The sequence below is a fragment of the Pelodiscus sinensis genome, chromosome 9 (assembly GCF_052426305.1).
Source record: "Pelodiscus sinensis isolate ZL-2025 chromosome 9, ASM5242630v1, whole genome shotgun sequence".
Classification (NCBI taxonomy): Eukaryota; Metazoa; Chordata; order Testudines; family Trionychidae; genus Pelodiscus; species Pelodiscus sinensis.
Window position 1 is genome coordinate 37,529,207 of NC_143060.1, and position 130,293 is coordinate 37,659,499.

At 43.3% G+C, this 130,293-nt stretch overlaps 1 protein-coding gene across 3 annotated transcripts; it reads right to left on the bottom strand.

Moving 5' to 3' along the window:
• Positions 1-10,653: 10,653 nt before the first annotated feature.
• Positions 10,654-89,145, bottom strand: ARHGAP29 (Rho GTPase activating protein 29). Of its 3 annotated transcripts, none has more exons than XM_075936560.2 (24): positions 88,988-89,145; positions 85,419-85,764; positions 44,493-44,636; positions 36,892-36,988; positions 36,482-36,554; positions 32,303-32,369; positions 31,687-31,824; positions 31,399-31,463; positions 30,738-30,848; positions 30,556-30,636; positions 30,062-30,253; positions 29,650-29,787; positions 26,993-27,183; positions 23,784-23,950; positions 21,936-22,061; positions 21,674-21,772; positions 19,943-20,106; positions 19,444-19,632; positions 19,194-19,331; positions 16,679-16,911; positions 14,565-14,871; positions 14,295-14,403; positions 13,780-13,884; positions 10,654-12,488 (listed from the first exon to the last, which is right to left on the bottom strand). In XM_075936560.2, exons 2-24 carry the CDS (start codon positions 85,678-85,680, stop codon positions 11,581-11,583), a joined length of 4,104 nt encoding a protein of 1,367 aa, XP_075792675.2. In that variant the 5' UTR covers positions 85,681-85,764; positions 88,988-89,145; the 3' UTR covers positions 10,654-11,580. The 3 variants fall into 3 exon arrangements, with proteins under 3 accessions (XP_075792675.2, XP_075792674.2, XP_014424531.3); XM_075936559.2 differs by having other exon boundaries at positions 21,936-22,064; XM_014569045.3 differs by lacking the exons at positions 44,493-44,636; positions 85,419-85,764; positions 88,988-89,145 and adding an exon at positions 38,954-39,651 and having other exon boundaries at positions 21,936-22,064.
• Positions 89,146-130,293: the final 41,148 nt, after the last annotated feature.

Sequence of the window (130,293 nt, forward strand, 5' to 3'; positions counted from 1 at the left end):
ATCACCCTAATTAGATAATAGCATCACATTGGAAGGGGGTAAATTTGCTTTCCAGTTCCCTTACCTAGGCTGTGGCTGTGACCTACTTCCACTGTGTGGAATGGTGGAATTTGTGAGAACAAACATGAAAGGTTTTTGTGGAGCATTTCAATGCGCATGGGATTGGCATATTCCAACATATAGCATATATGCTTGGAACACAGATTCTCAGCTAGCCCCTCTACAATCTGCATCTTATCACTAAAGAGTTTTGGACCATCCTTAATTGTTGCTAGTAAATATAATCTGATATTTAAGTGCAAGATTTCAATATGTGCATATAACTTAAATGCACATTGAAGATAGACCTTATGCTATTCTTATCAGGGATGAGGTAGTAGAGTTCTCTGATTTGTGTGGATATACACAGCCACACAATCCATGCATGAGTTTGGGGTGGCCACATAACGTATAAATTACAAAGCCATAAGTTGAGTCATGTTGGTCACCCTAAGGTCCAGTAAAACCATCCCACTCCATCATGTATTCTAGACATGCCACAATTTTAACAGAGAAGCTATTTTAAAAATGGCAGTATATTACTGCAACACTTTTATTCCTTCAGTATGTAAGAGAAAATTTCCATAAGTGTGATGAGTCCAATCAATTTAGGAGAGAGCCCTCCAGCAAAGCTGGGGAAGACAAGAGTTCACATGCCTGCTGTTTTTAAGATAATCAGAAGCAGGGGGGAAAAAAACAGAAAAAATAAAGCAAGTATTGCACAATTTCATGCTAGTACTGTAGTTAATACACCCCTCTGTGTGGCAGTGGAACAAAGAAGGCCAGTGTTCAAAGACAAAGCCACTGTTTTTTAGCTGCCATACAATTAGTTACTGTACAAGTCATCTTGTCTTGCAGGCATAGAGGTTAGGACCCTTACCCCTTTCCCCAATATGGACCCACATTGTAGTAAGTGCTTGCACATATTGCTGAGCTAAGCTATAGACATACAAAGGTATGTAGCCATGCCAGTTCTCTGTGTGCATGTGCTCACTGGGCTGGGGCTTCCAAAGGAATTTAAGGGAGTTAGGTGCCTCAGCAACTCCTTTCAAATTCCTTTTAGAATCCCAGCCAGCCTGGAGGTTTTGCAGCAGGGACAAGGGGCACACAGAGAAATGTATCATCTTTCCCCCTAAACCAAACCAAACCAATCACAGCTTATAACAATGTGATATGAAGGTTAAAAGGTAGAGAACCGGTAAGGATTTTTTCCACACAAAAAGACCTTCAACAACTTAGTAACACGTAAAAATAGGAGCCATTTTCCCCGTGGCTGTGGCTTGGCCAGATGCCTCAGTTCCCTACATCATCCAGAGGGAAACTCCCTTCTTCTGAAGCAATTCATCTAAGACATGATGCAAGTACAAGCAGAAAATATTTTGAGTTTAAAAATTAAAAAATCCCTTGACTACTAGCAATGTGTTCTCCTCTCTGTGAAAGAAAGGGCATTAAGGCAGTATGGGCTTCTACTCAGATCTGTCCTTATGCTCTGACTATTTTTCAGAAAGAGCAAACTATAATCTATTTCTTTCTGTTCAGTCATAGCAGGTCAGCAAGCAGTAACACCACAGATCGACATGTACAAATCCAAATGTCTACGTATAGTTATGTACATGGTACTAGGGATGCAACTAGTGGTTAATGAGCTAATTGAATAGTTGATGGAACGTCTAACTCCAATAGTCCGGCATCCAATACTCCGGCACTCCTGATAGTCCGGCATCAAAATGGCAAGAGCCTACTGAGTGAGCTTCGGCAAAAAATGAGTCACAAGGTAACAGCGGCAGCAGCTGAACTGAGCAAAAAGGGTAAAAAAGGCTTAAAAAAACTAAGAGATTACAGTATACTGCATACAGTATGTACAATAAAAAGGGTTAAGAACACTTTATATACAGTGTGTATATATATATATATATATATAACCATCTTATAGTACCTCCTGATAGTCCGGCATATCTGATAATCCGGCACCACCTAGGTCCCATAGGTTCCGGATTATCGGAAGTCTACTGTACTACTTGCTTAGTCGATTACAGGAGGGCACTAGCAACCCCTGCTGTGGCTCTGCAGTTCAAATGTTGGAGGTCAGGCAGCCTGGCCCCTACTACATTTAAACTGCAGAGCCACAGGGGGGTTAGCTCCTGGGGGCAGTGTGAGCCAGGACTAAGCAGTTCCATCTTACACTGGTCCTGGGACCACTCCAGCTCTGCATTTTACATATAGTAAGAGCCTACCAGACTCTTACTAAATTTAAAATGCAGAGCTGCAGCAGGGGTAGCTCCTGTGGGCAATGTGACCTAGGCACCGGATCCGGGACAGCTGTGACTCTGCCTCCCCTAGCCCCCTGCCCCCATCACGGAGATAATGCTGGGGGGAAACCTGCTTTTAAGCCAGCTCCCTCCAGCATCAGCTCCTGCTCCCCCCCACCCACTGCCTCTGAAACAGAGGCAGCGAGGAAGGGGTAGCAAGTAGTGGTTCAACTATCCATTAAGCCTAAGCTTATCGGGTAGCCGACTACTCGAGTAGTCGCTTTCATTTTGTGATCATTTCCCTAGGGTTGGGCTGGGGTATTTTTTAGGCTTTGAAAAAGCAAGTAGAGAGAGATTTCAAGGAAAGGGTGGAGTCGTGGCAGGCTGTATCAAAGAGGTCATTACTGGGATATGAATCCAGGTGGAAGTAAACTTGGAGGAGAATGAAATGGGGGGAAAGAAGAGAGGGAGCAGAGAAGCTCGGGGAAACTATATTGTGCACATTTCTGCTGATATAACAACGTGAAGAGATCATTGATGCTAAATCAGTGAAGAGAAGAGGAGGGCCAAAGACACCTCTTTCTAAAGACAGAGTCTGTGAATCAAAGGAGCAATCACAGTACTATTGAAGCAAAATGCAGGACATAGCCCTTCGATACAACCGCATCTGCTCTAATCCCACTGACAGAGACCAGAAGCTTCAGGATCTCGACCAAGCATTTATAAACCTCAACTACCCACCCACAGAAATAAAAAAGCAAATTGAAAGAGCCAGACGAATACCTAGAAACCATCTACTTCAAGACAGACCCAAGAAAACCAACAATAGAACACCACTTGTCATCACCTACAACCCCCAACTTAAACCTGTCCAACACATTATCAATAAACTACAGCCTATACTGGAACAGGATACCATACTCCAAGAGGCTCTGGGAGACAGACCCATAGTCTCCTATAGACAACCACCTAACCTCAAGATGATTCTTACCAACAACCACAGGACATACCACACTAATACCAACCCTGGTACCTTCCTTGCAACAAACCCCGTTGCCACATATTCATTCTGCTGATACCATTATTGGACCTAACCAAGTGAGTTATAAGATCAAGAACACATATTCCTGCGCATCCAGAAATATAATTTATGCTATCATGTGCCGAAAGTGTCCGTCTGCTATGTACATTGGACAAACATCTCAGACACTTCGCCAAAGGATTAATGCCCACAAAACAGATATCAGACAAAATCACAAAGAAAAAACAGTCTCTTGCCATTTTAACCAGAAAGGACACTCTCTCAATGACTTAACCACCTGCATTCTGCTACAAAGACCTTTTACATCTGCACTTGAAAGGGAATCCTCTGAACTGTCATTCATATTAAAATTCGACACTCTCCGGGAAGGAATGAACAAACACTCAAACTATCTTACCCATTACCAAGATAGCTTCCCCAATTATCACCTCTAATACCATTAGCTCACAGACATCCCACTCTCCCTACCTCTAATATCATCAATTCAGACACTTACCTTCCTTCCTCCCCCCCCCCCGCATCTCCCTCCGGTTCTGAAATGTGATTTGTCCTTTTCATATGTGTTCATTTTTTTTAATTGTATCCTTTTGTATATATGGTTGTGACTATTTTCTTCCACTATTTGATCTGAGGAAGTAGGTCTGGCCCACGAAAGCTCATCATCTAATACACCATCATGTTAGTCTTTAAAGTACTACATTGTCCTGCATTTTGCTTCAGCTACCCCAGACTAACACGGCTACATTTCTATCACTAGTACTATTGAACCCACTGCACATCACAACAAGGACAAACTAAGCACCACAAATTGATTGTTCCTGCAGCTCATACCCAGAGAGTTGGGAAGTATAGAAGATCCATATATAGACAGGGCACATACTTGTAAAACAAGTCCAAAGCATACACTGTGTGTGCATCCAGTATGTATTCTTTGTTTTTGGCCAAAGCCTGATTTTACAAGGATACTTCTATTCAGGTCAGTTGCATTTTGTGAACCAAGTGAGTAGATTTGCCCACACCCTTTAACACTGTTGACCTTAGTTGCCTTTGAAGAGCGAGGGCTGTTCCTTTCTCTTTCGGAGTCACAAACTTTAGGGTTTTTCCAGATTCCTTTGCATCACTGAAATAGAAATGGACTCCTGAAGCAACATTTGCATCGAGAAATGAACATTTGGGAAGAGAAGCTGGTCTCTACAGCCTCCTTTGGTGAGTTGTACTAATACCACCCACTTTGGTTTTGTTTTCATTTTTATGTAAGTAAAGCATATCATTAATAGACAACACCCACAAAGCTTTTGTAATTGAACCCTGAATTGGTTTTCTCCTATTTCCCCATCACACTCAGAATGCTTTACAGAGCGTGCAAAGTCAGCATTGAAATTGATTCAATTAGGCCTTTGCCAGAGTACAGAAATGAAAGAATTCATGGATTTGCAAGAAAAAGCAAGCATTTAATCAGCAACAGTGAAAGCCTGGAAAAGTCACCAACTTACCTCACATAGGAAGAGGCATGGCGAGCACTGCTCTGCTAGAGGAAATTAAAATGTTTCTGAAGGGAAGTTCAGCATGGCTGGAAAGGAATTCATCTTGTAGCTAGCGCTGGCAAAATAACACAGCTCAGTAGTAAGGAGATTGTTTTAATCCCCAGCTTGATGTGGAACAACTCAGTCTGAAAATGTAAGTGCCATTGCATGAAAAACAAACACACGATGTACACTGGGCACAGACTATGGAGAAAGCACAAATTTATCCTTCCTTGAAAAATGTGTTATGACCTGAACAAATGGAACATTTGAAACAAGGACTTCAGGACTACTTAACAATCCTTAGGGACCCCTGCAAACTGCTGTCATGACTAATTAGCTCAGGAAGTTATAGAAATCAGCACTATACCAAAGCTCCAGCAGGACTGGGTAAATGAAGTAGGATTAGAGACAATGTAATTGCCATGCAAATCAGGCACATGGAAACAGCTTGCTAAAGGGCTCTCCCATAAGATATTTTAAACTTTTACTCCAAGAACTATCCTACTTGGCAAGCTTATGGTAATATTGTAAAGGCAGCTCCATCATTATAAGCTCTTAATTGTATAAAATATTGTCTAAATGTATGTTCCCTACACTTAATATATATGTTAGCATCTGTAGTTCAAAACAAATCTAAAATCTTCTCTGCAAGGTTTGTCAGAGGTAATGTGGTCTAGTGCAGTATCAATCTAATCAGGGTGGTGATCCCTTATTTGAAGTCAGTATTTGTCATAATTTCCTCCCCCATTCTCATAAAATATATAGAAAAAGTAAGCAAGTATCAATGCTAAGAATGACCACTCTATAGAACTAATGGGCATATGTGCCTCGAGAAGCTGACAGAGAACACTGGAGATTGAAAGGGGAGGGGAGGCAGAGAATTTGCTTGCTTTCCATTTTAACATATATTCAACATCTCATTTTTATGACACCCCTCTTTGGGGTACACTTGTCTAGAAACATTGGTCATGGGGACTGGGGTCAGGCAGACTGGGCTCTACTTCTGACTCTGCCCCTAGTTTGCTGCATGACCTTGGGGACATCACTTTACCTCTTTGTAGCCATGTCCCCTCCTCCTACTTTATCTTACCTGGTTAGATAATAAGATTATTAGGGCAAGGACTTTCTTGCACAACTGAGCTTCCATCACAGCTGGGCCTTCTAAACACTCCTGTTATACAAGCAGCAGAGACTATACAATGGAAGATTATTTTTTAGCCAAATGAAACCAAGATTTTTAATTATACAAAAGGAAGATTTTTCAAGTAACTATAAAAAAACAAATTTAAATGTCAATTTTTAAAAGCCACAACTTTAAGCAAATGTAAATAATGAAGCAGTTTTATATTACAGCTTTGTGCTGTCACAGCCTTGCCCAACAGTCACAAAAATCTCTCCCACAAAATTGAGCAGCCATAATGACAAACTCACCCTGCATTCCTTTCGCTGGCTGCCTAGAAGGTTGCACATTTCATTAAAAAGTAATTTCATGGCAAGAAGAGGCATGAGTTCACAGATCTTCTCAAGTCTCCAGCTGTCGATTAGCTGGACTCTTAACACTGGCCTCCTTTGGGGGGGTAGAAATCTACCAGTGAAGCTTTGTTGTAGTACCTTCCAAGGTGCAGAACTTCCTCACACTGGATAGCTGCTACTGCAGAGTTACCAGGAGCAGGAGTCAGTGCAGAATTTGGGCCAACTCTTCACTTTCTGGCACTATGGAGGATATAGAAACATTATTCCCCATATTTTGTCAAGAGGAAAGAGAGCTAGCACACTGGGAGTAGAAACTGCACCCAGCACTGATTAGTTATGCTGTGAGAGCCCACTATGTTTCATAAACATCATGAACTTTTTTTGGGAAGTGGACATCCCTGTACGGTATCACAGTGATTAGAGGAGGGAATAGGAATAGCTTTCCCTTGTTCATTGGTGTACAAAGATTAAGTACATTAGTGAGCACACACCTTGCATGATTCCATTCTGTTGTATACAATCATCTCCTCACACTCTGAAAGACCCTAATTTCTCCCCATTTGAAACACCATCTGATGCAGCTTTGGGTAAGTGGAACACAGATCAAGGAACAGCTTTCACAAGGAGACTGGCCTCACCCAACTGCAATATTTCAGTTAATCCTAAAACCTTCACCATTTTCAGCAATCTGGTGCCAAAATTTTACAAGTACCTTCCACAAAAATCATGTGCATCTGTCAGTGAAACTGTACTTCTGGACTTCTTTCCAGTTCTATGTTCTCCCCTTCTGAGGGTTGCCAGGTGGTTTCAACAAAAATACCAGACACACTTAACATTACATCACAATCTACGTTACATCTTATTTAGGAAAAAACTGGACAGTTATATTTTTCAATTTGTTTCCCAAACAGAAAGCTCAAATACTGGACTGTCCAGTTCAAAACCGGACTCCTAGCAACCCTACCCCTTCTCCCTAATCCATCTACTTCCAGGCCCTGTTCCACTCTCTCCTTGGACTCCCCCTCTATCACACCTCATACAAGTTCCTCGTTTTGTTTCTCTTTTAGTCAACTTTTCCTATTAGCAGCAGTGGGCCTAACATTCACAGTGCCTTTTGGCCTCCTGACTTTCACATGGCTGCACTGGGAGTTGGGGAGAAGAAAGAGTGGGTTCCCAATAACAATGGATTCCTAACTGGTTGGAGGGTTTTCACAGAAGCTACTGTGCAGTACAGTGGGCCCTCCCAAGGGGCAGCAACTGCCTGAGTGAGCAACAACCAGGGTGGTCTCAGAGGGCCGAAGTCATTTTAGATGAGGAGAGCAGACATTAATCACCCCCATAACATCAATATAGACTTCTAGCCACCTATCTAACAGCCAGTCTAGAGTTGGCCTGAACATTTGCAAATACAGAGATGATTTTTTTGGGATATGGCCCAAATGTCATGACTCGTTTTATGAGAAGTGGGTGTCAGTATTTAGATCCCTAACAAGTTTCCTGCTGCAGAAATGAATTTCAGCTGCTTATTCCTTCCAGTCCTCCTGACCGATGTTCTGCAGTCCCATGGCTCTTGTCTAAGGAGCGTGCGAGAAACGTAAGCTACTTTGTAAAGGAAAGCCAAGACTCTTTTTCACAAGGTTTAAAACTTTACTCACTGTTGAAAAGGCAGACAAAATACCTCTGGTTTGGTGAACATTTGTTGTACAGTAGATACTACATGAAGCTACACAAGGATATTTGAAGGTTGCAGATGTGGCAATGTTAGGAAAGTTTTTCTAGATATGACAACAATTTAAAGTTTTCACTGAAAAATGGCCTTTTCTTAAAAAACCCTGATGGCTATGGACATTATCAAAATACATTTTCTATAAAAGTTGTGTTTTTGAACAAAAGACCACGTTTTTATAATATTTGATGTAATAATGTTTTAAACAATTTTTAAATGACCCAATTAAATTTTAACCCATTAAATCTGAGAATAATTTTTTTCCACTCAAGTGAAATTTTTTCTTACCACTACTTATTACACATCAGTAAAAAGCCTGAAACCAAAAACCCTGCCAGATTCAAAGTAATAGGTTATAAGTGAACACTATACCCTAGTAAATGTATATTATCACTGCAACATGACAGTCTGATGGAAGCAATCTAGAGAGACTTGGAGGTAATCATTTATACCTTCTGGAGTGGGGTATAGCAGAGCCCAGATTTCCTGTGTTCAAACAAAAGTGTACCCCGGGAGCATGACATTGGACCAGGCGGTATGCACAGTGTTGTGATATAATTTACCAGCAATAATGAAGATTAAGCTTCAGGGAATAAAAAAGGTGGAACAGTTAAGAAACCAACCTGGTGTACTATTACACAGCTATGTGCATTACAGGCAGTCCCCAGGTTACATGGATCCGACTTACATCGGATCCCTACTTACAAACGGAGTGAGGCAACCCCGCACTAGCTGCTTCCCCCCAGCAGACCAGGGAGACACGAAGCTAGCACTCTCCCCCCCCAGCAGACCAGGGAGACGCGGAGCGGCTTTTCTCAGCAGACACCTCAGCTTGAGAATAAAGGACTGAGGGAAGTGAGGTGTGGGAGAATAAAACTGAGCTCTGGAGAAATGTTTGGCTAGAGTTTCCCCTACAATATGTACCAGTTCCGACTTACAAACAAATTCAACTTAAGAACAAACCTACAGTCCCTATCTTGTACGTAACCCGGGGATTGGCTGTATAGCGATCCTACACCTCAGAAACATTAGTTATGGTTTGTTACCAAAGATGAAAAATTACACTAATTGCTAAATTGATGCACCTCATTCATGAAAAATAGCTTCTATTAGTATTAAATAAAAGTAACGAAGATTAGTATATATTTGGTATTGAACAAACAAATCTATGTAAACCATTCCAAGAATGGGGGGGGGGGGGGGGGGGGAGAGAAAGAGTAATATGGAGCAGAAGAGAGATTTAATGAGGATTTTACACACTAGTTTGTCTATTGGAGCTTTTTTAAGTAGTTTCAAAACTGCCTATTATTTTTGCCAACTGATCACTCTATTTTCTTCTTCTCTTAAAGTGGAACCTGTTCACACCTCAAGAAGAAATCTTCATCCTCTCCTGAACTGTCATATTTAACCTGCCTACCTCTGCCAGAATCAGACTGATTTTGCTACTAACCAAGTTCTCACACAAAACTGTTCTACTGCCTTTTAAGCCATGTGCTCAAATGAAAGAAACAATTCCAGACACCTCACAACTATGTAAGGGTGTCAGTTTTTCAAATGCACACATCATGCTTTCCTGGGGAATTGGAAGTTCAGCTTTGCATTGAATCTAACATTTCAACTCTGGAAACTAAGTTCAGGGTATAAACACCGACTAGGGATGAAAGGAACTAGTCAACTATCCGATAAGCATAAGCTTATTGGATAGTAGAGCAGTCTCTTGACTAGTTGCTTCTTCCCCCATCCCCACCCCTTGCTGCCTCTATCAGAGAGACTATGTCTATACACTACAGGGTTTTACTGGGATATCCCCGCATCCTGGAGAAACTCTGCTGTGTCCAGGGAACACGTCTGCTCTTTTTTGTGTGTGTGGGGAAGAGCAGATGCCCGCTTTTGGAAGCGCTGTCTTCCTCCTCCCACAATGAAGAAGGGCTCTTCTGAAAGAGGAGGCTTTTCCGAAATTTGGCCCAGTGTAGACGGGCCAAATTTCGGAAAAGCCTCTTCCAAAAAAACTATTTGGAAAAAGGCAAGCAAATTGCAGAGAGCAATTTGTGTAACCTTTTCCAATAGATCAGGGTAGTGTACACATGGCCAGAGAGGTAGCAAATAGGGGAAGCAGGAGCTGGTGGGAAAACAGCTTAAAAGCCAGTTGCTCCTAGCACCATCTCCATGGGGAGCAGGGCAGGCAGAGGGCCCCTGCTACTGCACCTCTTTCTTTGAAATGTACGACTTACACATTTCAATGCGAGAGGTGCAGGAGCTGGAACCTAAGCAGTCCCACTGCACCTCAGCAAGCCCCCCCCTTATCGACTAATCCAGTAGTCGATGGAAATTTCGTCCCCCACTCGATTAGTTGATTAATAGAAATTTAATATCTCTAGTATGGACTACACACTCAGGGTTATTTTTGTTTTGAAGAAGGTAAGTTTGTTGAGATGTTTAGTTTCTTAAGGAAGGAATAAAAATGACTCCTTATTCAAACAGAAACAAAGTACTTCAGTGCCAGGTGAATTAAATACCAAACCTCAGTGAAGACGAAGAGTCTGTATTTTAATAACTTAGAAGGAAAACAAGATATTATAGAAACCATGGAGTCATCAAAATGTTAACAAGTTAATATATTTTCAAGCAAATATAACAGTGTACATATAAAACATTTAATACAAAGTGAAAAACCATTAGATGCACCTACTAATGCTGATTTTTTTGGTTATTTCCACCTATTTCACCCTGTCTCAAAGCTATACTCTTCATTTCAATTACATGAAACTGATCTACAGCAAGAGAAAGAACGGGCTATTCTGTAACTGGGAATGATAGCACCACTGCAACAGGTTCTAACTTGAAGGTCATCTGAATTAGAGCTAGATAGTGAGGAGATCAAACACGCACAATTATACTAGCTGTAACTTGATATGAAATCATTTCTGGTTTTCACTGGTAGAGCTCAGTAAGTGCATCTTCCTGTACAAACATTAAAGTGACAACATTGAAAACTGGCAACAAATGAACAGATTGCATAAAATATACATATGATACACAATTATAGGCCATGTTGGCCAGTACGTAATCTACTCAGGAGCAAAGCGTTTATTGCATAGACAGGAAAACTGAACAGGAGTTTTTACAGAGTAAAGCACAAGCTTTGGTTTATGCTTAAACAGTTGAACAAGTTCTGCAACTGCAGTACACAATTTACACCGAAAAAGGGCTCCTTCCATTGCTGCTTGCAAGAGCAATCTTTTCTCTCTATAAATAATTCATTCCACCCTGGGAACTGAAGCTCACTCTTTTACCAAATGCACCTTCTATTAGCTCCATTTAGATTGGGAATGCATTTAAATAGACCTGTATGAAAATTTACTGAATTAAACAATTCAATTTCGTTTTTTCTTCCTAGTTTCCTCCCCATTTTTTAATTGTATATATTTCAAATATGGCACAAGAGTGGGATCCTCAATGGGAGAAAAAAAATTCTATAGACAAGATCAGTAAATTGTATTAACATTCCAAGAAATATTTGGTGCTCTATACAAAATGAGCTTCCCGGTGTTCTAATTCTTGCATACGTTTTGGTCTTAATCTCTTATAGGTGGGCTTCAGGTCTAGGGGGTGAAGGTCCTCTGAGTTCATTTTTTGTTGATTTGCATTCTGTCCAGGAGCACCTGATGCAAGTGCAGAGTTCTGAACAAGTTTCACAGTATTATCTTGGGCAAGAACAGAGCTAGCATTGGCTGTAGCACAAGTGTTAGGAAGAGAACCCTCCTCATTTTGCTTAGCTTTATTATTAGAAGGAGGTTTATAAAAAGTTCCTGGTGGTGGCTGCAAAGTTCTTGGTGTTCTGAAAGCAGCAAGAGGATTAGAATCTGGACCATTCCCTTCTGTTGTCATCCTCACAGCTCTGACAGGTACAGTGTATGGCTTATTGGGAAGTATGGCATTCACTGAATTGTTACCAACGCTGTAGGATGAAGGTAAGGCACATGCACTCCCACTCTCATGTGCTCGGTTCTCCTGGGATACGTTGGTCATAATCATTGCTGTCCTTGCAGTCATATCATATTGTTTATACTGTTTGTCCCAAGTTTTCCTCAGACTCTGTGTGTCATAAGAAGAAAGTCTGCAACAGGTATTAACAGCAGGAAATGCCTTAGTCTCTGAAACCTCTTCAATAGTGGAACTCCTGCCAAGCTTTTCTGGACTTAAAACTCCTGCATTTCCCAAGTTTCTCTCATTCAAAACACATGGAGGAAGTATTCGATCTACAGGTAAACTCACAGGACGAATAACTGGCTTCATCCTTGGAGATCGTAACTGAACTTTGGTTATTTGGCGAATAGGTTTTATAGGTAGCAAATTATTGACTTTACAACCATCTTCAGCTGGAGAGAGAGACAGTTCATTGTCTTTGTTTGAAACTGGCATTACGGCGTTGCCTAGAGGGAACACAAATGAGTTTTACTTAGTCATTTTCCTTAGATAACACTTTACAGATCAGGTTACCTTTAACCATTTGGATTTATTAATATACCAATGTACACATGATAGCTGAAGAAAAGGAATTAGGGTTGGTTTTTTTTTTAAGAATTTTGTAACCTTGAAATTGAGGCAACAAAGTCACTAGAGAAGCCAATAGTGCCACTAATGAGTTAGAATGCAATTTCACGTGTTTTCTGAACAAATTCCATACTATGTTACTAAGCCCCCGACCACCACAACAATAGCTGAAATAGCATTCCCTAGAAGTTGTACGTTTCTCCTTCACCAGTCCATGAGATTCCATCAAATTCTTGTTCTTTGAAGCAAATATGAAGTATCATGGGAACTATACATGCATTTTAAAAAGAGATGGAGGTAGTTGTATAGTTTCAAGTACTCATCAATGCCCCTTCCCAGATAAAGAAACAAAAAGCCTTAAAATACATTGTTAAACCCAGATTCATGCTTTATGGTATATACAGAATAATGAAGGATTTTTGCCTCATCATGAGGGGCAACACAAACTAATCCTGCTGGACCACTGTTTCTTTCAATTATTTATTAACTAATAAGCCTATTTCTTTTGAGGATACCAAATACAATTCCAGTGCAGATAAAACAAACACTGTACTACAGCATCTGGTTTAAGTCCTGGTAAAGGGCATCGTTTTCATAAAGAAAGTCACAAATGGCAATGGAGGCTGACTCTGCTGCAGAGGAAAAAATTCCACTGCAAGGAGCAGAGTTTTTGGAAACAGTGAGCTTTCTATACTTCTCTACACATTTTTGGGACAGTCTTCCTAGACATGCCATACAAGTGGGGAGAACACACACAAAAAAACTGGAGAGAGGTGCTGGAAGGCTCCACATCTTGGCTTAAATCAACCACATTTGTGGTGGGAAACTTAAGTTTTGTCCCGTATTAAAAACTCTTTTCCTAGGAAGTGGAGTTGCAAACAGCCTAACCAAGGATTGAGGCAGATGCTGAAAGAGCGATCGCCAAGGAGATATTAAGCATCTCATGACAACAACTGAGAGTATATCTGGAGTGCCATCGTCTTTTTTGCTTCCAAATTTTAATTTAGTTATTTGCTATTATAAAAGGGATATGTGTTGCTAACATTAGACAAATATTTATTACACCGATGTATAAATGAATTGCTGTTTTTACATAAACTACCTAGCATAAGCCAGACCTGCAAGAAGTGATCTTTGGAAAATGGTTATGTAATTAAAAGCAATGCTAACCTTGCTCTTCTGGAGTAGGAACTGTGGTAGTGTGGGGTTCAGATGGAGAATTCCTCTTTCCAAAGTCCTCCTGTTTAGTTCCAGTGGTGGACAGTGACATGCACTCTAGAGAAGAATAGGAAAGCACCTGTTAAATATATCTTTGCTGCTTAACCCCAATACCTTTGCTGAAATCACATCTACAAATACAATAATCCAAAGGTAGTACAGCCTATCAAAATGTTGCCTTACATACTCAAGGATTGTTGCATTAAAACACCCGCCTCCCCCGCAGGTATAGGATATACGAATACGGGCTTCTTCGTAGCCACCTGAAGCATAAGTCCTTGCTTCCTCTAACCAACATGAAGGCCACATCAGAACAGTGAATGCTAAGTAGCTTTAGGAGTTTAGCATACTTTCTCCTTTATTTGCACTTAATTCACCTGAACAGAATTAAAAGATATACTTTACTCATGACTGGTATTTGTTCACCTGGCAATATATTGCCCCAAGATTCATGAAGAGCCACTAACCAGTCACAGATGCATCTGATCTCCCTCTTGGGTTCCTACTGTCATCTAGTTGCTCAAATGAGGGAGTCACTTCTGAAAGTTTACTTTCACTTGGAATTAGCAGGATGCCCTGTCAACAGAAATCAGATCTGAAGTGAATGAAAATTCAAGAAAAATCTTTAAATATTAAAAGATTTCAAGGTGATATATTGGAATGCTGCAGAATTTGCAAACAGTTCAATTCCAACTCTTCAAAGTTACATCAATTCCAGTTTCACAACAGTCACTCACTTCCTTTATAGCAATAAATGACTTCCTTTGCTGCTGTGGCTCTCTCTCTTCTGTTGATGAAGCAATTTTAAGCAGCTCAGCATTTTCTTCAGATTGAACTGCAGTTGAAAGTGGCTGCAGAGAAACATCAAAGATCTTTTCATAGTAAGTTATGAGCAGCTCTACCATCCGAGCTTGATACGGATAGTCCACAAGTGAAGAGAGAGAAACTGCGGCATCCGTCTGACGTGGCCTGATTAGAGTTGGGCCGAATATGATACCAAGATTGCTAGCTGACATTTTATTTTCATCAGATTGTTCAGTCACTCTGTATAGAACAAAATACATCAGGTTATACAGGTATTTACTTTTTAGGAAATACTACTACGGATATTATTCAAAAACTGCAGAAAAGATCTACAAAGCTGGGTGCTGTTACGTACAACCAGGAAGGCAGTATTCAGCCTATGAAAAATATGTTAGAAGAGACATGTGCCAAAGACCTCCTACATTCTGATTAATGATGACATACAGCATATATCATTCTTTCAATAAGATTTGTTTTACCTTTGCAATGCATTTTCAAGATTCTGGCCACACAGTATTGTACACTCCTATTGATGAATAAATATAAGTTTCTTAAACTTCTAGGTGGACTACACATGAATATTTAGCTTCTAAAAACATTTTCAAGATCCGCATTTTCAGCAATGGGTGCCTAGAAGTAAGCGCCCCCTAAATAAGTTTGGCCTGATTCTCAAGGATCTTGAATACCCTTGCCTCCTATTTATTTCAGTGATATCTGTGAGTGCTCAGTATCTTTGGAAAAAAAAAAATCAGGTAATAGCTTAATGACAGAAGTCAGACTTATGTCTAGAATGCTTCACTCAACTATTACCCAACAGCAGCAACCAGCTTAACAATACACCCTACCACATAACCTAACTATCGGCCTGATCAAAGAACCTCTAGCTGATACGGAGGATGGGGAAGCAAATGGAAAATGGTTGCTAAAATGCACAAGATAGTTCCACCAGGTTCTGGAGTTTTCTTAAATATGCATTTTAAAAATAATGCATATAGTGGATGAACCATAATCTAAGGCATATTCCCATGTAGTGCAGTGGTAGCTGCAGGGAGTCAGCAGTGGCTCCATGATTCACAACCACCAAACCCCTCTGCCAGTAGAGAATTGCCCCCTCATCAGAATGCATTATATGCTGGAGGTGGGAAAAGACAATTGATTTACCTCCAATTGCTATATATAGGCAAAGAGTTTCCCTACACAGGGAAAACTCTTCACTGACCATCTCCAGCGGCTCTAAGGCTCACAGGATGCAAAGTGGCACCTACCACTTTTGCAAGTCTGCATCATCACTTGATGTTAACCTGGCACCACAATTAACCCCCATGCTACAGCTGGATTCTGTAATAGCTAGTATCCCACAGTACAGTGCAGAATGACAGAAGAGGCAGTGGTGGGCCACACAGGTTTAGTGTCCCCAATATGGTGATTGCCCAAAGGAAGCAGTTTTCAGTACATTAGGTTAGGAAAAGAAAGACCCTGTTTGGCAACAGCGAAGGGACAACCAAAAGAATGATCTCAGACAAGCAAAATATAAATGTATGTCCTTTCTTGCTGGTCAGTCACCAGCCTGCCTCTGAAGTACCTGAACCTAGTGACGGACTGGCTTGTCTGAATGAAGACTTGCCTCTTTCCAGAGGAACACTAGCATTTCAGAAGCAATTAAAAACTAGCTCTTTTTGCCAGTCACCTAGCCAAAATCTCTTCTCTGACAATGCACATTGCTATGTTCGTAAACCCTGTCTGAAATGCAGTATGGAGTACCTTGCTTTTCAGGAGGAAAAAAATATCAGGAGGCCAGTTCTAATATTCAAGCAATACAACCAGAAGGTCTACATTCAAGTCAGAGCACTGCATTATCCTTAAGGAACACAAATTCAATTTGAAAATAAATACAATTACACATAAACCCCCTCCCCATGTAGTTTTCAGGACAGACATCCAAATATGTGGGCACATTACCTTTAAAAAAAGTTTTAGCCTGCAGCATGTAACATGGTTCATTTTTCAAAACAACATTTGCAGGTTACCTTTAAGGTCTGTGTCTCACCTATGAAGATGTCCTACAAGGTATTGAAGAGTGTTATAGTTTGGCATAGGCAGCTGTTTGAGAAGATCTTTAATTTTAATGATTATTCTGTTCAATTCAATACAAACTGATTGTCTTTTCTTTGATCTGGGACTTGTTTGTTTCATGTCTAGTTCCTCATTAACATTCTGACTCTCTTTTGCAAGTCCAATGAATTCATTGTAAAGCCGAAACAAAATCAAAGGTTCTGGGAGCTAAGGAAATAAGAGTATGTTAGAAATATATTCATGTCTACATTTTACCTCATCTATTTCCTTCCTGTCTCTCATCAACTGCTGCCTAGTCTAGTGCCTTTCCTTTAACTGGAAGGCATAATCTTTACTTTATCTTGATTAAACAAACAAACAAACACACTCCTTTCAAAATACCAACGCATTGTGTCGTAAATAACAGACAAATAATAAATGCTCATGATAAAAACGAACATATTACATCAACAGTGACTGTTACGGAGTAGCATATTATTGTAATATCGCACATGCGTGCAGACACACAATGGGTATAAATAAACATGACACAGCCAAAGGAAGAGCAGCATAGAATCAAAGACATTGTAGTAGTGTATCATACCAAATATTGCTGCTAATTTTCACCCAAAACTACTACAAAAACCAATTTTAAAATCACTTAAGACCCTTTCTAACATTTCTATTATTTTTGTTTGTAAAACTCCAACAAAAATGTTTTCCAATGAAATATCTCCTTGCTGTGCATTGCAGCAGTTCAGGAGGATTGGGAGAGAATCTCAACAGGACAACGGCATAAGAAAGATTAAGTGACTTGGAATATTTTTTGTTGCCCATGATCAGATAACAAAAATAGCAAAATTAATCAGCAGTGTTAAAAGGATTAACTCAGAGTCCCTAAACAAGGTTAGAGCATTTTATTTGAACTCTAATGTAGGGATTCCACCTAAGAATGCACTGCTCTTCCCTCTGTTGCTTACCCCCCTTTAAAATTTGGACAGGCTTCCTCTCACAATTCTATCATTTCATCTAAAATCTAACACTGGTACCCGGGCCATTTTCTGAATAAACACTGGAAATATGAGGTGGTTTATTGGTATGATACCCCATTAGCGAAGGATCAAGCTGACAAGGGGAACAAATTTTAACTGTGACTCCAACCAGATTTGAAGCCAAGTCTCCAAATATGAAAGGCTGGAACATTAACCTGGCCTCACAAATATGAAATCTATTTCAACTGGCCTCACAAAGTACAGCACTTCTGCGGGATTACTGTGCTTTTTGGGTGGCTAAAGTCACTCTGCCTCATAACACAGATTGTATATGTAATAGTTTCCGCTGAAATCCATTGCCAGATTTTACAGCTTAATTGTCCCAAAATTAACTTTACCACCACAAAAAATGCACTTCAAGGTAAAAATGTTTTCTCGGAGTTTGAAAGTGTGCTAATTATCGGTTACTAGCACTTCTATGTGAGATAGATCTTTTTCAGCACAGAAGAATCATTCTTAACAGCCAAGCCTAGCTACAACTGCACTGAAAGGGTTAGACACATGAGAAGAAATAAGACAGTAGGTAATCATGTTACAATCACTTCGAAAGAAAATCTGAAAATAAGTATGTGTTACAATTCAGGTCTTCCTATAGTGCCACAAAAGATCCTAATTTTAATGCACAGAGATTTTGAAGGTTAAAGGCTAAAGGGGGCATTTTCAAAGGTAGCATTATAAGGCTAAACATGACATTTTCAAAAGCATCAAGAAATGTAATGAGCACAAATACTATTGGAAGCCACTGGGACTAAAAGACTGCCACAAATGGCACCAACACTTGTGTACTGCCTTGAGTGGAAAAATCACAATATAGTATTACTTCTATTGATAGTTTCATTGCCTTGCACTATGAAATCCAATCTGCAGAGTGAAAATACAGGCTATCCTATTAAACAATTTCCTCAACAATTATAGAGCTACTGAAACCAGTATTTTTCTCCACTCTCAGGGTACATCTACACTTGCTCCCTAGTTCGATCTAGGGATGCAAATGTAGGTGACCGAAATTGCTACTGAAGCAGGGATTTAAATATCTCATGCTTCATTAGCATGATCTCGCCAGCGCATTACTCAATTCAACAGCTGTTTTACTTTAGTGGAAGTGCGCGCTGGGATGCGTTGGTTCGAACCAAACCCCTTAGTTCAAACTAACATTACTCCACATTTTTTTGAGGAGTAACGTTAGCTCGAACCAAGGGGTTTGGTTCTAACTAGCACGCCCGGGTGCGCACTTTCACTTTTGAAACAGCTGTTGAGCGGAGTAATGCACAGGCGAGATCATGCTAATGAAGCGCGAGATATTTAAATCCCTGCTTCATTAGCAATTTCTGTCACGTACATTTGCATCCCCAGTTTGAACTAGGGAGCAAGTGTAGACATACCCTCATCGAAGAAGAGCTCTTATCACAATAACTTTGCTTTTTCATCCAAATGCTATAGAGTGGCCAGAATACATACCTGGCGAAGGTATAATTTAAGGACGTTACTGATGTCATGTGCATAGAGCTCTGACAGTTCCACCAAGTCTTTTCCATTTTCAAAAGCCTGACAAAGCTTTTCAACTCTTGATTTGGCTCCATTCACACGATAGATACCCTGAAATTGGGAAAGAATAAAACAAAAGAAAATTGTGCAACTATGAAACACAGATTTGAAATTGACAGTACAGTATTTTCCAGAAAGCTTATAATGTTGATTTAAGCCATACCTTTACATTCAGGGCTCTGCTTTCAATTTCAGAGGTACATTTTTTGATGATGAAAGGGATGCCATCAGGGACACTTTTAGCAGCTTGAGCAAATTCCACCCCAAACAAATGAAGTCTTCCATGCAGTTTTTTGTGACCGCACTGAATAGCTAAAGTCTCTAAACACTTCTTGTGGCAAGTGAGTGAGCACTGCAATAAATAAGGGTATATTAAGAAAAATCATGTCACATACCTCAATATAATTGCATAGCACTAATATTTCATATTTAGAGTTTGCTGATAGTGTCACGTGCCAGTGTTTCTTAAACTTTTTAAAACCGAGGAACACCAAGGATTTTTTATTGAGAAAAAGAATAAAGGGTCTGGGTCACAACATTATCTGAGAATCTGTAGCTTGTTGTTACCAAAAGAATACAGGTCTTAAAGTTTCATCTTAACACAAATGCCAACAATCAATCAGCAGCGGTATAATATACTGCATTGTTTTCCAACTTCTTACCTCTTCACATTCTGCTCCATGGAATACCACTAGGCTATCACATTCTCTGCATTTAGATGGAGCCCGCAACTTTCGCAGCTTGTGTGTCTGAGCTGCCTTGGACAGAAGAGTGTTTCTAAAAGGTCCCGGTGAACTGGCAATTTCAGGTGTTAGATCATTTAAACCTTGAAACAGAATTTTGCTGTTACGATAGTTTCTAAACTATGTAGTCAAATGCACATTATGTGGCTACAGAATAAGTTACATTACTCCATAAGCAATCACCTTTATGGGAATAACTATTACACCAAACATGTGAAAATAATACTGCATTATATAACCTGCATAATACATAGAAATTAATAGTTGAATAATCAGCTCCACTACAAATTATAATCCATCATATTAATAAATGGTCTCACATGAGTTCAATTTATGCCCATAGTCAACTACTGGTTTAAAAATGATGGCACTAGTACTCTAGAAATTATTTCACTAATGCATCTTCACTGCCATAAAGCTATTCAAATTATATATACAGACACAGAAGACCTCTAAATAATTCTGTTCCATCCCCATACCCAAAAGATAATATTTGAGCGAGTTTTAGAAAAATTGAGCCATCATTGGTAATTCTTGTGACTTGTTATTTCATGTAACTAGTTTTTATTCAAATTAGTGTTGACAAACCTCAAAACCACAAAATCTTACCCATAATTTTGGGCTTCCACTGAGGTTTTGTGAAAAATAAGAAAGCAGACTAGAAGCTCAAATGGATTTGGTTTTGGTTTTGTAAGGCTGCTATATTATCAAAACAACTCCCCTAAACGATGTAACAGTATTTTTTTAAATTCAGACTGGGGGCATCAAACATGATGACATCAAACCCAACTGGACTTAAAGGATAAAATCTCAGTTAACATACTAAACACAGTTGGATCTTGTAGACAACTCTCTCCCCTTGTCTCTGTGTTGGAAATATAGAGAAGATCCAGATATTTGGCATCAAGCAGTGTAGCTCTTCTTGTGAATACTAATGTCAAAAATTTCCTTGGTACTAGATGCTAACATGTGCTAAGGATGATCAATGAAGTACCATTGCTAGAGGTGTTTAAATGAAGATATAGGTTGAATCTCTAGAATTCAGGACTCTGATCCAGCAACATCCGTGATCCAGCAGGACCAGGTTCAGAAATGAAGCCCCTGGCGGGGCTAGAATCAGCGAGGCCAGCAGCTGGATACGGAGCATGGGCTGGCACTGTGGGGGGTGTAGCCCCAGCCAGAGTCAGGGGCAACAGGGCTGGCCCCTGTCTGGAGCTGGTGCAGTGGGGGCTGCAGTCCCAGTTAGGGCTGGGAGGGTGGAAGGCTGGAGGCAGCGGCAGGCGACAGGAAGAGCAGCCCTAGCCAGGAGCAAAGCCTACAGCTAGGTAGGGAGCCTTGACCTCCTCTTGTCTGGCAAACTCTGTGGTTCGGAACCACTCAGGTCCCAAGGGTGCCAGACAAAGGAGGTTTGACCTGTAGTACATTATTCTAAACATAAAGGACAATACTACACTACTGCACAGAAATTAGCACTATTATTCAGGTGGTCTATCTTGGCTGTGTATAAATAATTTTGTAAGTATATCAACTTTAGGTGGAGTCAGTTTGATTTTACACAAATCAGCTAAAATAAAAACACATCACACTTCAGACCAGCAAAAGCCGTCCACTAACTTACTAGAACACAGGGTTCAGAAACATTGTCCTTACCACAGTCTGAAGGAGAAGGTGGTTCCCTTTCATCAAGATCATCTGCAGATGACATGGTGCCAGTAGATGGTGTGCGGGGAAGTCTTCTCTTAAAATCCCCTATAGAGGAGAAGATGATGTATTTTCAGACCTGGAAATACAACCAGCCCAACTGCATATTCTCAATATGGGCTCAATTTAACTTCCATTGATTTAAAATAGACTGTGGGTCAGGTTCAATGAGAGGATTTCAAATCCAAGTATAACTGGTAATGAACTGTACCTGGACTAGCAGATGGAGAATCCATGGATCGTGATTCACTGCTTCCTCCTGCACTTTCAGAGTCACTGCACATTCCTCCACTTTGGTTGCCAACTGACCACGATCTGAATGGTGGGGGTCCTCGCACTGCTTTAAAAACCAAAACACTAAGATTTAAAACAGCCTGCTGTGAAAGGTCTTTGCTGAGAGCATCTTCAAGCAGCGTTGTAGAAAAGGAATATTATTGCAAGTTAAGCCAAGTTACATAAAACTTGCAACAGCCTCCAACGAAAACAAATCTGTTGCATTATTATTGAAAAAGCATTACCGCATCCATAAAAAATAAGTTTTTGAAATTTGACAACTGTTTTAGTCAACAGTTAAAACCAAAGGGGTATCTTTTAAAGAGTTAAATAAAAAACATCTTAAAATTGATTATTTTACTCTATTATTGAAACACAAATCTTTACTATATAAAGAAGATTTTTCCTGTGGGATGACGGAAATGACATCATGCATGTCACTGCATTCTGTAGGAAAAGTTTTCGTCTTGCCACCCCACTGCCCTCAGTTGCCTTCCCACTCCCACCTTCCTGGCTTCCAGTGGAAGGGGCCTGTCCAGGGTGAGTGGCCCCGGGCCAACAAGCAGCTGTTCCGGGGCTAGGCCACAGTGGTGCACTGCAGCACTGAGGCAGTGCGGGGCCTGCCATCCCCCTCCCTGGTTGCTCCCGCCAAAGATGGCCAGCAGCCTGGGCAGCTGCTTCCAGGCATGGGACCACAAGCGCAGCAAGAAGTCACTGCTTCTGCCCCCGCCATTCCCTGGCTCAGCCCCCGAGTCTCGCTGCGCAGGAAAGTACTCCCGATCTTGGGCTGGGGTAATGGCAGTGTCCGAGGTGGCTATCTGGAGCCTCTCTCTGCGCTCCCAATGGCCAGATTCTGCATAATGGGAGCAGCGTGAGGCCCAAAGACAAGTGCCCCCCCCACCCCTCTCAGGCACAGACCTGCATCTCCGGCCCCCCTGAGCTGCCACACAGAAGATGGCCAAGTGGAGGGCGGATGCTGTTTTAAAAACAGCTGATGAGGCACCAGCAGCGGGATCCACATGGGGGTGAAGCCATGGCAGGATTGGCAGTGGGGGGGAGGGGGCACGAGAGTGTCAGGACTGGGGTGTACTCTGGCTCAAGCTCCAGCAGTCACCACATGGCTGGCAGCTGCTTGTGTTTTAAAAACAGCTGCTCTGGGGCGCCAGTGGTGGGACCCACACCATGGGGGTAGGGAGAGAAAGGACTGGGTTGACGGAGACGGGGAGAGAGAAGGGGCCTGGTCTGGGGAGAAAGGATCCAGGGAGGGGGGAAGGGGCCATGGCTGGCAGAGTGGGGGGAAGGGAAAGGGGCCCTAGTTGGTATGGTCATAGCCTGGCCCTTTCCAGTGGCTGGGGGAAGAGCAGGTGTTTCCTGTAATAGGGGGGATGGAGAGCACAGAAAGCAGAGGGCACTGCCCCATAGTTGTAATATATAAATTTATTATGAGAATTTGCTGTTTGATTTGCATTTCACTTTTTTTTGGCAATGGAACTAGTTTACTCAGGTAGTCAGTTTTACAACTGAGTTCTGTCCATTATCACACTTGCAGCACTTAGGCAGTGAACAAAGATTTAATTTACAGCTTTAATTATTTTTGTTAAATAAATGCTATATCGTGGCCCCATACTACTTAGCAAGTTTCTTCAAAAAAACATTGGTATCTATTACTTATCATCATCATCTAATTACTGGCAAATAGGACACATCATCATCACCACACCTATTTAAGATGATCTTTCTATTTGTAAATGAAAAAAATGAAACATGGGGGAAAAAAATCCCCTACCTTGGATATCTGTGCTGCTGGAAGACCTTTTCTCACCAATTTTTTGGAAACGACGGTAAGATGGGCTTCCAACATCTTCTAAAGACTGAGTAGGGAAGTCTCCTGAAGACTGGGATAAGTTTCCATGTGATGTATGAGCACTGTTTGTTGATTGTTTACTAAAAATCCTTTGAAGAAAAAAGCCACTCATTGGAAACAGGCCTGAATACAACATTCAGTTAAAAACTCAATATATATTCCTGCCTAAGGCATTAACATTTTTTCTATTTACATCGATGTATTTTTTCTGTTTACATCGATGACAGAGTCAGGGCTGAGGACAGAAATACTGGGGCCTTGGGAAAAGTGAAGAGGCTGGATCCAATCCCTTCCAGAAGGGCCTAGCTTCCTCCACCCAGCCCTTCTGCATCACCGGGACCACACCACTTGGGAGCTCCAGCAGTGATTTAAAGCCCCAGGAGCCCTGGTTACCGCTGTGATAGCAGCTGGGAGCCCCAGGACCTTTTAAATCACTAGGCTCTGGGGTAGCTTCCTTTCCTATTTCTCCTCCTCCCCCTGCATTGGCAGTCCTGCTCAGGTATGCACCATGATAAATGGTTAGGGCTAAATACTGCTGTCAGCTACATCAGTGGAGTTGCGCATATGTAACAGAGCACAATTTGGCTCTTAGTATTCATGTACCAGTAATACTTCCCATACAATCAATCTTCGAGTGTTTTTGTGAGGTGGCTACGATCCCAATTTTGCAGATTATTACAAAGGTTAACAGATTGTCCAAGATTAGAGGAATTCAGTGGTAGATCTGAGACTAGACCTCGTAGAGCCTGCGTCCCAGTCCAGTACTCCCCTCTAAACATCATTTCTCCAGTAACGCATAGCTCTTTGCTACTTAAAACCATTGTAAACTTCAAGTTTTAACTTTGTGCCATTGGCTGGAACATGACTATGCATCTGTAGCATGTTGACCAGGAGTGGGCAAAATACAGCCTATGGGCTGAATCCAGACCTCCGCTAGGCTCCCCACTTACCCCACTCTCACACACTCCTCAGAGCAGCTCTGTGAACACTGTAAGCTGGAGGGAGAGGCTTTGAGCGCTGCCCTAGCACCAACGACCAGTTTCTAACCAATGGGAGCTGCCTGTTTGCAGGACAGGCAGCGCATAAAGTACTTCTCCCCCTCTGGGCTCGCAGCATTCAAAGGCATACATGGCCCCTGCAACTGATGCAGGGGCACAGAAGACAGGAACCTTGGTGAAGAGGAACCAGCTGGGCTGCTGGATGAAAGCTGCCCAGGTTAGCACCTCCCCGCCAGAGCCTGCCTCTGGCATCCCTGCCCCTCCCCATAGAACACAAACTCTCTCCACTCCTGCTTCTGCACCCATACCTCTAAGAGACTCTGCACCCCGCCCCCTCCTCAAGGTTACAAACCCATCCCAAACTTTGTCAAACCCTACTCCCCATCACAACCCGAATCCCTGCACCCTCTCCTGTACTCCTGCCCCAAGACACAATCCTCTCTTATCCCACGTTCCCTTCTGCACCCAACCTCCAACTGAGACTCTGATCCTCCTCCATTAATAGCATAGAAAAGTGTGACCCATGACCACTTAAATTCTTGGTGTGCCCTCCCCACATCAAAAATTACTGCCCAACCCAGATGTAGACTAAGGGTCAGAACAGTAATATACTAATATATTTTTAGGAGTACAAGTTAATAATCTAATAATAATCTCAGGCCTGGGGGCTGGCTGCAGCCCCCTGCTTGCCTGGATCTAGCCCCTGAGGCTCAGGGCTCCCCTCCCCCCCAGCATTGGGTAGCCCATGCCAGCGCTCCAGCCCTCCCTACAGCAGGGATAAAGCACACAAAATCTACTAGCCTGGGGCCCCCTAGCTGCTGGTGTGAGGGGAATCTGGGGAGTGTCTTTCTCCTCAGTCAGGGGCCACATCAGTGAGGGTTTAGGGTTTTTTTTTTGGGGGGGGGAGGGACTTCTCACTTGTGTGCAGCCCCAAACTGATTTTTCTGTGGGTGAGCAGTGGGTGACCCAAAAAAGGTTCCCCACCTCTCATCTAATTCATCTAAAATGCTGAAGCACCTTAGACAAAATGGCTTACTGGCCAACTTTAGCCTGCACTTAATCAGCTCTCCTCTATCCCGGGGAAGGGAATTGCATAAGGAATCACAAAGGCATGTGCAAGAGAGTAGCATGGTGTGGGGAAAGAATCAGCAATGCAACAAACTCTGGGAGGTAAATGTTAAGGGGTATGCAATGGTCTTGGAATGCCAATCCTACTGATTGTTTGGTTGTTGCACAGCTTATGTCCTTTAACTCTGAAAATTCACGCATATGGATCTGAATTAGAGTAAAGACACAGAATGGAAGAAAACAGAACCTTCCCCTTCACTCTCCAGACTGTATCTTGCCCTGGCACTGGGGGTCCAGGCTCTGCACATCCCAGCACTTCCTTGGCTGCAACACGACAGGAAGGTTTGCAGAGCTGCAGCCATAGAAGGCACATCCTGATACTTGGTTCCCCAGTTGCAGGCATGCAAACCTGCCTTCTGCTTAATAGCTATTTCTAGATAATGGCAACATTTTTTGGGGGGGGGAGGGGGAAGGGAGGGGAGGGAGGGAACCGAAAAGGTGCTAATCAACAGAATCCACTGTACACCAGAAAATACTCCATGCAGCAAAATGCTTAAAAACATAAGATAATATTCAGCCATCAAGATGTGGTGGCAGCAAACACTGCACAACCCATGTACTAGGGATGTAACCAGTTAGCCAGCAGGCCTGGCTCAGCCCAGCCCAACCCCTGCCCATGGGATCCTGGTTAATTGGGATCTTATTCCCATCCTCCAAGAATGAACAAGGATTTAGTGAAGTACTCCTGTTGCAGCATGTCTCACCAATTACACACACAGTTCAAGAACAACAACTTTTATATTACCAGCTAGCTACATCTAAGTTCTGTCTAGTCCTATTATAAACAAAAGGGACAATACAACACTATGGTGGGAATTTCAGATCTAGCACGGATGCACTAATTTAATGTGGTTACTGAGGGGCACACATCACAAGTCATGGCAAAATGACAATTTACATGTGACTTTTGTATGAATTTTGTTTCACTACAAGGTGCATCCTTCTGTAAACCTTTTCCTTGCATTTCATTTCAAGTAAACAAGTGCCATTAATAGTAGCTCTTACCCATCAACCTGGGAACTCTGAATTTCAAAGGAACCTGATTCAATGGGAATGTCTTCTTTTGGCAGACTTTTCACAAACTCTGAATACTGCTGTCCTGGGTCATAGAGCTTGGCATTTTCACAGAGGGACTGACAGTTAACTGGAAGAGAGACAACCTGGGCATGCTGCATCTGGAACAGGTTAACTGTTGCCTGTTATAAAATAAAGATTAAAAACAACACGTTTGGGGCATTTAAAAGCATTTACAAGACAGTTTATATGCAATCCTCTCTTACATTAACTTTGCTGGGGAAAAAAAATTCATTACACCACCAAGGATGCAAACAAGTTTGCCAACTCTATTTGCTAATACTGGATCAGTCAGGCACACAATTCCGTGCTCCGGGTGTCAAGGTTCCCTCTAAGCTACACAGCCATAAAGCTACCTAAGACGACCCATAAAGGGGCACATGCAGAGGTGTACTCCTCTGGCTCCAGCAGGAAGTCCAGATTAAAAAAAGGGGCTTTAAGGGCTGAAGCCAGGGGTTTGTGGACTAAGGGGAGCTCCCTTTAGCCCATGGCCCTGGGCTGCAGTCCATAAAGCCCCGTGTTCTTAGCCAGCCTTTCTGGGAGGGGATGGGCAGGCAGTGGCTCTGCGCATGGCTAAGCACTGGATGTGTGGAAGCACCTGTTCCCCATTGCCAAACAGGAGCTGCCCCAGGCAAGCACATATCATCCCCGTATTAGTGCACATAACAAAATCCATTCTGCACAAGGATATAAAAAAAGGGAAGAGGGGAGGCAAAACAGCTAAGTAACCCTTTGATTGCCAGAAGCTGGGACAAGTGAACTATAGGAAAAGATGATTTGGTAATGGCCCTGTTCTGTTCATTCCTCTCAAGTATCTGGTGCAGATTACTGTCAAAAGACAGGGTACTGGGATAGACACTTTTGGTCTGATCCAGAAAGAGGAATTAAAAAAACAACCAATTTTCCAACACTAGTTGCACCCTCCTTTTCCTCACAGTCACAAACTGCTTTCCCCTTACAACTATTCCACCTCCAGCTGGTCAACCCAGCACCAGTTTCTCTACATTTGGATTGGTGTAAACTGCAGAGCTTTCTGTTCCTCCCACTAACAGGATGGTAGCCTCTAATGGTGAATGACTGGGAGTTCCAAACCCAGGCCGGCCTATAGCTTAGATTTTAGGGTTACAGATGACAAGATTTCTCCCCAGGTGGCAGACTAATTAGGAAAGGATACTGGGTGAGGTGGTCTGCAGAAGGATCAAATGGAGGGAGAAATTGTCTCCTCACAGGCCAGGAAAGAGGAGCAGAGCCACTCCTCATGGCAGTTACTGCAGATTCAGAATTACGGTAATCACTGCTGCACTTTTACCCTCCTCAGTATGGGAAGGATTCTTGCTTCTGGAGTCATATACTCCTGGTTCCATCACCACTGCGGCTTTGCAGTAGCAAAGATGAAAGCCCATATAGCTGAGTTTCATAATATGAACAGGATATGGATCCCATGAGTAAGTATTTAAATATTTAAATACTATGTAGCAAACTTGTTGTCCTCACTGTGAACTGAAATATCTCCTCCTCCCCTGTACTTAGTCTTTTCTAATAAAGTTAAAATTAGTAAGTTAGTCTGTATAGTAGATAAGTAATCTAAAAGACTGAAGAATATAGGCCTTAGCTTCTCTCCTGCCTTCATTCTTCCTCAAACTGGTACCGGATTGATTACTCTAACATGACAACTTCTAGTTGAATTTCATATACTGTAGCCAATCAAAACTGATTTCATGGCAGCTTCAAGCACATCTTCAATGGGGTCAATGTTAATGGGGTCAAAACTGTACTTGTGTTAAGTTACAAGTTTTCACTCTCTAGCGTTGACCAAGCAAATGTCTTTTCTAACCTGCAAATGCAAAAAATATGATGTGAACAATAGCTGTACGCATAAGCAGCAGACTAGGGATGTTAAATTATGATGAATCATCTAATTGAGTAGTTGATGGAATTTCCATCAAATACTCGATTACTCAATGGGGGAGGGGAGGGAGAATTGCTATTTCCGCTGCGCTTCTGTCTTTTAAATGTAGTAAGAGCCACCCACAGGGAACCTGGAGGACTCTTACTACATTTAAAAGGAAGAAGCATAGCGGGGAACCCAGGGCAAGCGGGACTGAAGCAGTTGCCACTTGCGCCGTTTTCTCCACTGCACCTTTGCTGCCCCTGCCCCCTGGGAAGATAGTGCTGGGGGGAGCCAACTTTTAAGCTGGCTTCTGCTCCCCCCTGGGGAAAGCGACCAGTCGATAGACTCTCAACTACATGATAAGCCTAGGCTGCAACAGACACAGAGTAAACTTTGGGCACAGGCTCTTTGCAATGATTAGTGGTGTTCTTACATAAGTTCACAAAAATCCCATCTACCTTCAAAATTCTTGAAAGGCAGTAGTATGAAAAATGTATCCTGACGTACCTTTCTATTTCTTCCACTAGAAACACCTGCTACTTTAGAGCAGTCCCATTATAATCTAGTTTTCTTTTAGTCTGTTACCCCTTTAGGTAAACGTATCAACACTCTACTCCCATGAACAGCTATTTAAAAGTTATTTTCTAAAGCACAACTTTCTTTTTAAGTACAGAAATAGGTTTTAAAAGGGTCTTACAGCTTTAAGGGTAAGATCGCACTGATAAACAAGTTCCCGAAGCTGTGTTAAACTATCACTTTTGAGGCTTTCCATATCATTTCGCTTTTCTTCAACTTCTGCCATGCTGGTTTTGTAGTGTTCACTGGCCTCTTCAGCCTGAAAACAAAATAAAAAAATCCCTGAAAAATATAGGTAACTGACAGACCACAGAACTTTGCTATTAGAAATAAAACGGAGGGAAAAAATCGCATTAGTAAGCTTCTAAATTGGGGGTTCTTATAGAAAAATCAATATCTATAAAGCATAGATTGAAGTAAATTACAAGCACAACATTGTCTTGCTTGCCTTTTTATTGTCCAAGCACAGGCAAAATTCAACACCACCACCATTGCAAAAAGAATTTTTGGAATAAGAAAAACAGAGCTCTTACTTTCTGAAGAGCTTCCTCTTCTAGCTTTCGCTTTTTTTCCAACTGTTTGCTGACATCTTTCACAAGACTTGTGTTGCTTGAGTTCAGATGTTCTTCCTCAACACGAATGGTGGAGGATTTTGCCTTCTCATACTCCTCTTGACGCTGCAAGTACAGCAGCTTTGCTTTTCTTAGAGTAGCTTCTAGTTCTTGCTGTACAATATACAGTGCAAAAGCAAAGAATGAATCTCTTACGTCAAACAATACAATTATGCAACTGGGAAACAGGCTGTCAGGCCTCCATTTTACAGTACTGACCACAAGCAATATCTGATGTATCTGCAATTTAATGAAAGCCTTTGGGATATGAACTGCCGCCAATGAAAGCTGTGTGTGGCTTAATATGAGTTTAGATGTCTAGCTCTAGGCACTCAGCTTTATAAGTTCTGGACTGCATGTTGAGCAATTTTTGAAAAAAGTGTTGGACACTCAGTTGGGTACACAGAAATACCAACCATTTTCTTCTGTTCTCGCTGCCAAAGCTCTTTGATATCTTTCCTTTGTTTATCCAACTCATTTTTTCTTCCTAGGAGAGGCTAGACAAGAAAAAGTTTATGAGCTAAGTAACAAAGTCATATTTTGTTAGAAACTATGCTATCAATTAAATGTAACAAATGCACAGAAAATAAAATTTTACCTGCACAAATTTGTTAGTCTGGAGAGCAGCTGCTGTTCTTTGCCAAAGCTGACCGTTCTCTATATCATTTTGAAAAGCATTTATGAATATTGACTGGAATGGCATATAATCCTAGAATTAAACACAAAACAAACTACTAACATTAAAGGGTAGGAAGACAGAGTCATTCCTGATCCTAGTAAAATGTAACTAGAGCCTCAGGTTTTTTTATGTGTGAAACCCAGAATTAAGTTGTAACATGAATGTTGTTATAATTTTCTCTAATAATTTCACTTCCATTAAGAGAATACTTAAAAAAAAAAGGTGCTTCCTACAAATCTAATTTTTGTGGTTACTAAATAGTTCACAGAACAGTAACGTAAGGAACTTTTTGTTGACGTTAATTCCATAAAGACCACTCTATACTTCCAATATGACACAATTAGTCATCAAAATTTCCACAGAGTCAAATGAGATTCAGAAGGATTTAGCTGATAATTTACCATGTAATCTTCTTTGTACTCACTCATACAAAAATTAACTGTTCGGTGCCCAGAACTAGGACTTCCAAGAGCAAGAAATTCATTTTAATTTTGAAAGTAGATATCAACCTAAATATCCCATTTGATTTTTTTTTTAAGTGTAAGAGACATTTAAAAAATAGAATTAACTGAACACTCACCTGGGATCCAACAATAGCTTTTGTAGTTTCGGCCATTTTTGCTAAGTTTTTTGCACATTCCACTTCTGTAGGTGAAAAAATTGGATTTTTAATAAAAAAAGGACATACCCACCACTATCTTCATTTTGTTACAATCTTTCCATTTCAGGAAATGGGTAAAAGTTCCTACTCACTTTAGTGGAACAGCTACTAATTTAGAAATCAGATTGACAGTTCACAGCACACGCCTGACAACAGATTTAATTCTACCGTGACAAAGCTGATTAGATGACAGAAAGAACCACTCACCCAAGCTAAGCTTTTTTTCTACCCATGAGACTACATCCTTGGTATATTTTGACCAAGCTTTAGCATAAGACAGAGCTGATTCAATTCCGCTGTCATTTCTTAGGAGCACGCTATCGACCTCTTCAGCCCGAAAATGTCCTGAAAATAAAACATCAAATGCAAAGAAGTGAATTTTAGACATGACCACACACTGACAATAAAGCTAGTATCAGCCAGCTGAACACTAAAGCAGCTCTGATCTAGAGTCATTCTTTAATGCTTGTTGACTCTAAATAAGACTGACAGGGATTTCAGAACAAATTAAAGGGTCATGGTATTTTATCTTGACTAGTTGTATAGCCACTATAACTTTTTAAAAAAAAAACAAACACTAGTCTCAATTACTTTCAAATGTGGCTCAGTGATGGTCTATTTTCTCCAAAAAGTTAATAAAGCACAAATAGGGACACTCTCTCTCTCTCTCTCAACATTTAGATTTCTGACTTCATTTTTATATACCTGATTTAAAACCCCCTGAAATATCGAATTTATTTAGAGAATATGTTTGCAGTTCCATGCACATGCAACACAGAATGTACAAGTAAAGAAAGATTCACATTCATGTAAGAAGATTTACCTGTGTCTTGTACATCTTCCCGTTCATGTAGTGATGCCACAGACTCCACAGAAAGGTTTTCAAAAGACTTGATAGTAATAAAATAAAGTGTGTTAGGACAGAATAGTCAAACTGAAAACATACTAACTCAAGAGTATCTACCTGCCTTCTATTTTTCATAATTTACCACTAACACGGGAAGACAGAGGCTAGTCCGGGCTGTTAACTATTCATGCTTGCAAACCTGGAACACCTTTTAAGCTCCAAGACAATTTAAATACCAGGAAATTTTTGCTTATCTTTTAAACATTTTGAGCAGCTGTCTTCAAAGGCTTTGGTAAACAAGTGAATTGTTTAACAAAGCAGTTTAAAATTACCAAATCCACACATCCTACCCTACCCAACCCACTCACACCTTTCAGCAGTTCAACTGAGTTCTGGACAAGAATCAGGAAAGTGACAGAACTACCCCCATCCACTCACCAACCTTTCTTATGTACACTAAGGCTAAGCCGTAAACTCTGCAAAGAAAATTAATTAAAAAAATAAGCAAACTTGACATAATTTGATTCAATTAACATGTGTAATGTTCATCATCAGAAAGGTTTTTCCTCTGAGAAACTGTTTATACTCTGTCCAGATTTCCTCCAATACTTCATTTACCATTCTTATGTTATAAAACCAACAGAATACATTAATCTATTCTGGCAGCAGTTCTATATTTTGGCGTTATAATCTCCATAGAAGAGACAAAACACAACTGCAGCTCATTCTAAATGTTTAAGAGAACAGACATGAATAAAACTGATGGATTTGGCACTGGAAACAAACTTAAGATTAAACATATATGATGAGATACCAATAATAGTATCACCATCAAGCCCTTTAAATGACATTTTCATCTCAACAAAACTGACCAAGGTAAAGTCTACTAACAAATCACTGATCACTCATGAGCCCTATCCTAACATCTCAACATCCAGCCTCTTTCAACCCATAATATGTAAGATGTCTATCTGACTTCAATCATGCAGAGGGAGTTAGAAATTATACAGGCAATTTTCTAACCATCACTATAGACTGGAGAACATCAGTCCCGCAACAGAGTGAAGTCACTACATACCATTCAGGTTTGGAAAATAATACATAGAGATATATCTATCTCAGAGCTGGAAGGGACCTTGAGAGGTCATTGAATCCAGTCCCCTGCCCTCATGGCAGTACCAAGTGCCATCCATGACAGATTTGTCCCAAATCCCTAAATAGCCCCCTCAAGGATTAAACTCACAACCCTGGGTTTCGCAGGCCAATGTACAAACCACTAAGCTATCCCCCCCCAAGTTACTTTACATACTCCATGTTAATAGTGCTTTTGACAGCAAAGTTTTCTACTTTTTTTTTCCCCAGCTACAGTCAAGTGTTTTTACCAACATCAGGTACAATTTCAGAGAAGATCAATTCCTATGTTTCTTACCAACAATTAGGGTACGTCTAGACTACATGCCTCTGTCGCCAGAGGCATGTAGATTAGGCTACCAGACATAGGAAAATGAAGCGGCGATTTACATAATCGCCGCTTCATTTAAATTTACATGGCTGCCGCGCTGAGCCGACAAACAGCTGATCAGCTGTTTGTCGGCTCAGCGCGGCAGCCATGTAAATTTAAATGAAGCGGCGATTATGTAAATCGCCGCTTCATTTTCCTATGTCTGGTAGCCTAATCTACATGCCTCTGGCGACAGAGGCATGTAGTCTAGACGTACCCTTATACTACATATAGCAGCAAGTTTTTTCCTCCTTAATATTCACCTATCCAATGGCCTTGATCACGTGCACTTCTATAGACGGCCATAATTTAAGACAGATGACCAACAAATTGAACTTTCCTAGGTTGCCCTAGTTGCTCCAAAATTTCAAACATGTAATCATCCCCTCTCTCAGGAAAACAAAGGATGAGAAAAAGTTGGTGGTGAGTATGAATTGGTGACCATTACGAACTGATATAATTCGGGTTCCACAGTCATTTTGGTACAGTCTTACTGCCCCTCTTGTTTTCTTCTTGTCCTCATACTGAGGCTTTGCCTACACTGCCACTTATAAAGCTAAAACTTAGTCATTCAGAGTGGAAAAAAAGCACACACCCCTTAAGAAGCAAAAGTTATAGCACTGAAAAGCACAACTACAGACTGCATTTTATCGCCAGGAGTGCATGCTTTTTTAGATAAAGCTACCACCCCTTCATTAGGAGTGGTTTATTATCACCAGGAGAGCTCTCTCACACAAAGCGTGACTACTCTACCTATGTTATAGTGCAGTGCTGCCACTGCCACACTGAAACACGGGCAGTGTAGACATACACTTAGAAGAGTGTGCCCTTTGGCTCTCTTAACCAAGTTCTACATTTGTCTCTATAGGACTCATTTTATTTCCTCAGATTTACTATCGCACAACTTCCCCATTCCTTGAAAGTCTCCCTTTTCCCTGCAAATCTGTTAGTAAAAATTTCCACACAATTTCACCATTGGTCTCACTACTGAAGCAGTCACTGCTGTGATCTGACTCGCTCTTTTGTATAAGAGCTACACAAATTATGAGAACTTGATCTGAGACTGCCAATCACTCCAGGTTTAAGAAATTCTCCCCTTTATATTTTCTAACACCATGAAACTTAAACCAGTCTAGAAACCGAGCTAAACTTTAAGCACTATATTAGTAGCTGAATAAACTCAAGGACTTCTAGAATGTAATTAGCAATAGCAGCTTTAAAGTAAGTTTATCAAATATGGTTACTTGTTTAGACAAGCTTCCTAACTTTCCAAATGGAGACTAAAATCAACCACAGCCTGTTTCTCTTTTGGTAACTTCCTGACTCAGGTTGTGGTAGCACTAGTTTTGTTAACAGCTGTGCAGATAGGAGCCCATTAAACTTATACCACCTTGGACTGTCCATTCAGCTGCCAAGCAGAAACCACTGAAAATTATTAATAAATTTACTGAGATTCTATGGTGCCTTACTGCCAATTAATTTTAAGTCAGGTGAAACTTGTTTTCTAAAAGATTTAAATTCCTAATCAGTTACTTTCAATTTCCATCATTGTTTGGTTTTACTGTCTTTTAACCCCAATTTCTCATGCTCCTACTCATTTAGCTACATGACAATCATGATTTTCTCTTTAAGATGTTCTTTGCACAGCCACAGAAATCATGGTTAAGCACAATTGTGTAAATAGCCAAGGTCAAAGCATATTATGAAATTACCTTCCTTTTCTGCATGGACAGAAAAATGAGCAGCAACACAGTTAACCCACATTTCTCCAAGTCCCTGCTTCAATACTAGCAACATTTTTTTAAAGTTTCCCAACTATTGCAGATGAACAAAGTGTTAACTTTGAGAGCCTCTTTATGTAGCTGGCCCACTGGCTCTCTCATTCAATTCTGTTGGGAACAAGCCTAAACCGTATAATGTCAAAAACTATCACAGTTCCTGGAAGCCTGTCTAAATGAGGGCTTCTGAAATGCAACAAAAAAGGCCATAGAGAACGATATATTAGCCTTGCTTGTATAAACATGGATCTCTAAAAGTTTTTAAAAAAAATTCTAGTACAGAAAAGAAAACTTTAGAAGATCTGACCATAACAACGTGACTATATTTTAAAGATAGTTTCTAGTAGCACAGACAACACCTAAAATCATGCACTCCAACATCTGGGCTTGTATTTCAGCTTTCATTCTTGATAGTAATATTTGGATCATCATGCACACTGATTCTTAATTAAATTTTCTACCATACAATATACCTTAACAAGTTCAATTTTTTTCCAGCTTGCACAGCACTGTTTAGTACCACATTTTACTCATTTATGCATAATTAAACTTAGGTTCTGTTTCTAGGCTCAAGAGGTCTACTTTACTGGAATCAAACAATGCAATTGTTCTTTTGGATAAACTCGTTTTAAAGGTGAAATAATGTAAACAAGACTGGCAAAGATGAAACAGCACTGGTATTAACACAAAAATATTTTACACAGGGAAGCTTTAACAATAACATAAAATGACATTTTCAGTTTAACTGGGTTCATCTGTCAGAAAAATCGAACAAATTAACCCAGAAACAAGGATATTCAAAATAAGATGAAGAGGTTATGAAAATTTCCTTTAAAAATGTGACCTTATATTCCCAGAAGAATACATTCAGCCTACCCGGCTTCTACGAGATACAGGAAGTCCCAATGACGAACCATTGTCTACATCTCCCATAAGGAAGTCTGAAACACTGCCATGAAAACAGAAAAAAACCCGTGTTTTATTTGTTTGTTATTGACAGAATATCTTTAAGTCACCCCAAACAGAAAACTAGGTGTCTATTAAAGACTATCTATTTTAAAAAATTCTGCTAAACAGCATGCTTAAAAATAATCTAATTTTCTTTTAGCATTTTCAGACTAACGAGTTTTTAAACTATCTACAAGACAAGAACAGCAGAAATTGTGGTTTTACTTAAGCTCATGTCTCAATCAAACTTTACCGAGACTAATAGTAAATATTCATGTGTCTTCTGTGTTAATTCTGGTCAGCACTGTGCCTTTTACATTCCAATTTATTTCACTTACACGTTTCCAAAGGTGAACGCCAATGTGTCGATAGAAGAAAATATTTCACTGAAGAGTTCTCTCTTGTTTCCTTCATTCACCTCTTTGAAGTTCACAGCTTAGGAAATAGAATTCGAATTAGAAATTGTTCATGCTTACAAGACAGGAAAATTCATATAATAATCTCACAGAAAACACCTACAGAGAATAGTAACTTTATGCTTCAAGAAAGTATATTTCTAGAATTGTTTATAAAACATTACTGCAGAACAAAGTAATAAATACAACTCAGTTTTAGAGCAAACAGACAAACACAACACAGAAACCTTCCAAACTGGGAATAAGGTTACCATCGCTCAATTCCCTACATTTCCCTATTCCCAGTTAAAATCTGTGTGGAAGTTCTTTGGGGGAGGAGGGAGGAGAAAGGAAGTGAGAGGCAAATGAAGAAGCATAGCCACCAACAGGAGTGATTCAGTCACCTGCCCAGTAACAGTAAACCCATACCACTGTGCAAGCTGGGAGCAGTGGAGAGTACAGACACAAATCTCTCCATCACCACACATGACTTCAAAACAGAAAAAGAGCAGGTTTACTCTTCACACTCTCATACTACAGTATTAGTGTTGAGAGCGACTGACCATGACTTGGGTTTTGAGGTGCTATAACAAAACAATGAGGAGGGAAAAATGATTTATTTTGGTAGCTTGTGTCAACAGCCTGAGGGAGGAGTAAATTTCTTACAGGCATAATCAAAAACAAGAGTGTGGCAGTGTGACATGGAGGAAAAGCAGGATGTCTTCTATCCTGTTCCAAATTTAAAGCCACAGAAAGAACGCAAAGAGCAGTTTTCATTCTGGTTCTCTTCAAAATACTCTTTCCCTGAATCAGGGGTGGTCCTCAGGTAGACAGTCTTGTGACTTGTCAGAGTGAATGGAACTTAGATTAGTATCTATGCTTAATTGGGCAATGTGAAATTCTGGTTTTCCAAGATGCCATAAAGTTCTCTCATACACACAAACACTTTTGCAACATTCCTTCATGACAATATTAACCCAATGCAAATAACTTAACCGATTTATAGTGCTTCAAACATACAAAAATTGAAATATGGAAATAACACTCATTGTATCTATTTCCAGACTCAGTAATGCCAACATTAAGTAAAAATTGAATTCACTGCAGTTTTCCTAATAATCTTATGCTTTTTAAGGGTTTAGCCTAAACTACTTCAGAAGTGTCCTACCAGATGCTTAAATCCTAGTGGTTAACCAAAACAAAGAAAAATACAGTAAATCAGGTACTCCCAGATTTCCTTTGTGAAAGGAAAAGTTTTCACCACAAAATTAACACAAATTCCTTCCTTCCTCCTTGAATGTACTGAGTACGCCAATTGGTTTGTCATAAATGCTTTTAAAAAAGTGTTTTTATAGCAAGCTAGCCTGATATTAAACAGTCCTATGCCGTATAACAATTCTTTGGCATACAAAGAACATACTGTAATGAAATGGCAACAATAGTTTAATAGTAGTCACATGACAAAAATACCAGCAGTTACTACAGTAGTCACTGTTCCCTGTAAAGATCATGGTTTCTCTCCCTTTCCACTTTAAATAGTGTGAGTAACATGAAAATAATGCCTCTGGTATTTTTACGGAAAAATAAATGCACTATAAAATTTCGCAGAGCAAGCATGTTAGATCACAAGCTAAGAGGATTTTTGCAAATCAAAGGAAGAAAACATTTTGAAAAAACCTATAATAATTCAAACCCTCAACTCTAGAAATCAGTCTACAAAGTTTTTCAAACACAGTCATTAAATATGACAAGGAGTTCTGTGGCACCTTCTAGACAAACAGATGTATTGGAGCATAAGCTTTCATGGGCAAAGACCCACTTCGTCAGATGCATTAAACATTTAATGTAATTAACATTTAAACAAACATTTATAATTTATGGATTTATTAATTACCAGCTCTCCATGAATGGAAAAAAATAAAAATGAAATGCAAGCAAAAAATTCCAGACTATTTGGAAAAAAAAATTACAAAATACATCAATTTATTAAACACAAAGGACTTACCATGAAAGTATTTAGTAAATCTGTTAACCGAAATATCCTCTCACTCTACTAATGAAACATTTAACTTGCAACCTCACCCTATAGAAAGGCTGTTTGCATTAAAAATCAGCTTTCCTGTTGCAGGAAGACTCCCGCTCAGTCTCGTGAGGCATTCATTTTCAGTGATGGAGAAATCTTTCCCTTTCAGAGTCCATCACAATTCATGGGTAACAAAAATTTTATGACAGAAGTTTCAGGATTCCCACCTCTCTTGTAATAAGATTCCAAAAACTTCCTACCAGTAGAATTAGATATAGACAGCTTTCTTCATGTCTCTTACTGTTGCTTTGCTAATGTACTTAACATCAACTTTAAACATGCACACTCTTTCCCCAGGACATCCTGACTGCACACAATAGCTACTGAAAACAATGGACTGTAGTAATATTTCTAAGTCTGGAAATGACAACTATCTATACTGATGTAAGTTTCAAAGTGAGCATGCAACTTCACACTGTAAAGATAACACATTAAGACCTGCCATCTAGTGCCTAAAAGGCAGTATGTGTAATATATTAAAGGTGAGCTGCATTCTTAAAGGAAAGATGAATATGTACCAACAGTCAGCTTAACTAATCAAATGAAGACACTGTAAACCAGATTTAATATCTTCAAAGCCAAGGAAACCATAAGCTTAATGCATATAAAATGCCTAACAGGTAAAATGCAGGTATGGGCGATCCCAGCTCCTACTGGCCGGGAATGGCAATCCACAGCCAATGGGAGCTGAGATCTATGCCTGCAGAGGTGCAGGTAAATATGCCAGTGCATGTAGTCAATTGTCTTCTTGGCTGGCCAGCAATCAATTAGCTAAGGAACACCTACCTGGCCTAATAAAGGGTTACAAAGCTTCAGACAGATTTCAAAAGACAGGAAGAAAACTCCAGAGAAGAAATTCGCAAGGAATTTTCTATTTAGAGAGCACACACATTTTCCCTTTGTAGAGTCTCCCATCCCTTCAGTCAAGACCTGTCTTGACATACAGCACACTAGTGCAGCTGTGCCACTGTACTGCTTTAGGAAGATGCTACAATACCAACGTGAGAGCTTCTCCTGTCACCAGTTAATCCCACTTCTCCTACATGGGGATTAGTAAGCATAACTGTAACTTCAGGATGGGGATTTTCCACAACCCTAAATAATACTGTTATATCGATATAAGTTCATAGTATACGTCTGGCCTTCAATTCTCTAAATGAGCTATGGCTACATGCCAATTCTTCACATGTACATAAAAGCGCTATAGTCATGCTATTTAACCTTGGGATGTAATAGTGTAGTCCAGTGGTCACCAACCAGTAGACCGCGATCTACCGGTAGATCTCGGAGGCACTAAGAGTAGCTCTTGAGCCCTCTCTGAAGGGCGCGCCTGCGCAGTACATTTACATTAGATTTCCTTATTTGAGGAGCAGCTACTCACTGAGCAACAGCACAGGTGAGTAGCTGTGAGGAATGGTGGGAATTTTTGTTTTTAAAGTAGCAGTATACGGATTGGGGATAGCAAGTGATGGAGAGGAGGAGAATAGAGAGGCCAGGGCTTCAAGGAAGGGGCGGGGCGGTAGATCTTGGCTTGGTCTGTCATTTAAAAAGTGATCTTGGGTGTAAAAAGGTTGGAGGAGACCACTGGTGTAGTCGATTAACCAATAAGTTAAAGTTTATAGGTTAATGCTATAGACTACATGCATTTCCCTCCTCCCCCCCTTGCCAGTACATTTTTTTAAGCAGGCTGGCCAGCAGCCCAGTTCAGTTCTGGCTCGTACCAGGTCCAGAACCTACTCCTGCTGTGGCTCTGCATTTAAAGTTTATTAGGAGCCAGGTTGGCAGCCTGGCTCAGTTCCGGCTCATGATGCCTCCAGGAGCTCAGACCCACCTTAGACAGGGACTGCTGCCACCCTGTTCTGCTGTCTTTTTTAGCAGAAGCAGCAGCACTGGGCAACAGGCAGCCGGTTCACAAGTGGGGCTGTTTTTTAAACTGGCTCCCCTCATGGACCAGCTCCCACCTGACACCCTGCACTGCTGCCTCTGATACTGCGGCTGCCAGCCCCACCCCTATAGAATAGTCAACTAACTGATAAAAATTCATGAGTTTACTCTACTATTCAATTAACCAATATTTAACATCCCTAATTCAACCTAACTGGGCTCACCTGCTGAAAAAAGAATAAATGATGTGACTGCAGTGTTATGCTTTGAACTAGGAATGTAAAAGTGTACATGTGTAAAAGAGTAACCGAGAAGCCAGGGCATCTGATACAGAGGCAGCGGCGTGTGGGCGGAGGGAGAGAATTTTGAGCAGTTATACATTTACCCTAACCAGCCACATTTTAACATCCCTACTTTAAACCTTATTTAAAATGTCCGATTTTAATAAAAAAGGGTTTCCCAAATGGCAGGAAAGTTCAAGGTAGGTCACCAACCCAGTGCAGAGAAGAAACCCCACTGGGATAGGAGGGATGGAGCAGAAGTCAACAACCCTGCACTTAGAGAGGGGGCTCCTGCCCTGCAAGGGCTGGGCAAGTCCTCCCATTTTTAGTTTGACCAAGTTAAAATTAGTGTAATGGTGCTAGGGGCAAAGCATGCTGCTACAGGTGGTCAGTGCCCCCTCAGTGGATTGAGGTGGTGGTATGATTTATATATCTTCTATTTAAATTAGGTATGCGAGTTACATATAGTCTATTTACATTGGAGATCCTGCTTTAATTGGTTAACTAGTTAAAGCCTAGGCAAACATAACATTTAACTGGTTAACTGATTAGCCAGGATTTTACATCCCTAATTTAAAAGGACAGAGCTGAGTTTTCAGACCTCTGACTTTATACACTATTTCCCACTAAAAATGTGTCTACGTTTATAATGACTACTCAAATCTGCATTCATTCGACACAATATACAATTTTTTCACTAAAACATTGTGTAGTAGGCTCTATTACTCTCAATTGCTGATAAAACTACGCATCTAGTTTCAAACTTTGCATGAACCCACTGAACTAAGGACATACGTTCTCATTAATTAGCACTAAACTGAACACTAGTTATCAGATTCTGGTGTAAGGGTACTAATTATATGGACTAATTCAGTTTTTTTTTTTTTTTTTTTTTTTTTTTTTTAACAGATAACCTGTAAAAAAAAAAAACAAGAAACAAAAAAAACCAAAGCCAAATGGCATTTGTAGCCATTGTAGAATTGCAAACAAAAGGGGTCTGGCTTTTTTTTTTTTTTTTTTTTTTTTTTTTTTGAGTCAGGGGATGGGGCAATTGGTTTTAAAGTTTATTCTTCTTTAAGGATGTTAGAATGCATGTATTCTGGTAAGTTCTGGAAAATTTCAACAGTTACACATTTATACGCTGGGGGAGGAAGCTGGTGCTCACTTGAAGTCAACTTAAAAGCCAGCTTCCCGCATGCATCAGCTCCCTCTCCTCCCCCTTCCCCAGCTGCTGCCTCTGATACAGTTAACCATTTATACTTTCACATCCCCCCTCTTTTCCCTGGTTTTTTACATTAGAAATTCAGGCTCCAACAGTGCTGACAGCAAGTATAGAAGTATAGAAGCAGAGACGACATGACTTCACAGGAATTTCCATCTCTGGGAGAGCTGTACAGGAAACCCTACTTGTACCATGGAGACAGAAGACAGGTTCTAGTGTCTGCAGTACTTCTAGAGCACAAGCAGGAGGTGCAACTTGGAGAAATAACCATAAGAAACTTTACCTCCATGCATGAGAATGACACAGATAAGCCAAACACAATTCTTAACTGACATAGCAGGAAGAATCTATACAAAAGGGGAAAATGAGACAGAATGTTGAGCATCACTACAAAAGTGAAGAGAACAAAAGAAAGTGTCTTAAAGAAACATGAAGATGTCAGACAGAGAATTCCACACTTGTCTTACACAGGAAGCAATTCATGAGGGATTTTTACCCATACCTCAGAGCATTCTCTGTATCATGTAGACAGGGCCTAGTGACAGCCGTTTTAGCTGGCTCCACAATAGCCTCCTGGAGGACAGGATGATCCCAGAACTAGACAAAGTTATATGCAAGCATACTCCCAACATTTCTAGTGGCTAAAATGGAACAAGTCTTTCCCCCAGAGTGGCAAGCCTAGAGGGTTGGAAGAGAAACCGTTGCAGAGCAAGCCTGCCCACAACCGGCAGTGAGAGACACAAGTCACTACTACATGTAGTAATGAAGCCTTTCCCTCCTTGATGGTGGGGCTCAGCTTCTCACGCTGGGCATCAATAAACTGGTACATAGAGTTATAGTGCTGCTAATTCAAAACAAACTGGTCACCACCTATAGGGGGCCAGCCCAAATCTGAGTGGCACTGCCACCCCATTTGTCAGAGCCAGGTCTCAATGTCCAGAATGGGGAGCCAAGACCAGCTAGCCCTTCAAATGGGCCAGTAGCTTTTGTGGGCAAGTCCTGAAAAACCAGAACTGCTGGAAGGTCTGCTAAAGACTAAGAGTAGAAAGCACAGCCAGTGCAGAGAGAGGTAAAATGATTATGCAGTTCACCCTAGTGATGTCACTTCCTGGCTGGTCTGGGCCTACAGCTAGCTGGAGTAGGATTGCCAGGTGTCCGGTTTTGAACCAGACAGTCCAGTATTTAAGCTTTCTGTTTGGGAAACAAATTGAGAAAATATAAATGTCTGGTATTTTCTAAATAAGAAGTAATGTCAAGTGTGTCTGGTATTTTTGTTGAAACCATCTGGCAACCCTAAGCTGGAGAACTGCAACAGCAAGTGCCAACATCTGCATCTCTGATATTGTCATTTAAGGACAATTTAACATACATTTTGTCCTCCAATTTGGGGATTACATAAACAAGGCCAAGAGAGCATTATAGATTTGTATTACTGATATGGAAGTTTCTTCAATCAGGATATGATTTGTATCACCTCTATACATTGTATATTATGAAATCTCATAATAGTAAAAAGGGTTTGGTTGGAAGACCATAGTGAGCCAATTAAGGAAGGTAAACCTTGTGTCATGATAAATATATTAGTGTTAATCTCAACTACATACATGTGCAGTTAAAGATTGATATAAAGAGTCTGAGCTTTCAAAATAATAGGTCTTATCAATGTGCTTCCTGTAATACTGTAACTCAACTTTGCCTTTATTAAAAATGAAAGACCGAGCTTATTCAATAATGTACCTGACTTAGGGGAGGGCTGGGGGAAGTGACAGTTTAAAATTTACTGGACTGCTCAGTTAATCATCATTTATAACCTGTTAACCTGGAGCAGCCCCCTACCTGTGTGTCACTGTGGGCTGTTCTGGCTGGGCCTGCCACACCGGGGGCAACCAATTAACCCTTTACATCTCTACTCAGGGGTTTAAAATAATTTGTAGAAATCTATCTTCATTTGTCATATATGCCATCTAGATAATAACATTTTATTTATTTCATATCTAATACACAGAAACAGACCCTGTGTTACAAATTACTAGTTCTCCATTTTTCCTGAATTTGAGAGGTGACACTTCCTTACCTTTTACCTTTGCAATGACTGTTCCTGCAGCACTGAGAATGTCAACTGAATTGAGAGTCTGATGTTTACTTATCACTGCCTTTAGGACACGGAGCAGCTCCCCTAAACGTTCATGAACAACATGATGCAGACAGTCTTCATTTTCTGAAAGAGATTTTAAAAAACTGAGTTAAAGCAAATGTGAAAACTATCAATGACTTCCTTAAGTCCAGTCTCTCAGCCCTGGTCTACACTAGGGAGTTATTTTGAAATAACCCCCTTATTTCAAAATAATAAGCGGAGCAGCCACACTACAAAGCCCCTTATTTTGGGGGGGGGGGGGGGAAGAAAAAAAAAAAGGCTGGTTATTTCAAAATCTGTACCCTTGTTATCCCCCAAGGAAAGCATTTATTTCAAAATAGTTACATTGAAATAGCATTAGTGTGGACGCACCGCTGCTGCTATTTCAAAATAACTGCTCCCTGTAGTAATTACTCCCCAGTGCTTCCGGGTGCTCTAAGTTGAGATAGTGCATCCACAATAACAGAGCCTGCTTCAGACTAATTTCAAAGATCCCCTGTAATGGGGACATGCTATTTCAATTTTATTATTTTGGGAGTTATTTCAAATTTATTTATTTCTAAATAATTTCCTAATATAGACATTCCTCAGTGACATTCAAATCTTCTGGGCTGCCGTCCCTGCAAGGTTAAGATTGCACTGAAAGTTACTGAAACCAGCCGTTCAACTTCGTTAGTTCTAAGCTAACAAAAATTGCTTTGGGTACATCTACACTCCACAGCTATTTCGGGATACTGGATGTATCCCGAAATAGCTACCCCGCATCTACACAAGCCGCCCGTTATTTCAAAATATTTTTCAAAATAAGAGGTGTGCGGTTTTGTCATCTTGGGAAACCTAGTTGCATGAGGGTTAAGCGATGGCTTGAAATAGCACATTATTTTGTAATTTGGCACTGTGTAGACATGCAAAATTTCAAAATGAGGTATTCTGGAACAGATTTGAAATAAGATACACAATTTGCGTAGCGCAAACTGAGTAACTTATTTCAAGTTTAGGATGCTGTCTAGATGCATCTTTTTTGTGTGTAATTACTTTAACTGGGTTTTGTTTTTGTTTTGCTTCAATATTATCTACAAGATTTAAAAAAATAATCTCCCAAAAAGAATTCCAACCAAATCACTAGAGGACATGATGGAGGGTCTTCATACCTAAGAAAATGAACAGGCCTAAATCATGTCCCTCTTGGTCCCTTCCCACAGTATCAGGGAATCTATTTCATCTGCTTTTATTTTGAAGTGATTCAGGTTAATATATGAATAAAGCCTGATGAAGCAACATTCTTTTTTCAAAATACATTTGAAATATGGCTTCAACCAGAAGCATAGTAGCAAGTTAGTGCAAGAGAAAGCATATTAAGGTTAGGTAGCTTTTAGCCCAAGCATCAACCAAAAGGTTCTTAATTAGTTACTAGTTTTTCTGGACTAACAAGCAAGGCTATGAAGTGGCATACAAGCCTTTTTTACAGCATAGTTCTCCTGGTATGCAGTTTAAGCTTTTTTATAGGTGGTTTTTGCATGCACGGTACAAGCTGAACCACAGACTCTTCCGTTTCATTACGGAAATGGCTTGGTGCACAAAGTTTAAGCTGCATGTGCACAAGTGCCAGTTTGCAACCTGTGGTAAAAAAAAGCTGTCAAATTCATGAAAGACTAGTTTATGAGAAAGAAAAAAATATCTAATACAAGCTGATTCACTTCTACACAGAACAGAAAGGGAAGCCAAATTACCATCAAAATAACAGAAATCAACACAATGTTACCTAAATTGTAGTTTTAGAACGAACAGTTTTAGCCTTACTATAAAAGGTTGCTCTGGGTTAAAATACCAAGATGATGTTGGTGGGTTAGTGAGGTATATTGAGAAGGATTAATTTTCTATCACACAGAAATCATAGATTTTTTTTTTAACAGAAGAAAATAGCAAGTCCATAGTTCCAATATCAGGATAAAGATGTTTCCAGCTCAAACAAAAAGCTTTGGGTTCCACATCCACAGTGAGCAGATCCCATATAGAAACTGTAGTCATATTCTAGACTCTCTGAAGAAATTCAATGCTTCATGTTTCACGTTAACTGAATTCCATAGTTTCATCATAACTTCAGGTCTTCCCTTTTGTGCAGGAAAAGTAACTACCCAAATCTGCAATCTCACACACTTGCCTGGGTCTGGAAAACCTTCTTTAATGAGTCTAAAAAAGCTTAATCTATTTCGTTTATCCTTGAAAGGTTAACTGTGAAAGATATCTTAGTCTATAGATATCTACAAAAGAAGTTCTCACAGTAGTGGACTTTTAAAAAAAATGCAGACAAAGATATAAAAAAATGTAACACCTGGAAGCTGACAAATTCAGACTAGAAATAAGGTGAACATTAAATTACTGGTAAAATTCTTTGGCCTGTGTTATGCAGAAGGAAGGTCCGACTACAGAATCATAGTAACCAGTTCAGTCATCAATCTATCAAAGCTATACTTTCACTCTAACTACTTAACAGAAACTGCTATTTAAGACTGGGAGCAGCTACAGAAAAGGAACAATAGGAAAAAAAATAGATAGCAGTGCAATAGTGACATATACTGAAACTAAAAGTGGTTCATACAGCAGTACCTAAACAATGCCCAGGGAGTACCGCACTATTAACATGCAATTTATTTTAATCTAAAGCAATCTGGAGCCTAGAGAATCAGTCTCTACAAAACCACATTCCATACTTTTAAAAATAAAACCTGTAAAAACAGATTATATCTCAAGCCAAAAATTACATGGACAGTTGGAAGTATAACTGGTGCCAAACTAGGGATGTTAAATATCGTTAACTGACTGGTCGATTAACCTCATGAATTCTTATCAGTTACTCAACTATTCTATAATTCCCAGGGGTAGGGATGTTAAAAGTAGATTAACCAAGTAATCAAATAGTTAATGGGATTCCATCGAATATTTGATTAATCAATCAGGCAATTAGCCACTAAGAGCCTGCCTGGCTGTTGCAACATTTCAAAGGCAGAAGTGCCACCTGGCATTCTGCCTTTGAAATGTACAAGAGCCCAAGGGGGACGGGGGAAGACTGACTAGTTGATTAGTGTGTTGACCATCCAATAAGAGGGGGTGGGGGCTAGTGAATCAGAAGGCGGGACTGACCTGGGCACATGCAGACCCAGGCATACGAGTGAGTCGGGCCCTAGGGATTCCATTTTGTCCCCCGCCCCATACCCTCCCTCGAGTAGCTGCGAACTGCCTGGCTGGTAGACACACTCACACAGGGTGAGCACATCTACCAGCCAGGCAGTTCGCTGCTGCGGACTGATAGAACTTACCTAATTAGAAAATACCGGTATTTTCTCAATTTGTTTCCCAGACAGAACCCTCAAATACCTGACTGTCCGGTACAAAACTGGACACCTGCCAACCCTACCCCTCCTTCCATCTCCCTCCTAGCCAGATACCCTACCCCAATCTGCTCCTGATCCCGCCTCCTGGAGTGCCTATGTGGCGCTGGGGCACATACACTGAAAATGTATTCATTTTTAATTATTTTTTTATATGCGTTTATATTTTTGGGCTGCAAAAAACAGTACTGGAAAAAAATGGGTTCCAACTAAAATAAAAAGTTTGGGAAACCCCGGTCTAGCCAGCTTTCTATCCATCTTACAGTCCATTTATCCAATCCATATTCCCTTAACTTGCTGACAAGAATATTGTGGGTGATGGTATCAAAAGCTTTGCTAAAGCTGGCACTGGGGGCTTTGGGAGGACCAGAAACAACTTATTTGAATATTCATAATTTGCTTAATGAATATGCAAATGAATGTTACCCGTCCTCCAAAAGCTCATGAATGGATTTACTGGTCCCTGTGTCAAAAAGTTTGGGAATCCCTCGTCTACAGCATTAACCTATAAGCTTTTGTTTATCAATTAATCGACTACCCTATTACATCCCAATGCCAAACCCAAGTTTCTAATACATATTAAAGTCTACACTTTAGCACATCACAGTATGAACACATTTTGCATGTAAAAGTCTCTCTGAAAGAGAAATTTGGCTAAAATCAAATTAGACTTATCCGACAACATAAGCATAAAAGCTCTGTTCAGTGGCTCCGTATTATGATTCTACACTCTTTTATTTACAAAAACATTTGAAAAAACTATGTATTGTCTATACCTGATACTGGAAACAAAGATCTGTGATGAAAGTAATACTGACAGAAAAATGCCATCATGAACTATAGTTGAACTGCAGTCAGCAATTTTAATTTATCTAGGACAGGAAGTCTCTTGTATTATTGTCTGTTTGGGGAAAATATATAGCACTAGGGAAAGAAACAAAAGTGCGATATGCCAAGTTGATAAAAATAGAATTTCTACCACCAACCTTCCCAGTCTAGTTCAATTACCAACTTAGACAACAAAAAATATAGTTTCCAATGAAGAGACAACAGCTAGGACAATGTAAAACCAAAAAGTTTCTATGCTGACTCAATCTCACGCCATTTTCAAGAGCATCGCATATTTGCTTTCAATTTGCCTTCTTCCTTTGCTTCCCTCCCATTCCGTTTACCTTATCTATATGCAGGCAAAGGAGACTGTCTACCATCAATGAATACTGCATCAAGTTCAAGCCTCGTCTTAATTGTTATGGGTTGTGATTAGGGATGGAAGAGTGTAACCGTCTCAGTCAACTGATTAGCATCAGTTGACTGGTTTCCATTACGATTACACTCTTTGGCAGCATGTGCCAGCTCCTACTGTTGGCCCTATTCAGGAAAGCAAGCCACCAACTTGGGCTGCAGGTTCTGCAGTATAAAGCTTTGCATGGCTGACAGCCCTGATTCCAGGGAGCTGGCTACTGCCCCATGCTCTTTATCAGTGTGGGTCCAGTTCCAAATGCACCAGCATCAGAATCCCACAAGTTATCCTATTTTCTCATTTTGCACATATTTCTCAAAGGCAAGCTTTTATCTAATAAAGATTAGATGGTATAGCCAGACAGCCCCCCTCCCCCCATCTCATCCATCTTATTTGCCTCTCTGAAGCATACAGGGCAGAGAAGGAGCAGTAAAATCAGTATAGTCTATGCTGGCTCATCTGATCCTGAGAAGCTGAAAAAAACAGATATGTGGAGAGAGAGCGATTAAGTCAATAAGCTGGCCTCGAGGCTGCAAGAACTGCCCCGGCTGGCACCCATGTTGATTCGAACACACACACAGTCCCTGGGAGAGGAATTTCCCACTGAGAAAAGAATCCCCAGTAATTCCAATTTAGTTATCGCTCTTACAAGTGTAAATTAAGTTCACAACTCCCTTATAAGAACTGGTCTCACAAAAGACAGACCAGCCCCATTTGGCATGACAGATAAAGAGCAATACGTGACCCCATGAGTATAAAGGTGGTACAGCAACACACTCTTTTGAGTGTCATTCTAACCTCTACCTGCTGGTCGGGTTAGGTGTTTGACCTCCCGAGGTTCTATGGGGACGCCCACCTCGTATTTTCGTCTTTCCTAGGAATTGAGGGACTGGCCATGGCCTGACATGCTGGAGTCGAGAGGCACAGAAGGGGGTAAAAATTGTACCTGGATGTAGTCCTCTGTCTTAAGTGTACACATAGAAAGAGTAAGCTGTTACTTGGTACCATTATTTCTATTTTTCTATCTTTATCTTCTTTGTAACCATTTTTAAGATCTATATTTTGCTAGTAGTTAAGAAATAGAACAATAGCCATTGCAACCATATGATTTATAAGCTCCCTCAATAAACCTGTAACTGTTTAAGATTTAACCTGACTCCTTCAGTTGTTGTAACAGAACCAAGCACAATTTAAAAGAACTTCAGCCGGTCATTAGGGACAGATATAGGGAGAGCTTGGGCGTTTGGATTTGTGTCATACCCAGGTGACACAATCCACTGGGGCATCTTTCAGTCTTTCCCCAAGGCTGCCCGCTGCGAAGGAATTACGAATTCTAGCAGCTGAAATCTAAGGTGTAATAAGCTCTTCCTATAAACTCGGGGAATCTGAGAGCCTGTTGGCTGCCCTCTGCGACGGGACCCCGGTCCTAGCAGTAAAGTCACAGACGTTAAACTATTTTTTGGGGCGCCCTCCAGCCTCCTAGGCTGCCCACTGCAACGAGACTTTGTGTCTCAGCAGTTGAAGACTTGGGTGTAACATACACGCACACACTGCCCTGACCGTCGGCTGACAGATGGCGATAATGGCTTTGCCACTATGGATCTTACTCATAGAAAACAAAATAAAGTTCCATAATTAAGCTGGTCATCTTCAACACAACTTCCTGCCTAGTCAGTTTCCATTACATATCATATAGAAGGAAAAGAATTGTTGTATCAGCAGGGTCAGGTACTGCTCTCCCTCGCCCCCCGCATGTAGCTTTTCACCAGGCCCAAATGTTTTATGAAAAGCTATACATTCCAAGTGTTTTTGAAAACAGGTTACACAAGTGGTCAAGAACAGAGATTACAGTTAAGACTACATTATAGGGTACACACTAGGCAGCAGCCAGCTCCCTGGGAGCAGGTGCACACTGCTGCCTCTATCAGTGTCAACAGTGCAGGGTGGCAGCCAGCTCTCAGGAGCTGAACTGGGAACCACGTTTGGGGAAAATGTATAGCACTAGGGAAAGAAACAAAAGTGCAATATGCCAAGTTGATAAAAATAGAATTTCTACTACCAACTTTCCCAGTCTCGTTCAATTATCAACTTTGGTAAGTAGTTACCTGTTTAAATGGCTATAGTGTTACATTCCTTACTACATTATGCTTTGTTTAACAGCAAAGGAAAAAGGTAATGTGGGCTACCATGTTTCCCACCTTTTCCCTTTCCATCTACACAGAAGAACAAATATTAGAATAAATTTTAGTTTGTGGATTTGGTGCAGAGATCTTAATCCAAGGTTATATTGCTAAACATCCACATGAACTATTATATTATTAAGATATAAGCTAGGTAGTAACTTCCACACTATTCAGACCCAAAGTTTTCCATGAAGATTTCAATTTAATGTAAAGTTGAACATGATAGATTCAAAGTTACCACAAGGCCTATTATCTCTACTCACAGGTATACTCTAAAAGTTAACATAGTAAACATATCTAGACAGCTTAGTTTTTTTAGACGCTAGCGCTTGTGAAGAGAGATTTGTAATATTGCTCTGAGTTAGGAGAAATTCCCATTCCAGCATAATGGATAGCAGAGGCTGCCCTCCCCCAACACACGACACCAATACCAAGTAAATTCTGTTTCAATTAAATTCCCTGGAAAGATTACAAAGTTATAAGCAATTATACCATATAGATCACATGGCAGAAGATCAGCATAGACCCAAAACAGATCCATGTCAAGGCAACTTAATTCTGAAGTCTCATTCATACCAACTCAGTCAACTCTCATAACGTTTAATGTAGGAAACGGTCAGCATTCTCATCTGCACCGGACCCAGACTATGAGACTCCCCAATCAGCATTGCAGACTAAGCAAGCTGAATGTACAACAATAAACTCTGCTGAAGCTGCCTAACCCAGGCATCTGCAGGTTTTGGAAGATGTCCAAGATTAGCATATCCTCCATTTTTGAATTCTCCCTCATCAGCTACACTAACAAGACTATTGTCTAATCTGCCAGAAGTCAGGATCAGTTGAAGTCAATAATTCGAGAACATTAAGAAATTTTCCCAATAATGCTACAGATCAGCACAATATATGACCAAATCAAAATACTACAATTGTTCTTTACTAAAGATCTAGGAAACAGTCCTAAAAAAATAGTCCTATCAGACAAGCAATCACAGCAACTCTTATTGGTGCATCTAAGGATAGTAGTATTTGACATTGTAGAGTTTTGAAAAGTTTAATAACTATGAGAAGACACTTCAAGATACTTGGATGGAGATATATACAAAGGCAAACTAGTTTGTATTGATTCCTAATGCACAAGTATGTACAGGCAGTCCCCGAGTTACGCGGATCCGACTTATGTCCGATCCGCAGTTACGAATGGGGTTTGCTCTGCGTCTCCTTGGTCTCCCCACGTCTGGGCTGTCCGCGTGCTCCGCGGCTTTGCTCCACGTCTCCCTGGTCTGCTCCCTGGGGAGCACGCGGGCAGCGGACAGCCCAGACGTGCCGTGGCTGTCCCGCTGCCGGCGTCCTCAGAGGCTTTGCTCCCCGTCTCCCTGGTCTGCTGGTCTCCAGCAGACCAGGGAGACGCGGAGCAAAGCTGCGGAGGACCCGGGCAGCGGGACCGCGGTGCGTCTCGGTCCGCCGCCTGCGTCTCCCTGGTCTGCTGGGGGGGGCCCAGCTAGTACGCTCCTCCCCTCCCCTCCCCCCCGCCAGCAGACCAGGCTTTTCTCCGGATGCCTGTGGTAGAGCAGCTGGGGCGCTGCCGGTTGGTCCCTCAGCGCCGCTCTGGGCGCTACAGGACGAACCCGGCAGCGCCCCAGCTGCTCTGTGCCAGGCGTCCCCAAGTCAGCCGCTGCGGAAACTGACCAGCGCTGACTACAGGAATCCCAAGGCAGAGTTGCTCTGCCTCGGGCTTCCTGTAGACAGCCGCTGGTCAGTTTCAGCAGCGGCTGAATCTGGACGCCAGTTCCGACTTACATACAGATTCAACTTAAGAACAAACCTACAGTCCCTATCTTGTACGTAACCCGGGGACTGCCTGTATCTGTACACCATACAATGACTAATGGATTGCCTACACTTGAAAATTAATTCAGATTAATCTGGGGCGTGAATTTAAAGTGCAAGAGGTATTCCTGTCCATGTGCAAGATAAATCTGAATCAAACCAACAACATGTAGTTAGCTCCCTGAACAGGAAACAGAAATCACGCAGAGGGAAAAACCACTGGAAATTAACAGAAGAGAGAAAATATGTTTATGCTGCCACATATTTAACTGTGAATGTTGTTGTTTTAAGGCAATCTATGGTGCCTACCATTCACGTGGCATTACAAAGGAGATCATCAGTCATTAATTTAACATCTGAGGTATTTCAGGATTTTGAACCTCTGATCCTACCCAGCCTATTTTTCAATTTTAAAAATACAGTTAATGCTTTACTATAATGATAATAGAGAATGGATAAGATAACCTTCAATGAAGGCCAAAATAATATTGCTGCTACCCAGCAAAAAGTCCAGTCAGTTGAAAGATTGTGACACGAAGTGTTATTCTGCTGTCGTCATATTAACACAACTTGCTACAGTTTTCACAACGGCCTTTATAAGCTTGTGGGCACAGTTAATCAAGTTTCTATTTCTCTCTCGCAGACAGTAGTTTTCCCAGGAACTTCCCATTCTGCAACCCAACCACCCCCACAGTCACACTGAGTTAGGGACTCATGAGGCAAGATCCCTTGACTCTGTGCCAAAGTGATTTTTGGGAGGGTGGCGGGGAAAAAAAGGAACAAACTGCTTTTGAGCAGGAAGACAGCCAAGTGGGAAAAGGGATACACTTCCTATTACAATAAAACAGTCTCTAATCATTTTTTAAATATCTAGGGGTTGAAAGATGAAGTCTTGCAGAGAAAAGCCATTGCTGGGAACAGAAACTTACCTCATTACCGAAAAAAAGGTTTTGATATGATCAAGTTAAAGAGTCTTACAAAAAAAAAAAAAAAAAAATCACATTGCTCTTAGGGGGAAACTGGCATGCAAAGAAATTATGTATTTAATTACATGTGAGAAACAGAATACAATAATATAATTAGAAATTACTGTAGTTGCATATTCCAAAGTGAATGGGTTAAAGTTATGCACCCAAATTTACCTTTGCCATTTCCAGATTTCTGAGTACTTACCAGGAGGGCACAGACTTCAGGCTTGTCTGTATGAACACCATTTGTGGAAAGCTGGGGTATAACATTCCAAAACACTAGTTTGCCATGTAGTAAGTGCCCATGAGGACCCTCCTGCCATTCACTAAAAACTTTGATCAAAGCACACTACAGATTTTTTTTAGTACATGGCAGTAGACTACATACAGACCTGTAGTGCACTGCACACTTGCACAGTCTAGATTTATACCCGAGCTTGTTGCAAATTAAATGTTTGTCTAGAGAAACCATTTGTAGCTGGTATAGGCTAAGCTTATTGCAAATACCTAGAGCTCTGCAAATGCACAGATATCAGCTTTATATACGTGGATACCTGCAGCCATGAACGTGATTACATATATCCACTGAGATGTTGGAACAGTTTGTATGGTGGGGGTGCTGAGAGCCATCGAACTAAATTGTAAACCCTGTGTATACTGGAAATCACCAAGCCAGGGGGATGCAGTAGCACGCCCCATACCCCTGGTTCCAGCACCTATAGATATCCACAGCTCATTTTTGCATATACAGATGCATAGCCGCACAGGGATCCACACATACCAGAAGCTCCTTGCATTTCTCCTCCCTAGTTCCCTGTGCATCTTCCATTGCACTTTATTTCAGGGATTCTCTGCAACTTCTGCTACTCTATCCCCCATTCTTCTCTCCTTCCCCAAGCCAAGGGCTCTGAACCCCTTCCTCACATGCCAAAGTTTCATATTCCCCCCAATCCCTTGGAGCACACCCCAAAGTCCCACAGTCAGTGCACAAGGTGAATAAACCACTCTTCTTTGTTTGGGGAGGTTTCTGATGAAGGTCATGGACATGGAAACAGATCTTGTGGAATGAATTTGCACTTCAGGTATCAACATCATCTGATATCCTTTTAAAGAGTCTTTGCTTAGTGACTGAGGAGCCTTTAGATCTCTCTGCAGTAAAAAAGGAATAGTCTATAAAATTTTCTGAAATCTGAGTTTTATCTAAATAGGATGCCAATGCTCTCCTGATATCAAGGGTACGTAATATTGCCTCTCTCTCACCCCAGGTGGTTTGGGGAAAAAAGTTGAGCAGAGTATAGGTTGGTTTATGTGTAAGTGGAAGATATTTTCAGGGTGAATTGGGGTGTGATCACAATACAACTTTATGTGGAAAAAAAGTGTAAACAGGGGTGTGTTGTTAGCGCCCCTATTTCTTGGAACCTTCCAGCCAACAAGATGGCTACTAAAAACGCCATTTTTATAGATAGCTGTGTAAGTGAGCAAGCAGCAATGGGTTCATAAGGAGGCTTTGCAAGACATTTGAGGGAAAAGTTTATATTGATGTAGGATATCTGATTTCTGGGATGTAGTTACCCATTCACTTGGTAAATGTTTTAATTGTATGGACAAGTATGACTATGAAGTAGGTGTATCTTATGATAATTGGCCATTATGGCTGAGAGATGTACCTATACTGAATACAGACATCCTATTTTAGATTTAGGATGTAGTCTAGCACCAGCAGGAGAGAATGTGGAATAACAGGTTTTGAGTAACACCAAAATTGTTTTTTTCCCCCTCTTTTAAATAATGTGTTTCATGTATATTCTTCTGCTAGATAAACAGCACCTCTTTCACATCCTCTAAACAATACTCTCCAGCATTTCAAACCATCATTGTGCTATGCCTTGGATACAAGAACCTGCAGGTCAGGGTGATGGATCTGTCCAGTGTTCTGAGAAAGGAGATGAGGAAGGGCTAAAGTGTGATCAGCAGGCAGATCATTAACAGAATAAGATATGGGAATCATGTTTGTCTTGGCTGGTGGGAACTATGAGAATAGCCATTGATCTTTTCCTTATCTTAAGCAAGACCTTTGATATTAGAGGAAAGGCATAAGAGAGACCTGTATTCCAGTGAAAGAGAAAGGTAACGATGATCCAGTCTAGCTCTGGAGCAGAACCGGGAACATTTCTTGGTTTTGGCAGTGTCAATAAGTCTATTTCTGGGACTCCTTCATGTAAATATGATGTGGAAAAATAGGGATGTAAAATCCTGGCGAATCAGCTAAGTAGTTAAGCCTAAAATTTAACAGGTTAACTGATTAAGCTAGATCCCAGGGAGGACCACTCCAGCAGTGGGGATAGGGATGGAGTTGATAAATCTTTGTATTAGTCATTTTATAATATAGCAACTTCGTAAGTCTTTTAATTTTGTATTAGCCTTATAACGTAGTCTTCTTATAATGCTTTATGTTGTAGAAACTTTGTATTAAGGTATTTTCAAATTGTAGAAACTTTGTATTAAGCCTAATGTTATAGCCCCCTAAAAATAACTGAAGTAAAGGAAAATGTCTTTTTGCTAGTAGAATAAGATCTCTCCTCTTTAACTTGAACGCCCTATTGAATGAATGAGGTGTACATTTATAGATTTTCAACTATGCCTGAAAACACCACATGTTGAGTCTTGTATGATGTATTTAAAAAGGTGTTTGCCATCATGTGTTTCAATAGCTCAGGGGTCACCAACCAATATATCAGGATCTACTGGTAGATTTTAAAGCCTCTCACAGATGACCCTGACTGGTTTGGCTGGGAGACTATGGAGTGCTGGCACTTTAGCTGCCCCTCCTACCACTGCCCAGCTGCTCCTGCCCAGAGCTGCCCCAGGACCTTCCTGCTTGTTGTGCAGGGGTGGGAGGAAACAGAGGTGGGGGCACTGATGTCTCTGTCCCCCTCTCCTATACCCCATCTTCACAGAGTGGGCCTCAGCAAAGGGGTGGAGCAGGGGTATTTGGGTTTGAGGTAGATCCTGGACTGAAATTCAAAAAGTGATATTGTGCTTAAAAAGGTTGGAGACCACTTCAGTAGCTGAAGGGTTTAAATGTATAGCTCGAGAATGCCGGGGGGAGCGGAGTTTATCAGGAAGGCGAAAGTACAAATGGAATTACGACTGGCTAAGGATGTGAAGGATAACAAGAAAGGTTTCTACAGGCATGTTAACAAGAAGAAGGTGATCAGAGAGGGTGTGGGGCCCCTACTGGATGAAGGAGGTAACCTAGTGACAGATGATGTGGGGAAAGCTGAAGTACTCAATGCTTTCTTTGCCTCAGTATTCACGGATAAGGTGGGCTCCCAGACTAATGCACCAAGTGACGCAAGATGGGATGAAGATGGACAGCCCTTGGTGGGTAAAGAACAGGTTAGCAACTATTTAGAAAAGCTAAACGTACACAAATCCATGGGTCCGGACTTAATGCATCCGAGGGTACTGAGGGAGTTGGCAAATGTCATTGAGGAGCCTTTGGCCATTATCTTTGAAAAGTGGTGGAGATCGGGAGAAATCCTGGATGATTGGAAAAAGGCAAATGTAGTGCCCATCTTCAAAAAAAGGGAAGAAGGACGATCCAGGGAACTATAAGCCGGTCAGTGTTACCTCAGTTCCTGGAAAAATCATGGAAGGGATCCTTAAGGAATCCATTTTTAGGCACTTGGAAGAGAGGAAAGTGATTAGGAATAGCCAGCATGGATTCACAAAGGGAAAGTCATGCCTGACCAATCTGATTAGCTTCTATGATGAGGTAACTGGCTCTGTGGACATGGGAAAAATCAGTGAATGTGATATACCTTGACTTTAGCAAGGCTTTTGATACGGTCTCCCACAATATTCTTGCCAGCAAGTTAAGGGAATGTGGATTGGATAAATGGACAGTAAGATGGATACAAAGATGGCTAGAAGGCCAGGCCCAGCGGGTAGTGATCAACGGCTCGATGTCAGAATGGCAGTTGGTTTCTAGCGGAGTGCCCCAAGGTTCGGTTCTAGGACCGGTTTTGTTCAATATCTTTATTAATGACCTGGATGAGTGGATGGATTGCACCCTCAGCAAGTTTGCAGATGACACTAAGCTAGGGGGAAAAGGTAGATACGCTTGAGGGCAGAGATAGGGTCCAGAGTGACTTAGACAAATTGGAGGATTGGGCCACAAGAAATCTGATGAGGTTCAACAAGGACAAGTGCAGAGTCCTGCACTTGGGACGGAAGAATCCCAAGCATAGTTACAAGCTGGGGATCAACCACAGTTAAGTAGTAGTTCTACAGAAAAGGACCTGGGGGTTACAGTGGATGAGAAGCTAGATATGAGTCAACAGTGTTCCCGTGTAGCCAAGAAGGCTAGTTGCATATTAGGTTGCATTAAGAGGAGCATTGCCAGCAGATCCAGAGATGTCATTATTCCCCTTTATTCGGCTTTGGTGAGGCCATCTGGAATATTGTGTCCAGTTCTGGGCCCCCCCACTACAAAAAGGATGTGGACGCACTGGAGAGGGTCCAGAGGAGGGCAACCAAAATGATTAGAGGGCTGGAGCATATGACTTATGAGGAGAGGCTGCGGGAGTTGGGTCTGTTTAGTCTGCAGAAGCGAAGAGTGAGGGGGGATTTGATAGCAGCCTTCAACTTCCTGAAGGGAGGTTCCAAAGAGGATGGAGAGAGGCTGTTCTCAGTAGTGACAGATGGCAGAACAAGGAGCAATGGTCTCAAGTTGTGGTGGGAGAGGTCCAGGTTGGATATTAGGAAAAACTATTTCACTAGGAGGGTAGTAAAGCACTGGAATGGGTTACCTAGGGAAGTAGTGGAGTCTCCATCCCTAGAGGTGTTTAAGTCTCGGCTTGACAAAGCCCTGGTCAGGTTGATTTAGTTGGGATTGGTCCTGCCTAAAGCAGGGGGCTGGACTTGATGACCTTCTGAGGTTTCTTCCAGCTCTATGGTTCTATGGTTCTGGCTGAGGTCTGGCCTGCATTTTGTAGATTAAGTTTTAAAAGGTACTGAACCTGTGTAAGAGGGGAAGACATTAACCGTTACTGCATCTAGACAGAATCCTATACATTCTAAATGTATTGGCATCAATTGTTTTTGAACAGTTCTCCAACCACCTCCCCCGCCCCCACTATCAGGAATATTTAGAATAGAAACCCTTCCTTCGGTATTGATTGGGAACTGGTTCTATAGCACTCAAGGTTTAGGAGATGGTTTATCTCCTGATGTAATAGATGCTCATGAGAGGATCCCAAAAGAGGGATAGGGTGGGAAAGCAAAGTAGATTGAATAAGCACTAGAGAGGATCTCCAGCACCCACTGCTCTGTTTTGTCACAAAAGAACAAGGATATAGATGATGCAGGTTTTTCAGCAAGCCATTGTGGGAGTGGGTAATTCAGGGCCTTGAATTGGTGTTTTGGTAATGACAGTTGAGGTTTAGGCTCTGTTAGTATTCGTTGCCTTTTCCACTGAATTTCACAGTGTCTCTGAGGAAGGGACAGAGCAGACAGATCTTTACAATGTCTGAGATTGACAAATTTCCTTTTCTGTGCAGATCTATAAATCTCCAGAGAATGCAACATGGCTCGACTCTCAGTGTATGGAAGGATTTGTTTCTTCTGCAAACAGTCTAGATCCTTCAAGCAGAAGATCCTTCTCAGTACTTTGGATTTCTCTTCGGAGACCAGAAAGGTCAAGCCACGAAGCTCTCCTCATTACTACTGTTGTTGATACAGAATGGGCAGCTGTGCCAGCAGTACCCAACAAGGTCTGGAAAGATGTCCTTGCATAAAGGTGACTCTCAGTGATAGTGGCTTAGTACTGCTCTCTATGATCATTTGGTAGATGTCCAATAAAGTAGCTTAGTAACTGACACGATTATATTTTGCCATAAGGACTTGCTAATTAGCAATCCTAAATTGTAGGGTTGCTGATGACAACTATTTGGCAGGAAATGTACTCATTTCCAGTCCTTGTTATAGGGTGTTGATTTAGCATTGTGATGTCTGCCACAATCATTTACAGCATCTAAAACAATGACATTTTGAGATAGAAAGGACAATAAAGAGTGCACATCCTTAAAAGGGCCATAATATTTTTTTTAATCTGTCTTTGGGTTTATAGGAGGTGTTGTGGATGATGTTTGTCAGATGTTTTTTGCTGGGTCTAAAAGGGCTCTGATGACAAGGAATACAACATGAGCTGATGAGGTTGCATACAGGATGTCCAGCAGCTTATGTTGTGGCTCCTTCCTTTCTTCAAGGGAGCTGGAGTCCATTACTCTTACTCAGAGAATTGTTTTACGTTATCTGCCATGGTTGGTGGAGGCTTAATGGCTTAACCAGGAGAGGATGAGATTTTTTGCAAGAGTAATTGCTTGTCCCATCTTTCTAAATCCTCTGATCCTCAAGAAGAGGCTTTTTGAGGAACAAGAAGCGAGGGAAGCTGAGGGAGATTGTCTTTTTCTATCCTAGCATGAAACACCAGAGGTCCTAGATAACTGGTATCTGCAGGCTGCCTATGGATACCAGCAGAGTCACTTAGGTGGTCTTGTCTTTCATGGCAGTACTGTCTCTTTGTGACAGCTGCTAAGTGACTAATCCCTTGGCACTGTCCTGAGGAGCTGTCCACTGAGACTGAATATACATCATTGTTATCTTCCTCTTCTTCGTATTCGATCAAGATACAGACTTAAAGATGCTGACTATGATAGTCTTGTAATTCCCCATGGTACCAAGACACACAGAATATTGGTACTGAGTAATGGGAATTCTGGCATTTCTGAGACCAACCGATCTTAGGAGAAATGAAATTTTACAGCACCATGGTATATCTTCAACAAATTAGTAAATTTACAGTAAAACTAACAAGGTTTACAATTTGCACATTAGTGTTTTTAGAGGTAATGTGCTATTTGAAGTAAAGAGTAACATTGTTTTCTGAAATACTATGAGTGCAATTTGAAAAAAGCTTTACCGTCTGCAGCAATTCTTTAGCATTGTCAGTATTTCCTATTCCAAAATATAAGAATCATCTTTTGAGGAAGTGGGTCTGGCCCACGAAAGCTCATCACCTAATAAACCATCTTTTTAGTCTTTACAGTGCTGCATAGTCCTGTCTTTTGTTTCAGCAAGACCAGACTAACAAGGCTACATCTCTATTACTATCTTCTGATTTGTGTTTGTTCCTGTATCAGACTCACAAGCCAAAGGCAGGAGTGCAGGAACCTACTGTATCCAGCACGTGGGGTTCTGACTAACTTTTAAAGTGGATTGAAAATTTAAGGAACTACTATAACAAGGAAATTAAGAAAAATGCTTACTTTTTATGACTTAAAGTATCTAGTATGTAAATATCCTTTGGATCACCATGCTAGATAATTTATAATAACCAACTAGTATGAGAGTAAACATTTTTACAAAACAAATTAGGGAATGTACTATTATAATAATGAAATAAAGTCAGGCTATTTTTTAAAGTTTCAACATTAAAGAAATTTTGTTTTGAATTTACACTGTAATGATTCTGCCCAGTGCCACTTAAAGGCAATCAAGCTACAAGATCCTGAAGTGTTTCAAACACACTCTCCTTTATATTAAGTCAATGGGCAATGCTAGTGCAGAGTTCAAAAGTGATCAGATCTGAAAAAATAACAAATAGTTTAGCAGCATCTTAAAGTCTACCATCTACATGTTTTGTTATCATGAGCTTTCATGGATACAACCCATTTCTTCAGATGAATGGAGTATTAAAAGTCCAGTTCCAAAATAAATAGGAGATGGGATGGGGGAAGGAAGGGGAAAAAGGGGAAAAATAGTACAGGCAGTCCCTGGGTTACGTACAAGATAGGGACTATAGGTTTGTTCTTAAGTTGAATTTGTACGTAACTCGGAACTGGCTCCAGATTCAGCCGCTGCTGCTGAAACTGACCAAGGGCTGACTACAGGAAGCCCGAGGCAGAGTTGCTCTGCCCCCAGCTTCCTAGAATCAGCCACTGATCAGTTTCAACAGCGGCTGAATCTGGAGCCTGGGACAGAACAGCTGGGGCGCTGCCGGGTAGCTCCCCACAGGACCAACCGGGCAGCACCCCAGCTGCTCTACCCCAGGTGTCCACAACAAAAGCCTGGTCTGCTGGGAGGAGGGGGGCGCACTAGCTGCGCCCCCCCCCAGCAGACCAGGGACACCCGGAGCAAAGCCGCAGAGGCGCAGGACCCCGCCGCCTCTGCGGCTTTGCTTGGGGTGTCCCTGGTCTGCTGGGGGACTCCCCCAGCAGACCAGGGACACCTGGAGCAGCTTTTCTCGCCCCGGAGGACGCGGTGGCAGGACCACTGCACGTCTGTGTGGTCCCGCCGCCCACGAGTTCCGGGGCGAGAAAAGCCCCGTTTGTAAGTGTGGATCCGACATAAGTCGGATCCGAGCAACTCGGGGACTGCCTGTAGTGAATTACAGTGTTCATGTTACATGAAGCTGATAAAGAAGGTGCAAATTTTTCTCAATTACCTATTTTTGGTTGGTTAAGTCATTAGGATGTGGAAGGTAGTGTGCTAACCAGGTGATGTCTTTATTCATACCTTTGTGATGGGACCCAAACTTTGGAAAAACTTAACTTCATTTACGTTATAGACTAACTTGGCTACCCCTCTGATGATTCAGATCTGAAAAATGCGTATTATTTTTATTCGCTTTCTGGCTTTCAACAGGTTTTAAAGTTTCTCTACAAATAGAACCTTTTAATCATGAAATTTGACAATATTTTTTTTTTCCAAATAGCAATGCTGTTGGCATGCAATACCTCCTAGCATCATAGCCTTAGATTCGTAGTAGAAACACAATTAGCGCATATATGCTATAACCTACTATTTAAGATGGTAATTTCACAAGTACAGTGCTACAAACTTAAAATGCACTATGCATACAGCTTTACAAATTCTTATAATGAAGTCGTCCAATACAGATGGGCCTGCTGGTGTTAATCAAGTCTTTTACACCATGATTTGTGCATTGCAGAAGCCCCTGTACATACCAATCAAAGGCAGAAGTCTCACTGTACAGCACAACAAAATGACAGCTTTTGGCTTAAAGAACTTACAATCCAAGTACAGGATAAGAGGACACAGATATGTGACAAAATAATAAAATTAGCAGTAGTCTCCACTGTAGTCTTTTTTTCCCATTACAAGCTATTTTCTTTCATTCCTTTGGTACTTTAGGTTCACACATTTCTCTTCAATATTTACATTTTTCCATCTTTGAATTACACCATACATTCACCTTTAACATTTCATGTTTCACCTTTGTGTGGTAACTACTGAATAAGTTTATTCAAAAGAAACTTAGCTTCTCATTACAGTGTAACATTCCAAGGATCAATCTGTTGGTTATTAGCTTAAGCTTGCTTCTAAATTAAAAATGAATACTGAAGGAGGAATCATACCTATTTAAACTTTCATAGGGAAAAGCCCTAGATGACAAAAGCCATATATATCTTTGTACACAATATGCAGCCATTTTTTGTTTTCTTCTCTTGTATTCAGAAAATCTTGAGCATACTGAGAAGCTGTCTGCTTTTATGGATTTGAAAGAATAAACTGCATTAAGCAGCTTTTGTAAATAGAATTCAGCCTACAAGTACAGAAAAGCCACAAATAGCAAGCTAGCCAATGCTTCATTTTTGTTAATTAGTATCATGGCAACCATGAATTCGGCCTGCTCGTTGTCAAGGAATCATATTTTAAAGAAGGTACCACAAGTTTATACATTTTTGTTTCAGAGATGTACACACCATAATTCATAGATCAGTTGTATCACACTAAATTGTAGTGATGCAAGACAGTGGCACATCATATGGAGAGCATATAGGAACCAAGTATCACAGATCTGTTATCTAACACACCAAACAAAAACTTTATTCTCTTTGATGGAAATGATGAGATCTGATGTGTAGGGAGAGGGGAAATCAGAACAAATCAAAACAAGACCAGAACCTAGATTTGAAAGCACCATGCAACATGATAAATCAGTCTCAAGAGTTAACCTCAAGAACAAAGATTTAATTCAGTGGGGTCTATGGAAAACATTTGAAAATTACCTTTAAAAAGCACTACAATTAAATTTGCTCTTAAGATAGGCAATATACAGAACTGCCAATGTTTATGCATAGTTATGGTAAAACTATGGTACTATAAATACATTTCCTCACAGGAAAAAAAGACCATTTCATATTTTGGAAACCAGTGATAAAATATTGAGTTGTGAAGTAACAATTTTTAGGGCGTATACACCTTTCCCTGCGGGCATCCAGAACAATATCTGTAGCAAACTGTTTCAATATTTTGTTAACCCCACAGTTTAAAATATTATGCCAAAAAGGCACTTCAAAACAGTGCCCAGCAAAATTACAGGTACAATTTCTAGCCCCCAGAGGTTTTGATAAAGCCTCTGAACTTTTAAATGCATATCCAACCCAAACTTTTCAGGTTTGCATCTCATTAACTGTAAGTGTCTAGAACAGTGGTTCCCAAACTTTTCGGCATCACACCCCCTTTTTGAGAAACCTTCAGGCCCTCCCCCCCAATAGCAGCAAAACAAAAACAAATAAATAAATAATAAAAAAGGGAACTGACCAGGGCCAAAAAACAAAAATAGCAGCACAACTTGGTGGGGGGGCGGGGAGGAGGGGCTCAGTTGCCTCGTACCCCCGCCCCCTCCCGGAATTTCAGGGGATTGGGCCCCTTAGGCAAGTTCCACAGCCAAAAGCTTGTTTTCTTCTGGTTTGTGCATCATTTTGGGGCTAACAGAGGAAACAGTTTTCTGGCTGACAGCCTTGAGTCAGTGCTGTGCGAGCTCAGAAGCAGAAACCCGAGCTGCTGGAAAATTTTGTCTACAAAAACTTAGCTGCCAAGTGAGTGTAGGTGCCTACAGGTTTCAGGGGGAATAATATACATCACAGTAATACCAAAACTGGAACCTTACACACACAGTTCCTTTAGGACAATCCGCCCATCATGACCCACATTACAATAATTGTCTGTAAGGAAGCCCATGGAACTGACCCTATCCTTGTCAAAGTATTGACAAGCAGGATAGATGGCACAGTTTCAATGGATTAGCAGCTGCACAGGTTCCCTGCTGCTGGATGGGGTGAAAATGTAAATATTTGTTACACAATCTGGAATCTAATATCCCACCCGCAGTTTTGCTCATGCAATCAATTACACGAACATAAAACAGACGTGCACCTACCAATATGATTTAAGGGCTGCACAACTGATTGTAATACAATACAGAACCCACAACTGATTGCGGATGCAAAATTAGAAGCTGTTTAATTGGCTTAAAATTTCTTTGCCAAGAAATATATAATTAACAACAACACGGTTTAGGGAAAGCTCATTCTGCAGCCTGAAAGACATACACACTCATATTTTAATACCCTAAATAAAATGTAACAATTAGATAGGGTTTTCAAAACTGCTCAGCATTGGTCTAAGTCTGCTTCCACTGAAGCCAACGTTAAGATGCCCATTGACTTCTCTGCAAGCTAATGCTGAGAGTTTCTGAAAATCCCACCATAAACCAATCAACAGCTGCACTATCTGAAAAGCTACATGTCTGGGAACCCATGGTCTAGAATAACTTTCATGCAGATTGAGAGCGCTAGATTTTCAAGGGTGCAGTGGTTACAAGGAAATTCTGCTAACAGAACTGTTCACTCTTGATCATCTATGTAATTCATTGTAGAGGAACGAGAATTTACACATTTGCTTCCTATGCTCATCCTGATCACTGGAAGAGGTGCAAAAAAAGTTAAAAGAATATTGGGATCTGACTCTGGGTTGCTGTCCTGCTATGGCACACATCTTCCTTGATCCTTCCGACCATTGTGATGCCATATATAATTGGACTATGAAGTCCAATTACACTTTAATTTAAAGCACAAATAAGAATCTGAAGTGTAAGAGGAGGCATTAATCCAGATGGATACATGTGAGCAGCAGCAGGCTATTACACATCTAGCTAAAGATTTTCATTAATAAAAGTATAAGATTATATTCCCCAAAAATGATTAGATATTTTATGTGATGAACCAGACATTTTCCATTCTGGAATAGAAGCACAATTTAGGAAAATGCTTATTTGCAACCAAGTATCAGATTTCCACTTGAGTGACTACTGAAGCTGAAATGGAAAGATCAGGCAGTAAAAAAAGACTCCAGACAATCTCTCATTTGTGTGCTTATGGCAGTTAAAAGCTAAATTCACATATTTTAACAAGAAAATAGTTGCCAAATCAAAATGTCTGTATTACTTACTTCTCAAGAGAGATACCAACATATATCAGATGTAGTTTTTTGTTCTAAAAGCAGCAATGACAGATGTCTGCAAAAAGGCATTTGTACATGAAACTGTCAAATCCTACATTTGCACATTCCTGTAAAATAGTTAAATATTTTCAGCAACTTGACTTGTCAACTGACATCAGCAAGCCAGTTGTTGCTTTGCATCCATTTCACATTTAAATTCATAGATTAACTCTCCTTATAAGGGGAAAAAGAGCCTTTGGAAAAAGCCTACCACAAAGTAGCTTTTCATCAGTGTATTTCAATATGCTGTATGCCACATTCCTTCAACTTTTGTATTTTATTAGCCTTGAGATTCCAGTCTCAAGAAGCCTAGTTGTGTTCAGCCATGCAGTTTAATCTTTAGAATATATTAATTTTTAAAACCAGTTTTAAGGCCTATATTTTGCTTTAAAAGAGAAATATAGTACAGTTATTGGACTCTTTATTTGCCTTCTTCTGAGCACAGTAGTTGGCCTTATTAACCAATAATTTGATTTCCCAATGTCTTCCAATAGTTTGAGAATATACATTTCAGGGAATAAAGTTAAGTGAATGCATTACATTGGAGTCTTGACTTTTGGCACATTTTAATCATTACAGAAACACTCGGATTGCATTAATATTGATGTTAGATATACAAACAATTTATAATCTTAACATTACATTTTCCATGATGAATAAACTAGCAATGAAATCTAAGGTTTCATAATCCTTTTGGAAAATCAGAAATTAAAAATATTTCAAGTTGTTACACATTATCAGGAACATTATGCTGTAATTATCATTTCTGTGCCAGAGGTAAATATGAGACTTCACAAAGGTTAGGAGATGGTCCCTTCTTTGAACAGTTTACAATCCAACATGTTCTCAGAATGTCATCTTTTTCTAATTCTATTTTAAGTAAATAGCTGCCTTACCTGTTGGTTCAAGTCTTCATGGTTAATAAAAACAAAGTTACAAAACTTTAGGTTGGAGACTCAAAATTAACCTTTGCTAACCCATTTCAAGAGATTACAAAAATAATTTAACCTTCCACGCACTTTGTGTTTTAGCATCCTAATCATTTGTTCTGCACAGCCAATGCCTCTCTTTTGACTGATTGAAGAAGCTACTACTTACTGACAGCCCACCTAGTCAAAGGCCATGAAAAACCAATATTATGAGATTATAGGATGTTAGCAAAGGTATTTAAAAAACAATTAAAAAAAGAACCTTGCCACTTTCTACATATTGTTAGTGTTTATATATTGCATGGTAAAAAAATTTTTTTTGACAAAAATTGAGCCAAATCAATTGGAACTTTAAGTAGGATTCAAATATAGTAACCATTAAGGGTAAGAAATGGTAAATGAAGATGAAGGTAAGTCTCAGTTTCATTTTATACAGTTAACTCATGGAGCAACAGGAGAAAGTACTAAAATACACAGGTTTCATAGAAGTAGCCATGTTAGTAGTTTTTTGCTGAAACAGACAAGGAGTTCAGTGGTACTTTAAAGATTTATTAAGGTATTAGAGCAGAAGCTTTCGTGAGCTACAATACCCTAATAAATATGTCTGAAGTGCCACTGAACTCCTTGTTTTTAAGATGTACAGAAATGGGTGAAAATTTTACAATGGGTAGAATGTCCCAACTAGGATTAGACATAAAAACCTGGGCATGTGACTAGTACAGTTGCTGAGATGAAATGTGGCTGTAGACAAACATGCAATCTAACTTCTGACAGAGGACTGAGACTCTCAAGATCATTCCTTAGGTTAGTACATAGTATGGCATACATGCCTTTTTCCTAGATGTTGACAGTTACATCACGTTGTATACTTGTGCCCAGTTTACCAAGTGATCCTGATCATTCCAAATTATTGTTTCTCAAATTGGTGTCTGCGGACTCCAGAGAATCTGTGAAGGAAGATCTGGGAGTTCATGGGACCTGCTGATCAATGCCTCCTTTCCAGTGCACGCAGGGGCCCAAAGCTAAGGCAAGCTTCCCTACCAGAAGCAGCCACCAGACACATGGGTAGCCAGAGAGGCTCCAACATGCTGCCCACGCCCAAGTGCTGGCTCTGCAGCTTTGCAAGTGCAAAGGCAGTGTATGCCACCTTACTGGCACAGCCCATGTGCCTAGAGGATGCAGGGACCTGGTAGCTACTTCTTGTGACCTGTAGTAAGTGATGTCAACACCCTCAACCACCTCTTGCATCCCCTCCTCTTCCTCCCGTATTTCCAGCCCTACTCCAGAGCCTGCACCCCCAATGGGATCCCTCTCCCTTGCCACACCCCATCCCAGAGAATCCTCTTGCTCCTGCACCCCAAACCCCTCATCACCTGATCCACACCAGAACCCAAGCCCTCATCCTCCCTGCACCCTAACCCCCTGACCCAGAGCAATATCCCCTCTCTCAGCCAAACTCCTTCCTGTAGCCTACCCCCCCCCCCCCCCACGTACTCCATATCCTTCTGCCCCAGCCTGGAGTCTCTTCCTGCACCTGAAACCCCTCATCCCTTGGGCTCACCACAGAGCTCGCGCTGCTAGCCAGAGCCTCATCCCCCTGCATACAATCCCCTTCCTCAGTCCTAATCTGCCTCCCACACCCCAACCCTCTGTGCTAGCCTGCTGTAAGTGAGGATGAGGGAGTATGGAGAGAAAGAAGAGGGATGGAGCAAGTGGTGGAGTAGGGCCTTGGAGAAGAGGGCGTGTGGAGCAAAGAGCCATGAACTAGAAACACAACTGCACCATCCATAATCATTCCCTTTTTACAATTATATTTTGAGATTTATCAGGTGGTCAACTTTTAATCCAGTCAAGGTCTGCGATGCTAATTTTATATTGTTCTAGTTTTTTTAATCAGTGTCATGCAGTATATCCAATCTCGTGTTTAAATGTATTCCAACAACACAATTACCTTTAACAATCTTATAATTTCATTTAAAAAGATATCAAGATCTATATACTATATACCCATGTTATTCATCATTATAGTACCTTCCTTTTAATTCTGCACCTCACAATTGGGAGAAGTTCACTATAATTACACCTCCCCCCTTCAGAGTCTTCCTTTAAACTCTTTTGTGAAACCCTGACAAAACACAGACAATAGTCAGGCTATTGATGTGCTGAGAGTTTTGCCTATCATGTAACCCGTATTGTTGCATTGTTTTCTTGTACTTCCCTGCATCTTTGTCTATAACCATCTGTGGTCTCCTGTCTTATAATTAAGGATAAAATTTGGTCATGCGTTTGTGATTTTAACAGGATCTCCATGACTTCTTCCACTTTAGCCCGTTTAACCAGTTAACTAATTAAATGGGATTTTATATCTCTAGTTTTGAAAACCAGGACTTTAAGAGGTTTCAAAAAGGTACTAGATTGGGGTGGTCAATCCATTAAAGACGAAGAGCCAAAATAGTGGTGGATACAGCGCAAAGAGCCGAGGGGAAAAAATTGTTGAACAAAAATGCCCCGGCCACCATTTGGTCGAGAAAAACAAACAAAAACAAACCACAACCCCAGCTGCAGCCCTTTTAAGAGCAGAGCATGTATTGCCCTTTGAAGGCAACCATTTCTGAGGCAGCCATTTTGAAGTCTGTACAGGACACCCGACCCCAGCGCTGTCTCTTTCAGACAGAAACACGCTGCCTGTTTCAGGGGTGTGGGTGCTGAAATTTTTTCTTTGAAGAGCCGCATGCAGCTTGTGAGCCACGGGTTCGCCACCCCATAACTAGATAAATGCATGGAGAGCAGATCTATCAATGGCTATTAGCCAAGTTGAGCAGGAATGGTCTCCCTAGCCTCGTCAGAAGCGGAGAATGGGCAACAGGAGATAGCTCGCTAGATGATAACTTGTTCTGTTCATTCCCTCTGGGGCACTTGTCTTTGGTCAATGTCAGAAGATAGAATACTGGACTAGATGGACCTTTGGTCTGACCTAGTATAGCCATTCTTATGTTCTTAAGGTTCTCTGAAATGTTCTGCAGTCCACCTCTCACCTGCCCCTGTGTTGCAGTCTAATCAACTCAGCCTAGCAGTGCTGTATGCCAGATAAACATACCTGAGTGAGGAAGGCTGCAGCCAAACTAAGTTCTTGAGAAGCCATGTAAAAAAGATGGCTACTAGGGAATCCCAAGCACTGAACTTCAAACAGTTTTCGTTGAGACACCTTTCAAAAGTAGTTATGTAATATTTTTGCATTTTCATGGTTTTTATTTTTAATGCACAGTATTATATTTCAAAATAATTTCAGTTGTTAAAAGAATGGCTTACATGTAATCCTTGCATAATTTTAACAAAACAAAGAAAAAAAACCTTCTGAATGCATTATTACATTACTAAACAACACTGAATTCAAATGCCTGTCCCATACTCCCACCCTTCAGATACAAACAAGGCAGAATTTTAAATGATTAACAGGCATGTGCATTGAGGCAAGAAGATTTATATGCATTATGAAAATCTCTGCATTAACTTAAATATCATAGCACCTTCAACACCTTAGACTGACATTTTGAACAATGACCAAAATACAACTTATCTAAAGTGGCCCTATTACATCTGAGCAAAATCAATGTCTGCTTTAATATCTGGAAAAGTGTTAGGTTCCTTCACTTGTCTAGTTTGATCAGAATTACTAAATCTCAGATTAAGAATCCTTTTCAACTTACAATTTCATTTTATCCATCCCATCATTTCTAAAAGATAAAAGTCAAGCTTAACTAGCATTTATGGGAAGCAAACCAATTGCTAAACAAATCACGTGCTCATATTTCTTCAAGTGTGGGAAGCATATATTCTTTTTACTCTGAGTTCCTGCATCAGCAAAAGACACAGTAAAATTCATGTTTCAGTTCTTTGGAAGGGCTACAGAAGTAGTTAAAAATGTGAAGCAATTTCTTTGTTGTTTGCACATTCCCAAAATCACAAATCTCAATTTACAACAATAACTATGTGATCTAAGGAACAAACTTTCATTTCACTCAAACTCAAAAGGAACTGGAAAAACGTACACAACAAACAGTCTAGCAGCACCTTAAAGACTAACAGTAGATCATATCATGAGCTTCCTGGGTACAATCCACTTCTTCAGATAACTGACAGTTAAAAAATGTCATGCAGAAACAAAAACATCAACTAAAAGTCCTTGTTCCCTCTGATGGCCATGTTTCAACTGTTTAAAACTCTTGATGCTGGTCTCACTAGTTCAGTCCTCTAGCAATTATAGAAAAATTAAGACTTACTATTTTTAAGATAGGGGAATTTTATAAGTAATATTTAAAGTATTCTCTGGTTGTCATAAAGATTCAAAATATAAATATTCTGCACATTCATTTTCTCTTTTTCGCACATCACCTTTAAGCGCAGTGTATCCTCTAAGTGTGCACAACGATATCTTATTAATGAAAATGTTTTAAGCTGTTCTTATGGTGGATATGTAAATTATTTTAAGTCAACAAAACTGAATTTTCCCATTAAATTTTATTTTGTATTTTTAACTCCTACGTGTGCTCAAGACACACATCCCTACTGACTGTTGATCTTAGACTTCTATAGCAACAAGTTAACATTTGTTCTGATGGAATGTAAACTATGTGACTGGGGGGGAGGGGAAGCAGTATCAACCTCGAGCCAGTTTGCTTATCAAAGGGTCCATTTGGTTGTTATTTAACCTTAAAACTAACAACTAACTAATTGAAAGAGTAGCATTTAATATCTATCATTAACAATCTGCATTAGACTCTCTGCAGCCAACTGTGAAGACTAGGGATGTGAAGGTTTAACCCATTAACATGGGGTTCTCAAACTTTGTGATACCGCAACCCCCCACTAAGTTGCTCCCAACTCCCCAGGGAGTCAGTACCCACAATTTGAGAAACATAGCGTTAACGGGTGGGGCTGGATCAGGACCCTGCCTGTAGCCAGCTCAGGCACTCTGCAGCCTGGAGCTGCTCTGATTGGGGGGCCCGAGCAACCCTGCCTGTGGGGCGCCCTCAGAAAGAGGAGGGCCTGTGTGTGGTGGACAAGAATGCTCTGCAAGAAGGAGCTGCCCTAACTGGGACACTGGAGCAGCCCCAGCCTGCAGCAGGAGTTGGGGGAGGATACCAACCTAGTAAGGTTGCCAGATGGTTGAAACAAAAATACCAAACCACCCCCCTCCCAAAATGGGAAAAATTAAAAAAAAAAAATTTAAAAAAAAGGACTCCAAGTAAGCCAAAAAACAAAAATTAAAATAAAACAGCATTAAAAGCATGTCCCCTTTAAGAGTTAGTGCAGGGATAGGAACAGGGGAGTGGTTGAGCACTAAGACCCAGGGGAAAGCATTGCTTCCCCATGGTCTTTAGGTCAGCAGCCATTTTGTGCCAACAGCCTTGGGGAACCAGGTAAGCATGGGAGCGGGGGGGGGGGGGGGGGAGGTGTTGGGAGCCAGGGAAGGGCTCGGAGGAGGGGGGGGGGGCGGAGGAAGACGCCGGGTGCTGAGTATTTGTAGGGTTGCCAGGTGCCCAGCATTTTCGCCTCCTGGCAGGGGAAAAATTCAGAAAATACTGCACATTTTAGCTGTCCAATATTCTCTGAATATTTTTTTCAGAAACCAGACAGGAGCCGAAAATACCGGACTGTCCGGGTGAATACCGGACACCTGGCAACCCTACAATCCAGTGGTAGGCAGGGAGCCATTCCAACCAGCTTTGAGCACACTCCCTTTATCCCTTTTGATTCATTATGTTTAACCAGTTAACAGGATTTTACATCCCTAGTAAAGACCCAGAAAACAACTTTGATGGAAGTAAATGTCACAATTTCTGTTGTTTACGGAGTAATAGATACAGCAGAATAATGTTTCCATGAATGTGATATTTTACAGTTAAGACAGTGTTCTGCAATGAGCTATCAACACTAATATGACAATTCTTTCCTACCTAAAGTCTTGGTGGCAAGGTTTATTTTTTTAAGTACACATTCATGAAACTCTACCTCCACCGTCACCTATTTTTGACACTTCCATACTGATTTCTCTTTGGCAGTCATTTAGAAATGTATGTGTATTTCATACAATATACCTTAAGGTGAAGTTAAAAGATAGGCACATCAGTGGTTTGATGTGGTTTCAAGAATTTTACTGTTTCTACAAATCTAAAAGTTAAAAATGCAGAAAATATACCGTTGGTAAGCATTTGGGAAGGAGGGGAGAGGAGATTTCTGTCCCTCTGTGTGCGTACATGTTTAAGTGGTCTTAAGGTCTGCTCCATAGAGAAGCAAGAAATTATATTTTTCAGCAGACCTTAGGAACCCAATGAGTGTGGGGATATCAATTTGGTCTTCAAAGACTCCTATTAACCCTCAAAAACAGAAGTTCTTAATGTGCAGATCTGAAATCTGAAGGAAGAGCCCTACTCTCATGAATCTCTTCAAAGTTTTAAATTTCTGAAGATCCAGGAGTCTGCAAGAAATGGGAAGAAGGATATCTGACAGTCAGAATTAAAGGTATTCTATGGGGGAGGGGAGTCAGATCAGCCAGAGGGACAATAAAGGTCTTAATCTCACATTTCCTACCCATGATTTAAGCTAAAATGAGCTCAGTAATTAGGTACAGTGTTATTGATACACATCCCTGAATCACTGCAGGTCAGATGATCACTCAAAACAAACACAAATGCAATTAGTCCATTATGGATTAAGTCAGGGCAGCACCTATGGAATATAAAAAGGTATGAGGCACCATGTTTCAAACCCAAATTAATGTTTGGTATAGCCATAAAATCAGAGGAATCAGACAGAAACTGAAGATTCTAGAAGTGATCACGCTAGTAATTATTACGTAGTTCAAGGGTTTTTCTACTCTGCAATTGAAGACCCACAACATGACAGTGGTTGGCCAAGGTCAGCTAAATTGGAGTCATGGGGCTAGAGAATTGCAGTGTAGACATTTGGGCTTGGGTTAGAGCTCAGTTTCTCAGTCCCAGGGAAGGGGGATGTGGCCTCAGAGCCCAGACTCTAGTGGAGCCTTACTGCCTACACAGCTAGTTTTAGTTCCACTGTCCAAGCCCCATGAGCCCGAGTCAGCTGACTTGGGCTCTGTGACTGTTTTTGTTGCAAAGTAGACGTATCTCAAGTTGCCAGTATCCTGAAATTCTGCAGCAGCTGTAAGAGGATTCATGCATTTCATGGTAGATGGTACTTTATTTCCCCCCTTTGTTCAGTGTTATCTGCCACGGCAGAATCAACATGCCATTCTTTACCTGAATAATTTCGACCTCTCCAAGATACATGAAGGTTACTTCATTAACGAGCAAATTAACTGCACAAGTATGTGACATTATTTTATGCGCCTGTGGCCACTGTTAAAGATATACTTTAATATAGTGATTTACTTTCTACACTTACAAAAGTCTCTTTATTAATTTAAGGTAAGACATGATCAAAAAGGATGCCAACTATGGCAGTCTGAAAACAGTATGAGAGGTAAGAAACGAGGTTCATTTTGCTTCTCATGAATTGATATTGTTTCCATAATTACTGCTGATCAAATTCAACATTTGGAAAAAAACCCACAAAAGAGCAAGGATCAGAGCAGCTACTCAGCAGTTACTGGTCACTTTCTCGTATTCAGATCCTTGGGGCAGCACTGTACTATACCAGAAAGTCAGTTTAACATGCACAACTCCAGCTATGTCAATCATATACATTACCTTAAGCTGAATTTCTCCAGCATCCCCACCATGAGAGCACAATAGGAAAAACTCTCTCATCAACTTCCATTACTCTCTGTGACACAGTTCACCCTCAACATTTAGTGGATCTAGTAAGGACCTGCTAAATCATATTGAACACCAGAAGATTGACCTCCATTGCATTGATCCTCTGTTTAGTACAGACATGGCCTGTATTTCAGTTATAGGCTCTCAGGTTCAACAGCCCAATCCTCCTTTTGCAAAAGCAATAGCTTTAATGGTCATGCCAGAATTATTCAATCAGAAAGGCACTGACCAGAACAACAGATGTAAGGATGTTTACTAAAGAAATACAAACTATTCTTGGTATTATAACAAGTGATCATTGTATTTTCTTCTGAAAAAGCCTCTGTATGTTATAGCCAATGGCTGCTTTCAGATTTCTGCGTTGATTCAAGATAAGCAGGCTTTGTAGTCAGCAAGGCTTTAGGAAGCAAATGTGGAAGTTAATGGTTTGGACTAAAAAAGTCTGCAAAGTTGAATGCAACAACAACAATACTGTAATATTTTTAATTTAAGGCACGGACCATAACAGCACCATCAAGACCAAAAATTAAAGGAGACGCAAGAGATCTTTCATCTTTGAAAGCCAGCTCCCTGCATGCACCAACTCCAGAGGAGAAACCCTACCCCGCACTACTACCTCTGTATCAGAGGCAGCAGTGTGGTGGGGAGGGACAGGCAGGAACTGGTACACACAGGAAGCAGGCTTAAAAGCTGGCTCCCTGCACCCAATCACTAAAGTTTTCAGCAGTTATATGGTTACTTAAATGCAGTTTAACATCCCTATTCTACACTAAATTAAGGCTATGTCTACACAGGGAAGCTTTGGTGACAAAAGTGCTTTCTACATGCAAAAGGCACCAAAAGTGAAAACTGGTCTAACCTGTTTTTCTGCCTGACATTGACATTTTGAGGCCATATTGCTTTGCTCTGTCAACAGGGTTCTAGCAATGTAGGTAAGCATCCCACAGCGCAGTATTGTGGGAAGGCAAAACTGATCCCAGTGCTTCTTGGGATTCCCTCGTAATTATATGAGCTCTTTACGCTGAGGAATGTCAAAGCACTACAGCAATCTCTCCAGCCCTCCCTGCGCAGCAGCAGTCTGCCCGGCTAGGAACACAGCGGCAGACAGAACAGGAGCATTCCAATGATTTGTTCTTTGTTTGTTCCTCAAACAGAGCAGCTCACTCAGTGGTCAGACACTTCCGGGAGCTTTGAAAGGGGAAGGGTGCATGCCTACAGAGTAGCAGATTACAACACTGAGCACAGCCATCAGGGTAGGAATTGTGTGATAGAAGCTGAAGCCAGCTCTTGACAAAAACAAACCGAGTCCACACTGGCTCTTTATCAACAATAAAGGGAGGAGGAAAGACAAAAGTCTCTCACAGGGGTGGAAGTTTTGTGTCACCAAAACTGAGTGTTTTTCCTCAACAGAAGTTGCACTGCCGTGTAAAGGCTCTCAGTTTTGTCACCAAACAAGTGCCAGTGTAGACAATGCTTAAGAGTGGGAAGTGTTTTAAAGTTGGTAGCACTAATACAAGGTTTTCAGACAAGGCCTTAAAGGTCTTCAAAAGTGCTGGACGTCTTTGCTCTGACAATCGGGACTCAAGATGTCTCAACTGGGCAGCTCTCAAAAAAAGGCATTCAAACACTAAGGCATTTTAAAAATCCTGGTCCCACTGTAACTAGGATGCAGGCATATCTAACTAGTGTCATCCAGCTGCACAGATATGGGACATTAAGTCCTAATACAGATGCTCCTTACGGAAGTCATCCTCCCAGCTCCCCAATGCAAACAGAAATGTAGGTGTGCGCTCTCTCTCTCTCATATTATTTCCCTTGCTGCCCTGCAAAACCAACTTGTCTTCCTCATGTTTGGGGGCAGACGGTCCATCCACAGGAATTATTTCTTCAGGCTTGAGTTAGCAACTTCCAAAACATAGCACCTATTCTACTCTGCTTGGCCAAACAGGAAAAAAGTCATAATTGGTGTTTTAACCTCTCTGGCAAGTCTACTTTCTCTGCTAGCTGTATGATATCAGGGCAAAGAATGTACAAGAGTTATGTGTACATATGTAAGACTAGATTTAATGCTAGTCATAGAATATGACCATCGCAACTCTACAACTATCCCAAATTAACACACTAATTTCACTATGTAGGGATACGAAATAGATGAGCAAAAGAGGTATCTGCATATATTTCTCGTACATAGAGAAATAGCAATGACCTATTGCTAACAGAATTTGCAGGATGAAAGCCTTCTACTGGTTCTGATCTGAAATGTAATGCTTCCTTAAGTCGGACCCCTAGTTACGAACAGGGGGAGGCGGGAGGCCCCGCTAGTGCGGGGTGCCTCCCCCACTGTCGCCGCCTCTGGCAGCGCGGAGGGCACTACCCCCCAGCAGACCAGGGAGACGTGGAGCTAGCGCCCCCCCACCCAGCAGACCAGGGAGACGCAGAGCGGCTTTTCTTGCCGCGGAGGACGCGGGCGGCGGGACCGTGGCGCGTCTCGGCGGTCCCACCGCCCGCGTCCTCCGCGGAGAGAAAAGCCGCTCCGCATCTCCCTGGTCTGCTGGAGGGGAAGGGGGGGGGGCGCGCAGCTAGTGCTCCCCCCCCCCCTCCCCAGCAGACCAGGCTTTTCTCGATGACGCCTGGGGTAGAGCAGCTGGGGGGCTGCCGGGTTGGTCCCACAGAGCTAAGGTGCGGCGCTACTGGACCAACCTGGCAGCACCCCAGCTGCTCTGCCCCAGGCGTCCCCAAGTCAGCTGCTGCTGAAACTGACCAGCGGCTGACTACAGGAAGCCCGAGGCAGAGCTGCTCTGCCCCGGGCTTCCTGGAATCAACTGCTGATCAGTTTCAGCAGCGGCTGACTTGGGGACGCCTGGGGTAGAGCAGCTGGGGTGCTGCCAGGTTGGTCCAGTACCGCCAAGGAGCAGCTCTGCGGGACCAACCCAGCAGCACCCCAGCTGCTCTGCCCCAGGCGTGTCCGATTCAGCCACTGCTGGTCAGTTTCAACAGCAGCTGAATCTGGACGCCATTCCGACTTACATACAAATTCAACTTAAGAACAAACCTACGGTCCCTATCTTGTACGTAACCCGGGGACTGCCTGTACTTATAAAGTCCAATATCCTCATTGTGGAAGTAATAATACCAGACAATGCAGGGGAAGGTTTACATACACAGAAACACACACCTAAAGTAATGACATCCAAAGAAGTCAGGAGAAATTCCTTACTGACCTCTACAGCTGATTGTTTTACACTCAAACATGACATCAGTTGAATAATTTAAGGTGGTGGTAAAACACAAACACAGGTTGAACCTCCCTAATCCAGCACATGTGGGACCTGACCCATCTGGAATCAAGGAGTTTGCTGGCCCATGGGCCCACCCACCAGGGTGCCACTACTTCACTCCTGGGTTCCATTCTTCTACTAGCCTTAGCCCACCAGTTTTTCCCTGTGACTGCTCCAGAGCACCCACGGAGTTGCCAATGATGCTGGACCAGGAAATCCAAAGTTATTCCTGCGGGACAACAGAGTGATGTCGTCACATCATTCTGCATCCCTCAGGCTCTTCCCTCCCATGGCCTCCCTGCCCCCAAAACGGTTTGGGGACCAGCAAAGCTGCCTGGCAGCCCAGCCTGGGCAGATTCTACTTCCTGAAAGGCTGCTGCCAGAATTGAGCAAGCAGGAATTGAGAGGCAGAATCTGCCCAGGTTGTGCTGCCAGGCAGCTTTGCCCTTCCCAGAACCATGTCCGGGGCAGGAAGCGAGTCCATCCAGGGCCTTGGTGCCACTCCAAATCAGCCTGCTGCAGGGAATGAGGCTGCAGCAGCATCACCACCATTGTTTGCAGGGGAAACCCTAGGTAGAGGCTCCAGGGCAGCTGGACGTGGGGATATTCGGGGCCTTCATGGTGGCCAGAGGGCCTGAGGTACCATGCAGGAGCAGGCCCACAAGGGAAGCAGCGTGGGGCCTGGTGGCTAAGGGGAAGTGCTGGCTGTGCACCAGCCAACCCTGGCGGCCCCCTGCTCACGGAAAGCAACCACTGCACCATGCTCCCTTCTGGCAGCTGGCTGTGGTGCACAACCGTGTGTGGAGCAGACTGAACTTTGGCTCACTGGACGAGGGCCACAAAGCCATGCTCCTCCTAAGCAGGGGCTCCCAGCTCCCCAGCCCAAGGGGCTGCATCAGCTGGTGTGAGGCCCAGGGTACAGTCCACTTGCAGCGGGAACAGAGGCACACTCCGCATCCCTCATCCCCAGCCACCCCATCCTCCACTGTGCCCCGAGTAGTCGCACCAGTGCCAAGCTGCCTCAGTGGAACCTGCCGCTGCAGTCCAGCAACCCCTGAGCAATCACAGAGGGGAGGCCCAGCTGCATTCGGAGGGGCTGCCAATGCAGCTGAGTGGGGCAGAGGTTAGCAGGGGGAGAGGAATAGGGAGGGCTGCCTCTGCATAGTGGTGTCCGGAGACTCCCCTTACTGCATGGCTCCCAGGTAGGGATGTTAAGAAATGAGCCATCAGCTAATCGTGTAGTTGATAGCAATGCTTAGTCAATAGGGTTGGAAGCCTCCAGGAGTACCCTGCACTGCAGCTCTGCAGTTTAAACATGGTAAGAGCTAGACGCACAGGCAGCCTGGCTCCTACGGGACCAAGCCACTCAGCGCCCGCCTGCCCAGGACGAAGCCCGAAGCCCAGGCAGTGAGTAAGCCTCAGTCCCTGTCCCTGAACCCAGCACACTGCTGCCACCAGTGCACAGTGTTCAGCACCCATCCTGGGCTCACTCCAGCCAAGCAGTGAGCCCAGCCACCTTGGCCTGACTGCTAGAGCCACCTCCCAGGTGCCCTCCAGGTGTGGTCACACCTCCCAAGCACCCAGCCTGGCCCAAGGTGCTATCCTACCTGCCCAGCCCAGGGCTCTGCACAATGCCACCAGCAGCATCAGCCCGGCTCATCAAAAGAGACATATCCGTGGAGCGCAGCCAGCCCCGCCAGTGAGGCAAGCCCATATCTCCTCGAGCCCAGCCTGGGAGTGCCAAGCTCGCCAGGCCACTGTGCTCCACCTGCCCGGGCTTCAGTCCTCGGCTCCTGGTCCAGTGCTGGGCAGCTCCAGCTCCTTCCCTGACTGCTGGGCATGAGAGGGGCCATCCAGGTATGGGGAATGGGGATATGGCCCTCCTTCCACCCTCCATGTGTGTCCTCAGCCTCAATCCTCCCCCCCAGAGACTCTCATCGCCCCTTTTCAACCTGGCATCCAAAAGGAACCCCCGCACTCTGCCCCTCCCTCCAGCCTCTTTATCCGCCTCCTTTCCATTTCCTCTGCTCACCAACATCCCCCTTTCCCACAGCACAGCACCCCAGAAATGCCACCTTTGCTGACTCTCCTCTCCAGGCAGTTGCCCAGATCCTGCTGCGACAGCACCCAGAGCAGCCCCTCCACAGAAATTCCTGTATATGAGCCTGATGCCATTTCTTTACTAGTTAGGTTACCTGTTCGTGGGAGGGTGCATAATTTACATGGGGAGGGAAGAGAAGGGATAAGGATGTATGTGGGGATGGGTGGTGCGGTAAGGTGGTGGAGAGGAGATGGTGGAGATGAGGGGGATATAGGAATGGAGGCAGAGAGATGGGCAGTGTGAGGCTATGGGGGGAAGATTAGGGAAGGATAGGAGTACATGAATATGGAGAAAGGATATGGGAGTAGGGATAGGCAGTGTGGGGATGTAGGGATGGAAGGAAGGAGATGGGGAGAAGGGTTAGGGAAGATGGTGGGGGTAGGAATGGAGGCAGGAGGAGGGTGGGCTGTGGGCCATGGACTATTTTACCGGCAGGCGAGACAGGAGTGGGAAGGGTGGAGGCATGGGGGACTGGCTAGCAATTCAAGGGCATGAGCGGATGGGATGGGCCAACAGCATTCAGTTAGAGGGGCCCATCCAAGGGTGTGGTGAGTGGGAGTGGAGAAGGATGCAAGTGACTTGGAGGGCACAACTGGGCTCAGTGCAAGATTAACAGGCTCTCTGGCCGAGGGGGGGAGGGGAGGGAGTTGGTAAGTAGCGAGCAGAGGTCAAAAACCCCTAGTATATGTAAACACTATTTGCTGTCTCAGTGATCCATGTCAAAGAATTCTAGACCAAGGTTACATATTGTGTGAAGTTGATCTTCCTTATTTACTCAAATTTTCTAGCTGCTAACTTCAGCCTAAATGTTCAGCCAGTTTATTGGACAGCTGTACAAATAACAGCATCTTGGTTAGTTTACTACTACATTATTCATATTTTTTTTTTTATAATTACTGTTATACATGTTCTTAGTCCATGTAAATTAATTTTGGAGAATATCAAGTGAGAGCACTCAATAGCTGCAAAAAAAATTCAAGACCCATCCTTTGTCAAGAGTGAGAATTTTGTAACTGGACAAAAGTGAAAACATTTTAATAAAGTTATTGTATGGTCTAGACTAGAAGGAAATTGTATGAACTACCTTCCCACACTACATCTTGGAGTCCCTGGGCTCGTCTACACTGGCCCCTTTTCCGGAAGGGGCATGTTAATTTCACCTATCGTAGTAGGGAAATCCGCGGGGGATTTAAATATCCCCCGCGGCATTTAAATAAAAATGTCCGCCGCTTTTTTCCGGCTTTTAAAAAAGCCGGAAAAGAGCGTCTACACTGGCCCCGATCCTCCGGAAAAAGCACCCTTTTCCGGAGGCTCTTATTCCTACTTCGAAGTAGGAATAAGAGCCTCCGGAAAAGGGTGCTTTTTCCGGAGGATCGGGGCCAGTGTAGACGCTCTTTTCCGGCTTTTTTAAAAGCCGGAAAAAAGCGGCGGACATTTTTATTTAAATGCCGCGGGGGATATTTAAATCCCCTGCGGATTTCCCTACTACGATAGGTGAAATTAACATGTCCCTTCCGGAAAAGGGGCCAGTGTAGACGTAGCCTCTCAGTTTAATGAAAACTGTCTCTGTGGCTGACAGACTACACTTGTGTCGTGGCAGTTGTTTCCTGTGGGATTGCACATTCACATGTCAAAAGGTGTCAGACAGACATGTTTGACCAAATGAAATGAGAATATCTAACCACATGTCTAGTAGTGGTGAACAATGTTGATTCTTAAGTCAAAATTAGGTTTTAAAGTTCTGTACATTTAAGACTTGTTCACCCCCTTTTCTGGTGCAATTCTTTCAATCTAACTACAGGCAGTCCCTGGGTTACCTACAAGACAGGGACTGTAGGTTTGTTCTTAAGTTGAATCTGTATGTAAGTCGGAACTGGCATCCAGATTCAGCCGCTGCTGAAACTGATCAGTTTCAACAATGGCTGAATCTGGACACCAGTTCCGACTTACATACAGATTCAACTTAAGAACCCCAGGCGCCCCCAAGTTAGCTGCTGCTGAAACTGATCAGCAGCTGATTCCAGGAAGCCCGGGGCAGAGCAACTCTGCCTCGGGCTTCCTGTAGTCAGCCGCTGGTCAGTTTCAGCAGCAGCTGACTTGGGGACGCTTGGGGCAGAGCAGCTCGGGTGCTGCTGGGTTGTTCCAGTAGCGCGGCCGCTCCTCAGCAGCGGCTGAATCAGGACTCCTGGGGCAGAGCAGCTTGGGTGCTGCCGGGTTGGTCCAGTAGCGCCAAGAAGCGGTGCTGCGGGACCAACCGGCAGCGCCCACCTGCTCTACCACAGGCCCCGGGCTTTGCTCCACGTCTCCCTGGTCTGCTGGGGGGGGCACTAGCTGCGTCCCCCCCCAGCAGACCAGGGAGACACGGAGCAAAGCGGCGGAGGACCCAGGCCGGACCGCGGCGCTTCCAGATCAGTGCCGCAGTCCGGCCCGGGTCCTCCGCGGCTTTGCTCAGCGTCTCCCTGGTCTGCTGGCTCCCCCAGCAGACCAGGGAGACGGGGAGCAGCTTTTCTCACCCCGGAGGAGGCGGGCGGCGGGACCAGGCGTCCCGCCACTCCAGTCCTCCGGGGCGAGAAAATCCCCGTTCGTAACTGCGGATCCGACATAAGTCGGATCCGCGTAACTCGGGGACTGCCTGTACTGACTCAGAACAGTAATATTATTTACAATATGGTGACTATGTTCACATCCTGAACCTCTCTTTCCCCCCCCCCCCCCCCGTCTAAATAAAACTTGGATTCTAGAGGACAACTAAGCATAGGCAGGAGAGCCACATCACAGGACAGTAGCATTTTCCACTCCAGCTAATGTTTACTATCCTTGTTTGTGATCTTAGGCCAGGGTTTCCCAACTTATGGGTCGCCACTACATTTAAAAAGGGTCGCCAAGTGTCTCCCCAGGTGGCTTTGCCCCCCCCTTATCCACTTGTTTTTGAATTGCCTCGGGTCACCAAGTCTTCCTTAATTGTCAAAATGGGTACCCATCTAGAAAAGGTTGGGAACTACCGTCTTAGGCTTTTTTTGGGGTGATCCAAAATCCTCTAACACAGAAATCCATTTATGGGAGAATGGTTACACTGACTCAAAAACTGAACAGGAAGGCCAGAGGCTGTCCCACACCACAAATGTAAACATAACCAAAAATCAGATTTCAGAAATCATAAGCCACATTAGTAACAGCAATAAGATTTTTTTCAAGTGGTTTCTCACTGAGAAACGGCAAATAGACGATATCCACAAACTAGCTTTAGCTAATGTACAGAGTATTGTGTTCGCTAAAGATGTTTAACATGTTACAGGTTTCACGAAATCCAGGATTTCAATGGACTTTTCCTTTTCTAAAAGTAGATGATTAAGTCAAACTTACTCATTACAAGCCCAAAATTTCAACTAAGAAAAAAGGGAGAACTGAAAAGTAGTGGTGAAAAGAAGAAAAGGAGTTGCAACCACCTACAGTTAAAAACAGGTGAGAGAAAAGGCTGTTAACATTCAATGAATCCTGGGGATGTTAAGAGTATAACTGAATAACCATTTAACCAATAAGCATCTGGTCTCGATTACACTTAGCCGGCTCCCAGGAAGGCCTCCTCGCTGGGAACCAGACTAGCAAGGGCCGGTGGCCCCACTCCCGGGGTGGCTTCGCTGCAGGCTTTGCAACATAAAGCTAAATGTAACCATGTAACCGCTGAGCAATTACATAATTATTCTAATACATGATTTTTAGCATCCCTAGGACATACTTCATAGTACTGTGAAACCTGTGTTATCCGGCACGCTCGGGGATTAGCACGTTCAGATTATCTAAAAATTCTGGTTATCTGACAGTCCCATCAACCTAGGAAAAAATAATGGACAATAATAGTAAAACTCAAGTTTTTAATATTGGTAGTTTTGTAGTGTGAGGCAGTTGGTCTCACATTTCTATTTTGAGTTGAAGATGATTAGTAGTACTTAAATAAAAAATTGTTAAACCAATCATGATAAACCAAGCCAGGCCTGCGTGCCTGAAGATTTGACAGTATTGTGGCTGGGGGCAATGCCAATTAAGGGGCAATGCTGGTTAAAGTTTCCTGGTTAACTGAGTGCCGGATAACAAAGGTTTTGCTGTATTATGAAAGAACACCTTCAGAAAAAGTTTTCCTGCTGCTGACCAAGAAGAAAAAATGATAGCATTTTAGCTTTTTCCTTTAAGAAAAAGTGGTATATTCCAGGAGCATGGGCTAAGCAAGCAAAACCATAGTTTTCACCTGCTAGCAGAAGATGGTAAACAAATACTTTGAGTTAGAAAAAGGGAATCACCAGAGAAAAGTAAAATTCCATTAAAATTAGACCTTTAAAACTACATTCTAACTATTACCATATGAGCCTATTAAACAGTAACAATTGTAATAGCATGGAAAACTGGATCTTGGCCAAAATATTGATGGCATGCTTCGTAATTAAAAAAAAAAATCAATACGTTGTTTTAAAACCTCTGAACGATCGATTTAAAGTCTCACTGTTTTTCCCCATGTCAGTTCAGCCAGTCTGACAGAAACCTCCCTTTTACTCAAGTCTTACCAACTGTATCAGCGCTCTATATTATGCCTCATTATGAAACAGAATGCACTGTTTGTGTTGAGGAAACACAGCACCCAAAGTAACATCCACCACTTCCCGTAATCATGCAAGTATTTGGCAGAAAAAAAAAATCAAGTAAAAACCACAGTAATGTTTGTTCCTTCAGAGTATAGCAATGTGTATGAATTTTAAATCAGCTAAGAAATAGGATAAAGCAGCTGACGCACCTTCTGAAAGAATGGCTTCTTTCAAATAGAGTAGCACATCTGCAAATTTTCTGACATCGTTCACCAACTGCATGATGTATTCTGGATCCACAACAGGACTGTCATAGCAATCGGAGTTGGAGCTAATACTGCTCAAAGAGTTGCTCTTGTTACTGCGCCCCATTCCCCGGTTTCCTGAATTGGAGATGGTGAAGAAATTGGCGGTAGACAGTCGGGCTAATCCCAAACCACGCTTGTTACTTCCACCGTTCTGTCGCAACATCCCAGCTGATGCAGTGCTTATAAAATTCTTGCAGCTAACATTCGATGTCACTTAATGTCCATTTGAAAAGCCAAAGATGAAGCCCTTAAAATTAAAAGAGGAGGGAGGAAAGAGGAGGATATTTAATGAAAAAAATAACATTTAAAAAAGTAAAATGTTCAGACTGACAATTCCTAAAAATATTGTCAATGTCAAACTGCTGGATATTGAAACATATAGTCAAATTGTTTTAAAATCCTTTGACTATCTGAAGTTATAAAGCGAATAATGCTAGTAATTCCCAGAAGAGCAGGTGGACTTAATGTATGAAGGTAGCGTATAAGCTTTGTCCTGTGGCTAAACAAATTATTCTCTAAACTTATCCCAAAGAGCTGTTCTCTTTCCTGAACATTAGTTTATGAATTCTTAATTATAAGGAGGGCAGGATCTACATTATAAAATGTTATCATGGCTTAACAATCATGAAAAACTGGAATAAAGTAGTACAGAAACACATGCCACTAAGCCATGTTCAAAGCCATTTCAAATGGTAAGACTGTTGGTTACCATGTTTAGACATAGTAAAATTTCATGGGGATCCTATTTGTCTACCAATGGAACAAGAAAAACACTTTGAAGCCAACAGTTTTTTAAAATTTTTAATAGTAACTGGCACTAAAAACACAAAAGAAAAGAAGCCAATAGGATTCCAAAAATATAACTTCTTTTAGTGTGTTCAAATCTGTAAAATCTACTGAATTTCAGGGGATTCTATTTTATTTTAGTTTTAGCACAGCATTTTTTAGGAAGTTCACTCCCAAATAAATGAATTGATATAACTAAGCAGTCATTTGTATTCAATTAGTTTAAGAAAACCAGAGCCATTCCTACTTCTTCATGTGAAGTAACTTGCTTCAGAGCATAAAGCTCCAGGCAGCAAAATCAGGTATGGTTCCATTTTAATAAATGACTATATTTATCTTCTAAATACAAAGGGTACCTCTCTAGAGCAGTGTTATTTTGGAATAACTGATGTTATAATGTAAAAATAATATCGAACTGGAGGACTTCTTACTCCAACTCCTGTAACTCTCATTTTAGGAGAAGTAGGGGAAGTCAGAGGAAGAGTGCTCTCTCTCGGGACTTCCGCGCCAAGACAAAATAAGCTATTTTGGACTTGAGCTACGTCAACTGCATAGCTTAAGTTGCATAGCTTATTTCGGCTTTAGCCCTGCTGTGTAGACATGCCCAAAGAGAAGAAAAATTATGTTTATATTGATGTTTATCACAAAGAGGAAAAACAATTGTGAACAGTATCATGTAGGCTACGGTTTAAGATTTTGAAGGTTACAATAACACTGATTTGCACCTCAGTGAAGTTGACAGCTTAATTATTTGTATTATAAACACTATAAAGCAAGAATTTATCATCACACAATCCATAGGCATTAACTGCTATTTGAAACGAGCATTGAATACATATTTTATAGAAAATCCAAAAGCCAGTAACTCCTCTATTTTGAATATTCCCACTATATGTTCTGACAGATAGCATTTCCATTACTTTTCTCCATTTTTTTTTAAACTACTACCAGGAATAATAATAATGATTAAATTAGTTAAAAAATTTAAGCTACAGCATTATTAGTTTGTCAGATGCTTAAAAAGAAAGCAAATTTAGAGTTTCACTAACCCAGATTAACACTTTAAGAAAATAAACAAACAATGCTGAAATTGAAATAAATAGTTACAGAGCAACTACATTAAAAGAAAGCTGCTAATGCATGCGGAGAAATGACTTCAGGTAAAGTTTACATTAAACAAACATGATGTTGAGCAAACCATTTGTGCAACCTTCCTCAGTTCCCATGGGTTATTTTCTTAGCCAGAAAGCTACTTTGCAATCCTATCTTTCACATAACCTTTCTTTTTTTCAAGAAGTGAAACATCTACTATTGAGACATAAGCAGAATTCTGACAGTATTTAAAAGGACACATGACTAAGGTAAAGACAGTTTCAATAATGAAACTTCTGAAAATGTTTCTCTATTGTGTGACTAACCCACACTAAAAGAGGAAGACAGCAATGACTATGCCAAAAAACACAGTAAGACAAATGTAAACACTTCAAAATACACCAAAATACTTTCCCCCCACAATCTCTTTGAATTGTAATATTTGGTGTTATATAATATATATGCCCCTTTTAGGTTATTTTTTGCTGTAGATATGGTCTTCTGTTTTTTCCTCACTCGTACTGTCACAAGACAGGGGAGGCGGGAGTTTCCTTACAGAACACTCCGTATTTCATTCCGGGGGGGCAGAGGGTGGGGAGTTTCCTGTTCCTTTTAGAGAGACACTCTGGCCTTAAAAAAAGTGTATAAGAATGAAGTCCAACAACTCTCATATCCAGACTTTAGTGAAGAGTAGGTAGCTTCCATCTCAACACAGACAAACCAACACACACTCCACACACCAGACAAACTATTTCAGAAATCTGCTCTCTCAGCACAATTTTCTCTCGCGGACGATAAAGCTCCCGACTACCAGGGCCAAAACATGAGGAGTTCCTTTGAACGAAAGTCTGCAAGTCCGATTGTAAAGGGGACAGCAAATAGCTCAAGCCCGATTGTTTCTAAAACGCAGCCAGACGGAGCACACGGCACAGCGCGGCTGTGCAGCTCCAAATGGGCCCGATTACAGCGAGAGAGCTGCTGTGCCTCCCACGCCTCGCACCCGGAATGCCTCGCATTCCTAGCAGGACTCTCCGCGGCAGGCAGGGGCCCCTCGGCCGGCCGACGCAGCCAGCTGCCAACTCGCACGTCCTCGCCCTCCTGCCCAGCATTTACATACAATGGGGAGGACGGGGAGTCGCTCCAGCCGCGCACACAACGCAGGGGAAGGGGCGCGGCACGGGGCGCAGGTAGCAGCCCGGCCCGGGGGTGGGGTCGCAGCGGGGGACGGGGCTCTTCACGGGGCGGGCAGATTCGGGGACGTTCCTGGACGCAGAGCGAGAGGCTGCCCCGCCAGAGCACGGAGCCCAGGAGCCAGAGCGGGGGGGGACGTAGGGGCCGAGGGACCCGACCCGCAGGGGACGCCCTTCGCCGGGCGGGGAACGGATCTCGGAGAACCCCCGCGGCACCAGCCAACCGACTCCCGAAGCCCTCAGAGCCCCCGGCCGGACCCCACTCCCCGCCCAGGCTGCGCCCCGGCTCCCCGAGCCCGCCTGGCACGGCCCCTGCAGCCCCATGTGGGCGCCCACGGCTCCGGACCGACGCTGGCCGGGCTGGGCACCTGGGAGGAGACTCGCCCGCGAGCGGGTCCTTACCGGGCTGCGGGCGGGGGTCGCCGTGAGAGGACAGGAGAAGCGTGTCCCCGAGCGCAGGCAGCAGCCGGGCCACAACGGGCCCCTGCACATCCCTCCGCGCTGCCCATTGAACTCACGCTCCGGCCAGCGCCGCCGAAACCGCCCAGCCCCCAGACCGCTCCCGGCCCCGCCCCCGTCGCGCCCGCCATCTTCCATTGGGCAGCTCCGTGTCAGAGGCGGGGCTATGCTAATGAAGCAACAGGTGGGGCGAGGGACTGGGCGTTGAACTGGCGAGACTCATCGCAGCCGCCTGGGGACTGGGCTCGTCCGCCGAGAGCGGCGTTCTAAGGGCAGCACGCACGCGGTCGGTGGCGTGGCGTGTGCCTGGGGCTGCAGCGCGCGCCAGGCGCTACCGGCCCCCGGGCGTTCAGCCTGGAGCGCCGCGCCATGGGCCAGGCGGCAGCGGCCGGGCCGGGGATGCTCCGGATCGTAAAGCCCCAACGTGGGAGGCGCTGGCAAGCTCGCGTGTAAAGGGGCTGGAGTTGGGCAGCTGCTACTGGCGGGTCAGAAATGCGGGACGGGTCGCTCACTCCAGTTGAGGCGGCCGCCGCCCTTCTCGGCTACAGTCTGGTGGCCTCTTTGCAACCACAAGTTTGTAAACCCAGCCACAGTAATAATGGCAAATAATAATCATTGCAAATGCTAGGAAAGCCTCTCGTCGGACCCACAGCCCAGTCTCACATTCCTCTCTGCTGTCACTCCCCGCACAGAGGGTGCTGCCATTGTTTCAGTGATCTCCCAGTCCGGCTCATTCCTGATCTTGACTGGGGAGATGGAGGCATTGTTTTCTGCTTCCTTCTGTCCCTCCGAAATGCTTGCCATCACAGCACAAGGATGCCTGGGTGCTGTCCTCAGTATTTCAGCTGGTCTTGATGGATAAATACCAAAAATATGGTTCATAAGAATGGCCCTACTGGGTCAGGCCAAAGGTCTATCTAGCCCAGTAGCCAGTGGCCAACACCAGGTGCCCCACGGAGGGTGGACTGAAGACAATGATCAAGCGATTTGTCTCCTACCATCCTTCTCCAGCTCTGACAAACAGAGGCCAGAGAAACCATTTCTATCCCCTGGTTAATAGCCTTTTATGGACCTAACCTCCATGAAATTATCTAGCTTCTCTTTAAACTCTTGTTATAGTCCTAGCCTTCACAGCCTCCTCTGGCAAGGAGTTCCACAGGTTGACTACACGCTATGTGAAAAAGAACTTTCTTTTATTAGTTTTAAACCTGCTACCCATTAAAAAACAAAGAATGACACATTCAGGTCTTCATAAGAATCAGATTGTCTTCACTTGTTTGGGCCTCCAGTCCTGTATTCAGGATGCAGTTGGGTGTTTGGGCATAGGCTCACCAACAGTTCAGTCATAACTGGATCTTGTTGCCCATCTTGGTCATCACTGCAAAAATGTCTGCCTCATACCACCAAGCATAACTGGCAAACAACTCTGCCAAATTAACAGGAGGGAGGAGGGAAATTATCGTAAGAAGTCTGAAATGCTGATGAGAAATTGTCTTGGCTCATCAATAGAGAAGAAACTTGAAAAAACAGCGAAGAGTCTTGCAGTACTTTAGGGTATGTCTACACTGCCACCCTAGTTCGAACTAGGTGGCTAATGTAGGCATTCAAAGTTGTAAATGAAGCCTGGGATTTAAATATCCCAGGCTTCATTTGCATCTTGCCGGGCGCCACCATTTTTAAATCCCCCTTAGTGCGGACTCCGTGCCGGCGGCTACACGCGGCATGAAGTAGGTAGTTCGAATAAGAGTTGGAATTACGATCTACCTACTCGGTGCCGCATGTAGCTGCGAGCACAGAGTCCACACTAAGGGGGATTTAAAAATGGCGGCGCTTGGCAAGATGAAAATGAAGCCCGGGATATTTAAATCCCGGGCTTCATTTGCAACTTTGAATGCCTAGTTCAAACTACGGTGGCAGTGTAGACATACCTTTAGAGAGTAACAAAAATTTAGATGGTATCATGAGCTTTTGTGGGCACAACCCACTTCTTCAAATAAACTTTTGTTACATGTGTTTGTCTCTATGGTGCTGCAGGACCATTCGCTGTTTTTTCAGTTGCAGACTAACACAGCTATCCCTCTGAAACAATAGAGAAGTCCTATGGTGTGTACGTTATTTGTTTGGAAAGGGGGCTCCTGCAAAACTTTACCCCAAGCCTATAAAATTCAGAAACTAGGCCATACAGACCTTCTAAGCATTAAGTAGTGCACTTTTGAACAGCAGGAGGAGAATTAGTACCCTGCATAGTACTAAGTTAGCATTTGTGTATATTGGTGTAACCCCCAAGGAGATTACTTGGATTTCCGGGGCCTTGTCTGCTGGCAGCTCAGGGAGAGGTACTCTTGAGTTTGCCTTGGCTCCCCCTCCCTACCAGGGCCAGAGTCTGCCCGGCAACCCATAGGGAGTGAGATGCCCCTCCCAGGGGGAAGGAGAGACCATTGTGGAGGGGAGTCTGGAGCCAGCCAGGGAAAGGGGAGGACTGGCTGTGTCGGAGCTAGTAAGCCCCAGGCTTGCATGCAGGGTTCCCTCTGAGAACTAGCCTCTGCATGCAGGATCCCTCAGCTGGGTTTTATATCTCCACTGTTGATTCCCAGTTTGTGGAGTTTGCTGGGAGGCTTCCCCAGCCAGGCTGAGTTGGCTCTCCAGCACCCTGGGTGAGAGGAGTCACCGCATGGTCAGCTCTGCTCTAGCGAGTTCAGGGCTGCTGCTTGCTATGTGGGTCTGAATGCTGGGCTAGGAGGTTATAGTTTGAATTTTGGTGCAGTTGTGTGGCCTGCACCTTGAGCCCTGCACCTCTTCGCGGTGAGGGGAAATTCTGGGATGTAAGCAGCCTGATTCCTGCCTGAAGAGGATCCCTGGGAGAAGAGAGCAGCCCTTTGCAGTGACTGAGTCATCTCTCAACCTGAGGCTCATTCATGGAGTGTGTGAGTGCACCAATTTTTAATTAGTGAGTCAGGGAATTTGTTTGGGGATTTTATTACCTGCTGCATATTAAACCTATGGAGGGATTTACTGCCTTCTCCCATTTGTGAGTCCTTTGGGCTGTACTGGACCTAGTCAGCCCCACTGCTAAACCACTGCAGAGAAGTATTTTGTGGTCGAAAGTCATCAAGGGCCCCAACAAAGTACTCGTACCAACGGGACACTGATCTTACAGTTGCTGGGCACCGGTGACCCTAAAAATAGTGTTTTACCCTGTTCAGTTATATTTGTCTCCTGTTTAATATAATTGTGTTTATTATACTATTTGTGTTTGTGTTTGTGCTATTTTCTGGGAGTCTCCAACTATCTGGCAAATACGTGGGGATTACCCTGGGCTAGAATTTTCCTCCCAAGCTGCCCTGGTGACCCTGCCAGGAAGGAGTGAGGGGGGTGAAGGCACCACCAAATAAATCCATCAGAAAAAATAAAGTTGAGTGGGTGGCGGGATCCAGAAGAACCAAAACCTATCCATTAAAACCTGTAAGGAGATTGGCTTTAAAGAAGGTAACCAGGTGGAGAGGGGGCGTTACATTGGGAGGGAGGAGGCCTACAAGCTGGTTAGCCTTGCTTGAAGAAAGTCTAGTAAAAATGTTGGTGTCAGTGCGTGGGCATTGTTGGCATCATGAAGACATGGAATATTACAGTCATGTTAAGAAGCCCAAATAGTTAACTTACCAGACTTCTCTAATGAATACAAGGTGTAAGATGAGGACTTATTTTAATATAGCATACTAGTGTATAAAAAACTCACACAAAAATAATTTAAATAGACATTTATGTTGGGATGTCAAACACTCAGGAAATGTGAGAAGTGAAGAGTTTAAGTGATTTGCCCAACATCACCAGGGAATTCTGTGGCAGAGATTAGGATAAAATTCAGTTATTGAGGGGCAATATTCAGCTTCCTAAACCATAAGAACATCCCTTCTGGCCCCGTAATTCTGTATCTCCCTCACTACACACCTTCCAACATCTGTAGCATATTATGTAGGGTCCTAAAAACAACATCTTCCTTGACTGTACAACCGTGATTCATCCCCAGAGTACAGTCCACCCTGTTCTCTAAATGAGGCCAGGGGTACTATGGAAAAATATTACATGATCATGTAATTAAAGTCTGTCATGCATATGCAAAAGACAGCCCAATAATGTTTCATGGACAAACTTAACTCTAGCATTCCCTAATTTCTTTAGGAATCTTAATTTTATTTTAATGTTTCCTCAGGTGATATCATATTGAAATCCATGTGGTTAATCAGCAGGGTTGAAACCTTTAGATAAACTGCACAGATTTCTGTCACTGGAGATAAAAGAATTACTGATAGCATAAATACATTCTCATCCTCTATCTGGTCCAGTAGAGGGGAATGACACGTTTTGCTAATAGATATTTGCTGACAACAGAGGAATGTTAAGATTTAAATTTGGGGTTTAATTTCAGGGTCTGGAGAGGCATGTGCTCTAGAGAACACACTAGATCACACCCAAACTCTCTCTTCCAGTCTCAGTCCTAATCTCCTTGCCTAGACAGTCCAAGTCTCCATCTCCCAAAGCTCCTCATCCCAGTTCTAGCTTCTAAGTCCAAGGTTCAACATTTCTCCCACTTGGGAAGTCAATAATTTTTGTCAAGGTCCAAATTTCTTGGTCAAGGTATAGTCAATATCCACACTCCAGAGAAAATATTTTAAAAAACCATAATGGATCCTTCCAAATTTATGGATCCTTCCAAAAGGATCTGGCAGTCTGGATTTGGCTAGGGGTCTGCCCAGGAATCCATTCCCCCTTAGGGCTCCATGTTGCAGTTTCCTTGTCCAGCCAGTCACAATCTTCCCACCACAGCTCCTCATCCAATCTGTCATTATCTGCACTCCCACACACTAACTCCCAGTCCCTCACCTGGACCCTGCTCTCAGGTTTTTTTTTTCTTCCCTGGCTCCTAATCCAAGTCTCCTTGTCCAACAGTCCTAATATCTCTTTCCCAGCTCCAGGAACCAGTCTTTCCTCAGGATACTGGACCCAATCTACTCCATTCATCTTCTCACCATATTCCCTCAAGCCCCAGCACCTCATCCTTCTATATCAGCCCTGCTTCAGTGTCCACTATGCTACCAGAGCACCAGCAGGGGGAGCACAGGGAGCACAAGAGAGAGTCTTCCTCCTCTCTGTTCCTGTGTTCAGTACCACAGTGGCCCCTGGCTGCAAAGAGGAGCAATTGAAGGGAAAGTCCTGCTCCACCTCTGCAGACCTAGGGCTGGATCATGTTCAGTATTAGCAGACTCTTCAGAGATACTAAGCTACCACAGTTTAACAAGACTCTACTGAACATGTGCAAAATGATTTTTTTCAGAACCTTATATGTAAGCCAAACTTAAGCAAATTGTCACAGAGATGACAACAAAGATAGCTCTGACAAATTTCAAGTCCCTATTCCAAAAAAATGGAAGTCCATCAGCCTGCAGCAAAGAACAAAAGCCTTTCAAATTCCTCGGTAACAATAGTTTTATTGGGTTAAATTTCAGCACTGCTAATCAACATTTTATTTCCTTTCTTAAATCCATTTAACAAAATAAGTGTTTATATAAATCCATTAAATGGTTACAAGTTATCCAAGATTTCTGATACTAAATTTGGAGAAAAAACAAAGAAGAACAATACAATGATGTTCAAAAGGATTCAGAAGATCTAGAAAAAATGTCAAAATCATATAAAGTTATGTATAGGCAGTTCCTGGGTTACGTACAAGATAGGGACTGTAGGTTTGTTCTTAAGCTGAATTTGTATGCAAGTCGGAACTGGCGTCCAGTTTCAGCCGCTGTTGAAACTGACCAGCAGCGGCTGAATCGGACCAACCCGGCAGCCCCCCAGCTGCTCTACCCCAGGTGTCGGCGAGAAAAGCCTGGTCTGCTGGGGGGGGGGGGGGGCGCACTAGTTGCGCCCCCCCCAGCAGACCAGGGAGACGCGGAGCGGCTTTTCTCGCCGCGGAGGATGTGGGCAGTGGGGCCGCAGCGTGTCTCAGTGGTCCCGCCGCCCGTGTCCTCCGCAGCGAGAAAAGCCTGGTCTGCTGGGGGGTGGGGCACACTAGCTGCGCCCCCCCCAGCAGACCAGGGAGACGCGGAGCGGCTTTTCTCGCCGCGGAGGAGGCGGGCGGTGGGACCGACACGGCGCGTCTCGGCGGTCTGCTGGGGGCGGGGGGGGGGGGGGCGCAGTTAGTTCTGGGTTCCCTCACCCCGTTCGTAAGTAGGGATCCGACGTAAGTTGAATCCACGTAACCCGGGGACTGCCTGTAGTGGAAGAGCAAGGAAACAAGTTAAGGAAAAGGGTTTGAGGAATTATGGATAAGTCATTGAAACCATCATAGTATACAGCAGTAGTAAAAAAGGCAAACAAGAAATAACACTTTTATTCACCAACAAGTAGGACCCCAAAAAGTTGAGACTGTTACTCTACTGTCTTTGGAGGGTTGCAGGTCCAGATGCCACAGTGAGGGGGCAAAAAATATATATATTTATCTTTAGCCATGATAGGCTACATAGAGTCAGTGGCCCTGAATATCAAACTGTCCCTGAAGATGATGCATGGTTAGAGGTATTTTGGGAGTATTGCAACTGGACACAGAATGACTCATTCTGTAAACAGCTTCAGATAAAAGGACTGCAGTGTATATGGCCAGTGGTATGTTTTCAAAATGTTAACAAGCCATTTCTTAAAAAATGTTCCCCCTCAGTTAGTGATCAGTTGGAAAGCTGGTGGATACTTAAAAAGGAGGAAAGATGCTGTGAAGTAGGCAAAACCCAGAAATTCCTCCAGTTGCCAGATGCTCCACTGAGTAGTATATCTCGTTCAAGCTCTGTTTGCACTACCAAGTTATTTCAAAATACGTTATTTCAAAATAACTCCCAAAATAACTATTTCTCTTCACAAACAGGAATTATTTCAAAATAACAAGCCCTTTATTTTGAAATAATGAGCTTGTTAGTGTGGACACTTGCCTTGTTATTTCTAAATAAGGGGAGTGTTTTTGAAATAACTCACCAGTGTAGACATGCCCCACATTCCTATTCTTCCACTGCCACAGCTCCTCAGAATCATCCTAGAGCAGGCATGTCCAAAGTCCGGCCCGCGGGCCAAATGTGGCCCGCGGTCGGATTTAATACAGCCCCCCGCTTCTCCCGGCTCCCCGGTGCTTTTTTTAACTGGCGCGCTCAGCGCGCCGCTTCGGGCCGCCGCCGCGGTCCCAAACCCTGCCCCTGCACTCCGCTTTGGGGCTGAGAGTGCAGGGACAGCCCGCGCTTCCTCCCCCTCTCCTGGCTCCCCGGCGCTCCTCTGACTGGCGCCGCTTCCGGCCGTGCCGCCGCCGTCCATGGCGGCCGCTGCGGTCCTAAAGTCCACCATGTAGGGCACGTCCGCAGCCCCGCTCCCCCGCTTGGCTACGGGTTCGCCCTGCCCCCGGGCCGCCGTGAGGCCAGCGTGCCCTGCGCTCTCCGCCCGCCTCTGACCCTGCAAGCCCTCTACCTTGGGGCTGAGAGTGCAGGGACGGACTCCGCAGCTGCTGAGATCAGGGACTGCCTTTGAACCAGACCTAGCCTATGTACTGCAGTCCAGATCTCAGTTTCACCCTTCACATTAGTGTAGGCAAGTTTTTTTTTCAATTGAGATGAATACATTGTAAAATCTCAGTTAATGTCAGTTGGTCTAAATCAGTTATAAATATATTTGGATACAACATGTATAGTTGGTGTTATGTTGTTTGCCGTTTGCAATAAACTTTGCATAAAATAGTTAATTTGCATTTAATTTTAATGGTTCAAAGAATGTCAGGCAAAATGGTCGGCCCTCACGCATGTTCACTTCATCAAATCTGGCCCTCTTTGAAAAAAGTTTGGACACCCCTGTCCTAGAGGAAGTCCCATTCCTTGTTTTAGTTATTGTCCACAACATTGAAACAAAGTGCCTTTTGGACACTGTGCTAATCAGCTTTTATTACCTTAATGCCAGATGAATAAAAAATTCCACTCTTGGTTAGTAAAGAAACTGATATTTCACAACAATGATGAAAATGAATATAGTGACAGCTACAAAATATTAGAACAGAAGAACAGCCATACTGGGTCAGACCAAAGGTCCACCTAGCCCAGTATCCTGTCTTCCAACAATGGCCAATGCCAGATGCCCCAGGGGGAGTGAACAGAACAGGTAATCAACACTTGATCCCTCTCCAATCATCTATTTCTAGCCTCTGACAAACAAAGGCCAGGGACACCATTCCTACCCATCCTGTCTTAATAGCCATTGATGGACCGAACCTCCATCACTTTATCTAGTTCTTTTCTGAATCCTGTTAAAGTCCTGGTATTCACAACATCCTCTGGCAAGGAGTTCCACAGGTTTACTGTGTGAAGAAAAATGTTTTTGTTTTAAACCTGCTACCTATTGATTTCATTTGGTAACTCCTAGTTCTTATGTTATGGGAACAAGTAAATAACTTTTAGCTACTCACTTTTTCCACACCAGTCATGATTTTATAGACCCCTCTAATATGCCTTTTTAAGTGTGAGAAAAGATACATATTTTTACAATAATTGAAAAGGGGTCTCTACAGAGAGATGGCTTTAGCAAAGGTTAAAAGTATAATATATTGAAGAAAGAAAATAAAGCACTTTTATCATCAGAGATCAAGTGGCAGTGAAGCAGGACTCAGTTTTTGTGCCAATCTCAAAAATGCTGTTTGGCATCAAAAAGCAGTTTTATTGCCAGAGCTCCCAATTATGCTGGGGACTGCATTACTATATCAATAACAAATGCTTTTGGATGCCAGCAAAGGCCTACTATACACACAGATTTTGAGCAGTGTAACTATTTTGATTAGGGGTGTAATCGTTTTAACAAAATAATTATACTGGTACAAGCCCTGAATGCAATTTGTGCCCTGGAAAGGTTCTTTTTTTATTCCCCTCTAATGCAGGGAAAAAACTGTTGGTATAAGCATGTTTACAATGGTATAACTGAATCCTCACTAAGAGGTTTGTAGTGTTTTAACTATACCAGTATAATTAAAGCGGTACCATTTCTGTGTTTAAGTAAGGCCTTAGTTTCAACTCTGTATTGCTACTGAAAAACTAATTTAAATTTGGCCCTTTATTTAAGTTAACATAGCCCGTGGAAGACCTCTACATACTCTCAGAGGTATGTGTATCCATGATTGACTCACTTATATAATAGAACCATACTACAAATAGCACTATGTAATCCCACTCACATATAATCCAATAATCCCATCTCTTACTCAAGTAGCCGTTGTCAGAGGGTGGCTGGACCCTGTAAATTAAGTCATCCCATACCTCTGTGCCAGAATGGATTATCCCAATTTATTCAATTAGTAAAGCAGGGCAACACCATCTCATCCTTGACAGGTGTTTATCCTGCCCTTAAATATTTCCAATGATGGATATTCCACAATCTCTCTGGGCAATTTATTCTAGTGCTTAACCACTCTCAGTTCCTGAAATGTGATACCCAGAACTGGACACAATACTCCATCTGAAGCCTAATCAGTGCAGAGTAGAGTGTAAGAATGACTTCTCATGTCTTGTTCACAACACTCCTGTTAATGCAACCCAGAATCATGTTTGCCTCTTTTGCAACAGTGTCAGTATTGATTCATATTTATCTTACTAGCCAGTTAGCCCATCATAAAACGGGATTTTCAGGTCTCTCCTCCACGTCGGTCTTCTCTCCTGAGCCTCCGGTCTCTTGCTCCGTCTCTCTCTCTCTCCCTCTCCCCCTCCCCCGGCTCCTGCCTCTCTCTCTGTCTCTCTCTTTCTCTCTCCTCCCCCTCCTGCCTCTCACTTGGGGGAGCACGGAGCCCAAATGGTCAGTTGTGCCACTTGCTCCCATGTGGCGGACCAGCTGAGCAGCGCAGAAGTCAGCCGAGCACCACGGCAGGAGGCGAAGGACGTGACTCAAGCAACAGCACCCCTCAGAGGGAACAGCCAGCATTTCAGCGTTACAGACTCTCAGACATTGGGCTTCTTTATATATGACTAGCCAATTAGCCCGTTATAAGAGCTCAGGTCTTCTCTCCTGAGCTCGCTCTCTCTCTCTCTCCCCCCTCCTACTACCTCCCCCTCTCTTTCAGTTCTCCTCTGCCTCCTGCCTCTCTCTCCGTCTTTCTTTCTCTTCTCCCCCTCCTGCCTCTCACTCTCCCCTCTGTCTCTCCCCACCCTCCTTCCCCTTCCCTCCTGCCGTGGCGCTTGGCTAAGTGCTGCCTGCTCAGCCGGGCTGCATCAAGGGAGGGGGGCGGGGCGGTGACATACACAGCCAGGGGGCGGGACCATGTACATCACTGCCCTCCCTTCCCGTCCCGACTGAGGGGTGCAGCAAGAGGGGAAGGGGAGCGGTGACGTACACGGCCCTGCTCCCTGGCCATGTACATCACTGCCCCGCCCCCTTCCCCTCCCTTCGTGGCGGTTCAGCTGAGTGTTGTGCGCTCAGCCGGGCCACCGCGGGGGAGGAGGGGAGGGACGGTGATGTACAAGGCCAGGGGGCGGGGCTGTCTAAGTCACCACCCCTCTTCCATGGCTGCCCAGCTGAGGGGCGCACCACTCAACGCCACGGTGGGAGGTGGAAGAGGGGGCGGTGACATACACAAGGACTCTGGCTGTGGCCACCGGCTGCACCCCCACACCTCACCAGGTCTGCTTCCCGCCCCCTCTTTCTGCCGGCCAGCCCCACAGCCCCCTGGACACCCCACCCCCCACCAGCGCTGCTTCCCTCCCCCCTTCCTCCGGGCCCCCCCATCCTCTCCTCCAGCCCCCGATCCTCCCCCAGCTCTGCTTCCCACCCCCTTTCCAGCCAGCCCCGCCCACTTCCCCTCCCTGTATGGCGCCCCACCGCCCTTCCCCTCCCTCCATGGTGCGCTCCGCCACTCATCTGGGCCCAGCTGAGCGGCGCTCTCGCCGGGCCCCGGCAGGGTAGCAAGTGGTGGCAAGTGCTCGGCCGAACCCCCACGGAGGGAGGGGAAGGGGGCGGGGCGCTGACATACACGGCCAGGGGGCGTGGCCGTGTATGTCAGCATTACAGACTCACAGATAAGGGCTACTATAAATATGATGGTCCACTATGATCCCTAGATCCCTTTCTGCAGTACTCCTTAAACAGTCACTTCCATTTTCTATGTGTGAAACTGATTGTTCCTTCCTAAATGGAGTACTTTGCATTTGTCTTTATTGAATTTCATCCTATTTACCTCAGACCATTTCTCCAGTTGGTCCAAATAATTTTGAATTATAAACCTATCTTCCAAAACACATGCAACCCCTCCCCGCTTGGTATCCTCTGCAAATTTTAGAAGCATACTCTATGCTTTTATCTAAATTGTTGATGAAATTGTGGAATAGAACTGATCCTAAAACTGATCCCTGCAGAACCCCACTTCTTATGCCCTTCCAGCAAGACTGTGAACCTTTGATAACTACTCTGGGAATGGTTATCCAACTAGTTATGCACCCACCTTATAGTAGCCCCATCTAGGTTGTATTTTCCTAGTTTATTTATAAGTTGGTCACACAAGACTGTATCAAATACTTTACTAAAGATTAGGGATACCACATCTACCGTTTTCCCCCATATCCACGAGGCTTGTTATCCTATCAAAGAAAATTATCAGTTATCTTTTGACATGATTTGTTCTTTACAAATCCATGCTGACTGTTACTTATCTAATTATCTTCCAAATGTTTGCAAATGGATTCCTTAATTTCCTTAATTTGCTCCATTATCTTTTCTGTCACAGAAGTTAAACTGATTGGTCTGTAATTTCTTGGGTTGTCCTTATTTCCCTTTTTATAGATGGACACTATATTTTCCACTTTTCCAGTCTTTTGGAATCTCTCCCATCTTCCATGAGTTTTAAAAAATGGCAACTCCTTGAGTATTCTGGGATGCATTTCATTGGGCTCTGATGACTTAAAGACATTTAACTTTTCTAAGTAATGGTTAACTAGCTCTTTTAACTACCTCATTTTCTCCAGTTTTTTTTTCCAGCATTTCTCTAGGCGTTAAATCACCACCAACCTTTTTGGTGAAAACAGAAACAAAGAAGTCATTAAGCACCTCTGCCATTTCCACATTTTCTGTTATTTCCCCTCTTAATTGAGTAACAGTCCTCCCCTGCCCTTGGTCCTCCCCTTTCTTCTAAATATATTTGTAGAATGTTTACTTGTTACCCTCTATGTCTCTAACTAGTTTCAGCACATTTTGTGCCTTTGCCATTCTAATTTTGCCCCTCCTTACTTATATTATTTGTTTATATTCATTCTTTGTAATTTCACCTAAGCTATGTCTAGACTGCAGGCTTCTTTTGTCAGAACCTTTTCTCGGAAGAGATCTTCCAAAAAAAAACTTCTTCCAAAAGAAAGTGTCCACACACAAAAGCGCATTGAAAAAGTGATCTGCTTTTTCCAAAGATAGCATCCACACTGAATGGACGCTATCTCACATTTAAGCTGTGATTACTATGGATGGAGTGGCCACCTGGGCACCTGTGCTTTTTCCTCTTTTCTCCTCTTTCGAAAGAACTCCCTCTTCACTGTCCACACACGCCTTTTTCCAAAAGAGCTCTTTTGGAAAAAGACTTTTTCCTCATAGAAAGAGGATTACAAATGCTTGAAAAAAACCCTCAGTTCTTTCGATTTACTTTTGGAAGACCACAATTGCAGTGGGGACATAACTCCAGTTTTGTTGGAAAAACAGCTTTTTTTCTGACAAAACTCTGTAGTGTAGCCTTTCCCCTACTTTCCACTTTTTGTAGGACTCTTCTTTGGTTTTTAGATCATTCAGAATCTCCTGGTTAAGCCAAGGTGATCTTTTCCATACTTCCTATTTTTTCTATTCAGTGGAAAAGTGAACAAGGGTCCTGCAAGGCCTGCTGACAGGAAGAGGCAAAGGGGGCAGTTGCCACAGGGCCTGGCAATTCAAAGGGGCCTGGGATTCCTAGTTGTCACCCCTGATACTGGGGCAGCGGCTGGAGACCAAGCGCTCTTTGAATCACTGCTGGAGCGCCACTCCATGCAGCTCTGAAGGCTGGTATGGGGGGCTGTGCCCTGTGATCCAAGCAGTGCCGAAGGCTCGCTGTCCTGGCCCTGCCTCTTCCACCTGAGGTCCTCCCCCCCCCACATACACACCTTGTCCTGAGGCCCACAGTGGCTGTTGGCCCCATTTCCTGCAAACAAGGGACCGTGAGAGGAAGAGGAGATCCCCCTGCTGAACGAACAGGGTATGAGTACAGGTCGAACCTCTTTAATCCAGCACTCGCTGTTCCAGTAACATCCGTGGTCATGATTTTAGTTAGCCGGATGTCCACTTATCATGGGTGGGGCCAAATTTCCCATGGCCCCTTAAGTTTGTTTACAGCCACCAGTCCTGGCTCTCAGTGTTCTGTGCTCCTGTTTAGCTCTAATTTACCCCTAAATATTTTCTAAGAGTCCAATAAGTAATGGAAGTGCTAGTAATGCTGCTAGACAGGGGGTGGGCAATCATTTTTGACTGGGGGTCACTTCAGAAATGTTTGAAGTGCCCCCCAGGCCACCCTGGAAGGGGTAGGGCCTCAGGCAGAAGGGGCATTGTCAGGACACTTCCATGCTTCCTCGCCCAGACTCTGATTGGCCTAGGGGTGAAGGATTGCGTAAAGCCTTTGCTCGCTCCCTCTTCCCCACAGAGAGACCCACCAATTCTGAACAGCTGGAGGTTTCCTCTAGGTGCCTGTGTTCCTGGCAGTGGGAGGAGACTTCACATGTTCCCTTCCCCCCGCCCAGGGCAATCAGGGCTTGGGGCGGAGGGAAGCACATAAAGTTTCCTCCCACCATGCCCCTGTCCTGCAAGGAGCACAGCCCTTAGAAGCGCCGCACCCCTTGCAGGGCGAGAGGAGACTGTGTATGCTCCCACCATCCCCAGGCCAATCAAAGCTTGGGGGTGGGGGAAACACACAAAGTCTCTTCCTGCCCTGTCCCCTTCCTGCAAGGAGTGCACAGTGCTTCTTGCAGGGTGGGAGGAGACTTCACATGCTTCCTCCACCCGAGGCCAATCAGAACCTGGGGGCAGGAGGAGTGTGTTAAGTCTCTTGTTCCCTGCCCTCGGGTGTGCAGCACACTTCCTGGTCTCTAGGCCCTAGGGAAGTGGCAGGGCCTCCGTGGGCCAGATCAACCCACTTGGTGAGCCACATCCAGCCCACAGAGGCCCTTTTACTCACCCATGCCAGACAATACTGACCTCCCATGGTTCACCAAATTCTCTTATTTGGCAAGAGTCAGATCCTGAGGGTGCTGGATTAGAGACATTCAACCTGTACTACCTTTGGCCTGAGAGGTTTGACAAAGTCAAGTAAACTCATTTTCATGCAGTAGCAATAAGAGACACCAGTAAAGATCTAGATCTTATTGTAGAGGTCCTATACAAAACATAGGAAGATAAACTCTCTCCCATAAAGGGTGTGTCTTCAATGAAGAGTTAATTCAGTCTCATACTCAGGTAAAACTTAAAACACAACGAATAGACTTGCAGCACCTTAAAGACTAACAAAACACGTAGATGGCATCATGAGCTTCCGTGGGCACAACCCACTCAGGTTGTGTTAGTAAGTTGTTATACTTAATCTTCTTCCATTCACACACACAAACATCTCCAATGAATTTAGTGGTGCTTTCTATCTGGACTAATTGGGATATGAGTTAGAATACATGTTCCATTTTCAAGTAGGCTGGTAAGCTATATATTTTGCATTGAAGATGCAGGCTAAATCACTTGAGTGGTGATGGTCCTCCAGTGCCTTCCCACAATTCTGTGTGGAGAACAGATAAGGACTAGGGTTGCCAGATGGTTGAAACAAAAATACCAAACCCCGTCCCCTAAAAAAACCACCGGGAAAAAATTCTGTCGAAGGAAAAAAAGGGGGGGGGAGGGGAGACCAAAATTGTTGAGCAAAAAAAAAGGATGGGTGCTGTAGGTTGCCAGATGCCCGGCATTTTTGCCTCCTGGCTGGGGAAAAATACAGAGAATACTGGACATCTCAAGTGTCCAGTATTCTCTCAATGTTTTTACCGGACAGGAAGCAAAAATACCAGACTGTCCAGGTGAATACCAGACACCTGGCAACCCTATGATCAAGACAAGCAAGATGTGAAGTCTTGGGGGAAGGATATAATCAAATGCTATTATATGTCAGTATGAAATACTTAAATCTATGCCAAGAAAATATTTTATTGGTAGCTCTACAGGTGAAACTCCAGTTCTGTCTCCAATGAAGCAGAATTGTATTTTCAGTGGTTAAGTCATGATTGTAACAGCATAATCTCTGTAATCTTGTGGCCACTGTTGAGTGGTATTAACTATTTTTAAAAGGTAGTTAGTCATTGTGGTATTGTTCTTTAGGAAAATTGTAAATGATAAAAAACAGCATATTTAAAAAGTGCTCCTGTTAAATAATAATAAAGTTGCTCCTCCAAAAACAATGCTAGTTTGGCTCTCTCTTATTTTGTTTCTCTTAGTTTGAATAGTGAAGATAAATTTCACTAGTTTGAAGACAGTGGATACTATACTGTTGTCAGATTAGAGCAGGGTGGGCAAATACTGGCCTGCAGTCTGGATCTGGTTCCCCAGAGTTAGCCCTTAGCAGGCCACCGCAGCTATATTTACCTGTGCCTCCACAGGTACGGGCAATTGCACCTCCTGTTGGTCACTGATCACTGTTCTCATCCAATGGGAGCTTCAGGAAGTGGTGTCCTGGTCTGCTCCGCTTCCCACATCTCCCATTGGCCAGGAATGGCAATCTGTAGCCAACGGCAGTTATCACCTGTACGTGCAGAGACGCAGGTAACTATAGCAGCGGCAGCCCACAAGGCTAACCCTGACAGACCACTGCCAGTTTATTGCCCACCCCTGGGTTAGGATAATCTGGAAGTAGAACCTGGTGGCATCAGTTTTAAATTACAACTTTGTTGCTTATTACTATTTAATATTTTGTTATACAACTTAAGACAACTCTTTCACACATTTCTTAAGTAAAACTGTCTTAGATTTCTGCCTGAACAAATACAAGATCTGGGCCATTAATATTAACTAATATAAGGAAATTAAAGATTACTTAATAAAGCAGTAGTGAGTAAATAAAATTCATACTTGAGAACATGATAGAGATCATACAAAAGAAGCAGGAGAAGAAGGGAGGATAACAAGATAGTGGAACGAATCTATTTTTGGTCAGTTTGCTTGAATTTATAAATCCAATTTGATTCCAATGGGCCTAATCCAAAGTCAATTATAGGGAATCGGAAAACCCTCAATGTAATTTCAAGAAATGTATGTGGCAAATACACTGAGCCAGAATCTACTCTTTTTAAAATAGTACAGTAATTAAAATGGATTTTTGAATGTATTTTATGTTTAAATGGGAAACAAATATTTGGATGGCTCTCACTTCCTACTAAACTTTAGTATTTGTTGAAAATGAACTCCCCCTCAGTTCCTCATGGAATACATTGATAGCAGAAATGGGATGAGAGTCCTACAACATTCTTAAAATAGCAATAAATTGTTGTATTCAATAAAAAACCCAAATTGGCTGCTAAATAGTGTGAACACTGTCACTTGTGCCCCATCATCTCAGTAAACAGTGTGATTTAAAAGTGAAAAGAAGAGTTTGTACCTATACTTCCCCATCTTTCAAACTCATATTAATTTTTTTTAAACCGTAGTAGTAATATAATAGTGGTTAGAGACCCACAGGGATCAGAGCTCCACGTGCCACTCAACCTGCCAGAGCTCAAATGTGGGATGCCATGTGTCATGAAGATCCGAAGTGAAGGGTACAGTAGAGTAATATGCAGGAAACTTTAAATGTTTGTGAATTAATTCCTGTAGTGCAATTCCCAGTAACTATTTTATAACCTCTACTATTAGAATTCTTTTTTTAATATAAATTTAACAAAGTGAGGGCACAATTTATGTAGAAATAGGTAACATTGGGACTGAATTAAGGACATTCTTCAGAATGAGGGAACTGAGAGTAAAGTAGTGCCATTGTTCTCAGTGACATATAAACATGTTGGCTGTGTCTAGACTGGCCAGTTTTTCCAGAAAATCAGCCGCTTTTTCTGGAAAAACTTGCCAGCTGTCTACACTGGTCGCTTGAATTTCCGCAAAAGCACTGACTTCCTACTGTAAGAAATCAGTGCTTCTTGCGGAAATACTATTCTGCTCCTGTTCGGGCAAAAGTCACTTTTGCGCAAAGCTTTTGCACAAAAGGGCCAGTGTAGACAGCTCAGATTTGTTTTCCTCAAAAAAGCCCGGATCATGAAAATGGCGATAGGGGCTTTTTTGCGGAAAAGTGCGTCTAGATTGGCACGGACGCTTTTCCGCAAAAAGTGCTTTTGCGAAACAGCGTCAGTGCCAATCTAGACACTCTGTTCCAAAAATGCTTTTAACGGAAAACTTTTCCGTTAAAAGCATTTCCGGAAAATCATGCCAATCTAGACGCAGCCGTTGTTTAGATCTAATATTGTAAGCTGGGAAAAGACATGTCTACAATGTGCAAAATGGTGCTGGCTAGGTTCCTATACTTCTCTGAGCAGGTAACCGGGTTGAGGCCTTAGTTAATGAAAAGGTGCAGCAGGTGAATGAAACATTCAGTCAGGTTTAGAAGAGGGATGATGTGAATAACAATAATGTTACCTTGTTTACAGAATAGTAAAGTGCTTTCCAGAACAGTTTTTAAAACTTCCATGTAGCACTCTAGAGCACATTCAAAATTAATTGAGCTTCATGCCAAGATTACAATCTTAACTAATGTTTGGATTTAATTTCATTTGGCACTTAAAAGTTATAGTAAAAACAGTTATCTAAAATATAGTTCCCTTAATAGAGTTTAATACTTGCAATTGCTGGGAGCTAGGACTTGGCCAGTGGCAAATAGTGATCTCTAAGGGCCTCTGACAGGTTAGCAAGGTAATGCATTTAAAGACATGTAGGCAGGTGGTTGTGCTCTATCAAATAATTGTCCTGCTTCACAGCCATGCAAAACAATACAACAGTCAGTTTAGGGCTTAAAGGGAATTGTTATGGTATATATTCCGAGCCCCTAGAAAAGGATTCATTTGTAGATTACCCTTCTCCCTGGTGGAACATAAAACCATACCTTTTTTCCTTGGTTAGAAAATAAACATTTCCCTTGTCCTCACAGTGATAGCAAGCCCCAACAAGGAAAAATCAGGATGCATTCCTTCCTTCCTTTATAACCAGTCATTTGATTGCTCCCAGCACATTCCAGATCTACTAGGAAACCTTAATTGTCTTCACCTGGAGGCCCTTGCCTGAATTCCCGTCCACTACCACAACCCTATGGAATGGAAAATTCTTCTTTTCCTCCAAACAACCCCTCCCTACGAAGTCTGAATTGAGTTATACATCCTATCCCACTAATTTATGTAAACATGTGTGTTATGTAGGTGCAAATGACTCTCTGGAAGTACATTTATAGGTGTGGTAAAATATTTTAAATACAATTTAACAGCACAGATTTAGAACTGGTAAAGAAAATATTTTTTCCATAATGAGTAGAGGTGATTACATTATTTAGTTGTTGATTTTATAGTTTATTGTAATTATTCATTACAGCGTTGTCTAAGAGCAAAAATAACTATTGACTATTTTTGTGCATACTGTTATTGCAGGGGTTAAGTCAATTTTTCATAGCTATCTCCACAATCCAGACACCAGTTAATCCTTCTCACAGGATGGATCAGTAAAAGATTGTAGACTAAATTCAGTTCTCTGAAGGTATGAGATTCATGATGACAAAAAAATCACACAGAATAATTGGGGGGAGTGATGAGATCTAAATCAGTGGAATGTAAATAACTCCGGAATAAATAATGCACAAGAAAGTTTATACTCATAGCTAAGCAAGCAGTTCAATAACAAAACTAGAAAAAGAGGATAACTAGCAGACTGCAGAATGCAAACCTAGTCAAAGTAAGGACATTTGTAACACTCCTGGTGTTACAATTTCTACATCTGATAGTCCATGATGAGTTTTGAAACTTCCTGGCTCCATCCAATAATTCAAACCCTGCCCATTCCTGCCATCAATTTATTCCATGAAGGACAAGGAAACCTCTGGGGCTGACCTTGCTCTCTTGCTGATTTTACACTCTAAATATGATGTTACTCCTGATTTACACCAACCAATGTGAGATCAGAAGCAGGCTCACTATTTTATTTGAGATTCTCTAATTTTGGGGCTACTGCATTTTTAGAAGTTTTTGTTTTTCCTTTCCAGATTTAGCTATAGAATTGTTTGTGGCTAAGAGGCATTGTTTGAATTAGCAATTGTATTGAGCATGTACCATTGTCTTAATATATTGCTTCATGGAGTGCAACTTTCAGAGAGCAGATGTGTGTCTGAAATGCCAATGATAAGCACAGCTGGAAAATAGGGTAAACAGATTTTGCACACTAACATAAGCGACCATTACCTGAGCAAAAATGAGAGGGTCATTTTAATCCTCAGCAATAAAAACATGTCACCGATTGATGAGCAGATGGAAAGACAGATGCACTGGTATGGCACCTAAATAACAGTCTTCTAAAACTGTCATCCTGAATAAGCAGATCAGGTACAAAGTCTACTCACTCTACTCGCTCTTACAATGATGAACCACCAGAAGTTATTCACCCCATGCAAGCAGAATTCTGCTGGGGAATGTCATGGATATTCATGCAGAATGTTATACCAGGTACTACCAAGTTTGCAACAGAATAAGTCCTTTACTAGGACAAGCATGTTATGAAAGATGTAGGAATTGGAACTCTGACTGACCGTGGAGCTCTTCTTCATGCTGGACAATTAACAGGAATTAGGATTAGAAATAAAGTAACAGTAGCTGTGACTGTGAATTCATCACTAAGCCTGATAAGACTTTATATTATGCTGTTGCATTCCACTGTCTGGAATGGCATGTTACTCTGAATTTTACTTCTTGGATGATCAGAATGGGGAAACAAGTTATTAGCAATGGAAGAAAACCATTTAATGGCCATGATTTATAACAGAATTAACCACATAAATGTGTCCTAGTTAAGGGTCCTAGCACATAACTGCAGGAAGTATAGATGGGAATTTTTCAGAAAAAACAATCTATTATTACTACACCAGTGCAGCTTTATCACGGGCACTTTGGCGCAATTTTGAAAACAACTGCCTCCACCTAGAAAAGCTTTCTGGCAGTTTTATGTGGGTACCTAGAAGTTCTCCAGGACAAATTAGTATCACATCTGTTGTCTGCATAAGCTTTAGTATAGACTACCATAACAATGAAGAGCAGTGTCAGCTCTTTATTCAGGCATTCAGTTGCACAGGAGAGTAGATGTTGAGGAACAGTGTGACAGATATTGGAACCCCAATACCTCTGGACGCCATATGAATTAATTTTCTGAATGTTGTATGTATTTTTGTGGACTGGTGTTTGTAAGACTGCAATATGTGAATTCACACTAGATGGAGGGAACTGATAATAATGTCTCCACAATTTCTTGCTGACTCTTGTGGACTGGTACTCTGATTTTGATTTAGAACTTCAATCAACAAATGCGGGGAGGGCAATATAATGCTAGGAGTCTTATGTGTTAGTGAATGAATAAAATACTTCCCAGTGAGGAAGGGTATCCTTCAAGGCCCTTCCCAAAAGTGGGGGTTGGGGTGGGGCAAAATGATCTTCTGGGCCTGTGTCCCCATCCCCTGGATTCCTTGCCCAGTACAGATGGAAGTGAGATCAAGTCATGGAGGCTGGGTCCATGGAGTGGTATTAGCCAGGGAGTAGGAGTGGTGTCCCTGCCCAAGGTTTGTGGAAGGCTGGAGAGGGATGGCACGAAACAAATGGCTTGGTCACTGTCTTCGGTCCATCTCCTCCAGGGTCCCTAGGGTTGGCTGCTGTCGGCAGACAGGCTACTGGGCTAGATGGACCTTTGGTCTGACCCAGGACGACCATTGTAAGCTCGTGGTATGTCTACACTACCCTCCTAGTTCGAACTAGGAGGGTAATGTAGGCATACCGCACTTGCAAATGAAGCCCGGGATTTGAGGAGTAACGGTAGTTCGAACTAGGAAGCCTAGTTTGAACTACTTAGTTCATGCCCCGTGTAGCCACGCTGCACGGGGTTCGAACGAGCGGGGTTTTAAAAATGGCGGCACCCTGCTTATGCAAATGAAGCCCCCGAAATTCAAATCCCGGGCTTCATTGGCAAGTGCGGTATGCCTACATTACCCCGCTAGTTCGAACTAGTGGGGTAGTGTAGACATACCCTGAGGGTCGGGGGTCTCACTGGACCCCCTTGATTCTCTTGCACACCTGCTCCTGGGTGGCCAGGCTGGCAGCTCTCCTGCCCTAGACGGCCACTTTCCTGTGCCTAGTGCGGAGATTGTGGACGAGGTCCACGATGTCCGCACTAGCCCAGGCGGGTGCCCGCCTCTTGCGGTCCTGGGCAAACTCCCGGGAGCCGCCAGCCTGGTCCCGGGAAGAGGGGGAGGGCTGGGGGGCATTGGGTGGGTGGCTCGATCCGTGCCAGGTGCAGGGTCTGCTGGCTGGGTGCTGGCAGGCTTGCACCTGGCATGGGCACCGTAGCCAGCCAGAGGTCCGGGGCCGGGAGGGGGGCAGAAGAGTTTCCTTGGTGTTGGCCAGAGTGGCCACCAGGGAAATCTGGGGAGGGCTAGCCTCCCACTAGTTCGAAATAAGGGGCTACACACCCCTTAATTCGAACTAGCTAGTTCGAACTAGCTTAATCCTCGTAAAATGAGGTTTTCCTAGTTCGAACTAACGGAGCGCTAGTGTAGCACCTATGAAAGTTAGTTCTAACATCCGTTAGTTCGAACTAACTTTGTAGTGTAGACATACCCTAACAGAGTTTAAAGAGAAGCTAGATAAATTCATGGAGGTTAGGTCCATAAAAGGCTATTAGCCAGGGGGTAGGAATGGTGTTCCTGGCCTCTGTTTGTTATAGGCTGAAGATGGATGGCATGAGACAAATCTTCGGTCCACCCCTTCTGGGGCACTTGGTGCAGGCCACTGTCGGCAGACTGGCTACTGGATTAGATGGACCTTTGGTCTGACCTAGTATGGCCATTCTTATGTTCCTATGTTCTTAATCCAATGCCAATTAAAGTTAATGGAAGGCATGGCCTTGAGCTATTTTTTGCTTTTTATGGATGGCTATTAAAGAGGGGTTTCTTTTTGTTTTTTGCACTAGAAACTCAGATTTTATCCACCTTGACCTTTCAGGGAAATCAGATGACTGAAAACATCATGGCTGTGTCTCAACTGGCTGCTAGAAGCGGCTGGTTTTGCGGAAAAACTTGCCAGCTGTCTACACTGGCCGCTTGAATTTCCGCAAGAACACTGACTTCCTACTGTCTGAAATCAGTGCTTCTTGCGGAAATACTATGCTGCTCCTGTTCAGGCAAAAGTCCCTTTTGCACAAAGCTTTTGGGCAAAAGGGCCAGTGTAGACAGCTCAGATTTGTTTTGCGCAAAAAAGCCCCAATCGCGAAAATGGCGATCAGGGATTTTTTGCGGAAAAGCGCGTCTAGATTGGCACGGATGCTTTTCTGCAAAAAGTGCTTTTGCGGAAAAGCGTCCTGCCAATCTAGATGCTCTTTTCCTCAAATGCTTTTAACGGAAAACTTTTCCGTTAAAAGCATTTGCGGAAAATCATGCCAGTCTAGACGTAGCTCATGGGATTATGACATCAGCAAAACCCCACAGGTCCTTTTAAAACAGGACTGGACAAAATACAGCCTGCGGGCCACATCTAGCCTGCCAAGCCACAGGATCTGGCCCGCAGAGGTCGCAGGGAGCCCCAGTCAGACTCCCTGCTTGCCCCGTAGCTCCACAAACTGATCAGAAACGCAGCTGCTGGGCTCCATTTCTGTTTCAAAACCGGAGGGGAGAGAGTCAGCTTCAGCTGCTTTCCCTGTCCTCAGCACAATCCCATTGACCAGTTTCTGGCCAGAAACTGGCCAATGGGAGCTGCCTGTTTGAATAAAAGGCAGCAAAGAAGAACCACACCCCTTCTCGGCTCAGTTATTCACACAAGCACATGGCCAGGAAGGTAGGCTAGCTGGCTGGGAAACATTTTAAGCTCTGGAAGCCTTAGCTCTGCAGCAGGCTGGTTTGGCTGCTGGCTGGTAAGTCTCTTGGCCAAAGTCTGCCTCTGGCACCCTAGTCTCCCCCTTCCTCAACCCTCTGCCCCCCAATCAACATACCCAAATCCACTGCCCCCCTCCCAGATCTATCACCCCAATCGCTTGCCCCAGATCACAATCCCCTCCTACCCTAGGTCACAACCGCCTCCTTCGCCCAAACTCCTTCTCAGACTCCATTCTCCCTTCTGTACCCAACTTCCATCCCAGACCCTGTATCTCCTCCATTAATATCATGGAAGAGTGCAGCCCTTGGCCATTCTGCAAAATCTTGGAGTGGCCTCTGTCAAAAATTATTGCCCCTCCCTCCCATTTTAAAAGCTGTAAAATGATGCACTCACACAAGTTGAGAAAATTAAAACAACTGACTCAAAATACTCCTTCTCTCTTGGAAAATGTAGTCTTTGGGTCTCAGTTTAGTTCTGAAACTCACCACTTCAGATTCATCTTGAAGATGAAAGAGGGTCAAAACTGATTGTCATATATTAACTTAGTGAATGGTTGAAGGGGGAAATTAAAACAATGGCCCTTTAAATGCATAGAATGGAACCGAATGACCAGGGAAGTTGCTGACAACTAAGGAGCAGTAAAAACAAGGTTATTTCACTAGTGCTCACAAGAAACAAGATGCCCAAAATGGAATTAAATTTGATGGATGGGGGAATGGCAGAGGGAAATTAAGGACATTAGCAATTCCACCTAACCAAATCCTGATAGTCTTTCGGAAGACAGATCAAACTGTAAATGGAATGGGTTACACCCTATAATCTAGGAGATGGCTGAGAAGATTACTGGTGCATAATGGATACTTCTGATGGTTCCTTGGAGAGAGGGGAAGAACTCTTTGAACAAGACAAAGTACATATACTGTTCTCTCGGAAAGGAATTACAGTGGGAAGAACCAGGAAATTAAAGACCACAAAAACTGGCACTGGTGGGACATAAGATTCGTTAGTAAGGGATAAAATCACAAAATACCAGAAGCAATATGAACCCAATAAAGTTTTCTAGCTTTGATTCATAATGCGTAAATCTGATCTAACTTGGTGATATTTTTTCAAATAGATAATGTAGATCAGATAAGATTGAATAATCTACTTTAATTTAAAAAAAAATGCATGGCTTGGTATCTATTTATTGTAAATGTTTATATTGCTGCCCTTCACAGTAGTATCTGAGCTCCATTAATGTGAAATCAAAAGCAATAGTGAAATCTCTAGTGAATTTCATTAAATCTCTTGCACGTCTCCCTTTTCACAGTCAAAACCAATGGGGACTATTGGGGAGGGACACAAGGTGGCCACCATTCATATGACTGCCCCCCCACAATTCCTACCCATTCCACCACTACCACAGGGGAGAGCCTCACCTCTTCCTGCCCCACTCCACTCCACCCCAGATCCTGGGGGCTTGGCTCCAGCAGCAGGGATTGACCCCCCCACACACAGTGGTGGTGGCAGGGAGTGGAGCAACCCAGCCTCAGCCCCAGCCCATTCATCTCTTTTTCAGCATGACATGGCTGAAGAGCAGCATTGTACCAGATTAAAATAAAGAAACAATCATGTGGGCTGTTGTTACCCATTTTTCTCACCAAGTTTCTACTGCATGGAGGAGTTTCATTTGAAAGAAGTTATTACTAGCTTTGCCTTTTCTGTATAAATAAATTCAACATGGTTTAAAAGAAAGAAGTTTTAATAAACTTTAAAGCTTGTTGATTAACAAAAATGGAAATACTTGGGTATAGTATGCAAAAATTAAAAAGGATAGCATAGGGCAAAATGAATAACTTTTTTTTATTCTTTACTTGTATTGTAATACCTTATTGTATGAGAAAAACTATAGAAATGTAGGGTTTGTCACTACAAGTCTTAACTCAAGAATATAAAGTTCGTAAAGATTTAATGTGTAAAGCTGTGTTTGGGGGGTAGGGCGTGGTTTATTTGTTACTGGTTATTGTTAGCTTAGGTTTTGGACTTATAGCAGCCGAAATAGATTAGTACATTTCTTTTTAGTTCTAGTTATCTTCAAAAGAGTGTAAAAATCAAATAAATGCTTCCATTTGTTTTACTTAGTGACAGTACATAGGTTTCATAAAACTTAAAAAAACTCTCACAATATAAATTTTCTGTCTAAGATCTGGCAATGTCACTTTAAATAGAGGTGGTCCAGTTTCTGAAGGCTGCATAAATTACTAATACAGTTTTCACTGTTTATAAGTTTGGATAAACTATTATATTTTCACTTCCTGCAGCTATAAATAGAATAGGTACATCTCTTAGAAAAAGTTTTGGTTTATGCACATAATGGGATTTATTGGTTTTATTATTAATTATTATTATTATTATTATTATTATGTATTGGAAACTAAAATTATTTTTTAAAAGTCAGGAAAACAAATTAAAAACTGCATAGTAGTGACTGATCTTCATAATGTCAGGAGCTCAGCAACAGGGAAGCTGATAAGAACATGTCCTCAACTAATGGGTTTAATAATGGTGTTGATCACTTTCCTTTACCATTAGCTTTTTCCAATAACTATTCTTAGAGTCCCTCTGAAAGGTTTAGGAAACTAAACTGCTGGCACCATCCTGTGGTGCACTCAGGAATTACATGAAACTTGAAAACAATCCTTTCAACTGCTGTTAACTGACTGGACTTTCCTAATAAATGTCTAGAATCCCCTAGATATGTACGGAATTAGTATCCTGCATGCCTTCCTTGTGGCCACATGTCATACCAACTATTCAGCAGCAGAAGAAGCTCATTTACTGGCTGCTGACTGGGAGAAAGCTTGCTCTAAAATAAAAGGACCCATGACTATGGTTTGTCAAGTTGCAAAAACTCATTACTCTGATTGTTTAAACAGGTTCTAATGTGTTTGATAAAATCTGATATTTTTCTTAAAGGCTTAGGACAGAGCTACTCAACTTTGGAAGCTCTGGGGGCCACAATGATGTTCATAGCACATGCAATGGCCGCAACTTAAGTGTGGTTGCATATACATGCAAATATATATGAAAATAGCTTCTTTCACACTGGTGGGCATGAATACAAAGATTAAGGAAAGACTACACAACACACAGGCCCCATTGAAGTCAGTTCTGCTGATATTAATAAAATACAATATTTACCTGATTTCCACCCATATGATAGCACTTTTAATGAGCAATCCAGGAATTTAACTACTAAAACTCATATCAACAGAAGACCATTATATTGACTCGCCATTGTGGAGTCAATATTCAAAAGATCCCACTCATGGGTTGTATGTTGAGCCCCATGTAAACCCAAACCCAAACCACACCACGGGCCGCAAACAAACAAGCAGTGCGCCATATATGGCCCAGGGGCCGTGTGTTGAATAGAACTGGCTTAGGATATATTATGGATAGTCTATGGCTACACCTACACTGCACATTGTTGTGCAAGAAGATATGCAAATAAGCGGCAGAACGGCTCCTGCGCAAGAGGGTGTTTTTGTGCAAGAAGGAGCAACTCCTTCTTGCGCAAAAGCCCCTTACACAAAATGGTAGCTCATTAGGTATGCAAATGAGGCGCAACAATATTCATCGCTGCACCTTATTTGCATATCTTCTTGCGCAACAATGCGCAGTGTAGACGTAACCTATGTGTTTTGGTGGCTTGTTAGATCCTGATTATACAACCTTAGTAATCAACTGGAATTCTATCTCTGACTTCTTTGGCTGCAGGATCAAATTGTTGTTTTATATACTTTACGTATGAAGCCTAATTTTCTTTTCAAAATTATATTTATTTTCATATGATGGAAAGAACATAATATGATACTATGAGATTACAAATTTCGCTGAAGTGTTTTCCTAATGTAATGTATGCAGTTACTTTAATATTTATAGATCCTCACCTTAAAAATATTCAGCTTGGTTGCAGCCACTTTCCATGTTAATAGTACAATAATTTACAATATGACAGTGTTTTGCTCTAGAATCTTTCATGTGTAATACATATAAGGGCTCGTCTACATTGGCCCCTTTTCCGGAAGGGGCATGTTAATTTCAGCGATCGTAATAGGGAAATCCGCAGGGGATTTAAATATCCCCCGCGGCATTTAAATAAAAATGTCCGCCGCTTTTTTCTGGCTTTTAGAAAAGCCGGAAAAGAGCGTCTACACTGGCCCCGATCCTCCGGAAAAAGCGCCCTTTTCCGGAGGATCTTATTCCTACTTCAAAGAAAGAATAAGGTCCTCCGGAAAAGGGCGCTTTTTTTGGAGGATTGGGGCCAGTGTAGACGCTCTTTTCCAGCTTTTCTAAAAGCCGGAAAAAAGCGGCGGACATTTTTATTTAAATGCCGCGGGGGATATTTAAATCCCCTGCGGATTTCCCTATTACGATCGCTGAAATTAACATGCCCCTTCCGGAAAAGGGGCCAATGTAGACGTAGCCATAGTGTATGATGTTGCATTACTTCTGGTGGGAAGGCCTAATGGAGAATAGGCTGTGTGGCTGGTCCCTGACAAGCTACATGCAGCTGCTGGAGGTAGGAGACCAGCTGCATCAAGTGCCTAGAAGGTGAGGGGGTTAGGGCCATGAGGGAGTGTAGGAAGGTTAGGGGAGAAGTAGGCACAGAGTGGACTCGGCGAGGAGGACTAGGGACTGCAGGAGGGGAGACGCAGTGCAGGAGGAGATAGGGTGAAGCAGATACATAAGCATCAACATAGGTACTAGGCAGGTAAGAGGTGTGCAGACGGGGTTATGTGATGACGCCTATGTGAAATGTGCGTGGTACTGTACAGATCTGTGCCACAGGCAGAGCTGGCCCAAGGTACAGGCGAGGCAGGCTACCGCCCGTGGCGCCCCATTGTAGGAGGCACCGCGTGGGGCTGCCAGGCCGGGTGGGAGCGGCACCGCGCATGATCCACGCGCCCGGGGCGGGGCTGCGCTCCTGGAGTCCAGAGCGTGCAAATGGCTCGGGCCGGCCCTGGCCACAGAGGACTGTGTGGTTGATTGGCTCCGGATAGAGCTGTTGCTTTCCCCAGCCACACTGCCCGTGCTGCACTGGCTCTGCTCACATTCCCTGTGTGCAGAGCAGTGTCACCAGCTTGGGGCCTACCCTGTCCGGGGGCGGGGCAGAGAGGGCACATGAGGTTAAGGCTCTCATTAAAGTTGCTAATCACCAATTGTACTCAACCAGAGGAAATTGAAACAATTTAAGCAAACTCATCCCTGGCCAGGGCTTTTCTGTTGGCAAGCCAATGCACAGCCAGGGCTCTTGGTTGAACATTGCACTGACACACACTCACAGGGCTCTGACAGGGTCAGTGACATCTTGGGTCCTTTGTCACACACAGAGCTGACCTCAGTCTTTCGACTGTTGATTAGGGATCCTGTAAAATCCTGTTTAATTAGTTAACCAGTTATACATTAAGTTTAATCAGTTAACTGATTAAACTGGGACAGGAAGGCTGAAGTGGCCACTGTGCTGTAGGCAGGGGCTGCTTCCAACCCCATGTTAGGTTATCAGCCCCCAGCCTGTGGAGGCTGGGAATCACCAACCTCATGCAGGGCTGGAAGTGGCAGTGAGGGTGCTGCTGCCAGCTCTCCCCCCAATCCCACTACCGGTCCCCGCCTCCTGTGTCAGGCTTCAGACTCCCAGCACGTGAGCCTATGTGGGCTAGAGGGGCAGCCCTCTCCCTTCTCTGCCACTTCCAGCCTCCCCCACATGCGAGGCTGCCAACTCTGGGAGCCAGCAGCCCCGCAGGGTTGGAGCAACCTTCCAACCATACGGGGCTGCAGGCGGGAGGAGGGTGGTCCCAGGTAATGGTTAACCATTAATCGGGATGCATCACCCATTAAAGGTGATGCTTATTAGGTAATCCCTGCTGTTGACCAAACTTTGACCCTGACATAACTGCCTGGCAGTGGCAAGGAGAAAAAGCCTCCTACAGCCCCATCTGTCAGCAAGCACCCCCGGGCACTCCGCTCCGCGGAACTGAGGAGTGCCAGTTTGGAATTCCAGAGGAGGTGAGAAGAGACTCAAGTTTTTCATAGTTACTAATGAAAGGATGGCCCCTATGACTCATGCATGGACTTCAAATTACTGTGACCAGCTTTTATTTGACCCTTTGTTCTATTCCGTAACAACCTTTACACTGCACTGAACAGCTCACTGGGCGCTAGGATGGTGAAAGAGTAATTCAGGGAGATTGTGCTCAGTTGGGACAGTTCCATAGCCAGTTGGCATTGCCACATGTCATTCTGCTGCACACAACAGCCTGGGAGAGCTTCACAGCTCTGGTTGGAGCAGAACCCCCTCACTTGCACAATGGTCCAAGCAAATGGAAAATGTCTGCTATCTGTTAATAGCGTAGGTCCCATGGGCCTGGGGAGGGTCCTTTTTCAACTGTGTGTTCAGTTGAAAACCAGATAGTGGGCCACCCTAACTGATCAGCTAGTGGCTGCTGTTCTGAGCACCCTACCATTTTTTCACAAAATCGGTGCCTATGCCCCAGGGAATTCAGAGTACAGAGACTTTGATTCTCTTCGCAGCAGTAGTGGTTGGCCAGAAAGGGATGCTCACTAGTGTTTCATCAATAAGAGTGAAACTGAATCAAGTTATGCTTAAGAAATAGAACTTTATTAAATCCTATCTTTATTAATCCAAGCTCTGTCTAAGGGTGCGTCCACACTGCACGGTAGCTCCAAATAAGCTGTGCAATTTGAGCTACACAAATTGCGTCTCTTATTTTGAAATAGCTTATTTCATAATTTGGAGTTGTGTACACAGCACCAAATTTCTAAATAACCCGCTATCCCGCTGTGGTTGCTTATTTCTGTCTCCCTGTCTGTGAGTCTACCAAGCCATTATACTGTGACATTTCCACCTTCCTTGTAGGTTGTCTTCCTATTCTGGGTGATCTTTGTAGGCTCTGAGTGTTGTATCTGTTGGCTCATAAGTGCTTCCTTTTCTTTTGGACCACTTGTCCCTCTTGTGTAGTCACTGTGTATGACCCCTACTTGCACAGCACCCCTCCTGACTCCTTTAGTGCACTCCTCTGGTCTCTCTCTAATGGAATGCCAGTCTTTAAGACTGATAGGAGCAGAGCCAACCAGTCATGCGCTGACGCCTGCTTTCATTGATTGTTGGCTGCCTCCTCTAGATGGTGTCCCCATTCGTTTGGTTGCAATAGGTCTCCCTTAGTTGGTAAAAGGGGTTTGGTCCTTCATCCCATCAGTGCCTGCTCAGGACTGTTTTGACACACTTGTGAAGGATATTCCTGCATGTCAAAAGTGTGTGTGAAGTAGGGATGTAAGAGTGTACTGTTTAAATGGTAACTGATAGCTTGAGCTTATCTGTTATCTAAACGGTTGCTCACCGGGTACTCACCTGATACCCAGACAGTTACGCTCTTGGTCCAGCTCCTGGAGAGCTGGCTTCCACCCCACACTGTTCCCTCACTGATGCGGCAGGAGTGGGGCGGCAGGTGGGAGCCAGTATATACGGGGAGCCAGCTTAGAAGCCATCTTCCACTGCGCACCAGCTCCCGGGGAGCTGACTGCTGCCCTGTGCTGCTGACTCTGTGTGACAGTCTGCAGCATAGGGTGGCAGCCGGCTCCCCAGAAACGGGGCCAGCAGCTAGGAGAGCACTGGCTGCTGGCCACACTCTCAGGGAGCCAGTGTGTAACTGTATAACCACTAACATTTTTAACAGCTACCCGGTTACAATAACTGTTTTCAACATTCCTAGTCTGAAGATACAGCCATGTATAGCAGCCTCTTAGCTATTTTCACAGCTGATTCCATCATACCATTAATCACTGGGTAGATTGGGGTGGAGATGTGGTGGTCAAACTCTCATTTGTATTGAATTGTTTTAATGTATCATTTTTCAGTAACTACTGAGTCTGGAATTCCATGTTTTGCAAAGTGGGCATTTAGTTTGCTAGTCACTGACTTGCTGCTTGTATGAGGCAGGGCATTGGCCTTGGAAATACTTTAATTGTCATCCACTATAATCAAGTACTGCTTTTCTTTGAAAGTAAATAAGTCTTCTCCCATCTGTTATCATGGTTGGGTCAGCTGCTCATGTGGTAACAGTCTTTCTGCTGTGATTAGCACATGACCAGCAGATGTCATGACCTTTTACCAAAGAATGTAGTTGTGTCTTGATTCTTGGCCAGTTGACATACCTTGGAGCCTGTCCAATACAGCTGTCAATGCACAGGTGTCAGGCACACACTTATTTTTTTGTTCTAACAATCTTACAAAATGAGGTGGGGACAACAGCCTCTCTCCTGCACACTCGGCTCATTTTTTATTTGCAAATATGATTTTGCTCCTACTGGTACTTGGCTTCTGTCTTCTGGCCACTCCTCTTATTGCTTTCTTGAGTGCCTATAGTTTGTCCTTTCCCATAGTCTCTTTGTCTTCCATCAGCTTTGCTACTGAAACTGGGAGATAATGCAGCATGTTGATGGATTCAGTGTGCTGATTCCCTTCCACAAACTCACTCAGGGCTGGCCTTACCATGAGGCAAACTGAGGCGGCTGCCTCAGGTGCCAGACGGTGTGTGTGTGTGGCTGGGGGGAGGGCGCCACTAAGACCCAGAGTATAGAAAATTGTCTGCTGCTGGTGCATATGTGTTCTCTCTGCTCTAGATGCACAGAGATAGTGGAGTGTTGTGCTAGAGGAAGGAGGGCACAAGAGACATAACAGGCAGGCAGGAGAAAAGGTGAGAGGGAATAAAAAAAAGCAGCAGGAGCTGCAGGGATTGAGAGGAGGAGGAACCTCTTATGTACCTCTCTAGCACCCCCAGGAGCCTGGACTGATTAACACCAGCTTCTCTGGGAGCTTCCTGTTTCCTGCGGCTTCCCTGAACCACTTGAGGAGAACAGGCAGTCAACTGAAGCCAGTTAGGTCCTTAAGACGCTGATATCTTCCCTCACTAAGGCCCTGCTACCAACCTGCTTATTTGTGCCCTTCAATTGAGTGTTGAGAGCCACTATAACTGGCACAGAACAGCAGTCATGAGTGAAAGAAGAAAACGTTCCTCTGGGGCAGCATTCAGAAAAAGAAAGAAAAGCGTCCTTTGCTTTCTATCTGAGCAGGAAGGAGCTCTTCTGAGATACATAGACATAAATGTTCACGATGAGCCTTCTGGCCTCAGTGAGAATGTGAATGGTGAGGAGATGCCATATTTTCCCAGAATACTGTGTACAGTTTTTGTTGCAAACTCTTCAGCTGTGTCTACACTGGCGCGATCTTGTGCAAAAGCAGCCGCTCTTGCACAAAAACTTGCTGCCTGGCTACACTTGCGCAAAAACTTGCTGCCTGTCTACACTGGCCGCGTGTTCTTGCACAAGTACACTGACATTCTAATGTATGAAATCAGGGCTTCTTGTGCCAGATTTCTGACGCTCCTGCTCAGGAATAAGCCCCTTCGCCCAACTGTTCTTGCGCAAGAGGCCAGTGTAGACAGGCAACATGAGTTTCTTGCACAAGAAAGCCCTATGGTTAAAATGGCCATCAGAGCTTTCTTGTGCAAGAGAGCGTTTACACTGGCATGGATGCTCTTGCGCAAAAGCACATCTCTTGCAGAAAAGCACATGCCAGTGTAGATGCTCTCTTCTGGAAAAGTTTTTGCAGAAGAACTCTTCCGCAAAAGAGTTTTTGCGTGAGAACACGCCAGCGTAGACGTAGCCTTCAAGTTTAATAGGGTTCTACAGGAACAAAGGACTGGAAAAATCTGGTTAGAAATCTGGCATGCCATGATAAGGCAGCAAATCACCAGAGAGCATTCCATGAGTGGAAAGAGCTTGAGATGAGACTAAGGTTAAAGGCCACTATAGATGATCGGCATCAAGAGAAGATTGTATCAGAGTCTCTTTACTGGCAAAATGTTCTGAAAAGGCTCATTGCCATTGTGAGAATGCTTGCTACCCAAAACCTAGCACTGCGTTGCACTTCAGATCAGCTGTATGTGCCAAACAATGGAAACTTCCTTAAAATTGTGGAGCTGATGTCTGAGTTTGATGCTTTACTCCAGGGGCATCTAAGAAGAGTCACCACCCAAGAAATGTACACACACCACTACCTTGGAAAAACAATTAAAAATGAGATCATACAGTTACTGGCAACAAAAGTCAAACAGAAGATTGTGGCAAATCTGAAGTCAGCAAAATATTACACTATTATTCTGGACTGCACACCTGACATCAGCCATACGGAACAAATTACTTTAACGGTGCATTTTGTAACAGCAACAGAACCTAGTGAAAATGTCCCTGCGACGGTGACTGTCAGAGAGCATTTTCTAGAATTTATTGACATTGATGATACTATAGGAGCTGATATGACAAATGTGCTTCTTAAAAAGCTGGAAGATACGGGAATTATGATAGGTGACATGAGAGGTCAGGGCTACAATAATGGTGCCAATATGAGAGGAAAGAACAGAGGAATGTAGACACAGATCTGAGAGTTAAACTCTCGAGCTTTTTTTGTCCCATTCAGTTCTCATTCATTGAACTTGGTGGTCAGTGCTGCAGCATCAGGTTCTAGTGAGGCTGCTGAATTTTTAATATAATTCAGAGCACCTATGTATTTTTCTCTGCATCAACTCATCAATGGCAAATTTTGAATCAACATCTGGGAACATCCTCTCTGACACTGAAACCACTGAGTGCAACACGATGGGAAAGTTGAGTAGAGGCAATAAAGCCTATCACACCGTGTCGGGGGCCACCCCTTATGCTCGTGGTTGCCGCCCTTACCCAGGGCATAATCCAGCCCGCTTGGGCCTAGGCCCGAAGCATGATGCCCCTTATTTAGGGGAAATATGGCCCCCTGGCCTACTCTCAAAGTCTACTGCCCCTGCAGTCGGGGAAATACGGCCTCCAAGCCTAGTCCTCAATATGCAGGCCCTGAGGCCTAGTCCAAAAATCCTTTATCCCAGCCCCCACTCGCCGGGGTCCATGGCAGCTGGGGTAGGGGGGCCCGGGCCCTCCCTCTCCACTAGGCCCCAACCCAGGGCCCTGTGAGCAGTGGGTGGCTCCCACCACGGGCTCGGCGAGGGCTCCTCTCTGCAATGCGCCGAGTCTTCAGGGGCTTTTCCAGCTCCCTGCCCTGGGTCACTTCCTACCCCCTCTCCCCGACCCGTAGCGGTCTCACCAGTCGGCGTGAGTGGCGTGGCGGTCATGGCATGTCCCCCGTCAGTGTCAGGGCGGGGGGGTCGGCTGGTCTGGTGCCTGGGTCCCAGCGAGGGTGGTCGGCTGGCGGCTCCGTCGTCGGGGTCGAGCTCGGCTTGGGACTGGTGGCGGTGGATCCAGCAGGCCTGGCGACTCCATCTCTGTCCGTCCAGTCTGCGCCGCAGGCCGTGTGGCTCTAGCTCCAGCTCTGGCTGCAGTTTCCCCTTTTGGAGCAAGCCGGCAGTCCTTTATACCCTGGTCCCCCTGGGAGCATGCCCAGTAGGGCTGTGTGGGTGGAGCCCTCTCCGCCCCCTGCACCAGGTGGCTGCCCTGGGCTTGAGTGCGGTGCGGGACTGCCCCATCTCACACACCAAATTGGGAAGATAGATGATTCCATAGTTACCATTATGGAGGATAATGCTATGACAGGAACGGTTTGTGGGAGAACAGTGGAAGAGGGAAATGGAATCACCAGAAACATACATAACTTAAAATTTCTGTGTGGCTTAGTGTTGTGGCATGATTTACTGTTTGAAATAAATGTTGAAGGCAAGAGACTCCAAGGTGTTGACCTTCATATATCTGGAGCAACGGAACAAAGCAAAGTCATACCTATAGTCTTACCGGTCAGACGAAGGATTTCAAAATGTTCTGAAGAGTGCACAGAAGTTGGCAGAGGAACTTCACACTGAAGGTATTTTCCCACTCATTCAAGAATACAAGAGTCACCGAAGAAGAAGACATTTTGCTTACGAGGCACGCGCTAACCCAATAGGAGACCCCAAACAACAATTCAAAGTTGAATTCTTTAACCAGATGCTAGATTGTGCAATATAGTTAGTTGAAAAATGTTTCATGCAGCTCAAGGAACACAGCAATATATTTGGGATTTTGTATGATATTCCAAAACTCTGCACTATACCTGAAGAAGGCCTACACCAGCAATGCAGGGCACTGAAGACAGTGTTGACACACGATGACATGTGCAATATTGGTGCGAGTGATTTAGGTGCTGAACTGAAAGCCTTTCAAGATACATTTCAGCAGGATAAACTCCAAAGGCTGTTCTGAAATATATGTGCACAAATAAGATGACCACCCTCTTTCCAAATGCTTTTGTTGCTCTGTGCATACGTCTAACACTTCCTGTAACAGTTGCCAGTGGAGAAAGCAGCTTCTCCATGCTGAAGTTAATAAAAACATATCTACGTTCCAGAATGACACAGGAGAGGCTGGTCGGCCTTGAAACCATCTCAATAGAGCATGAGCTAGCCCAGATCGTGGACCTTCAGGAAGCAGTTCAAATCTTTGCAACCAAGAAGGAATGGAAAGCACCACTTTGATTATTCAAACAGATAAAAATGCCAGTGTTTACTATGCAGACAAGAAAAGTTACATTTGCTGTTCAGGCATTTGAAAGTTAAGTGTTACTTAAAATTTCTGAACAAGGCATTTTAAGTTGTTAGTTCTACTTTATTGGGGTAGGTAGCAGAGCAGTACCATGAGAGGAGTAGAACAGGAAGAAGGCAGAATTGAGACCTTTCAAAGTTTTGGCCCAAGCAAGGAGGCATGGGGGCGTCATTTGAGCTCCACGCCTCAGGTGCCAAAATGTTGTGGGCCGGCCCTGAGCTCGCTGATGGTCATGGGTGGTCAGTGAAGATAGGAGGCAGCCCCCACCCCTTCTGTCAAGGCCCCACCCCTGAGAGCCAAGCTGCCTCCCTGCCCCACCTCATCACAGAGAGGTGGGAGAGCACCCCACACAACGGGGAGGAGAGAAAAGAGGAGGAAAAGAGAGGGAAGGGGAGAAGTGCAGGCAGGTGGGTGGGCGTGTAAATCCAACCTTGTCTGCTCCAGAGCATGGGGAGGACAGGTGGTGGGTGGCTACAGCCTCCCCAGCCCCGGAGCACGGGAGGGCAGGTGGTACACAGCTCCAGCCTCCCTGGCCCCGGAGCACAGGGAGGAGTGAGGGTGTGCGGCTCCAGCCTCCCTGGACTCAGAGCATAGGAAGGGTGGGAGGCACATGGCTCCCATGTCCCGAGCCCAGAGCACTGGGAAGGGAGGAGGACAGGGCTCCAGCCTCCCTGGCCCAGATCATGGGGAAGGCAGGGGTTGGGGGCAGCAACACTCCACCCCCAGAACGCCTACAGTAGGCATTCTGGAGGCGGAGCATTGGTGGGGCCTGGCTGATGGATTGGGAAGGCAGTGTCTTCCCCCTGCCTAGCATACTAGCTGCCCATGCTGATGGTGGGTACATATGCCCTGCTCTGGTTATCAGCTAACCTCAGTAATTGTCCTGGACAGTATCTCTATATAATAGGACGAGTAGCACATCAACATAAGAGGAAGAAGGACCTTTGCCATGATTTCCTCCAGGCCTAGAGATCTGATAACACTATTCCTCGGAAGCCACCAGTGTGGTGCTAAAATCATTCCAGTCCACATACCAGCACCAGAAGCTCTTTTTCCATTTGTGTGTACCCCTGTTCAGTTGCTGCTGATCTAAGTAATCCTTTGCCCCTGCAGAAGAGCTACTCCCAGTGTTCTTTCTCTAATGAATCACGTGTCAGTAGTTTTCCTGGCTGGCTGTACTTTAAGGGTGTGTCTAGACTATATGCCTCCGTCGATGGAGGCATGTAGATTAGACAGATAGGCAAAGGGAAATGAAGCTGCGATTTAAATAATCGCGGCTTCATTTAAATTTACATGGCTGCCGCGCTGAGCCGAGAAACAGCTGATCAGCTGTTTGTCGGCTCCGCACGCTAGCCTGGATGCGCCGTGCCAACCTGAAAGCCTTTTATCCACATCCCCCGTATGCCTCGTAGGATGAGGTTTACAGGGGATGTTGATAAAAGGCTTTCATTTCGACAGGGGAGCATCCAGACTAGCGCCCGGAGCCGAAAAACAGCTGATCAGCTGTTTGTCGGCTCAGCGTGGCAGCCATGTAAATTTAAATTTCATTTCCCTTTTTCGAATACACAAATCTACATGCCTCCGTCGACGGAGGCATGTAGTTTAGACGTACCCTTAGATAGGGGCAGTGCTTTTTTTGTGATGTGCTGTGGCAGACGGAAGCCTAGTAGGGACATGTGGCAATTAAAGGGGCCACGACCGCGTTTTGGCCCCTTTTTTCTTGCTCAACAAAAGCATTGGCAACCCTAGCACCGGCACCTTTGTTTTGTTTTGTATTGTTTTGTTTTCCAAAAGAGCACTGGACAGGGGTATACATTATTATTGATTACAACATGTCAAATGGTTGCTGTTGGACTTATCTAGTGCCACTCAACACCCTCCCTTATGAGCTGACATATAGGTTCTGCTACTGCAGCCAGGTATGGACAGAACTTGAACAGAAAAATGTATTATTCCAGTGAATCACTGTATCCATCTCTCAACCAGCAGAGCTGACTGCCTTGGTTTTGTTGGGATCCGCTTTCAGTTTCTTTCCTGTGAGCAGCTGTCCAATGTGTATCACTTCACAATGAGTTGCATTTTTGTATCTGAATTAAGTTTTATGTTATTTCTTACTAGAAGATTTACCTAGCATTCAATTACTTTTTGTTTTTCTTCATTTAAATCATTGATCTAGGGTGGAGATGGGGATGAGGGATTCAGGCTGCCCCACGGAGAGAAGACTACCCCAGCCGTCTCTCATTACAGCAACTTCTTGCGCAAAAGCCCCTTCCGCAAAACGGTGGCTCCTTATGCAAATGAGGTGCAACGATATTCATCACCGCGCCTCATTTGCATATCTTCTTGCGCAACAATGCGCAATGTAGATGTAACCTATGTGTTTTGGTGGCTTGTTAGATCCTGATTGTACAACCTTAGTAATCAACTGGAATTCTATCTCTGACTTCTTTAGCTGCAGGATCAAATTGTTTTATATACTTTACGTATGAAGCCTAATTTTCTTTTCAAAATTATATTTATTTTCATATGATGGAAAGAACATAATATGATACTATGAGATTACAAATTTCACTGAAGTGTTTTCCTAATGTAATGTATGCAGTTACTTTAATATTTATAGATCCTCACCTTAAAAATATTCAGCTTGGTTGCAGCCACTTTCCATGATAATAGTACAATAATTTACAATATGACAGTGTTTTGCTCTAGAATCTTTCATGTGTAATACATATAGGCTGTGTCTAGACTGCATCCCTTTTCCGTAAAAGGGATGAAAATTAGACACATCGCAATTGCAAATGAAGCGGGGATTTAAATCCCCCCCGCTTCATTTGCATAAACATGGCTGCCACTTTTTTCTGGCTCAGAGCTTTGCCGGAAAAAAGCGCCAGTCTAAACGGGGATCTTTCAGAAAATAAAGCCTTTCCTTAAAGATCCCTTATTCCTTTTTTTAAGAGGAATAAGGGATCTTTTGGAAAAGGCTTTATTTTCCGAAAGATCCCCGTCTAGACTGGCGCTTTTTTCCGGAAAAGCTCCGAGCCGGAAAAAAGCGGCAGCCATGTTTATGCAAATGAAGCGGGGGGGATTTAAATCCCCGCTTCATTTGCAATTACGATGTGTCTAATTTGCATCCCTTTTAAGGAAAAGGGATGCAGTCTAGACACAGCCATAGTGTATGATGTTGCTGCCCTTCTGGTAGGAAGGCCTAATGGAGAATAGGCTGCGTGGCTGGTCCCTGACAAGCTACATGCAGCTGCTGGAGGTAGGAGACTAGCTGCATCAAGTGCCTAGAAGGTGCACAGGTTATGGCCATGAGGGAGTGCAGGAAGGTTAGGAGAGAAGTAGGCACAGAGGGGACTCGGAGAGGAGGGCTAGGGACTGCAGGAGAGGAGACGCAGTGCAGGAGGAGGTAGGGTGAAGCAGATACATAAGCATCAACATAGGTACTAGGCAGGTAAGTGTAGCCAGACATGAACCCCATTTTGTTTCCCCCCCCCCAGAGAGCAAGAGAAAGGCAGTCAGCCTTTGATGCCCTGAGAAAGCAGGTGTGCTGCCTGTCCCTGACTCTACCATAAACAGAAACCAGACAGTAAATGGGCTAGCTGACGACTGGGAGATCTCCCGTTGCCGTGATGGCTAGTATCAGTAATTGACACGCCTGCACTGTCCCAGGAGAGGAATCTTTGCCCATCACATACCAGAGGTGCCTATTGTCTGCATTTTCCCAGGTGTGAATTATGCTTTGCACCCTTTGTGGGAAACTTGGCATTCAAAGCCATTTTTCCTAATTGGCCACTTGAGACCAGAAAGAAGCCTACGTGACCCAAGGAGTATAAAGAGGGGCTTAGTAGCCCACCCCATTTGAGCTCCAATCACCTACACATGCTGGCAGGTATTGATTGTCTCCCGAGGTCCGTGGGACGCCCAACCTCGCCCTACTTCTTCCCGAGGGATTGCGAGAAAGACGCTGGCCACGCCAAGTCTGGAACGCAGGGGTGAGAATTGTACCTGCAATGTGTTTCTTTATGTGTACACTTTAATTGTTGCTCTGTTATAAGTTTAGTTACTTTATTATAGTTTCTTAAGGCAAACTGCTTCATTTCTATTGTAAACTGCCTTTGGTAAAGTGATTTAGCTATAAACTTTGGGAATAAGTGGGGTCCCCTCATTCACTTATAAATATATATATATTGAACCAAGTTTCTTTATTTTATTTTCTCTTTCTTTCTCCTATAAATAAGCCAGTGCGTGTCAAGCTTCTAACTTGAACCCGTGCTGCTGTACCCGAACCGAACACAAACAAAAGAACTTCAGCCGGTCAAAAGGGACAGGTATAGGAAGAGCTTGGGCGTTTTGGATTGTGTCACTCCCAGGTGACAGATCTGTTGGGGCACCTCTCAGCCTCCCCAGGCTGCCCGCTGCGAAGGGATTTCTGTATCCTAGCAGCTAAAATCTGAGGCGTAATAAGCTCTTCCTATAAACTCGGGGCATCTGAGAGCCTGTTGGCTGCCCTCTGCGACGGGACCCCGGTCCTAGCAGTAAAGTCACAGACGTTAAACTATTTTTCGGGGTGCCCTTCAGCCTCCTAGGCTGCCCACTGCAATGAGACTTTGTGTCTCAGCAGTTGAAGACTTGGGTGTAACACACATGCACACACTACCCTGACCATTTCGGCTGACAGAATGAGGTGTGCAGACGGGGTTATATGATGATGTCTATGTGAAATGTGCGTGGTACTGTACAGATCTGTGCCACAGGCAGAGCTGGCCCAAGGTACGGGCGAGGTGGGCTACCGTCCGGGGTGCCCCATTGTAGGGGGCACCGCATGGGGCTGCCAGGCTGGGTGGGAATGGCACCGCGCATGATCCACGTGCCCGGGGCGGGGCCACACACGCGCTGGGTGACCAGGGTGGGCCCGCGCACGCGTTGCACTCCTGGGGGCGGCGCTGCGCTCCTGGAGCCCAGGGCGTCCAAATGGCTCGGGCCAGCCCTGGCCACAGAGGACTGTGTGGTCGATTGGCTCTGGATAGAGCTGTTGCTTTCCCCAGCCACACTGCCCATGCTGCACTGGCTCTGCTCACATTCTCTATGTGCAGAGCAGTGTCATCAGCTTGGGGCCTACCCTGTCCGGGGGCCGGGCAGAGAGGGCACATGAGGTTAAGGCTCTCATTAAAGTTGCTAATCACCAATTGTACTCAACCAGAGGGAATTTAAACAATTTAAGCAAACTCATCCCTGGCCAGGGCTTTTCTGTTGGCAAACCAATGCACTGAGCTGCACAGCCAGGGCTCTTGGTTGAACATTGCACTGACACACACTCACAGGGGCAGGCGCATGTGGGAGTGGGGTTCGTCCCTGGGGCAGGTGCGTGCAGGGGTTTCCCCGCACCACGGGGGGCGGAGGGGATTGGCCCAAGGGCTGGCGTGGGTGGGGAGGGGGTCGGCCCCAGGGCAG

Bases quoted from the DNA above. Each gene is read 5' to 3' on its own strand.
- ARHGAP29 (XM_075936559.2), bottom strand. From the start codon at position 85,680: ATGTTGCGACAGAACGGTGGAAGTAACAAGCGTGGTTTGGGATTAGCC. The intron at 31,464-31,686 runs GTGAGTGGTTCT...TTTCACCTACAG, and splicing joins AGAAAAAAAGCTTAGCTTGG to AAGTGGAATGTGCAAAAAAC. The intron at 19,633-19,942 runs GTAAGAAGTTGG...TATTTATTGCAG, and splicing joins ATGGAGCAGAATGTGAAGAG to TGCTCACTCACTTGCCACAA.